This window comes from Monodon monoceros, unplaced genomic scaffold (genome assembly GCF_005190385.1).
Source record: "Monodon monoceros isolate NGI ecotype Baffin Bay Population unplaced genomic scaffold, NGI_Narwhal_1 Super_Scaffold_1, whole genome shotgun sequence".
NCBI classification, from domain to species: domain Eukaryota; kingdom Metazoa; phylum Chordata; class Mammalia; order Artiodactyla; family Monodontidae; genus Monodon; species Monodon monoceros.
This window is the reverse complement of record NW_021703765.1, coordinates 5193904-5338082: the sequence shown is the minus strand read 5'-3', so window position 1 is coordinate 5338082 and position 144179 is coordinate 5193904. Positions and strand designations below refer to the sequence as shown.

At 37.9% G+C, this 144179-nt stretch overlaps 1 protein-coding gene and 1 pseudogene across 2 annotated transcripts; one reads left to right on the top strand and one right to left on the bottom strand.

The window, feature by feature from the left end:
• Positions 1-44123: 44123 nt before the first annotated feature.
• On the top strand, positions 44124-45071 carry LOC114902001 (annotated as a pseudogene).
• Positions 45072-45400: 329 nt separating this feature from the next.
• On the bottom strand, positions 45401-135233 carry NETO1 (neuropilin and tolloid like 1). 2 transcript variants are annotated; one of them, XM_029229015.1, is made up of 11 exons: positions 134531-135233; positions 132441-132494; positions 132067-132201; positions 127100-127348; positions 84397-84438; positions 84151-84278; positions 75255-75483; positions 51029-51142; positions 48400-48958; positions 47366-47440; positions 45401-46494 (listed from the first exon to the last, which is right to left on the bottom strand). In XM_029229015.1, exons 1-10 carry the CDS (start codon positions 134556-134558, stop codon positions 47380-47382), a joined length of 1599 nt encoding a protein of 532 aa, XP_029084848.1. In that variant the 5' UTR covers positions 134559-135233; the 3' UTR covers positions 45401-46494; positions 47366-47379. The 2 variants fall into 2 exon arrangements, with proteins under 2 accessions (XP_029084848.1, XP_029084840.1); XM_029229007.1 differs by having other exon boundaries at positions 45401-46082; positions 134531-134949.
• Positions 135234-144179: the final 8946 nt, after the last annotated feature.

Sequence of the window (144179 nt, the reverse complement as noted above, 5' to 3'; positions counted from 1 at the left end):
AAAAGTGTTCTTGGAGATCTTGGAAAAACACACTAAGTGTTAACAAAGTCTACTCTAAGTATGATACATAGAGAGAGATATGCAGACCCACTCACAGGATCTTAGGGAGAAAGAGATTTAAAGACTCTTTGGGGCTGATGGGTGCATATCTTCCATGTACCTGCACAAGGTTATCGAACCCACTCTTTCTCCTGAGCTTGCTGACCTGTGGGCTGGGAGCTATCTGCCGCCACTCACAGGCCACGTGGCCCCATGAATCCACAACCAAATCACTGAAACCTACGACCGTCGTTGTTTTGTTGTTCTTTTATTCCTTGTTACTTTTCTTTTTGGCATCATGGACACTCTCATATATTTTAAGAGGTATCTATGATTTTTCATCATAATATACATTTTTTCAAAGGCTATGTCTTATTCATTATTAGACATAAAAAGCAAACTTTCATTGGAAATGAATCTCAGTGAGATAGATGAGGTTTTTTTTATTTTCAAATATTTTATCTGTGTATTAATACTATCTCTTGCTAGAATGAGGTATGGCTGAGCACAATTTTATTTCTATTTTATTGTTTTTACAGATTGTTTAAAAACTTGTTTCAGAAAGACAGGAATGGAATGAGCTTTAACAATGTCATTTATTTCTTTGAACCCCTTTCAAGATATATTCCAAATATCATGGAGTGATCTATGGTATAAAATCATTTTTAATTCTCTACCCTATGACAATTTGATTAAATTATGTCAGGAAAAAACTTAGAAGACTTCCAAATGAAAAAAATGATTTTGTGTTCTTTTCATGAAATCATGGAATGTCTAGTGGACCTCAGGGCTTATCTGATCCTTTTGTTTTTCAGTTGATCTATTTTATAATTCTTTCAGTTGTAAATAACTGATAGTACTGCTACTGATTATTTTTCATAGATATTCAAATGCATTTTATTAGGTAGAGATTCAATTAATACCCACTTTTTGGGAAAGATGGTCCCCAACAGTTTATGCCCTGTGGATGCTGAGTAGTTTTGTATCAATTAGCAAATTCATTTCCACATTCCTGATTGTTTATATGTGTGTGTCTACTTTTGGATTGTTCTTTGACATGGTTTTACCATCTTATTGGTCTTGTCACTAATCAATGAATTAAATAATCTTGGGAGTGTGTTTATTTTATATTTGTGTGAGAGTCACAATTTTACTTTCTTAAAAGTTAGCTTCTATTAATTCTGGAGATGCCCAGTGGATTCTCCATCAGAGCTGGGTAGATTGAATCATCAGAGGAGGGGTAACGGGCATTCCTGGAGGCCACCTCACAGGCAGGTGAAGCCTGGCACATCTTGGCCCCAGAGTGATTTCTAAAGAGCAGTAGATCTGAATGTCTGTTTCTGTAGGTTGTTTTTATTTTTTTAATGTAATGTGTTTGGTTTGTTTGATTGTTTCTGGTTTGCATGTGACCAATGGTTTTTTTTCTCTTGGTAGCCACAATGATGGGAGATTTGGTTTTATGCTGGACCATTTGAATATAATCTGTAAATGGACAATAGAAATCTATTCTAAGTAAGATGACAAAGAATCCAGTTTCTTAGTTTTTCTGTCTATTTGTTATTTTGACCTCAAATCATGTAAGAGTTCAGAGCCCACTGGGAAGGAGAATATCTCTGAGATTTGAACTGTACTTTTTATTTTTGCTCTTCTGTGTTTACTTCTCACCTGTGGCCGAAGTTGTAGAACTAAAGCTATACTCTCTTTATGCATCTACGTGGCCATACATGGGGAATTGCGGGGACGTAAGATGTTTTTCTATATACAGTGTTAAAAAATTAAATTTTTAACTCTCATAAAGGAGCTTTGTTTTGATTTACTCAAAGTGACAAATACATGCCCATATAAATTTAATATAAATTTAATTTAACTGATTTCTATTCCATGGAAGAGATGAATCTACTCATTACATAGGATACTGACAAGTTTTGCAACAATTAGCCATTAATTTCAGCATTTCTGATTGTCTATATATGTCTGTTTTTGAATTCTCTTTTGAGCCAGTTTTAACTGTTTACTTTTTAAAATCTTTGACATGCATTCATTTTTCATTGTATGAGAGCTATTATCTTATCTTTAAAAATATTCTTTAGCAGTCCTCCTTCTATATTTTTAAAACATATAACTAGGACTCATTTTAGTGGTAAAATAATTTGCCCCGTAGTCATTAAGGCCACTAATTTTCTCAGGATCTACACCAATATTGTGACATGTTGATATTTAAGGCACAGATGCATTATGTCCAATGCAAGCAATAATTCAGAATTCCTGAAGGCAAACCTTTCTTTTTAAAGTGGATAAAGAGCTACCGAAGGTGGTGTGGAGACAGGAGAACCAGCACGAAGCGGAAACACACACCGATGATAGGGTTGTTGTGAAGAGTAATTGCGTAAATACATGTAGAGCAATTAGAAAAGCACCCACAGAGAGCAGACACTCAACCTCAACAAATGGTCGCTTTTATTATTCACTTGTGCTCTTGGTCAAACAGAGGTCTGCCTTAAAACTGTTCAAAAATTCATCCTGCATTAGATTTATTGAAAAGTGATAGGATACAGCAATTTATGGGAAATTTTATTTGATAGTAGACATTTAGTAAACATTTATTGAATAAATGGTATCTTCCAAGGGGAAAAAATTACCTTTCCTTTGGACAACATTTTCAGAAAATACTTCTCTATTTTAAACTTGAATAATTCAGCCTATATATTCCATAATTTCTATTCCTATTCACATACAAAATAATCACTTATCGATGAGGCCTCGTGTTTCTAAGACTTCTGTCCTTCAGGCTAAACACCTACCATCCTTTCAAATTTTCTTTACACTGCACGGGATTTAGCTTCACCCTGATAATTAGCCTTCTGAATGGCCTCAGCTTATCTATCCACCAGTATGTTCCAGATGCCATGTGACTAGGATGGAGTATATCAACATTTTAGTTACTATTCTCTTTCCAGATTCTGTTCTTCAATTAATTTAGTCTAAGATGTAGCAGGTGATCCTGGAGCCGCAGCACACCGCTGCCACACACAGGGGTCACGTGCCGCTTTGGCAACATGCACCGCTTTGGAGTTACAGTTCCTCCTGGCTTCTCCTCAAACAATTAACATTTTACACCAAAATCTGAATGTTATTGTGTGGCTGTTAAATTTAATGTTTTAAAATTCACCCTATTGTTCAAAGTTGTTGAGTACATTTGCATTCGGTTATGCTACGTATCTTGTCTCGTACTCAGCTTTGAGTTATAGGAGAAATAGATAAACAGACTCTCAATATAATTTTCAAGTTATTAATAAATGAGAGGAAAAAGGCAAGGACAAGTTAGGGGTCTAGAATCATTTTTCCTCCACAGAGACATCCAACTGAAAGTGCATTACTCTGTTATCTGCCTATCTATCATCTATCTATCCTATCTTTCTATCTATTTATTTATAACTATCTGTCCCAAGATAATTTACTGACTTGCAAGCAGGATAATATCTCAGATCTTCATGTTTTTAACATAACATTCGTATCATTTTATCGTCAAGCATTCCAGTGAAATTTTCAGAGAAGGAAATATATTTTATTTAAATTAGTTAGATTCCTTGTTGACTACTTGGTATTCCAAATACCTAAAGCCTCCTTTATCCTTCTGTTTTTAACAATCTTAACCAGTATCATGTTTTTATTGTTTTATTAAGGCTAAAATGGTTTATTAAAATGGCACATACCTAAGGTTTGTATTAATTTAATGAGTTTGGACATATGCATATCCCCATGAAACTATCATCGCCACCAAGGTAATAAACACATCTATTGCCTCCAAAAGCTTCCTTACGCTTTCCTTTGTGGCAAGAACACTTAACATGCGATCTGCTTCCTTGGCAAATGTTTAAGCGCACAATTCAGTGTTTTTAACTATAGGTACAGACACAGTCTTGTACAGCCAAGCTCTGGAACTTATTCGTTTGGTGTATCAATAACAGAAACTTTATACCCATTGAAAAACAACTCCCCAGTTTTCCCTCCCCCGAGTCCCTGACGACCACCCTTCTACTCTGTTTCTATCTGTTTTATTTATTTCATATAAGTAGAATCATGCAGTATTCGTCCTTTGGCAATATGAATGAATTAATGAATACGCATTAATGAATGTTTGAAAATGGCAAATTGACTTATACATCCTCTATGATGGCTTTATTTGGTGTCAAAAATGATGGATTTACGAAACTATACCGCTAATAAATTTGGGCAGATGTAATGAGTGTATGTATACTTGTATACACACAGGTATAATTGGGAAAATCTGAATAACATTGGTTCACTAAGTAAACGTCAATATCCTGATTGTGAAATTCTATATAGTTTTGTAAAATTACATTTGGGAAGTCAGGCAAATTATTCAAGAGATTGTATCATTTCTTCTGATCTCATGTACTCTACAATTATCTTAATAAAAGTTTTAATTAAAAATGAATGAAACTACTTTAGGTGAGGCCAATGAATTTAAAGAAAGAACAAGCTTTGTTACCCTGAGATTGTCATCTTCCTCAGTCTTTACATAATTTCTACTTTAAAAATCCAGAAAATAGGATCTGTTAGCATAGTCCCAGAGATGTCGCTCTAAAAGGCATTTGTTCTGGTTCTAAGGGTTTAAGTTCAGTATATACATGAACAAGGTTTGTCAGCGTGAGTTAATGACAGCAAACAATGGGGGTAACGTCTGAATACTATGGCCCTAATGTTTGTTTCCCTACCCACATTCACAGAGTGAAATCCTAACCCCCAATGTGATAGTATTTGGAGGTAGAATCTTTGGGAGGTAACTATGGTTAGATCAAGTCATGAGGGTGAGGCCGTCATGATGGGATTAATGTCCTTATAAGGAAGGAAGAGATACAAGGTATTTTCTCACCACCATATGAGGATGCAGCAAGAAAGCTCTCCGCCTGAAAACCAGGAAGGGCATCCGCCCTCACCAGGGACTGAATCAGCTGGAATCTTGATCTTCGGCTTCCCAGTCTCCAAAATTGTGATCAAGCCCCCAGTCTATGGTATTCTTGTTACAGTGTCCAAAGCTAACTAAATTGCAGCCAGAACTTGCTAAAATGCGGGGTCCTCAAGATTAACAGTGTCCTCAGCAAATATCCAGGTTAAGCTAAATGAGGAATTATTCCAAATTTCTTTATACTGAGTAGGACTTGCTGTGTCATTGGTGCAGCTGAGCTCCAGTAAGTTTTATGTGACTTTCAATCACTTAGAATTATTCATCCCCAGCTACTCTAGCGAATGCGGGAGCAGGACCAAAACTCACATCTTGTTCTGCTGTGGACCATTCAGTCGTTAGTTGTGTATCCTTGTTGGATTTAGCTAAGTGGTTTCTGCTTTTTTTTTTTTTTTTGCGGTACGCGGGCCTCTCACTGTTGTGGCCTCTTCCGTTGCGGAGCACAGGCTCCGGACGCGCAGGCTCAGCGGCCATGGCTCACGGGCCCAGCCGCACCGCGGCATGTGGGATCTTCCCGGACCGGGGCACGAACCCGTGTCCCCTGCATCGGCAGGCGGAGTCTCAACCACTGCGCCACCAGGGAAGGCCTGCATTCTGCTTTGGAATCAAACTTAGCCTTCTTCTGACAACTGACCATGTGGTGTCCACACATTTTTATAAATGAATCTTTATAACTATGGTAACATGTTGATCTCTAAAGTATATGGTATAAAATCTTAGGGCAATGGAAATTGTGTTATTTCTCTGAAACAGAGAACTCATCTGATAACAAGGTATGTCCTATTCTCTCCAGTAGAGGTCTCTCTTATACTTTCTCAAGAATCTAGAAAATACAACAGGCAATGGTCTTTTAAAGATTTTCCTGTAGATGTTCAGTGATACTTTCCACTCTCTCAGCTTTGAGTGTTTTTGGAAAATCAATATCAAGTCATTTCATCATTAGAGAAATATTTTCCTGCCGCTTATACATAATTTTAAGTAAAACTGGAGAGTGATTCTAACAATTAAAAAGGCTGGAGGAGCTTCCAGTTATTATTGATGCTGACCAAAAGTTTAGGAAAGAGATGCTCTACATGCCTGGATATTTATAATCTCTATACTTCACTGAAGATACAAGAGTAGATCCATCACTATTCTGGAAATGCAGAATACACTGTTTACTCCTGCAGCAAGACTCAGCCTATCAGATCTTAGTTTAACTTCCGGAGGCTGCTTTACTTGGCGGAGGGCATGGGGCAGCAGCTGCAGGATAACAGCTATGATATTCTTTTAATTGAGTAAAATGAGTCTTGTACAGGGTAGGAAGTTGTTCACTTGAAATACTGTTTCCTTTACATTTGTTTCCATTCAATGTTGAACAAGACTATGTGGGGGGCAGGGGAGCGGAGGGGGGGAGTAGGGTTTTGAAATACTCTTCCCCAAAGGAAGGTTATTTCTCATCACTCAAATATGTAAAATTAATAATCCCCCCCCATTTTGCAGGAGAAGCAACAAACTTGATGAAAGTTTAGTAAGAGAACTGAAATTAAACATCTGTGACTAGAAATTCAGAATCAAGTCTGTATGACTCCCAAGTCAAACTCTTTCCGTTATGGAAAGAAACTCTGCTCTCAAACCTAAATGTAGCTCGTTGCCATATCTGAGTTTTTTACAGCTTTCGTATCAGTATTCGTCATGTCTATATGGGCTCAGAGATCAAATAATAAACTATATGACAATCACTTAAATACCTTGAATTTAATAAATTTTTTTTTTACTGCTAACTTTTTGAACTAATCTCAGGAAGTGAATATAAAAATAGGAATTGACAATCTACCTTATCTTAGAGAAAGAGCTTGGATCCCATAAGAGCCCCTCAGCTCTGAAAGATAAAAGGTTTTATGATTTTACTTACCAAATGTCTTTCAAGTCAGGTAAATAGGGTAACATTTCTTTGAACGCCTTCTTCAGTTGTCAATCTGCCCACTGAAATGCCTTTATAAACAGTGATAAAAAGGAGCAACAGGCACCAAAGCGAACCACATGTCTCTAGATAATAGCTATCAAATGATAAGGCACAAAAGCTAAATATTCACTTACTTTGGATGGAGCCAACTTTCCTCTAGTATAAAATAACATTGATGCTAGCTAGCTACTTCAATGTTGAAGATTCCAAATTATATTATACTTTCTTCAGTAAAGGAAGTGAGCTCAAATTTTTGTGGTAAACAAATTGTACATTTCTGCTTTAAAGTATGAAACAACATGCATTAAATCATTATCTCAACGAGAAAAGCGCAACGGAGTGTGACTCGGAGCCACTGTGAAATCTGGGTGGGTCACATGTAGAGACACAATTTTTGTTTGGTGCTGATACTTGAAGTTACTCGAAGCATTTTCAGAGACAAGCGGGAAATGGTCACAATGTAATAATCACGATCATGTCTTGGTCAAAAAAGAATTACCTTCTATGCACACTTTTAAATTTTACATCGGTCGTGTATGAAAGATTAGAGTGAGTATTTGCAGGGGTGATATGAGCTTATTATTCTACATGTAACAGGTCCCCAGCTCATTCCCTCTGTGACTTAATTCCTCTAAACCCTTGCTATCTCTTAGCAGCAACGAAACCCAGGCTCTGAAGGGCCTCATCACCCTTCTCCACTGCTGGCTATGGGAGGGTGGCTCCATGATGTTTTTTTGAATTGTCAATGGATAGGACACTTTATCTTTCTAATAAGTTAATGGGATGCCATACCTTGTAGACATACTTCTTAATGAATCATATAGAGCACTCCTGTTTTGGTAAAGATGGAGGAGAGGTACTTTTCCCTGCTTTTCTTCCTGCTAAGCACTAATAAAACTCTGAACATTACATGTAAAGCAAACATAAGAGGATTCTTAAAGGTGGAAAGAAGAAGGCAACTAAATGAAACTCAAGAAGGGAATTGATGGCATTCCTGGGTTTTATTTTGTCTCGTTCAGCCCAGACTTAGAGTTGAATAATTCTACTAGGAACCCAGAAACATGAATGAGCACAGACAAAAAAAAATCCCTGACAAAAGACTGCTCTCTCTGGCTAAAAGACCTAGAAAGGGGCATCCTGGGAAAACAGAATATTTTAGACAATAATCTCTCTACTCCAGCAAATACCACAGGAAAACACTCAGCTCCATCCCACCACTGCCATCAAAGGGAGGAGGGAGCTTAGATTCCTGATCTTACCAGGCTCCAGGCTCCCCACTGGACAGTGTCATCCTGGTGGGGCAAGGTCGCCTGGAGAACCTGGACTTCCAGCACCACCACCAGTAATGAGATGTCCCCCTTTCTGCCTGTTGGGTTCTATCATCACTGGACAACTGCCTGGCAGTAATTAGGCCAACTCTTCTACCCCATCAATGTCAGCAGAGACCAACTGGGGAGAAGTAACAAGGCACTCCTGCCCCTCCAAGCCACTGAGGGGCAAATAGGGAACCAGAGCAAGGAGCAGCCCTATGCCCCTTCCCGGTGTCAAGAGAGATTGATTAGGGAACCTGGACCTCCAACCCCACCTGGCGGCAAGGAGGTGATGCTCCCTGCTCCTGTCTGAGGAGTGTAAGGGGAGGTCAGCCCAAAGAGAAGATTAAAATAAGCCCCAGCGTGTTTATAATACCCAGCACACCCTGGTCTACTTAAAAGTCATCGATCATGCCAAGAACTAAGAAAAACCCAATTTAAATGAGAAAATTCAACCAACAGACTTCACACACCAAAATGATACAGATGCTAGAATTATCCGATAAGGGATTTAAAGAAGCCACAATAAAAATGCTTCAACATTACAAGCACAAATAAAAAAAAAAAGAAAGAAAGAAAGTTTCAGGAAAGAAAAAGAAGATACAAAGAACCAAATGGAAATTTTAGAACTATGAAATATCATAATTGAAATGAAAAACTCATTGGATGGGGTCAATAATAGAATGGAAAAAGAGAAAGAGAAGAAAATCAGTGACCTTGAAGATAGAATATGTATCACCTAATGTGTAAAAAAGAGAGAAATGGACTGGAAAAGATGCATAGATTAACAGGGGCATATGTGATTATAAGACAAGATCTAAAATATGTGCCATCAGAGTCCTGGGTGGAGCTGAGAAAGAAAGCAAGACTGAAAAAGTAGTTAAAAAATAATGGTTAAGTAGTTCCCAAATTTGGCAAAAGACATGAATTCTTTTCAAGTGCTGGTGGCACGTTTACCAAGATAGACCATACGCTGGCTCAGTAAACAAACCTCCGTAAATTTAAAACAATTGAAGTCATATAGAATGTGTTCCTTGGCCGCAGTGGAATTGAACTAGAAATCAATAACAGAAAGATAGGAAAATTTCCAAGCACTTGGAGACGAAAAAATATACTTCCAAATAATCCTTAGGTCAAAGAGGAAGTCTCAAGGGAAATAAAAGAAACGTTTTGAACTGAATGAAAATACATTGAACTGAATATATTCATAGAATTTAGAGGATAATTCCTAGAGGATTAAACAAAAGCCAGTAAACTAAGATTTATAACAACAAACTAAGGTTGAATTAGCATCTCAGTCACAGAATATCAGTTTCTTAAAATTCTGATGTGATCGCACAATGTTTTAAATAATATTTTTTTAGTAATTAGTCATAATAATTGCCATTAAGTCCTAGTTTTTGTGGTGACATAAATTATTATCTGCATAAAGAAGAATGTAAATGGAAAGTCAGTAAATATCTACTGTATTCAGAGAAGTAATTCAAACTATAAAGTGCTTGTTAGACATTCTTGGTACCTAAGCTATTAAATGTGCTTACTCTCCTGTGATTTCAGAAATGGCTTGCTTTTGTGAGGGGCTTTATTGTTTAGAGAAACAACAGCGATTTAATTCCACAGCCCTGATTTCAGTAAGGACAATTCAGCTGCAAAGAGGAAAGCAAGACAGTTGATACACTTTCTCAACATCTGGCAAACCATTTTAAAGCACTGAGTTAACAGGTTGGGAGGGATTTATAGAAGGTGTCTTTTTTGCATTTTATATCAGAGGGAATTATGAGGTTGTCATTTTTTTTTTTTTTTTGCGGTACGCGGGCCTCTCACTGTTGCGGCCTCTCCCGTTGCGGAGCACAGGCTCCAGACGCGCAGGCTCAGCGGCCATGGCTCACGGGCCCAGCCGCTCCGCGGCATGTGGGATCCTCCCGGACCGGGGCACGAACCCGCATCCCCTGCAGCGGCAGGCGGACTCTCAACCGCTGCGCCACCAGGGAAGCCCGAGGTTGTCATTTTAAAGACAAAGTTCTGGCAAATTGCTGTGATGGTATATGCTCCAAATAACTGCCAATGACCCACTGTAATGTATTAGCTGGTACTTATGATGGGTACTAAAACCCTGCTAATAATTGTTAGTAAAGAAAATAGAAGTAAAATGCCATCTGCTATTTCAGATGGCAGATGAACACCATGAGCTCTACTTAATGCTATTGATGTAAAATGCAAGGGAGATGTTATAAAACTCGCTGACAGGTATAAACGCACTTCAAAATATGTCCAAGATCAATCAACGCAACGCACAGCTTTCACCAGCCAGCTGCTCCATGCAGATAAGACAACTGCAGAGGATCCCTCTGCAGGGGGGTGACAGCTGCTTCTCTTGCCTATATCCACAGTCCACCAGTGAAAGTGCACCTTAATTCAGGTGAGAAAATGGGGTATGCAGAGAACGATTTTGAGTTATGTGACCAATGAAGTCAGAAGTCAGTGCAAACAGATAGGATGATAAGTGTATACTTCATATATCATTCATCCAAAAGGAGGAAATGGGAGAGAGAAGGAAAGGGACAGACGGGGAGAGAAAGGGACTATTATTCAAATTGCCTTAGACAGTTTATTTATTGAAAAGCTGTTTATTGGAAAACTGTAAACAATGTGTTAATGCCTTCAGGCAGATATTTTCAATTTGAAATATAAACTGAATTTTAGAGCTAGAAGGGGCCTTGGATATCATTTCGTTCTGTATTTTACACATGGGGAAATCACAGAATTCAGTGATTGACTCAAAGTCACAGGAAGTCAGTAGCAGAGCTGATAATAGAACATGCTGTTACTAACTCTCCATTTATTTCTGATCAGATTGTTTATCATTCTCCCAAATTGCAAGTGTCAATCAGAGCTTCAATTTTTTTTTCTCAATTTTTACGCACAAGGCTACACTTCCTGAGGCTGACACACAAGCCAGTTCAGGATGTGCTGAGAAGTGGATGCCATAGGCCAGCCTGTGAGAAGGCAGGTGGTGGTTGCCTGACCGTAGACCCAGGAGTCCCCATGTCCACAGAGAAAACACACTATTGTTTTGGAGACAGAAGGTGCACCGGGCCTTTACTTTTCCATCAGCAGGTGTGGCGAGAGACAAAAACTGCATAATGACGTAGGCAGATACTAAAATATAAACATACAAATTCTGGCATCCCTTTTTTTTTTTCCTCTTTTTTGCATGTCCTTAATCTTCTGAAAACTAAGTTTTAGGCTTAGTATGGTCACGAATTAGGCAAGTCATAGTAACAGGTAGATTCTTAGTTTCTTAGTCTTTAAAATGAGTTTGATAGATTTATTTATGTTTATGTATTTGATTTCTAAATTTGCAAAATCGGGATTCATTTACCTTTCTACAACTCTGGACAGGAAATGATACAGTACACAGAAAGTGTCCGACCCGATAGAACCATGGCAGAGAGCAGCAGAAAAAAACACAGCCTCCGTGGGGGGATGAGGGCCATGCGTTATTCATCCTGGTTTTTCAGAGACACATAGTAGGGCTTCATGATTGTACGTCTAATGCCCTCGATCCATATCCAGATTAAAGTTAAAAACTTTAAAGTTGTATGTGATTATTCGACAGTTATTATTTGAGAGTCCATTCTGTGCCAGGCACTGTCCTCTCCCCTGGGAACAGAGTAGTGAGTGAGACAGAAAGCAGCCCTGCTGGGAAGGGGCGTCCTTCCTACTGGGGAGAGACAGACAAATCACAGGAACAAACCAGCCCATTCCAGGCAGGTAAAGAGCTACAAAAAGCAAAGATCTTAGATGGAGACTGGGATGTGAAAAGTTTACTCTGAGGAGAAACTGTGATTGAGATCTGAAGGTTAGGACGGAGACCAGGGGTAAGAAATTTCCAGGCAGCATGTATGTGTCAAACAAAGTTCCATTTATGGAGTTAAAATTATCTCCACAATCCATTATAAATAATTACTATACTAACATATTCGTCTGTAGTGTAGGTATTTTGGGTTGAATTGTGTTCCCCAGCTTTGCGTTGAAGTCCTTCCTAACCCCCTTCCTCGGAGTGTGACCTGACCTGGAGACAGGGGTCTTTAAGAACTAATCCAATTAAAATGAGCTCACTAGGGTGGGCTCTGATGCAGTGTGCCTGGTGTGCTTATAAAAATGTGCGATTTGGTCACAGAGACAGACACACACAGAGGGGAGAATGGACTTGGAAGACAGCCACCTGCAAACCCAAGAGAGGCGTGGAACAGATTCTCCCTCACAGCCCTGGGAAGGAACAACCCAGCCAAACCTTGATCTTGGGCTTCTAGCCTCCAGAACTGTGAGAAAATCAATTTCTGTTGTTAAACCACCCAGTGAGTGGTACTTTGTTACAGCAACACTTAGCAAACTGATATAATAGGTATGACATCTAGGAAAATTGAATGTCCCCCCCCAATATTTTTAAAACCAATAATAGTAAATTACACAAGTGTCAAAATGTTTTGAACTAGAAACTGAAACGATGGAAAATGAACTTGAAAACGATTTTAGAAAAGTATGGCTCCCCATTACCTTACATACACAGTTATTTCATTATTAAAAATTGGCCCATTAGGATTATGGGCTTGAGGAAAGCCAAGTCAGAATACACTACTTTATGAAACTAAAACATTTGTAGGTTCTGTCTACAGACAGACGTGTGTGTACGTTGTATATATGCACACACACCTTAAGCTCTAACCAGCTAAACTTAAAAGAAAGTTAGATTGCTACTTATCATTTAAGTTCTTATAAATGGGGTCATTCAGAGCTGTCTTTAGCTATAAGCTCTCTCCACCTTTGCTTCCACATTCTGCCATCAAATCAAATGGACGTGCTCTGTAGGGTTTAGAGCTCTGTCACCCACTGTAACAATAATTATCTAGCAGGAAAAACAAACTACTGAGTAGAATTATGTGCTCTGATTCACAGGCCGGTATTCTAATACCAGAGCAGCCACTTACTAACTCTGCTGCCTCTTGTGTTTTAAACTTCTCTGGTCCTTTGTTTTCTCAGTGGTAAGATACTATAAGGATTTAACTTTATATTATGTGAAAACGTATTCTAAATAACTAAGCATGAAAACTCAGAGCGGGTGTTATTCTCCTAGCACTTTCCGCTTGGTTCCCACACGCCCAGACTTTTCCAGTTCTGGACAATACAACAAATAATTTGCAGAAACACCCTCATAGGTCCATAGCCCTGCTGCTCTGATGTCCTGTCCGCATTACTTCTCTTGCACAATCTTCCTTTATCCTCTCTTTGTCCACAAATAAAGTCTAAATCCCTTAGCAGGGCTGCCAAGACCCTCTCCTGTCTGGCATATGACAGGTGTGGTGGCCGAAACACCCTTCCCACCTAATCAATTTCCTACACGTTCTTTCACTGATCAGATCCACTTCTCCATTCAGCTGCGAAAACCTCCACTTTTTAGAGTGTCAACCCAAAGGTTTGTTCCCTGAAGCCTTGCTGGGCCTTATTGCAGAAGAAACATTGAATGAACATGGACATAGAAGCATCATGACAACATCACACCCAGGGATCACGTTTATGGAACTACTTTGTAATTAAAATACATTTAACACAGCGATTTTTCACCATTTAAAAAATAGTCTAATATAGTTTTCAATATGGTTTCATTGAATAAAATGAAACTAGTCTCCAGAATAATATCGTTAAGTGTTTTCAGTAACTGTGATTGGAAACTCAAGACTTAACAAAATCTAACTTTCACTGAAGACATAACTCAGAGAACAGTTAGTCATAAGAAAATTCATCCTTCGGTTCTTGCACAAACTATTTCCCTGAATACCTTTAAAATACTGTTTGATGTATATTGAATATTTCAGGAGCACGGCATTGCATAAAGCCGGGTACAGAGGGTTGATTTAACTTTTCGTCAGGAGAGGTTCAGTTTTTGAAGCTGTCATGACATAACTAAATTTCTTAGAAACTACAGTGATCATATTGAATGGATATTTCAGGGCAAAACTACACTTTTCCAAAACTTTGGTACAGCTTTTATCTTTGAAAGAGAAGGTCTTACTTTTGCCTTGTGGGTAGCTCAACTACGTTAACGTAAACCCAAGAATTCTCTTAAATGTTATAGTAGTATTTGTACTTAACAAAATGTTAAATTTAAAAGAATTAGTAAATATATCTGGAATAATGAGAATTATGGCTCTAGCTCTCATGGATTATAAAGAATATATAGATATAGATAGATATATCCCAATGTCTTAAGTGTACAATATCATTCTAGTGAAAATATAAAGGACTGGATAGCACCGGACATCATATATTATTGGTTATCAGCTGGAATTTCATGGAGTCAAGGCACAGTATCCTCATGCCCATTGGAGGCCAGTAATCAATTAATAAATCAATTGACTTGACTGTAGTAATAGTAACACACTGCATTTATAGCATGAGTTACAGTAAATGTAGCAGTGCAGCTTTCTTAAATATTATTCAGCAGAATCTCCCAAATATTCTGTGCAATAGGTAAGAAGGACTCATATAAACAATAGCAGGCTGAGACATGAGTAAACTAGAAAAGTATGTTAAGAATATGCCAGTGGCTAGATGGCCATACTTATATTTGAACTTGAGGGGCCACTATTATTATTATTGTTGTTGTTGTTGTTGTTTTGCGGTAGGCGGGCCTCTCACTGTTGTGGCCTCTCCCGTTGCGGAGCACAGGCTCCGGACACGCAGGCTCAGTGGCCATGGCTCACGGGCCCAGCCGCTCCGCGGCATGTGGGATCTTCCCGGACCGGGGCACGAACCCACGTCCCCTGCCTCGACAGGCGGACTCTCAACCACTGCGCCACCAGAGAAGCCCACCACTAGTATTATTTTGAGAGACCAGTTGACACCGGGGCCATCAAGCCACTGAGAGCAGAACACATACCATAAATGGAAGGAAGTGTGCCCACTGAGTGTGTGTTTCTTGAAAATTAATGAGTCCTGAGAGTCAGCCCCACTGGGTGAGACCATGGAAAGGAGGTCTACAACTTACATTGCACATTTTCCACACAAAATTGTAAGATATATTTTCTTCAACCACAGAAACGTCTGCTATGAAATAAATTTTGTGATTCTGATTTCATATTTACTATAGTAATAGGAATTTTAATACAAAGTAGTAATAGAAATCTAATAAAACAATAAATGATATAATGAGATTGCTTGAGAGTTAAAAGATTCATGGAAAAAAGAATGTATCTAAACACACTATCATTATTTTGAGCTTATTTATTGCCATCAGCTGATGTTGCAAGTTATTAAGACCAAAAAATTCATAAAATATAGATAATGTTTAAAAGAGAAATGGGGTATTAGTGATAGGTAGACATAAAATACAATTTTTATAATTTTATTTGTTAATGTTTATTTCACATTATTATCCTTATTTTTATTCTTCTCTTCCCAAAGGTAGGACAGGTAAATATAAGTTAATAAACACATATTCTAAAATAAAAATATTTGATTACTATAAATGTCACCATCCAGAGATGATCAGTCTTAACATTTTGGTGTATATGTTTCTCCTTTTTTTCTATGCAAATTATACACACACATGCATACACATATGCATATAATGTAAATTATATACCTCCTTAGTAATTTCGTTTGGGTAAGTTTCTAAAAGTAGAATTTTTTTTGTTCAGAGTATGAATTATCGTAACCGTATTGCATGCATATTTTCTCTCCATTAAGACCTTTCCAACTAAGCTGCCTAACATCAGTCTAAAAAGAACCCATTTCTTTACCCCAAACATCAATAATAGATAACAAAATTGAAAGAAAAATAATTTACTTATCTGATACGTGAAAATACTTCAATGTTTTATTTATTTTTTGAATATTAATGAAGTTGATATTGCGTATTGGCCATTGGAATTCTTCTTTGGTGAATTGCCCATTCATAACAAAATAAGAATTCTTAATTTTTCTCCCAAAATTGTGCATCCATCTTCTCCATAGAAATAAATGATACCACTAAGCCCTTGCTGAAGTTAAAGGTTAAAACCTTATTAAGTCATTCTTGATTTCTCTCTTTTCCTCACTCTCTGTATCAAATCTTTCAGCCTGTTCTATCCAGTTAACCTCTAAAATATATCTGGAGGTCATCTGCTCCTAAAGCCATTTATCCCCTGTTTTGTGGAGAGCTGCTATAGCTTCCTATCTGGTTCCTGGGTTTCCCAGAGATTCTCCATATAGTCACGCACTTTGAGAGGTTGGCCTGGAACAATGTCAGCTTGGAAAATGGGCTGCCTGCCATTTTTCAATTCATCCCCCAGGAGGGGAACCTTACTGTATTTCCCCCCAAGGGATAGTACATGCCCAAAGTCTAACAATCCCTTCACTTTCCCACTTCCCAAATCTGCTTCCCAGGGAGCAGCAGAGTGACCTTTCAAAGACATCCATCTGATTATGTCACCATACAGCTTATGTCTTTCAACAGTTGTATAGCAATGAGCAAATTTCTAACCTTTTTTTTTAGTAATTATTTTTATTTTGAGACAATCTCCAACTTGCAGGGAAAAACCTGCAAGTACACTACAAAGGACTTTCTTTCCCACAAGCCATTTCAGAAAAAATTGTCAATGTGTTGCCCACCATCCCAAATATTAGTGTATATTTCCTATAAACAAGCACCTTCTCCTATGCAATCACAATAAGACCAACAAACGTAAAAAATAAAAATGGATACGTTTCTACAGTATCATCCTCGGACCCCATTCAAGTTGTGCCAGTTTTTCTAATAGCATGTTTTATAGCACAGTTACCCAGATCAAAATCATGCCTTAAAATTAGTTATGTCTTTTCTCAATCCTTCCTCGACTTCATGACCTTGACGCTTTTGATTACAAGATTACAAGCCAGTTGTTTTCAAGAATATCCTTTCATTTTGGTTTACCCAAAGTGGTTTTTTGTTTTTCTTTTTTTTTGCGGTACGCGGGCCTCTCACTGCCATGGCCTCTCCCGTTGCGGAGCACAGGCTCCGGACGAGCAGGCTCAGCGGCCATGGCTCACGGGCCCAGCTGCTCCGCTGCATGTGGGATCCTCACAGACCGGGGCACGAACCCGTGTCCCCTGCATCGGCAGGCAGACTCTCAACCACTGTGCCACCAGGGTAGCCCCTTACCTAAAGTTTTTATAGAATGTGGTTCAGGTTACACATCTTTGAAGCAAATATCACAAAAGTGATAGGCTGTTCTTTTCATTGCATCCTATCAAATTTGATTTGTCTCATCTTTGTGGATGTTAACTTTGATTCCTTGATTAAAGTAGCATCTGCCAGGCTTCTCCGGAAAGTTACACATCTGTGTAACCAATACCACACTTGAGGGTGAGGACTTTTCTGTCACCCTATTCTTTCCCTCAGTTGTTGCTACCATGTTATCTAGAAACCAGACATCTTGCCATCCAGTCATCAAAAAATACAGCAAGAAGAGCAATTTCATTTGAGGGAAATGATAGTTTCCTCTTCAATATTATTAGAAGCACTGAATTGGAGCCAGCAGGGCATTGATTGAGTATAAGATCCTGAATCTTAGAGGACAGGGCTGGCTAGAGGGCCATTAGCATATAGGTCATAATAAAAAGAAGAGAATGAATAAAACCACTTGGGAGAAAGCTTATGGGATAAAGAGAGTGATGGGACAGGAACAGAATCCTTAGAAACACTAATACAGATGAGATTGTAGGAGGACAGGAAACTCAAGAGCAAATAAAGAAATTGTAAGTGAAGAGGTACAGAGGGAGATGCAAGAGTGAGAAGGTAAGTAGAAGAAACATCCTTTCAGAGCCTGACCGACAGCAGATGTACCCGTGAAGCATCTAGAGGTGACTTAGCCAGTCTCTGAAAGGAGAAAAATTAGACACATATTCCCGGTTTCCTAGGTAAATAAAAATTTATGTGTTTTGCTTTGATAAAAAGGAAAACTAACACATATTGGATGCCCAACATACATCAGTCATTTTGCTAGATGTCTTAAAAGGATCTTATTTAATAAACTCGTGAGGAAAAATATAAATAGGTATTATTATCCCCCAATCTATAGTTCAAGCAACACTCAGTTGGCAAATGGCTTATTCAGATTGAAATCCAGTCTACCTGAACCTCAAATCTACACGAGACCATGTATGCCAACGGGAGTTTAAAATAAGTTCAGATGTATATGTATGTGATAAAACTCATACTAGATCAGAGACACATATTTCTATTACCCTCTCTTCGGAGGTTTACACAGCAAATTAAAATTTGATTTTTGTGAGTTACAATTGTTTTGTAAGACTTTCTGAAGGACAAGATTTTTCTGTACCTTATTAATGCCAAAAATCGAATGTAGACCACATCCATGATAATTGGAAACAGACACTAAAGAAGGAAGGATGTATAATGCAGAAGTATTACATTTAGTCAGCATATATTCAGTGAATGCCTAAATTGTTCTAAGCCCCCTTTGGGTCCTGAGAATACAGCAACGAGTAAGATGTACAAATTCCCTGATCTCACAAAGCTTCCCTTTATAGAGTGGGATGATCGATAACAGACAACCAAACACCATGATCACTCTGGAAAAATATAGCAGGATAAAGGGCTAAAGGGTGACAGTGTGGGCAGAAGAGGACAGAGTGCTGCTCCTTTACATAGAGAGGTGGTGGAAGTCGTCTCTGTTAGGATGACAACTGAGCAGAAACCTGAAATCTCTGAGCCAACCATGTGGATATAACAGGGAAGAGGTGACCAGGAAAAATAAAAGTGCTTTGCTCTTTGAGCAACAGCCAGAAGCCCATTCAGAGATGGATTGCTAGGAAGCTGGGGAAAGATTGAGTAGGAACTACTACAGTGATGACAACATATACGTAAATGATATTCAAGAGTGAATGGCCTCTTTTGAACCAATCAGCCCATTTCCTTTTGGTAATGTGTTTCACTCTGCTTGATGTCCACTAGCAAGTTCACCTAAGTGCAGATGTTCAAACTCTGTAAAGATCATGTGCTTACAATGGAAGAGAAGAGACTCATTAGCTCATGTCCTCTATCTCTCTGGCAGAGCAGAAGAGAGGTTAAAAGGATCCTTAGTAATTTTCTACGACTTCAATAAGCTAAATCCATATAATTAATCATTCACAACCTCCCACTGCAGTACATCTAAGCATTATAATTTCCATTTTCTAGATGGAGAACTGGAATAATAAAGGAATAGTCAGTAATAAAGTGGAGGACTCCTGAGGAAGTTATTTTCAAGCCTAGTTTAAATTTTAGGCTCACTAACTTCACCATATGTTATTAGACTGGAAAACCCCAAATCATACCTTGGAAGAGATGCGAAACCCACATGGCTTTTTATGCACCAAGGCACTTAACAGCTTTTAAGTCAGTGGAGGAGAGGTGCTACTGAGCCCCTCTCCTGAGATCTTCTGGTCAACCAGATATGCATGGATTTAAGGCAGAAAGGTCAGCCTCACCATGTCAAGAATTCTGCAGTGGCATTTCTACAAAGCATGTCATTTTGAGCACAAAGTCAACAAGGTGTCTCTGTTAGGATTACGTTATCCGACTCAAGAAGAAGTATTTTAAAATGTCATGCTCTTATCATATAAATTTCAGAAACCATTTGAAATATCATAAAGAAGAGTATTAGCCAGAGGCACTAAGATAAAAGTCTTGTATTACAAAAGAAATAAGGAAATAAAACATTGGCAGGATATTGCAGGAGAGCACCCATACTGTTAAGAATATGAGCTTTTCGGGGTTAAACAGATGTGAGTCTAATCCCAGCTGAGTAGTCTTTGGCAAGACTCTCCATCTTTCTAGGTCTCAGAACTCTTATGTTTAAAATGGGCAAAATAGTAATACTTATTTCATTGGGTTGCTGTGGGTGTTAGAGAGGATAACACCTATAACTTGTTGAGCACAATTCCTGGCATATAGTAGGCAGTTAATAAACAGTAGCTATTGGAAAAATATTTAAATGATTATATTATTTTGTACACATAAGGAATAAATTGTATTAGACTCAATTTCAACCCTATTTAAAATTCTAAGACCTATGAAAGTCTCACATCTAATTCTTTAACGAGATCAATAAAATCATTCAACCTATTTTTTATGGTAACATACAATGTCAGTTTTATATACAATAAAAGTATTTTTAGTACAACTTCTTTTGTGAGGAATTCCTGGTTCCAAAAGTGGTCTATTATATCTGCACAATTCTGAATTATTTGCTTCCACCTAACATTTGACCATAAAATATGCTTTTAAGAAATGTCATGAAATAAATGGTTTTCATATTTTAAGCAATTTTTTTCTGTGTGTCGTTTCACCATTTTTCACTGGGATGAGAAAAAGATATTCTGCACAGTGAGAGGACATTGATTTAACCACAGAGAGACGTGTTACACATAAAGGAATTTTAAATTCAAAATGGTTCCTAAGACATATATACCCTTCAAATAAAGGTAATTCTGTATTTCATGCCAAAATAATTGGGTAGTAAAGGAAAAAAATGAACTTACCTAATCAGAGGAATATATAAGAATTTCAGGATGAAATTGGAGTTTTCTTTCTTGCAAAACTTAAAAGGCATGAGAAACACCTATTTTTTCTATTTATGTGACTTTATTATTTCTGGAAATTAAACAGAATAAAGCAAATGCATTTCTCCCTTCTGGATTATAAACATAATCTTGATACTGATTCTAAAATATAAAAGCTCAGCTTTCCAGAGGGATCAAGTGACTGGTACTCACATCCCATGGTTGTATATGCTTTGAAATCTAAGTAGGAAACCTTCCTGGTTTTATTCTGCTCGGGTGTCTGTGGGCTGGTTGGTGCTAATTTGGGTTAATTGTTGTCAGCTCCATTCCAAACTCTATCCCTTACCACCTCTTTTCACTTGTTTTCTCTCACTTTACCTACAAATGATTTCACTTGCCAAAAAAAAAAAAAAAAAAAAGGAGTATTTTAAAATGAGTCACCCTGAAGCCTCACTCTAGCAGGGGTGCTGGTGGCAGCGTATTAGATAAGGAGTTTCCCACATAAGAAAACACTGTGGAGTCTGTTTGGGAGTCCTCCTTGCCTTTTGTTTTATAGTTTAGCAGTAACCATCATATAGGAACGTGCTACTCAAGGGTGTAATTACCACTGCCTAGGGAAACAAGCTCATTTCCTGAATTAATTCTCAATAGAGTACATACTGAGAGTTGAATTTAAGGCAAACCACAATTATCAAAAGTCAGATCTAGTTTGGGTTTGGAAAAAGGATGGACTCGACAAACCTAAAAACTAAGATTTATCATCATTCTCGAAAGAAAATCAACTCTAGCATTTTACGGCATTTCCTTGTTGTCTCGGGCAGCCTACGATTGAAGCCATATAATGACTGGAGTGTTATTTCTGTTTAATAGATTATGAAGTCAGAGAGAGGCAGAGATGTCGAATGGTTACATAACAACCAAGAGCCTACGAGGGTGGTCCGATATCCCACTTGCTGCCTTTTCAAAATCTTCTGAGATTCTATTGATATTTTAGGAGCCATCTATAAAGACTACATCTGCCCTTTGAAGTAGAAATTTAACTACTAAGGTCCACAAAAATTGACATTTTTAGAAATGTAAAACTAGACATAAATCCATACTAATATGTGTACATAAATTGTTCCTTTACTTATAAAAAAGTGAAACAATCCTCAAGTTTCAGTAACAATCCTTATGTTTTGATACCAACATTCTTAGCAAAACAATAAAAACTTTTCTAAAAAATATAAACAAAGAAACACATAATACTTTAAAACACAGTTGAGGTAGAAAGCCAGGTTTTGTGTTGGTAGGATGGCTTCAAAAAAGAAAGTCAAACTACTGATCATGAGATAAAGAGTAGGAATTGCTTTTCAAAGAGACACAAAAGTGAAAGTTGAGGGATGCAGAAAAGATCCAGAGTAGGATAGGGCCCTGGTCATTATTCGGAAAAATTCTCAAGAAAATCTTCATTTTGTGGGATCCAAAAAGACAGAAACTAAAATCTCTGCTATGTGATTTTGAATGCATATTGGAGTTCAACAGTATGAAACACTTCCTGTGATCCTTAATTGACACGTCTTTGTTCAGTACATTCTTTCTTACTCACAAATGCTTTGTGTGAGTTGATCTTGGATGTGCTGATAGAAAAGTGAGAGGCTGATTTCTTCACCTGCGTTTTCACAACAATGGGCAAACTCATTATCACAGGCGAGAAAAAGTGACCAGTAAAATGTAAGACTTATTTTTACTTAATTCACAAGAATATCCCAGGGAGAGCTTAGACGCCCATGGGGTTTGGGGTAAAAATGAGGAGTTAATTTGCCAAAAGGGGAATTTGGTCTTTAGACACAGTGCCAGCCCGGTGAGGGGCATGGACGCAGGAGGCCATCCTGTCTTGGACTCTGTCCATTTTTCTCCCCTGCCACTCTCTTCATAGGGATTTTTGTCCTTATGAAATCAAGATAACTACTTCAATTCATGCACCATGTCTACAATCCAAGTGGGAAGAGGATAAGGTAAAATTTATGGGTCACCTGAGTTCTATTCTTTTGTGTCAAAAAACAATCCATTTGCAGAATCCCCACTCAGAAGACTTTTACTTACATGTCACTGACTAGAACTGGTTCACATGGCCATGCCTGGCTGGGGAGGCGACCACTTAAATGGGCACATCACTGCTCCAAACACTAAGGAACAGGTGCAAGAAAGGGGTAACACTCCAGAGGCTGAGGAACTCTAGATGGTATCGGGATATCAGCCCTCTCTTGAAGAACAATTCTTATAGAGCCAAAAGGTTCAGAGAACTGATGTGACATTCTCGTCGCTGTTTTAACAACCCTCTAAATGCTCCCCCTATTTCTATCATAGAGTTAATTAATGCACATGGTAGTTTCCTGGAATAGACTCACTCGTTTAGGTAAATCCCAAATGGATCTCAGGCAGCCAGTTAGGAATAAAAAGAAGTGGGTTGTGTACAGCTCCTGCATTAATTAGAACCCATCTGGTTTCATGAACGGACTCCAAAATCTCCACAAGCCAAAGGGATGCATTTTATCTGTGGTGACAATAGCAACACCTAAGGCTCTGTGTCATCCAACCTGATAATTACGAGGCCAGCCTGGCTGCAGGATCCATTTCCTGCGGGCCTCCCCAGGTTCCCCAATTCCTCCGTGTCTCAAGAAATCACTGAATTCCCTAACATGACTACAGAGACCTAGTACATGTTTTTCCTTGTTTAAAGAGACAATGTTGGGGCTTCCCTGGTGGCGCAGTGGTTGAGAATCTGCCTGCTAATGCAGGGGACACGGGTTCGAGCCCTGGTCTGGGAGGATCCCACATGCCGCGGAGCAACTGGGCCTGTGAGCCACAACTACTGAGCCTGCGCGTCTGCAGCCTGTGCTCCGCAACAAGAGAGGCCGCGATAGTGAGAGGCCCGCGCACCGCGATGAAGAGTGGCCCCCGCTTGCCACACTAGAGAAAGCCCTCGCACAGAAACGAAGACCCCCAACACAGCCAAAATAAATAAATAAAAATTAATAAACTCCTACCCCCAACATCTTCTTGAAAAAAAAAAAAAACCATCTCCTCTGTGAAGCCCTTCCTGACTCCTGACACTTACTACACCTTGTCTCGTCCTGTTTAAAAAAAAAAAAAAAAAGAGACAATGTTTTCCCTTTTGAGATTTTGTTAGCGTCGAATAAAAGATGGTCTTGGAAAATGGAGTCGGCTTTGCAGACGCCTCGGGATCGATCTTGTTTCTTCCTGACATAGTTTAACTCTTAGAAGGTGTGGGCATCGCGCTGGCAGCACCCACGGGCAGTGAGGACAGCAGGACTGTATTCTCTGAACTGTCGGGAGACCTCGGGGAAGTCACTCGACCTCTCTGGTCCTCAGTTTATCGTCTGTGGAGCCAGCGGTTCACCCTGGATGACTCTGAGGCCTCTCGGCTCGCACCCTCTCCCCTCTCCCCTCCCCCGCTCCCCAAGGCCAGACCTCGACTATCTATTCTTCAGTGTATCTTCTAAAAACCTCACGTGTATGCTGTGTAGATCAGTTGACATAGTTTCCTTTTCTTAAGAAGGCAAAGTATCGCTTGCCCATCACTTTCTATCATTGTCATTCGCAAAGAAGACTGAGAAGGTAGAGAGACGGTCTCAGCAAAGCCTGATAACAATTCCCAGCAAGTGAAAACAGAACCTGGGTAAACAAAGTCTCAACTTTTTCTATTCCTTTGTGCTGAGTCTAGCTTCACGGCCTCACGGTGGGCCACGGGCAGAGGCCTCACGCAGGGCCCTTCTACCCAGAGCTCCAGGCGTGAAATTGCTGCTGACACCCCAGCTCGCCACCCATACACCTGTGCACGGACGCTGCGCCCTCCCCCCCGAACTCCGCCCCCTCCCCAATGACAGGATCCCTGCAAAGCAGCCCCGCCCACCGCCTGTGGGGAGGGCGTGTGCTCTAGAGCTCGAGCTCACCCCTCTCCATTCTCTGATCAGAGCGTAAAGCTTTCCTCTGCTTTTGAAGCAAACTCGCTCTCCTTCTATTGGCTGGAGCAGCACCAGGCAGGAGGACCCTTGTTGGGAACAAACTGGGGAGGGTCGGCAACAAGATTTTGGCAAAGGCTAAAAAGCGAGAGTCATGTAAAAATGTTAGTTTACGTGTAGGCTTGATACTGAGTACAATCTTGATGATAATTAATTATAGTCACTCATCTGCAGTTTTATCTTTTCAGTTTTCCCAATTAGTTCGTGACAATTATTTATAAATGCATATGAATAGTTAAATATTCCTCATAAGGGATGAAAATGCACTATATACAAAAATGCATTATATGCAAAATTTCTATATACAAAATATGTGTAATAGTAGATGTGGAAACCCTGATGGTGGTTCCTAGAGCACAGGAATCTTTCTTGGTGGGGGGGATAGAAATGAAAAGTATAAAAAACAAATGATAAGCAATGATCAATGTAAGTGCACTATACTTAGTAATATAAATTAACAGACTGATCACTGTCTTTCTTTTTTCTGAAAAGAAATACCCTTTATATCTATTACTGTTCCATTTGTTCCATGAACAAGTTGCTAAAAAAAATCAATGTTAATAATTTGAGTTGAAGAAAATAGAAATTAATATGAAAATGTGATTTAAATATGCTAACTTCTATATTAAAATTTTACACTTTGCCCTATTTTGTCCCCTTAGATCTGAATTCTCTAAAACCACATATTTTTATTATTACCTCCAAGACGCTAATCATCTTTATATAAGGAAATTTATAATTAAATTTATAATTACGTAATTTATAATTACGATAATTAATATTGCTTAACAATTTAGTTATTTAGGGAAGCATTTTTCATTTAAATTCACTCTGCTACTCCTCCTGAAGTGTCTGCTTCAGTCCCCAAATTCCAAAAGGGATAAAACCCTCAGGGCATCCACCTGAACCTTGGGGAACGCTGATGACAGAAAAACCAACAGTCCCCACTGCTTCCTCCCTCACAGTAATGCAGTTCAGGTGGGTTAATTGACTTTTTAAAAGTCTACTCATACAAAATGCACACTAATTATTAATAAATGAAGAGTAATGTTTGAAGAAAAATATAGGAAATCATGACTAGGATACTTAGTAAAAAATTTTTTAAGACTGGAGTGAAGAAAGTTTTCTCCCCCATAATATATATTCATTCACTCGTGAATTCTATAAACACTTGTAGGATATACTCTACATCAGAAGTTTTGCTGGGGTCTAGTGATAAAATATAAATAGGACCATCCCTTGTCTCAAATATTCAAATACAATGGCGAGAAATAATCAAGAAAATCCATCATTGCGAGGACAGGCTATTGTAGATTAATTCAAGCCTATAGGAGAAGAATAGAGAGGCAACAGCACCAGACTGAGAAAGTCAGGTGATTTCTGGAATGCAGGAAAGACACTGAATCTCTTTATGGTTGCCAAGAGTCAATCTGGAAGGAAAAGAAGGTAAGAGGACACGGAAGCCCTCAGGTTAAAATAGAAGTTATTATAATGCAGACGGGTTCTCCAAAATGCCAATTTGGCACCAGAAGATACTTAGGCCAGAAAGTTCTTCATCAAAAGGAAGGTGAATTAATCTAGCATGTCCGATTGGAAAACTTAGATGTCTTAATGTCAGTAATGGTGATAGATGGGAAATAATATATGTGGTGACTGAGACAGGAAAGACCAAACTTCAAAGATACTTAAAGAGGAACTTATTTTGTTGAAAGTTGATCAACTGTAGTCTGAACTGATTGAAGCTAAAAGAAACATTAGGAAACCCTTGAAGCTTGCAGAACAAGAGATGGGAGGGTGGTGGTTAGCATTAAGAGCAATGGGCAATTTTAAAGTGGATCCAGAAAACTCTGCCTAGCAAAAGTGACAGACATTTAGGTAATTTCCTGATTCACAGGCCAAGAGCATCGCTGATATTCGATAGGTTCAGATTAACTAGACCTCTGCTTCCTGCTCTTACTGGATAGTTTCTGCCAAGCATCTGATCCTGTCCTTCCCGCGCTCTTGCGGTGGCTTGTGTGAATATACTCGATGACTTTCTTCTCCTCAGCAAGTGACTATAAGCCTCTCAGAGTCAGAGAACCATAGTCTTTTTGTTCATCGCTGTCTCTCTCGAAATCTGGCATGGTGTTCAGCAAAGGTTGAATTGCAAGAGTGAATGGTGAACTTCCCTGGCGGTCCAGTGGATAAGACTCCGCGCTTCCAAGGTAGGGGGCGTGGGATCGATCCCTGGTCAGGGAACGAGGATCCCACATGCCATGCAGCATGGCCAAAAAAAAAAAAAAAAAAAAGAGTGAATGGTGAGTGGTTATATTCATTTACAAGAAGGTAAGCTGAGCAAGTCCACCACTGTGGAAATTAGACAACCTGGCTTCTGCTCACGGGCTGGTCTCACCTCTCAGGCGCAGTATCTGGAACTCTGTTCTCTTTTTCAACCACCAGCAGCAGGCCCTCCTTCTTGGAAAGCCCTTGACAAGCCTGCTTACCTGGAAAACTAATTTTCCTTTGGCTGCCAGTTTAAGAGTCATTTAAGTGGCACAGGCCTCATGGCCAGGAAAACTGCATTTGATCCCTGCCTCTGCTGGAGAACAGGGTTGCCACTGCGAGTTCATAAGAAGGCGATGTATATAAAACAAACAGACCAATATCAGGCATGTAGGAAATATCTTTAAAATTTTCTTACGGAATTAGCTGCTTTCGCGATACTCAATTATATTGTACAAGTATAAATACACTTTATATCTCTACATAGCTTGAATCTATGGTGCTGTAATTATCTATTTACTTGTCTTCCTCATGAGAACATGAATGTCCATATTTAAATTTCTAGGTCACAAGATAGGTGTCTGGCACAGAGTCTGCACTTTATAAATATTAATTTAATGTATGAAGCCATGATTGAAAGATTAAGTAGACATGTAAATGTTTTTTTAAATATAAAACTGAGAAAATTTTTACATAAACACAATCAAATGACTTTACTGCAAAGCTTTATTATATATGTATAACATGTACATATATAATTCCACATACATTATAATACTTCAGATATTTACCATATTTATTTTTTTGTTGCTAGTCAAAAGTCAAACTAATAAACACTTAATTTTTACCAAGAGTCTGAGAAGCAGTACAGCAAAGTGTCGAACTGTCACGAAGCTGTGAAATCTATGGGTACAGCATTACTTCTATGTGTTATAGGTTTAGACTTTAAGCTTAGATTCATTTCAGAAGCAATATGTCAAATTATTTCAGGTTGGAAGACAGTACAAACAGTCACCTTATTCTGCAATGCTTTGGAAGAATGTGGGCAGGAGAGAAGAGATTTTTCTTCAGGAACAAAATTGAAAAGTTGAGTTTCTTGCTGCCAGTGACTGTATTCTCATATGTTTCTGAATACCTTCCTTATGAGGGAGGATCCAGGAAAAGACGGAAGGAATGACAGTGACCTAGCAGATCTCTAGAGTTAGAGGGAAAAAGCAAAACCACTGCTTGGTTTTCATCTAATAGTGTAGCTTGAGAGAATATATTGCCTGCAGGAAGATATGAAAATCAGCTGAAGCCTCAGGACCACGAGGTGGAGAACAAATCCCAGCTTTCAATGTCAAAGGTAGTTGGTGACAAGCAGCTGAGGGATTAAAAAATGTTAAGGGAAGACAGATTTTAGGAAGCCAAAAGTTACTGAACAAAGCAATAAAATTAAAACTAAGTGTTTCTCCCAGCCTAAAGATAATTTAGAGAAAGCAGGAAGGAGGAGGGAGCAAAAAAGATATTTTAGAGAAAGGAGAAGGGGCTGGAAAGAGGGAGAGAGACAGAGGAGGGTAGTATGTGCTACTCTAAGTCTGGAGCTGTCACTGGTACTTTTAAACATGTTATTATATAATTTGCACAAAAACTCTATAAGGTGGGTATTTTTGTTCATATTTCCTTTTTTTCCCCCCATATACTGACATTAAGATTCAGAGAGGGCAAGTAACCAGGAGACCTATAAAGTTCACAGATATTTTGATCGTAAAGCTCGAATTCAATGTGTTGGATGACAAAAACCTTTCTGATTTCTATGATTTTTTTTTTTTTTTTTTTGCGGTACGCGGGCCTGTCACTGCTGTGGCCTCTCCGGTTGCGGAGCACAGGCTCCGGACGCGCAGGATCAGCGGCCATGGCTCACGGGCCCAGCCGCTCCGCGGCATGTGGGATCTTCCCAGACCGGGGCACGAACCCGTGTCCCCTGCATCGGCAGGCGGACTCCCAACCACTGCGCCACCAGGGAAGCCCCTATGATTTTAATTAAACATTTTGAATAACACATTCCGGTCCTTGAATGTCATTGTTAAAATGGGGATAACTTTCTGAAACATTCTTTACAGGATCAATTTTATAGAGAGGAGAGGAGGATTATGTCATTATCTCCAGCTGTTTGCTCCCTCTTTCTTTGTGAGATGATTTTACATCCCTCCCCACTGATTCTGGGTCTGGCCATGTGACAGGCTTGGCTGATGGAATGCAAGTGCACATGGCCTAAGCCAAGACCAAGCAGAAGCATCAGAAATATCCTCCAGCTCTCTTGTTTTTTCCTCTCCCATGAGAATAGTATATCTTCAAAAAGGATTCCTCCTCCAGACTAGCTTCCAGAATGAGAACGATGCGGAACAAAAGTGTAGGAGCCGACCCACCGCCTCTGACGTACCGCAAAAAAAAAAAAAAACAACAAACAAAAAAAAACTAAGCATAACTTCTTATTTAAAATATGTATCTATATCATTTGATGAATAATATCATGAATATATATTCATTCACCAAATATACGTTGTTAGCCTGCTATGTCCCTGGAGCTATGTTAGAGACTGTATGTATACAGAGAGGTAATCAAAACATACCATAAATAGCGCCTGCCTTCTATGTTGTTTTCAATCTATAGGAATGACTGTTTTCTATACTAATTGTTGGCATACTGGAGCAATGTTTATCTCAGTAGGGAGGCGAGTCAAGGGATGTGGGCGTGAACACCACCCGACGGAAACACAAGGAACTGAGCACTGAAGACCAGTAACAGTGTTTTAGCCAAAATCAAGGTTAAACAACAGGGGTAAACAGGAAAAGTGGATCTTATAGAAGTTATAGCGTTAAGTAATCGAGATATAATTCTCCCAAGAACACAATAACAACTTCCTTTTTTTTCTGAGATAATTGTTTTATTCTTTAGCTTTATACATTAACACTTGGCATGACCTTGTTGAACATATGTGAAGACAAACACCACCAGGTAGGTTTTCTCTTGGGCATTCGTGCAGTTCATCACAGTCATTGTGATGACTGCAAAGGATTCAGCATTTCAAGTAAAAGAGGCAGAAACTAGGTGTTTTTGGCGTCATTTTAAGTGATATTCTTAAAAGCAAGCGTGCCGCTGATACGTTCTCCATGACACCGTGTGGGAAACGTTCACTACACATTTACCGTATTATAGACCTAGTTCTTTTTCATGCCATCTTTGGAAATACTGTACTCAATATGTTGTATTTTGAATTCACGAGTCAGTATTCACTTACATGTAACAAAACCTTGTCTATAATCTGTTTTAGTCACAAAGAGGCAGCATGGTATATAAGTATTTGATTAGATTATTAAGAGTCAAATTATATATTTCTGTATACATTGATAGTAACTCCATTCAATAATAACTTTGCAGCAGTATTATGGATAAAGATTCTTTTATTCCTCAGAGACATAGATAGAATGGGAATAAGTAACACCGGCAATAGAGAGAAGGCTGTTAATCTTTATTTAGTGGATACTGAGAGATGGACCTGAATCTCATAATGGTAACTGCATTGAGCATTTAATAGCAGGTTTTGATTTCAAAAAACTTCCTCTGCATTAATCTTTATGACAGCATCAGTGACAGTGCTATCATTTTATATGTTTAGGTTTGTATACTCTGCACACAAGAAGGTGTGTTTTTTTCCATCATATATAGTTCAATATGCTTCTACTTGGTACATAGTAAGACCTTAGCTTTACAACCTATGATTTTAAAAATCCAGGCTTTTTAAATATGTGCTAACCTGAAAGTGTTATTTTCATGTTCTTGTACTACATTATCTATCACAAAAATTATATGTAATTTCTTATAAACTCAGTGGGCTCAAATGTTGTATGTTCTCAATAAATGGTAGCTGTGTTAATAATAAAAAGTGAAATACATTCTCTAGAGTACAAACTTTAAAAATATAGTCATATGTAATATACCAATGTTACTGTCAGCATATTTAAATCCTTAGTCTCATTCCTAGATATTGATAAGAATATTGTTACTATTTCAGTTTTTATGACATCAAAATCATTTTGCATATTTGTGCACAATTCACCTCATGTCAAAGCCAAAGGCACTACTTGATCAGAAAAAGCAATTAGGGAAACTTGTTCATTTTAGATACACAGGCTTCCTTGAACATGTTGAATATTTCTCTGATGCTTTCTATTCTTTTTTCCCTACAGTTAACTGGGTTGCATTAAGCAAGCCTATTGGAATATATATAATTTAAAAAATTTCAAGTGTATTCCACCCAATGAACATTCTTTTTCTTTCAGAAGAGAATCACTGCCCCTCTACTGGCAATACCAGTACACAGTACAAATCTTCCACTTGTATTTAGTCTGGGTTGAGTCAGGAAAGTAGAATTTCTATAGCATTATGAGAATAAGGCATTTACTATAGGAATTGGGGATTCCACAGATGTGAGAGGAGATGAGGAGTACAGATCAGGAAGGCAGCAGCTGAAGGACTGAGGACATGTTCCGTAAGGACTTAGGACTGAAGCACAGGGGTCAGAGAGAAGGCAGAGCTCAGGAGATTTTGGAGCCTCCATGTCTGGTCACCACCGCGGAGAACTGGGAGCTTGCAGACATGGCCCAGAAGCCGCTGCATCTGCCCACCGGGACCTCCTGAGACGAATGACGCCCACTCCATTCCTCCTTCCAAATCCTATGTGAGTTCCTCTCATTGACAAACTCTAACCCTGAGCCAAAGAGGGAAGGAGTACTGTGAAACCTAGCTTCCAGTCCTAGTAGAGAGTGTTGGTGGTGCTTCACTAAAAACAGACAATCCAACTTAATTCCTATAAAGAGAAACCAAATAACTAACTCACTGTTGATGGGACAGTTAGTTTTCATAGAGATGAAGATGCATGCATATTATTTTGTTTTGTTTTGTTATTCTTTTTAACCCTCCCAATGGTTTTAAATCCTTTCCTTGACATTGGTCATATAGTGTCAATGAGCATCAATTCCCCGAGGAAAAGCATGGGGGTTACTTATATCCACCTTATAGTGAGGTTCTGAGAATTGAATTAGATAATGTATATCAAACAGTAGCACATCTCCGGGCCCGATACATGAAGTCATCATTTTGGTAGAAATGAGTTTGTCAGTGAGAAACGTCTGGGAGTCCCTGTATTTCTTGGCTCTGTGAACTGGATAAATCAGTTGACTTCTTTAAGACTCGGTTTGCTTACCTGTAAAATGGAGAATATAATAGTATCTTCCTTCAGAATTACAGTCAGGATACCATTAAAGAAAACAATGTGTGTCCAAGAATCACTTTATAGTTAACCTTATCTTATTTCATAGTAACTTGTCATTTTCAGGAAGAATGCTCACTCTGACATGAGAAAACTAGGTGTCTATTGTTGAGAAATCAGATCCTCCTAACAGATGCACATGTTGTTTTGCCTTTGCTGTGACCAAGCTCCAGCTCCTGCCATAATCTAATCTGAGCACGGCCATCAGGTAAATTGAGAATACTCTATGGAAAGCAATGAATCCAGTCTGGTTCTAAAAGGGTTTTGTTGTCATTGCACTGTTGTTTTTTAAAAAGCACAATTTCTAAAATAACTTCTTAGATAATCTTTAGATACATCCTTTCAGAGCTTGACAAGATTGAGCCATCTATTTGCAAAGAATTGCACCAAGAAATGTAATGGTATCTGAAAAAAAAATACAAGCATATGAATTCAATCATTCTTGGTAAACTTTGAGAAGAATGTAAATCTCGAATCTTTTTTTTTCCAAGTCCATCATGAATAGTTGAAAGATTTCCCTGATTAAAAAAAAAAAACTAATAGAAAAAATGAAATGGTATACTCAAAATGTTTTGTAGCTCCTTTAAGCCTGGCTGTGCCCTGCATGCACTTTTAAAATTCCTGCTTCTTATATATTTTTCTTTTCTTCACACTACACCCTTTTGGTCCAATACTTCCTTCACAAACTCACTCAAATTTGAATCATAATTGCATATGGATACTTTCTCTCAGTGTATGTTGCTTTTTTCAAAATTTTTTAAATTAAGTTTTTCTCAGTGTACATCACCCTAATATACACTCTCTACTTGTTCATCTTGATTCTCTTAGCCTACTAGCATTAGCTTGCCCTACGATTATTCCTCTTATTATGGAAAAGTTTTTCATTCCACCAAAAAGTGTTAATTATGCATCCAGCATATTCCAGGAATGATGCTATCTTCTGGGGTTACAAAAAGTGAAAAAAGTTTCTTCTTTCCCTCAAAAAGCTGGTACACCAGTAGGAAGAGAAAATATAAAAATAAACAATTTAATTATTTGTTTAATTAAATACGTTACGGTAGACTTCTACTTCCAGAGAGAGAGTAAGACCAAATATTTATCTTCCCTCTCTACCCATCCACTGAATAATGAATGGCATAGGAAAAGAAGTTTACACTGAAAGCAAGACTATAAACAGGTAATAATTCCTAGTTAAGGAATATTAGAAAGTGTAAGTTAATGATAGGATTTGTCAGCGATGGGCACTCATGTGAGATTTGCCAAATGGGAGAGACTCCTCCAAAGACATATACAGCCGGAGGCGTGGGTGTGTAATGATATTCCATATGTGCAGGCATGTTTTTCAGAACTCCCCTCCTCAGTCTGCTTCTGTAGACGCCAATGGTTTTGTAGGGTTTTCCAGAGAGTCTTGAGAGTTGCAGAATCTTCTAGACATCAGAGTTCCTTTGGTGCTTCAGGCTGAGACCTTTGGTGAAACTTCTCTGAACTCTGCTCCTTCGGGTTTTTCCACAGCTTATTTAAGACCTTAATTCCTAGCTATGTCTTTCATGGCTTGGATATTTCAAGTGGCTTTGATTCTCCTGACTGCTCCCTGACAGGTCACCACACTCCGTCCTCTGTCACCTGCACTGTCGATGCACTAATGCCTTCTAGCTCTTCTCACGGACCTCAACACTGACGCTTGTATAAACTATTCTTAGCACGGCAACAGAGGAGACCAGGTAGAGCTTAGCCATATTCGGCTCTCTTAAAACCCTTCAGCCCCTTCCCATTTCTGTCCGAATAAACTTTAATTTCTTAAGGTTTGCTTGATCATCCCTATCTGATCTCATGCCCACCTGCTTCTCCCTTTATCTCCTACTGCTGTCACTCTCTCACTCCATTCCTCCCACACCGTCCTCTCAAACATTATCAGGCAAACTTTTTCAGAACTCCAGGAAACATCCTCCCTCAGATATTCACAGCTCACTATTTTGCTTCTTTAAGACTTTGGTCAAACATTACACTACCAGAGACGCTCATGTCTTTTCCTCATAAAATACCAATTCTGTATCTCAACACTCTCTGTCCCCCCAGTATGCCTAATTCTTTGGGCAAGGCACATTCATAACATGACAAATGGTTTTTTATCATTATTGTTTGTTCTTTACTGTATGTTTCCTTTAACTAGATTGCATGACACAAAAGAGTGAATATTTTTATCTGTTTTGTGACTAAAACAGTTTCACGCACCTAGTTGCTTGCAATTCATATTTAGTAAATGAGTTGCTATTGTTTATGTTATGTTTGTTGAATAAATTAACAATCCCCCTGATAACTGCCAAGACGAGCCAAAGGAGCATACAGCTTAGGCACTGAGCTTCTTGGAACTCCAAAAAGTTCCAAGAAGGAACTGCAGGAAACGCCTTGATACAGCAAAAAGGGTCAGACTCTCAAATCAGACATACAAGAATCACGTGTTACACAGGATGAAAATTCACTAATACTTCAAAGGATACAGGTAATTATGAGTTCAAGGTAAAGCGTGCGGAAGTACCGTGATGCAAACCCAAGACTCTCGGTCCTTTATAGCTGCTGTGGGACCACCCAACACAGTTTAAGCATAGGACCTCTCTAAAGGGGCCATGTAGGGCATCGCTTACTGAGAGAGAGATTTCAGTTAGGAAACATTGCCATTTATTACTTAGATAGTCACATGCTGACTCTGTCAGTGTTTAGCAGGTTTTGTACCATAAATCCATAAACTGTAAATACATTTATCACGAGCAGCCTAGACAGTGCAATGCATCATGCTACAATCATTCCACAGATGAAGATTATTCCCCATTACTTTTCTGCAGTGATTCTCATCAGGAATTCCTAAAGCATGTTTCCAAGGAGAATTGGCTGTTATTTCTATCTTTTATTCCTTGTCTCTCCTCTGTCTGTGCTCACTAGGTTAGGAAGAGTGGTTTTAAGTTAGTGGCTAACATTTTATTTCCCATTTCTTAAAATTAAGAAGTGGGTAATCAATGAGAAGCAAAGTGATGCGTGGTTAAGCCTATAGTTTCTGTATCTAGACCTCCAAAGTTTAAATCCAGGCCTTACAATTTATTAGTTACATGAGATTGGGTATTTTATGTAACTTCTTGGGATTGCATTTTCACATCTATAAAATAAAGCGAATAATAACTACTTTATAAGGTTGTTATGAGGATTGACTGGATAAATACCTGTAAAATATTTAGAACAGTGTTTCACACAAGTTGAACACTCAACCATGGTTTCTTATTTTTAGTACTTTAACACAGAGCTACACTTTCGCTGGTCATTGCTCTTTTGAGACAAAGCTCTTTCTCTTTGTACCTTCAGAAATGGCTAAGTTGGCTAGACTCACTAAGAAAACCGGAATATGTACAGGTGGGTGTTCTGGAAAAAATCCAAATTTAAGTAGTATTGAGAATATTTTTTTGTATGAAAGGAGCTTATCATAGCAAGCTCTAGTTTCATCCAATTAAGCCAGAAAAATGGATCTTTCCTTCTGTATAGTCACAAACTGCAGGGACTCAAAATTTAACAGACCCCAGACTGAGTCAAATTACTCAATGCACCTGTCAGCCACATTTATTTGTCTCTCTGTTCCCTTGAGATAAAAGTTTGATGGTGGTTGACTTTACAAAGATTAAAATTCTTATCACTAGGTGATTAGATTTGAAGTCATTCCCTGTGAAAAACTGAAGTTAGAAAATTTTAACTTTTGAAGTTCTGTGGCTGATTAGTTAGAATTTAAGTTATTAACCCTCCTAGAAAATGTTCTGAAACGTCTAATAGACCAGGGTAGGGTCTCCAGGCTCTCCTGAAGGCACTGGCCAACCATTTTAAAAAGGGCTTTACTCCCAGAGAATAAAGAAAAAAATTTAAAGATCCATAGGAATTGATTTTGGTCCACATAAATAAATTAAGAAGAGTTGACTAGAGCTGTTTAGGTCAGGAATATAAATTAGAAAGAGGACCCATGATGCTTTTTCATTTCACTGTCATTTTAATATAGCTGTTATTCTCCCTTTTAAATCCCCATGAGGACTGAGGAATACCCACCCCATGAAAGGGAACACTTGCTCATCATACACATGTGTATCTGTTCTCATACAGAATTGAATGTCTCATGCTGTAGAACTAATATTCCAGAAATAATTTAGCCAAACACTTCATTCTTGTGTGAAATTTAATTAGGCAAAGTTGTCATAAGTTAAGTAAAAGAATCTCAGGTTAGAATTTTAAAAAGGCCTTAGCAAGGAAAAACATTCCAGTTAAAATCAATCATAATCTTTGGGTCAGGAAAACAGAAGACATGGTAGATATATCAACAGAGAGACTGTGATCCTGGGAATCTGTTACACAGGTTTGGAAGACTGGAAAAATGAAGAGGGAATAGGGACGTAGCCGATATTAAGCCATACAGAGCCTGGCTTGCTCTAGGACTGAGGAAACAACGGAAATGAATGGAAGTTTTCAGAATCTAGAGTCCAGAAGGAGTCCTTCCATGGCAGGGCTCAGAGCTCTGAGGAGGACACGCCAAGCTGGTGCAGATGCTTCTGAGGGGGAGCTTGGAGGCTTGGTCTCCGAGAGCTGAAGGAGGCTGGAGGCTGCCGGTGAATCCAAGTTCTGTTTCTTAGAGGATGCTGACAGGAACAGGAGGCAAACGTAAAAGTGTTTCAGGTCCTCATCTGTCTTCGCATCTTCCTCTACTGCCCTCTGTTAGGAGACCTGAACAGGGATCAGCTGGCAGAGGGAATGATTCCTTTGCAGAGTCCCAGCCCTACCAATTCAGAGCAGAGTCGATTTGATGATGAGATGTAACTTCTTACCAACCAGCACAGTCCTTCAAAAAATGATGCCTGTTTACAAGTGACTAAACGATGAGCACAGGCTCAGGAAATATCTATATGTATCGTATAAAAGTCTCAACATAGCTGGGAGAAAAACCTTAGCTATAAAGAAGGAGTACTTGTAGAGAGAGAAGGCGTTTTCTCACAAGTACATTAATATTTTATAAAATACTTCAATATTATCAATTAACAAGAGTTCATTACTCTTTTTTTTAACACAAAAAGTTGGGCAAGTATATTGTATGAAACTATGTTCATAGTATCCACCTTAACAAGAATGATCTACTTGGAAAAGCTGCCACTTAAAGAGTGATTTTTAAAAAAGACAGTTTTATTCATAAAGTTAGCATATGTAAGAATATAAAAATCTAGAGAGACCCATGGTTTGTAAGTATACTGAATTGATATGTATGTCAAGCAATTCTGTTTAAATCTTATTCTAAATTTGTGTGTTCTAAAACTTACCATTCTTGTATTTTGTGTATGTTTATTTTGAAAACACAACCTGCAAATTAAACTTTTTTTAAAAAAGGAGAAAGATAACGTGCCCATAACAATGGTTATTAAACCACACTTCTTTAAGTTTACTTTTGAATCTGGCCTAATTCTGTAGTTTCTAGAAGGAAAGGCTAATGAATATAAGCCACGTGTCAGGTCAGGACAGCGCTTCTCTGCGACAAGTAGAATGTATTTATTTATTTAAATGTAACTTTTGTACTCATTTGCTCACCTAAGCAGAGCCGTATTGACTATGCACTTAACAGTTATTTTGAAGGATCCCCAAATTGCTCGTTCCTGATGCCTACTTTCAAATCCTTAAATTCTAGAAATTAGCAGTTCTCAATTACACATCATTAATAGCATATCTGTGTTGATGTCTTTTCCAGTGTCAACCTCATTTATGCCAGATGGTGGCACACTAAGAGCTAAGAGGCAAAGGCTAACCTCATTCTCTCCCACCTACTAACCCCTACGCTCCTTCCATCTGGTCCTGTCCTAAGAATCCGTCCTAAACTGATGTCACCTTTGAAAGGTGAGGGCTTTTCCCGAGTTGTCTAAACCCAGGGTTGATCACGGAGGTAGAGAAGTCCATTTTTGTCAGCAATGACTGGTTCACAGATGGACAAAAGTCAGGCATAGAGGAGACATTTTGCCCACTCTGGAGTACAAACTAGTAAGACACAAATGTGAAAACTAGAGCCCCTATATTGGTACCACCAATTTCATGTTGTTTGTTTATGGATGGTGTCATCTCTGATTTTCAGAGCAACTTTCATTATTGGGTATAGACTCTCTATTTTAAGGATAAAGGAAGCGAAGCTCAAAGGATTCCAACAACGTCCTTAAGAGCAAGTGAGAAGTATGAAGTGAAACTAAAACTTGAAATTGTCCTGTTGAAAAGCTATTTTCACTGCATTACACCACATTTTTATACCATAATTATGGTTATGAGACTGCAGTTATCCACCTACCTATCTATTTGCTTGCTTATCCCACTATTAGGCTATCATGCGAATGTATACCAAACAATTGTCTGGGATTGAAAAACAGAATTTTCTGTCAAGTGTTAGTATTTCTGTTTGACTAGGGCTTTTGGGATCACTTAGGAGCTCTGGAGTTCAATATTGTTCAATAAGATGATGCAATAAAATAAGCACTGGGGAAGAATGTCATTCAAGTGAAATAAGAATCAGTGGACTCTGGAAGTCATACATTTCACTGTGGACAAGAGGAGGCTGGAAGTTATTTTTCATTACTGCTCTGTATAGGTGATACATTTGTCCCATGTCCATTATAAAATGAAGTTTACACATGACTTAGGAAAAATGATTTATTTATAATGTATCATAGGGTATAAAAAGTATCTTCCAATGCATTGTCATTTGGTCCTCAAAAGCTATAGGGTGGAGAGAAGTTGCTATAATACATATTTTTACAGATGAGAAAACACAGAAGTATGGGGTTTCTATGACTACGTATCAACTTATTTCAGTGAAGCATATACTATATTGAATATTAAAGGGCTGTATTCATACCAGTAGGATTGCTGGCTGATTCTGGGGTTAATCAGCCTGAGTTCAGGCCTGGATGTATCATTTTTTATTGTGCAATCTTAGAAAAGCTGCCAAAACTCTCTTCAGTTTCCTTATAGGTACAATGGAATAACAATAAAGCAACCGTAACAACAAGTATTATTAGTATTCGTAATGATAACAATTGCTAAGATGACTAAAGGAATACTCACGTGAAAAACTCTCAGAATGGTGTCTAGCATACAACCCTCAGTATTTTGGCTAGTTACCCAACCATGATCTTGAAATAATAAAAAAATGGTAGAAAACAAATAGAAAGTAAGACAGGTACTTCTGGGTATCTAACAATCCATCGGTTGTTCTTTCTTAATATCTTGTGTCTGTATTGTTTTGATTTCCTTTATTTATTCCAGTTTCACTCAGTTTAGCAAATACACTGCTGTCAGAGGATTCTACTTAGAGTATAGTTTTTCAGCCCAACTTTGCTAAGAGACATTAAAATTCTTTTTTGACTAAAACGTGAAGTCTTTTGGATGGCATTACCCGCACTCAGAGATCATGATGTAAACGCCAACCTGCTCTTCCAACTATATTGACTATTATTCCTTTTGTCTAATCCTATGATCCAGCCATCTCAAATATTTACATGGCCTTGGGAGACCCCTCTCTGCTCTAACTTCTCTAGGTGGAAATCTCTCCCTGCTCCACCATTGACAATGTTTCTCAATCTTCAGGGCCTGCTTAGAAGAACAACTATTCATCAAGCAACTCTTGATCTCTCTGAGAATATATTTTACCCCCTTATCTGTGCTACTGACTTCTTTATTATAAAACATTCTCGGTATTGTATTCTCTTGACAGTTGAATATATTTCATCTTCCATGCCATATTAGCAGGAAGCAACTAATTAGCTTTTCAAGATGGAAAGCTTAGCAAATAATTTTGAGCTTCATTTTCCTTATTGAGCTCTGCTAAGAACCCTTCCTTCTATAAGGCTCCATAATTATGCTTCCCACTAGCTCGTCACCTTTTATTTTCATCCCCAAAGCACTTAGGAAGAATCCTGGTATATAGATTGTACAGGCTCAAGAAAAACGCTGGCTCTATTGATATTAAACTTAACTCAGGAGAAAGCGAATAAAGAGCACAAATTTTACAATGTGATGTAATAAGGAAAGTTTTATTTTAAATAATTTATATGCTATGTTTTCTGACCACTTTTACATTTTGTGTCTAGATATGTGTCTATTAAGAAGAGGGCAAAAAAAATTTTTTTTTCCAAAGAATGAACCAATGTAAAACGACATGCTTCAGAGTTTGGAGAGGTGATAGAAGTTGGGGATAAACAGGAACATGTTGGCTGCACAATTATGGACGCAAAGAAGTGGTTTAACTTTATGATCATACTAGTGCAGGAATAAGAACCTTCTGGAAACCAGCCCTAGTAAGTTTGAAGTCTGAGGAATTAAAGGCATACTAAGAAGGCATTTACTTCTTTAATAACACATAAGAAAGTACAGAACCAGAGGCCATAATAAAAAAAAAAGCTGAGATGTTACAAGTGCCTGACGTCAGTCACCTAGATTTGTTATTTCTATCACACTGTTGGGTTTATCTGAATAATAAAATTCAGTTAAGAAATCCGTAGTACAATTTAAACAAACTCATTAATAAAATTAATCAGGATAATTCTATATTAGCAAAGGGCTCTGATTTGTTGAACAAGAGTATTTATAAAAACACATCTCTGGCTATTTTAATAATATATTTTATTCTGCTACTTAATTCCACCTTTAAGAGAGAAACGGGAATTATTAATTAAATGGATAAGAAACTGATAATTAATTCAAGTCTGATTTTAAAAATTATTTTATCTATTTGACAATTTTTTGGATGGACCCTCTGGGCCATTAGTATGATCCCAAAAATGAGCCAAAGGAAGAAGAATGCACAGGTAGGCATGATACAGAAACTAACTCGCTTCAGCGAAGTTGGACAAAACTGAGACTCACTTTTCAAATCATATGCATTTCGCATTCAGAATATTTTCATGATTTTATTTATTTAACCTCCCTCCAGAGTTGGAATCTGACAGGATTCATTTTCATCATTGAAATATACAAATTTCAAAAGAAGATAAAATGCTATTATTTATTTTACCACCAAAAGATAAATAATTTGTCATTACTTTAATTAAGGAATAGGAATCAGTATCATATTTTGTTATTTATTAAGATATTCTTAGGTTGAGGAAAATCCATTTGTGGAATTTTAAAAATGCTATCAAATTTGAGGAAAAGCCAAATTCCTAAATGAAAAACATAGAAAAAGTTGATTCAATATTAAGTGAATATTTAAGAAATGTCAAAGACCTAACTTTATTAAATGCTAAGAATAATGGTTTATGGAGTCATTGAAATAATTTTGGTGAAAAAATAATGCAAAATAGAAAAGCCAGCATCTTCACAATGTGGACTGTTCTCCTTTAAAAGCCCAAAGACATTGATCTCCAATTAAGTTTACAGCCACATTTTAATTATCTAATCAAATGGAATTGAATTATGGTAAATCAAATATTACATATGTCTATCTTCCAATATGATGCATAAAAATGGCTTGTGTATATAATCAGGTACACAAAAATCATAATTCCAAATCAACACGCCAACCTTGAATTAGGCAACTAAAGTGCACTTGGACGGAAGTAAAAAGCTTAATTCAGGGTTTCATACGTGTTGCACATAATCATGATATGCCTCCCCGATTTTGAAAGTGAATTCAAACATAGGGAAATGAAACAAAAACAGCTATTTTCAAATTAACTAACACGGTGTGTAATTACGCTATCAGGAAGCATCTTATGAGATTAATAAAGCACTCGTGCAAGTAATATCTGAATTCACTTTATCAAAAAATATAACTATTTATTAAAATAACTTGATTTGAAACATCTTGAAAGTCTTGAAATGTCCCATGCCATATCTACACGTGTCTCTCCACTTGAATATAAACCAAAGGTTGATATGCAGGTGACAGGGTCTGATGTAGCCAGTAAACAGGAATTTTTAATGTGTTGGTAGATTTCAATACTGGCTTTTAAAGACCTTCCTTCAGGAAACCCCCAGGCATCATGGAGCCCCTACACACTCAAGATCCAGCATCTAGAGTTGAGGCAGGGACAACAGGATGCTTCCAGGCCCCTGCCTCAGAGCCATCACTATCTCGTTTTCTGATTATGCAATGCCCAATTATATGTTGAGTTATACATTCTCCGTATTACCACTGAAGAGGCCTATTCTTCATTTCAATATTTTTGTTTTCCTATGGAGCTGTTGTGTATTAAATATGTGTAAGCAATCTATCTTTATCATTATACTTAATGTAGTTGGATTTATTTTTTAAGTCCTTGATTTCTGGTGCAAATAGCCTTTCAGCAGTGAACCAGCAGGTCAGAAGCATTCTGCTTATTTAAGAAGAACTGCAAAGATGAAAGTCCTGTGGACAGTTGAAAGGACAGTGGATAGTAAGTGGTTCACATGTATATCATCCTTTTTGAGATTATTCATTCAAAGTGTACAGGGTCTTATGAAGATTTCTAAATAGAGACAGTAATATAAAACATGGCTAATCACTTTAAAAAGTCTCTGGATGCATCAACTTTGAACTAAAAGGAATGAAAATAGGCATGATAATAAAAGAATTAGTCAAGTCAAACAAAAAAGGTTAAATTCAACATAATGTATATAAAATATATAGCAAAACAACAGAAAATAATCTTTCTTTATAATGTTCGATATATTTTTTCTATTTACCAGTTTATCAAATTCTGTGGATTGACATTTTTTCAATACAGACTATTCAGAATTGCTATGATAATTAATTTTTCTAGCAGAAAATTTTTTCTTTCCCATTTATTTGTTTCTGTAATGCACGTGAAGTTGAATTCCTAACAGGGATGTATGTGAATAACTCATCTATTGGCTTTGTGGAGCTTGCTTGAGTTACCAGGTTGGCATTGTGATAGACCAGATGGCTTTGTGTTTATAGGACAAAATTCTGTAGAATTCAGCCGTTTGGGAAATGCTGGTAAGCCGATTTACAGTAATCTGAGTTTAGAAATTATTTTTTGAGAATACACATTCAATATTTTAAAAGTACCCACTCACTAAATCAAACTTTATAGAGTATGTAATTCAACAGCAATTAATTATAATATTATTTTCCTTTATTTATATTAAACACACCATGATTAGTAAGCTTTCAGGAATCATATATGTGCCTGAGTATATGGACAACTCAGAATTGTGTTATTTGGGTCATAAAAGGGCTTGTGATTTTAAAGCATTTAAAAAAGACTTTCCTATTCTAAAAGGAGAATATATTCCATAAAGTTTTTTTTTTCTGTTATACTCACAGTTATGGTTTATTACAGTCTGTACCACATTAACTGATTGCCTTCGGGAATGGAAGTAGGACAGAGAAGAGCTCCCCCGGCACGCTTAAAGGAATTTAGTTACTGGCTTCGCAAGCCCACATTTTAAAGATAATCTTAGCTTTCTGGATCTGCTACTGTTTGCTTCCAATTGTGGATTTTTAGTTCTGAGGGGGAAAAATTAAAAACTCAATTTGTATGTTAGCTGGTTAATGGTCTCCTAAAGCATCCTTATAAAAAAAAATAGAACATTGATTGATGATAAAATCATCTTGATTCCCTGCCCCCATGCATCTGACATCTTGTGACTGTCTGTTTTACAGGAATGGCAGGTTTTGCAGCAATCATTACATATGGTTTATATAAATTGAAGAGCAGGGGCAATACTAAAGTGTCTATTCACCTGATCCACATGCGCGTGGCAGCCTAAGGCTTTGCTGTGGGAGCAATGACTCTGGGTATGTTCCTACAGGATATCTCAAATCTGTGGTTCCCCATTAATGGATTTCTTTGTAAATAAAACAAGATAGATACTTTTAGCTGACTCTGAAGCAGTTTGCAAATATCACTTATATTCATTTTCACATAAAAAATGAATTAATAAAAATAGTTCAAGTAGTGACATAGTTTTACTGTCTATGGTAAAATCTTACTAAGGTTTTAAAGAAAGAAAGAAAAGATAGTACTGCCCTTCACTGAGTTTATAATTTTGTTGAAGAGTCTAGATATGTAAATAGGATTGGTAATAAGATCCATCATCTGGGAGAGACATGATTCCTGTTTTATTGAGTTTTTGAAGGTGGAAAAGATATTACATGCTTTTATAGGTTTTATAATTAATTGACTTTATCTGGTATTATACAGCAAGAGTAACTCCTTTTAAAGTTGCCAGATAAATATTGATATTTTAACAGTCTGAGCTAGTCATTCTGGCCTTGAGATACTTGGGAAATTGTGTAAAAAGAATTTTAGAAATTTGAATTGTTTAAGAAAGCAAAAGTGAGGGCCTTGGTCCCCTTGTAAGTATTGTACGCTAGCAAGGGTGCTACTTTTAGCTACTTTATGAACTGTTGTTAATTTTCTAATACTGAAAAAAATATTTAAATGCTTAACTAGCATTCTTTTTCTTTAGGTATGGGCTATTCCATGTATCGAGAATTCTGGGCAAAACCTAAACCTTAGAAGAGGAGATGCTGTCTTGGTCTTGGTGGTGCTTGCTTTAGTTAGACATCTCATATTGAGGTTATATGTTTATGTTGAAAATAAATTCTGTGGGTCAGACAATAACATGGTAATTTGAATATTGGCTCCCTTTCTTGCAGGCTTGATTTGCCTGGTGACCAACTTACTGGTGACTAACTAGTTCACTAGCTACGTCATTCAGATTAGCACAAAAACATGGCACTTTTAAATGCGCTTGATAGTGGTCCAATGTCCACTTTCTTAAACTCTTCTGATAAAATTAGTTGTAAAGAGGACAACATGCCAATCCTGAAAATGCTCCCAGTTGCTGCAGTATATCATATGCTTTTGATGTAATGTAGAAATTCTATTTACCCCAGGTAATTTAACTCTTTCTGACTGCCTTGTGGACTGAGTACTCCATAAAGTTTTAGAAATCAAATTTTGAAGAAGTATGTCTTAATACTAAAGGACATCCTGTAGCCTAAAGTGTGGAAAGAGTAGATATAAAGTGTGTACTTATGTAAGTCAGTTTTTATCACTCTAATAGAAGAAAGCATTTCTCTTAACTCAAGTTAGGAAATTATTATACATTTTTATATATCTTTATATAAAAAGTTACAAGTAGCAAGCATATGACACAAGGCAATGGAAGAGTAACAGCAGTATTGGAGAATGCATGCTTTTTACAATGTGTCTAATAAAAAGGATATCTTTCCAATTCAAATATCCAGTGCTGACATGCAGGGTATTTTCTCAAACTGTCAATCAATCATATTGCTAAGTGCTTAATCAAAAATCATTTCTACTGAAGGGTATGAACAGTAAAATACCTGATTTCAAAACTATCTCTGAAACTCGGTATCTTCCTTTGATTTTCTTTTAAAAGGAAAGGAAATGGGGGTATATAGGAAAGACGAAAAATGAGATTTTTCTTATTGCAATCCAGTAATTTTACTCGGTACTTTGGGCTGCATTTAATCTTAATACAACAGACGTTTATAGTCCATAAAACCTCTAGCTGGTGTTTCCATGGTCCATATTCTCACTCTTCACTGTAGCATGTTCAAAATCACTCAGGAACGCACTATTCTCAAGCAGTCTATATAATGAAAACAATGTACATGTAACACAAAGTTCATCCAAAATCGTGTTTTTTCACATATCACACAATGTACAATTATCTAACAAAGACATAAAACAACATAGAAACAAAGTGAAACTGACAGTAAAAATAAAGTTGGGATAGCCTTAATCAGGAATTAATTTCTTCAAGTTTCCAGTAAATCTCAAAATGTATTTAAAAACTAAGGAGCACTTGGTGGCCAGCAACCAAATTACGAAATGAACATATCATTGTGCAGTGGGTATGTCTTGCTGAAGGGATAACAAATGTCTGTAATTCTTAAGTTTGGATAAAGGCAGTGGAATGAATTTAGAAATATGTCCACTTTTCACAATTCACTATAGAATTTTCTTTTCACAGTCCCCATGTTTGTATAAATAGTTCTTGTCTGAAAATAAAACACAGTTAAAACATTTTCTCCCGATGAAATATGCACACAACTACACCAACTTATCAAAGTAGTATAGAGCATGGAAATGCATTCACCTAATTCAAGAATAATTGATAGGTCTGAAGAGTTTTGAAGAGATTAACCGTCAAGCAAATTTAATTGGAGACAAATTAGTCTAATAGAGATATAGACTCTAAGTGCTAAAAATAAAGCCATTATGGTACCCGATGACAAAATAGATGTACACAAAGACAACTGATATTTATGGAACATTTTACATTATCAAGCATTCAAATTTTATATTATAAAATTTGACATAACATGCTGCATTTAATTTTGATGAAATAAGCTGCATATTCATGCAAAAATAAGGGGCACAAACTATATAAGTACCACAGAATACTTAGTGTATGAGTTTTGAGTGGAATGTTGCCAAATTCAATCAATACCATTATTACCAGTCTTATATACTGACTTCAGTTATATTGAGACAGTATTCAATTTTTTTAAATTATGAAAACCTTGGGTTTCTTCTGGTATTTCTTTTAAGACTTCACCAATTTTTGTATCTTTACCTTAAAATAGATAAAATTTAACTTATTAACTTAACATCCTTTTCAATAACATTGTAGTACAATGCTTGATGGTAAGAATATTAACATTTATTTTAAAGATACGTATACTAAGAATCATCCTTCCATCAGCATTGAATCCCATATATTTCTAATTGTGAAATGCTATGAAACACATATCTCAAGAAAGAATGAATAAATAGCACATTCCCTAAAAAACTACAAGACAAGTTCAACAGAACAAAACAAAACAGAGTACAACAAAGTCGGAGAAGGAACCAAGGGCATTTGCTTACCTTGAATTTTCGTTTTAGACCCTAGTTGTGTTGTATTCAGATTCATGTTTGCTTAGAGACCCAATGAGGCAGAACCTGGAATGTTATGGCTATTTCATTCAACAAAGTAATATTTTCACAGAAAATAAATAAGCACACAAATATTTACTTAAAAGCATTCCTAAAAATTCATAAAACTGTGGAAATAAAATTTTTTCCATCAGCGTGCAAAAATATTAAATCAACTAAAAGTAGTTTAGGTTTTGAGAATATATATTGAATTGAGGAATTACGTACATTTACAAAATAAACTAAATGCTAGTAAGCATGCAAAACATAACACAGGAAGATTGGATTTGGGAATTTGAAATAATATTTTTCTCAATTTAAATCTTCTTTCCTTTACTAATTTTAGGCCTAATAATACAGTATAGATAATATTGTCTCCATATTAAAAGAAAACTGTTTCTACTAATCCTCGCTACATTTAAATACCAATGTTTACTTGTTTTAGCGTACCATGCTATCATATGCAATTTGTAATGTAAGTATTATGTGATATGTGGAAAAAAGTGTTTTAACTTTCATACCAAAAATATAATACATTATATTGCAAAATATGTTATTTTTACACTAAAATTATTCAACAAGATGGGTTAACCATCTCGGTAAGGCAATTATTTCCAAATATCATCTCGTATCTTAAAATCTATAAATATTGATTGGAGCAACATTTATGACCACATGGAAGCAAATTAGCCATATAAATTAGAGCCATAATTTTTATAGAAATAAATATTATCTCTGTATAGAAATAAATGAAATCTCTTTGGTCTGTGTGTGCTCACACACATACACGTATGTACACAGACGGGATTTAGGAAAAGTATGGAGAGCACGGAAGAAGGAAAAGAAGAGGCAAAAGTTGAAATACTATGCTTTAAGTCATTAATAAAAAGAGAAACTGAAAAATGAAGACAAAATAGAACACAACATTCTGGAAGCATTTCAGTCTTCAGGTTATAGTTTTCATCAAAAAATCTATAGATACTGACCGCTGGACGGCTTTATCGTGTCGGGACAGCCTGTGGCTCGTGGTCGGCACCTCGTCAAGCTCGTCGATGTCACAGGGATCTGCAGCATCTTGGGAGTAGTTGTGTTTCATGACGAGGATACTTCTTCTGTTCACAGGTGGGATGAGGGGTTTGACGGGCTGTGGGGACATCTCTGTCAAGACAGAAGCATCTCTTGTGCTGAGGTTGCTGCGGCTGCCTTTCGTACTGGACAGTTGTGATCCACAGTGATGGTCATGAATGCATTTGGAAGAGGACCTCCTCAGTTTATGGTAGTTTTCAAAGTCATCGGCCACATCTGCAAAGTCAGCTGTAGCTCCTGTCCCTCTGAGGGTGCATACCTCGTAATGAGGAGGTTCCAACACCTCCTGGAAAACTGTCTGGTCAAAGTCCGATTTCCTTTGGACATATTTTTTACGAGGCTGTTTGATCTGCACAATGACAGAAATGATAATAAGGATGATCACAATGCAGGAAGTCACGCCAATGACAGTCCCACTGGTGTTGGTCAGCTGGTCCAGCAGACTGGCTTTCCTCTTTTCTACACGTTGAGGAGAGTGAAAACAACAAACAAAACAAGAAACAACCCACCACGCGTTAATATGGTAGTCAAACGTACGTGGAGAACTTTAAATGAAACAGGCTGAGCATAAAACTTTCACTGTCTTAAACATAAACAAGTCTTTAAAAAGAAACAAAATGTTTCACTTTTCACAAGAACCCTATCTTCTAGCCTTAGAAACGGCCCTCCCGTTGCACAGCATCTCTACTTTAAATGTAAATATATGTTTTGAAGAAGGTCTTATAAAACCTTTAGGATGTCATTTGCGAATCAATTGGTAATGGTAAAAACATTTCTCTTGGTATAAGAAACCCCACAAACTCCGCTAATGGGAACATGAATACACCTAAATTGTTTTGAACTTACTCCTGATGTGGATAACTGAAGTCTAAGTAACAGTATTCTGATACCAGAAGGTGATTACATTTTAAGACAGACACTTCCGGGATGTTGGCATGAGGGCTTCTGTGGGTCTTTCCCCATCACCGTAAAAGTTAAAAAAGTAACATTTAAGGTTTCTGGAAATTGTCTTAAGGGAGGTACATTTATTCAAGAAAATCTACTGAATTTCTTTATGAACAGGGATGGTCTGTGGCCTTTGAGCTCCTCCACCCAATAGAAGCTATCCCAATAGAAGCTTCTATCCCATTAGAAGCTCTACTCAGGGTGGTTTCAGGCAACACAAGGCTCCTCTCCCTACAGGCCCCCAGTCTGGAGCTACGGTACCTCCCCAGGGAGGGCGAGCCACCTGCATTTCTCAATGCCCCTTCCACCCCCAGATCCATACTGCAGATGCTCGATTCCAGGCAGGAGTGGCTGGAATGTGGGGTCTCCCCTCCTCCTCCCAGGCCCCACTGGTAGGAAAGAAGGTCTACACCAGGCACAGCAGGTTGAGAATACAGGGCCCCGGTCACACTGGCTGCAGCTCACTCACAGCGTCGAGCTCCCTGAAGAGACAAGCAGAAGACCAGATGGCCCCTTTCTCCATCCTCACCGAGTGCCTTCTTCATAAAGCAGGGGTGTTCCTCTCAGAGAAGTGAGCCACTGTCCCTGCCCCACCCTACCATCCAGAGCAGTGGCGCAGAGGTTTTGTCCATGGAAAAAGGTGGGCCACCAAGAACCATGGAAACAGACCCACTTTAGGCAAGTAAAACGAATCCCTAACAGTGCTGTATAAGGTTCTTCACAAAATGCTTAATTTCCCATCCATTCCAAAGTGGTTCCTTGGACACAACATGGATCATTGCCCATCTCCTCAAAATAGGTGATACTGGATCGGCTTCTCTTATTGACCCTGCGAACCATGGGTACTGTGGCAACGTCTCTCTGCTTCTATCCACAGAGGGCATTTTAATAGAAGATATTGGACATCAAGCATGGAGCGTTATTTGCCCGTTTCTTTTCCTTTGCAAACTGGTTAATATTGGATCTGAACAAAAGAGGATATGTGGCACTCTGAACTTAACCAGAACTTGCAACATTCATAACCAAGCCGAGGGATGCTCTCTATGTAAACAAACCTTTGCGTACAGGCTAGAGAAGGAAGCCGGAACATTGGAAGCGATTCTCATTGGAAAGGAAGAAGAGCATTTTGGTAGGAAAATTGAAGTCGAGGTAAATGGCTTTAGGTACCTGAAAGCCCTAATGTTCCTTCGATACACTTTTATCTCTAGAGTATGTGCACTATGTCTGGTAAAGACGGACTGGATAAGTGAGAGGTGCAGCCACAGATGAAGGAGCTTCTGATAGGAAACGCTGCTTTGCACGAAAAGCTCCAATGCCCTGCTGCAGGCTCCAAAAAGGAGATTTGCCAATGAACATCAAGTGCTAAGGACAGTCCACTGTGCATTAGGGAATGTGAAAACTTCTGGTTACAGCGCGAGTAAAAGCAAAGGAAAAGGCTAACAAATCAATTATAAAACCTACAGGAGTTCATAAAGCCAATATACAATATATTTTTAAGGCTGTCTGATACATATAAACATTGGATAAACTTCTTCCCACGCTACAGGTAGAGGGATTTTGCAGATTCCAGGGACGAATGATTACCTTTACAATGATTTTCGTCCCAAGGGTACACACAGTTCTGGAGTCCATTGCAAACCAACGTATTGTTAATACACATGTTACTGTGGCAGAAGAACGTATTGCCTTCGCAGGGAGCTAAAAAGGAGAAGAAAAAGGCAAGAAAAAAGTTTTAACTGATGCTCAGTTGTAAATCACTCACGTTGCAAATCTAAAAACAAAAAGATTAGTGTGATAATATGCCGTCAAATTGAGAAAAATGGTAGAACTGACATTCCATTCTCAGAAGTGTTGCCATAGCGGTAATTATTCCTTGTGTTACTAACAGAGCTAGAGTTCTTCTAGATGTGCTCAGCTTATAAAACTGGCACGGGAGGTTTTCCATCATAAAAATGAAGTACATTATCAGTATGGGTTCTTCTGTTTTTTATTTAACTTGGTGCATTCATTTAGCAAAACTTAAGTGCCGACCACATGCATAACATTATTTTTTACACTGAAATCCTGTATGTATCAATTTGGTTGTCCTGTGCAAAAAAGATTTAGTTTAATGGAAATATTTTGGAAAGTATATGCTTACAAAATACTAATTAAGAAAGTATAATATTATTTAAGCATATGAAAGAAGCAAAGAATATCATGGAGATTCAGAACAAGGGAAAATTTATTCTGAACATAAGAAAAATGTGCATTATTCTTATCAACGTTTAAAATATATACGGTGATGAAATTAGCCTACTTTGCATATATATCACACTTTCTACTAACTTTAGGTACAATGGTCCATGCGCTCCAGATTACAATGCACATTTAGGGCATTGGGAGGTAAAATAAGAATTCCAAGAAGTATACAATTTGGCTATAGAAATAAGAGAATTAGTGACAAGTCTAATATCGCAAAGTCTAATGTTAGCTATGACTTCAATATTACAAAAAAATACACTTCTTTCATTGTCAGAGTAATTGGTCATTTATAATAATGCATCTCTAGAGTAATGCTACACTATGAATTATAGCTTAGATGCCATTATAGCTTGATGTAGACAGTCATTTAAAGTAGTTTTTGTTTTTATCTTTGTAATCATCCCACATATCTCATAAAATGTAATTTTAGCACTGATTTTTTTCGGTTATAGTTTTGTGGCCCTTTTAAGGATAGGTATTCTAGAAAAATATATTAGACACAAAACACATAATTTTCAGAGGCTCATCAATCAGTAAAGTTTTATCAATGAGCAATATTATCTAAACAGTGCAGTCATGTTATAATTAATTTTCACCTTCAAAACCGCATATTGCAGGGTTGTTTTTTTTTTAAGAAAGTTGTCTCCCTTAAATGTATTTTCCATATTAATGAAAATTGTTAAGAAAATGCTTTGCGTAAGGTAATTTAATATATTTTAACATTCCTAGAGGAATCATTAAAAAACAAATGATCAAGGGCTTCCCTGGTGGCGCAGTGGTTAAGAATCTGCGTGCCAATGCAGGGGACACGGGTTCGAGCCCTGGTCTGGGAAGATCCCACATGCCACGGAGCAACTAAGCCCGTGAGCCACAACTACTGAGCCTGCGCGTCTAGAGCTTGTGCTCCGCAACAAGAGAAGCCACAACAATAAGCCCGAGCACCGCGATGAAGAGTAGCTCCCACTCGCCGCAACTAGAGAAAGCCTGCGCACAGAAACGAAGACCCAACACAGCCAAAAATAAATAAATTTATTAAAATAAATAAATGATCAAGTCTTGAAAATCAAAAGTGTGGCAAAGACAAGGGTAACTTGAGCCAAGTATTCCCCTGACTCTCCAAGCCCTTACCCCTACCCACCCCACCCAGTCCCAATTCCCAGGAGAGTTTCTTCTTCCTTCTGCTTGGTTTGCCTTCAAGTCCCTGGATAAAGAATAAAAAAGATGTAATAGTCGTTTTGAAAAACAAAGTATTAAAGAGTAGAAAAGACGCAGATGCAGTAGTCATTTTGAAAAGTATCATGCTGAACATTTTATTGTGCTCCTGCTTTCAACATGGTATAAAGCTTTTATAGTGTAAAATGTAATGATCCAATCTATTACTGCAAAAATCTGCTTTTCAGTAAGGAACTAAATTTGAATTTCTGTAGTCAACCATTTTGCAGAACTGATATGGTCTGTTTAGCAGGTAATGAATGTTGTCAAAATGTGTACACAGAACAAAAAAGTAGTTTTCTGCAAATAGATTAGAGCAGCTGCAAATTGCTTTAGTAGAAAATGTAAAAAAAATCCACTTACTACCTGATAAATTGCAGTGGTTTTGAAAGTACAGTTAATCCATCAAGTAAAGAATACCCCGAAAAGAGCATAAATATTTATTGACCTTCCAGAATGAGCTGGAAAATTTATTACAATTACTATTAAATAGGATGAGTTTGTTTTTATTTTTTTTGTGTGTATGTGTGGTACCCGGGCCTCTCACTGTTGTGGCCTCTCCCGTTGCGGAGCACAGGCTCCGGACGCGCAGGCTCAGCGGCCACGGCTCACGGGCCCAGCCGTTCAGCGGCATGTGGGATCTTCCCGGACCGGGGCACGAACCCACGTCCCCTGCAACAGCAGGCGGACTCTCAACCACTGCGCCACCAGGGAAGCCCTAAATTTTTAAATATATAGATAAAAATGGCATTGCATTCTGCAACAGTGAAGTATGTTAGTACTAACAGTATGTTAGTAAATACACTAGAGATTTGGCTTCCAAATTCTCCAGATGTAATTTTGTTTCTGTTTCTGCTGCTGTTGCAAAAGTCTTACAAAACACCAATCAATGTGCCAGTATCAGTTATCATTAAATATTGGTGGTTTGACTGGGAATGGAACAGATCATCCAGTACTGTCAATGAATCACATTCTTGACACACTACTTTACATCAAATAATTATACAAATGTGCCAGTTAACTGAAACCATTCTCCCTTAAAAAAATCACTATTATTCCAAGTACTACTCCATCTTTTCTTCCTTACTTTTGCTACATTTATAGAACTGCTGTGCAAACAATAAACAAACAAAAACAAACAAGGAAATCTTAGCAGTGGCTAAGAAACCAATGTATCACAACATACCCCTTGAACAAAAATTAATTTTGTCTCATAGACACCAAAAATAAAATCGATTGGATTCTGAATTTTCTTTATATTGCATATCTGAATATTTCTCTCATATAAAGGCAGACACACAATAGTTCAATAAAGATTCTTAGTTCTACCTCCTGCTAAAAGCATAAAATGGCACCTTCCTGCCTCCCAAATCAAGCCATGTCCTCACTGCTCCTTCAAGGGTGTCTGAGTACGTACACTCTGCACATAAGCATTTCCCACTGCTCCCCACACGTTCCTGAGATCTTTGGTTCATTGGCCATGTAGTTCCCTCCCTCTCTCTGTCCTGGAATACCTATTCTCCACTCTGCTATGCAAATCATATCAGAACTGTACGATCTTTACAGTTTTAAAATATCGTTCCAATCTATCAGAAAATTATCTTTTCCTTAAATCCTATTCTACTTACAATTTTTAAGAGTTTAGCGCTTAGTATATGCTTATCATCCTTCCCCATGAGTTCTTTGAGGCTAGGGACATGCTTTTAAAAAAATTACTTGTAATCTCTTATGTGGCTTAATATCTCTAGGCTTAGAGTAAAGAGTCAACAGATATTTTTAATTGATTAATATCACTGAGCAAAAGTTTAGCTCTGGCCAGGCTGCCGACCTGAGTACCCTAGAGAACAGAAGATTCTCACAGGTGTGTTTATTGTGGAGAATTAGCCCTCAAATACAATACAAATTGTGACATTCTCAGAAACTAAATCCCATTCATTTATTTGGCTCTCTTACTATTGCTGGAAAAGCACATATTCTACCAATTTTTAGAGAACTTATTCTACTTAGAAATTCAATATAATTGTCAAAAGCTATTGGCTCTTAAAAACCAGCCCCCTTATTCCCTAAAATTATCTGGAAGAAACTCAAAATTAAGGTTTACCAATAATAAAGGGCAGCCAATAACGTAATCCTCAAAATTCAGAGTAACTCACACAGGCAGTTTCCATGATCAGATGAATCTACTTATTTCTGGGACTAGGTCTTCTGTTGCTTTCAGAATAGCAAACATAGCCTCATATTGATGTTAAAAACTAAGTACACAGAAGAAAGTATTCGCATTGCTTTTTGACTCTGAATTATTTAAAAGCATATTTAGACATAATGACTGCAGCTATTGCAAACTCACTTCTCTGGAAGGGTTTATTGAACATCACCATTTTATCAACCGCATCTAATGCTAAGTGTTTCTTTTTGAGAAAAGCCAGAAATGGAATGTAGTGAAATATGCTAGTCAGCCAAAAGAATGTCATATGTGTAAGCACAGCATTGTTATTGATTTAAATCATTCGGGTAACATAGAAAATGGATATTTTAACACTGCGAAGTGAGTCTTTCCCAACTTTCCCCTCTTCTCTCATACACTAACACATATGCAATTGTGCAAAGCATCCCTTTTGGACCAGGTTAACTGTCCATGAACTTGAAGCTTAGAGAATGCTTCTCCAGGCACTTCATCCTGGGGTAGAGTCCTGACAACACTACAGAGGGTAGGGCTGCGTCTCAGGCTGTAGGGAGTGATAATTCCTAAGGAGAGATCTCGTCTTCCATGAGCACTTACTCAGTTACCACATCTATAAAATAGGGAGACAGATAATGCCTCCCTAAGTGATTTAACTATGCAAAGAATGTAGGACAGTGCCGGCCATATGGACGCAAGCACTGTAGTTGTCATAGTAAGCTGTTCTAAAAGGCAAGTATTGTACAGAGGCTGTGAATTCAAAATGTCTGAGATTGAATCCTGGGTTCACCACTTCTAAGTTGTGTGATCTTGAGCAAATATTCCTTAAATTTTTCCACTTTTCAGTTTACATCTATATAATGGGATAAGTTTAAGGAGATACAGGATATAAAAGTTAAGGGATTTATATTCAATTTCCTAATTTGTAAAGTGACGATGGTTGTTCACAGACCTCTTGTTAAGACTAAATGAGAATGCAAATTTGAAAGAACAGAGCACAACCCTTTATGCAGAAGAGCACGCAATAAATGCTGTTTAAAAAGATGAGTTATACATAGAACTGTTTGTTTTCTCATGTGACAAAACAGCAGATATTCTTTAGATAGTAAAATATTGTAATAAAATTAATATAATTAAATGGATTATGCTAGATCAATAAGATGTTATATTGGGAGTAATATTTAAAATATTTAACAATCATTACTTCGTGGGAACTGACCAATCAGAGTTAAAGGGATGCTGCTGGACATACCACACCAGTGCCTTCCACTCTACCTGTGTGTACCAGTTCTACAACACCCCAGTTTACAGTCACTTGTAAGAAACTGAAAAATAAACTAATGCATAATGAAACATCCTTTTCTCAAAAACGACAGGGGAATGCTTATTTTAATAATTTTCCTACTATATCTACTTCCAAGTCCTTATTCTAGCACACTATGTATTTCACAAAAATTCAATCCCAAGGACTAAGTGGACAACTCCCTTCTATGATTCAAAAAGTGGTTTTAAATTAATTCTGATAGTACCTGAAGTAGCACAATGACAGGTAATACAAACAATTAACTTTACAATTTGCAGAAGGTTCTTACCCTCTGGCTCCCCTAAGAGTCATTATATGAGCTTAGTATATACTTGAATGTGAAAACAAAGTGAACAATACACCAGAGCCCTTCAGCGTCAAGGCCTTTGATTTTGTGTTACTGTATTATTTACATGTAAAAAGAAAAAAATAGTCTATAACCAGTCTCCATTTTCTATATCCAAGTACACAATAAACACACCTTTCTAAGACATGCCCAGGACTTTCCTAAAACTATGACTTCCTGACTGAGATATTTTAACATCTTGGGGGTATATTTCTTTGCTACACTCATACCCAGTGTAAAATATTCTTAAAGTTCAATTCTAAAAAAGAAGCAAAACAGAATCTACGCATGTGAAATATCGATACAATAGCAAATGGAGATTTTAAATGTTTGTACTACTTTATAGGAGGAAGGTTTAGCTATATAAGGTATTAGTGATATTCCATCATTCCCAGAATAACAAGACCATCAAGATAACATGCATTTTCTAACACCAAATTGTAAAGAGAGATATTCAGGTCCCATCCTGGGAAACTAAGGCAAGCAGTGTGTAAAAGAGAATGGATCTTGGTCTTTTGTTTCCAATATAAAGCCAGGAGTGTTCTGAAGTTTTTAGTGATCCTATGAAACTGAGGCTTGGATAAAAGTGACATTTGTCCTACAATCGTATTAACAGAATTTTCAGTACAGAGGAACACAATACACAGATGCAGATTTTGAAATTATCTAAAGGCCCTTTAAGCCCAATTTTAAAATTCCAATTTAAAATACCTTAAGTGAACAGTTATCTAAATATTTCAAAACAAATTCTTTGGAAACACGAAATTTAACTCAACAGTTTGCTCTGGCAAGGAAGATGTGTACTGCAGAGTAGGAAGACTGAGAAATACAGTGTGTTCCTGTGTGTCACCCTTCTGGTGATCCTCAGCACCTTGTTTAGAGTAGTCATACGCCCAAAAGCGTATGCTTAACCATGTTTAATCCAAACATCTCCAATTTTATTTGTATACCACTTAACAGACAACACAAAACCAAGATCAAAAACAAAAGCTTGGCAAGTGTTGCCCCAGTGTTCAAAAATCATTATAGTGGTAGGATTCTTAATTCTTAAGGGGTCAGAGAATAGTATGGAAATTACTGAGGTATAAAGTTGCGTGAAAAATAAGGATACAAATTGTTTCAAATTATAAAGCCTCACATGCAAACAAACATACAAAAAATTTTACTGGAAATACTAAGCTGAAATGTTAGCAATGACTATTTCTAGGATATTTACAAGTTATATTTAATTTTCGTTGGGAAATTTTTTCATATATGCATATACATATGTGTGTATATACACAAACATATACACATATAGGTACTTCTTATGATTGGGAAAAATCTGATAACTTTTCATGAAAAGAAAGCCAAATATTAATCCAAACAAGTCTATCTTATCTTTCAAATTTTAACCAGTAAAAGAATAGATTTCACATAATATTTATACTTTATTATTTTTAAAGATACTTAATGAACTCAATATTTCACTGAATTCATTGTTTTCTTTTGGACGTTTTTTCTACTTTCAAATCCTCGTATGTTCCCATTCGTCCCACTAGGTGGGGAACATTTACCATTCTTCAGTGAAATAGCATTTCAGTCCTTCAAGATGCTTAAATCATGATGGCATCTGAGACAAACAACCTTTATACCTACATATTGCTGATTCTTAAGGAGTAAAAACGTTATCAGGAGACAAACACATGAATTTGGGGCATATTTTAATTAGGTTAAGGAGGACAAGAGGAAGAAGGGCAGCCACACACTCAAAATAAAGGAAATTTTATTTTAAAATATAATAAAGAATCACCAAACATATATTTTATGTTAAAGGTCTAATCATGGATATATCATTTTTCAGTATCATGTCACATGCTTATAAATACTGTTCCAATTCTGTAATTAAAAGCCACGTAATTCATAATCGCTATTTAATGCTACCAGCACTAATGCTCATTCTATTAGAGTCATTTCTTTCCTCACCCACTACCTTGCTTTTCAAGTCCAGAAATGCCACTCAGGGAAAATTAAAACAAAATGGAAATAAAAACTGTCAGATTTCTCTCTGAAACCTTGATATTTCAAATACCTCTGCTTTCTTGTTAATGAAATATCATCTGGTAGATCTGTTCAAAGTCAAGTTACATCATATTTTCATCAAGAAAATTTGGAAATAGAAGAGATGCTCGATCCTATTTTTCTTTAAAAATCATTATACCATTTAAAAACTGCTTGGGGCTTCAGATCAGATGCTCCTGCCGCCCCCCGCCCCCATCTCCCAGCCCCCAACCCATATCTTGTTTCATTCCACAGGTATTCTCCTTGCTTCTTGCTTCTCTCAAATTCTTATCTTTTAACCGCTTTAATTTGAGGTTTGTCAAAAGCTCACGCCTCTATGTGCCGGCCTGTGTGAGAATAGACCACACACACACACACACACACACACACACACACACACACACACCCATGTCTTTGAGCTTTCTACTTCTGCTCTTTTTTATTCTTATTTTCCCAATCATAACTTGTAGTGGAAATGGTCACAAAAATGCATGGAGAAGCATCAGAACGAGGAAAGAGCTGGGAGTACGTTTACATGTCCTTGCTTCATTTCCTGAATTCACCTTGTATCACCCTTGAAGATATTGATTTATTAAAATTTTCTGACAGTCTAGAGGCTCTACAGTCTATCACTTTCTTTGCCTGAGAGACGGGAACAAAGCTTAAAGTTATTATAATTATGTAAATGTGATAGGTACCTGCATTATATATTTAGGTAATTAATTTTTACTAAATAGCAAAATCTGGCACACTGAAAAACTCAGTTACTTTTATTCAATAATCATTTTGATCTTTCAGGTGCAAAGGTGATTTTCCCTGCCCTCTGAGGCCTTATGGCTGACCCCTGCAGTCAGGCTCCTGGTGATACCGAGCAGGACCCTCTGGGGCTCCTGGGCACAAAAGCCTTTCTGTGTCCCCCATTTCTGGATTACAGGAAATAGGCTTCATTCAGCCTCCATGACCTTCCCTGAGTTCCAAGGAGCAGGTTTAAATAGATGTTAATTAGGGAAGCGGAGGACCAGTCAAAAGAAACAATAGAGCAGCCTAGGGGCAGGGTCTGGGTCCCCCCCCTCAAGGGATATACTTAATATTTCTGAGCTGTTTTACAGATACTGAAACCGCCAGCAGGTGGGAGAAATTAAAGGTATGCTGCCCACGAGCATGTAGCCCCCCCCCCCCCCCCCCGACTGAATGGAACCAGAAGGTTGATTATGCTGACTCCCCATTACCTCACCACCAACCAATCGGAAGAAAGTCCACGAGCCGATCACGCCCTCTTTGAACCATGACTATAAAACTTCTCACTACCCGCTCCAGGTCCACACACATTTTGAGGGCATTAGCCCACTGTGGTCCTCTTTGCCTGGCAAAGCAATAAAGTGATTCTTTTCTACTTCACCCAAGACTCTGTCTCTGAGATTTAATTTGGTGTCAGAGTACAGAGGCTGCATTTGGCTTCATTCTCATGGGCTCACACTTACGGCTCTGACTCCTATCTGAGACCCAGATTCGTTCGGTGCATCCAAATCCCTAAGTAACATCCCCACTTGGCCTTCTAATTACCATCTCAAATGGAATATGGCTGGATGGGTTCAGATAACGGTGATCATCCTGTAGTCCTCTTCCCTGCCTCAATTCCCCCCTCACACACCCTCCCGACATTATTAAGGGGCATCTCCTCGCTCCAGGCTAAAGGCTCAGGTCATCATTGAGTCCTCTCTGCCCTGGCACCCACATCAAACTGTCCTGTAGGTCTGTCAGCTCTCTCTCAACTCCAGGCTCTTGGTAACGTCTCCACTGGTACTTCTGAGTGGTCTTTCACCAAATGGTCTCTTACATGGATCCACGGACACAGTGGCCAGAGAAGCCTTGGATATTTAAGTGTAAATCCGATGGAGTTTCATTCATCCCCTTTTAAAACACTCCAAAACCTTCCCAATAAAGTGAAATCAAATCTCAAACTCCTTAGTACCCCTTTGCTTACCCCAAATCTTTGCCCAACTTACTTCTGAGCACAAGGATCGCCCAACACAACCCAGGGCACTCATGCCCACATCTTTCTCCAGCACATTACCCCGTGTTGTGTTTTTCCACAACACTTATTAGGATTTGAGTTCATCTTTTTAAAGTTACTCTCTTGTACATCATTAGCTTCCTTTAATAAGAATGAGAGGCAAAGGCGTTGTTCTGTTCACTAATTTATCACTGCGCTCAGAACATCAGGTGCCGTGTCATAGGTCCTTAATAAATACTCGTCCACGAGACACTGGAACAAAACTTCTTTAAGCAGTAAAATGGATATGCCATATTCTCATTAAATTCTAACAATGCTTCTAATTTCTAAGGAATAGCTAAACTTTTCTTCACGAACTTGATGGAAGAAAATATCTAAACCATCAGAGATCCCAATTATGAGTGAGCCTCTGCGTCAGCTTTCAAAGACTTCAAAAACTGGATTAAAACAATGTAGAGCTTGCTGCTAAATACCATTTCTAACGGTGAGATTCTAATCACAGAAAAAGAAAATGTAAAAAAAAATTTAAATATATTTGGCCATTAGAATTGCCTCCCAAAACAATTGTTTTGTTTTGTTTTTCCCAAAATGAATGGAATAATTTCCCTGCCACCATACTTTAAACATGCAATGGCCCTTGGGCTATGCAATTAGAGGAAATGGCATTTTACTTGAAAAATCCTGACCAGATTTGAGGCCAGAAATAGGTTTGTGCATCTTCTCGTCACCTCTTTCATCAGCTTCATATTTTTTTTTTGAAAGACCAACATCTGCTTCCAAAACTCTATGTTCCAATGTGACTTAGTTATCAGTCGGGATATCCAGTGTTATTGTTAAGCTATAGCTTAATCTTTTTTCTAATACAAGAAATTCTATTCACAACCTAATCCCACTCACATTTATTAGATCCCCCCAATCTCTCTGCTAAAATTGCATATTCCTACTGTTGCAAAAGACACGCTATGATGAAAAGAGAAGCACCTTCAGGAGAAAATTATATTCCATAGATAGAGGCCATTTCATTACTCACAGAGGGCAAGGACCACGTCACGATCTATCCATTCCATTTGATGCCAAGAAATTATTATACATTTTTATACTACGATTATGTCTGCATTGGGTCAGCTACCCCATGATTTCTTCATCGTGTGCAATTAGATGTGACTCTAGTTACAGTAACTAGGATATTATATTTCTTTGGGGTCTGCACTCTATTATTAGGACTTGGACATGGGGTCCAGGGTTTGCTTCCATAGCTGATGCACTCATATATGCAACAGTGGTTAGGGTGGACTCATCGTTTTGTTAAAGGTATTAATGTATATTTGGTTTCATTATGGAACATGCCAACTCCCCAAAGGAGGGCTTGCAGTAAATAAGGATTAAAGCCAAGCATCAACAAAGCACCATAGCCTCAGGCTTGTGATTCTGTTAGGTCAAAGACTAACGATTTGGAATAATAATTTCCTTTCTCCATAGCAAACGTACATTGTTTATTTTCATTGACAGACGTAAACTATGTAGCTGTGAAGCCAGAATCAAAGAGATCAATAGGGCTTCCCTGGTGGCGTAGTGGTTGAGAGTCCGCCTGCCCATGCAGGGCACACGGGTTCGTGCCCCGGTCCGGGAAGATCCCACATGCCTCGGAGAGGCTGGGCCCGTGAGTCATGGCCGCTGAGCCTGCGCGTCCGGAGCCTGTGCTCCGCAACGGGAGAGGCCACAACAGTGAGAGGCCCGCGTACCGCAAAAAAAAAAAAAAAGAGAGATGAATATATATTATCCCCAAGGATCCTACCAAAAATTACAAGGAATTTGCTGCCTTTATTCTTGTCCCAGGATCCCTGGCAGACACTTAACTAAAGACAATGTTGATCTAAAAAGTTCAATGAAAATTCTACAAAATTTTCTAAGTAATTCAACATATAAATATGGTAGCCAAAATTATTTAATATCTTTAGTCTAAAAATTAGTTGAGGAAATTGATTTAAAATTTTAATTATATCACTAAACTATATATCTATATGTATAACTTTTCTTCAGTGATTTGAGTTAAATGAGCAAATAATTTAATATCCAGTAATAAATGTCCATCGAGAATTAACTTCAAATAATAAGATATGTCTGACAGTTGTTGTTGTTTTTTAATGGTACAACAGGACTCAACTAAACACTTAAAAAGAGAGAAGGGTGAGTCTCTGGCAGATTATACAGTTTTATATCATTTTCCTTTGCTCAAAAGCCTCATTATATTTGAAAGTAAGAAACTACTGACTCTAAAAAGTTTCAGTACACTGTTATCCCATTAACAGACAGAATAGTAGAACCATCTATTGACTACTTGCTCCGTTCTAGACACATACATTTAAAACTTACAGCTGTCCTGTAATGATTCCTCATTTTCTGGAGAGTTCACGTTTAATGTCAAGGTGTTACAGGTAGGAAAATGGAAAAATTAGTTGACCAGCACCAAATTCATGCTTTTACACATTTTCTCATCCTATTTCATAATTTTTAAACAACAAAAATTATTTTTTCAAATGACAGATTTGTGATTTTCTTTCTAAAATATTAACATTAATCTTAAAGTCTCCAAACACATGTATACTTGCCAAAAAGTACATATTGATATCTTCATGATACATTCCTTTTTTGTATTTTTCTGTAGTGAAAAGATATTTAATTTTTAAATAATTTCTTTATATAGAAGAATATTTATTCAGTGGTAGGGAATGAAGGGAACACGTGTTTAGATATACAATTACCATTTGGCATTATGAACCGTTGGTCTTCAAGTCAACTAAGTTATGTTTTCATAATCTCAGACAAGAGTTTGTCAGTTTAATAATAATAAAAAAAATCTAACCTATTGTGTTTAGTTGAATAATGGCTCTCAAGTTTGTCCACACCCTAATTCCTAGAACTTGTGAATGTCACTTTTTATGGCAAAGCGATTTTGCAGATGTGATAAAGTTAAGGATTTCAAAATGGGGAGATTAGCCTGGATTATCCAGGAGGGGCCTGTGTAATCAAAGGCGTCCTCACGAGAGGAATTTAGAAGCTCCCAGGGACAGAACATGATTTAACAACGTAGCAAAAAGAGATAAGATGGCTAGCTTTGAAGAAGGCATAGAAGGAATCCAGAGACTGGGACAGGTGAGGGAGTGTATTCTTCCCTAGAGCTCCCCTAGAAGGTGGCCTTGTTGACACCACGGTTTCAGCCCAGGGAAACCTATTTCAAATAATACATTTGTGTGGTTTTAGGCACTAAGTTAGTGGTAAACTGTTACAGCAGCAATAGGAAAACTCGTAGCTGATTTCTCAGGGTAATCAGAGACCTGCCCCACTAGGTTCCACAGATGTAGCTATGGCTGCACAATATCAAAACGGGGAAGGAAAGGTCAGAAGCGGGAAAAGGGAGGAAAGAGATCTCTGAGGTGGAAGAGCAACAGTTTGGAACCAGGACACCCTGACAATTTGTGAGTCACAATTAGCTGGGAACTGTGTTAAGAGCAACATTTTCTAATTATTTACCTAGTTTAAAATATCAGAGCAAACACTTATTCATATCACCTGCGAGAGAAAGGGCTGATGCTACTCTACCTCTACTGTTCTAAGGACGCTGCAGAAATGTGGGCTTGGCCATCAGCATTTGCCATGCAGTAAATCAGCCCTCAGTTAAGTGTGTCTTTAAGGTAAATGGTGGAGAAATTCTACTGTAGGCTGTAGTGACTCTTAAGTCTAAAAGAGTATGTTATGAGACAGAAATGTGGTATCCTCAGCTGTTGCATAATTATCACCCCTCCCACAAAACCTCCAATGATCAATTATTATTTTCTGAAATCATAAATGAACCTTAATTTTCCCAATAAAGAAAATAATGTATAACTTGATATCTTGTAATAACCTACAGTGGAAAATAATCTGATAAAAAAATGTATATATATAACTGAATCACTTTGCTGTACACCTGAAACTAACACAATATTATAAATCAAATATATTTAAATTTAAAAAAAGAAAAAATGTATGTATCTTGTTTTCCTAGATTTAATAAATCCCTTCAGAAAGTCGTATCAAATTATATTTATTGCTTTTAAAATGTTTACTAAAACAACAGCTTTTTGTTGTAGAAAAATCATAAAATACTGATAATAAGCCTCATCCTAAAAATAATCAGTTAATTGCACTGCCTTCTACACATATGTATTACATATATAATAGATACTGTGTATTAAATATTTATCACACATGTTTACAAGAATATATTTGTAATGTACATGTGTTTTGCTTGCCACTTGTTTTTAGAATTTTATTTTTTAATATAGTTTATTGGCAGTATCCATCTAACACATCGTCGTAGCAGTTACAAGAATATAGGCATGTTTCAAGAACCATTTAACCAAGCCATTTAGGAAATTTTCATTTTTTCAATGATTCTAAACATTCTCATCACTAGTATCTATTCTTAGATTCATTTTTTAGATCAACAGGTAAGACCCTATTTTTGTTTTTTACCTGTTTTAGAATCTTGATATATAGTGCTAAATTAAGAAAACTTTTATTTTCCTGCCAGCATACATAAATTTTCATTTCACCACACCATCTCCAAAACTGGGTATTTCATCATTGCTAATTTTTTAAAACAATTTGATACCTGAAAATGATGTCTCATTCTTATTGAAATTTATGTCTTTTTGTTTACTAATATGAATAGGTGTTTGTTTCCTATACCAGTAGGCCATTTACGCTTCTCTATGAATTAACTGTTTACTTTATCTGCCCCATTTTCTATTGCTATATAACATTTTCTTATTGTCTTATATAATCTGTATTCTTTTTTTGTTTATTGTTGCTTATTTATTATTTATTTTTTTGAAGTATAGTTGACTTACAATATTGTATTAGTTATAGGTGTACAACATAGTGATTCAGTGGTTTTATAGATTACACACCATACAATCTGTACTCTTTTTTTTTTTTTTTTGCGGTACGCGGGCCTCTCACTGCTGTGGCCTCTCCCGTTGCGGAGCACAGGCTCCGGACACGCGGGCTCAGCAGCCATGGCTCACGGGCCCAGCCTCTCCGTGGCATGTGGGATCTTCCCGGGCCGGGGCATGAACCTGTGTCCCCTGCATCGGCAGGCGGACTCTCAACCAGTGTGCCACCAGGGAAGCCCACAATCTGTACTCTTTACAGGATAATAATATTTGCCCACTGCCTATCCTTTATGTTGCTAATTGTCCTCCAGCTCAGCTTTTCCCTTTTATTTAAATTTAATTTAAATTAAATGTAAAAATTTAAATAATAATACATCTTGAATTTTGTATATTTGTATATAGTGACATGTTCCCTTACCCATGGTGTGTTTTATGTCTACTTTATTGAGATATGCCCAAACCTGACACATAGTCAGCAATTTCCCCATCATATTTTGTGTATTGTTGGTATTTAAATCTATGCCATCTGGTATTTACACTGCTATAAGACATATATAAGTAAATAATTCCTGTATTAATAAAGTCATCTTAATCTTTTAAAAATACAGCAATTCATAATGATGAGGCTTGGAGATCTATACCCATAAAATGTTAATTTACATTTAAATCTATGTTGTAATTGGTCACCTTGCTCCCTCTAGCACTTACAATTTTCTTTCCTTGCTGAAATCCATACAGAATATAATGCCTTTTGATCTTAGCATTTACCCCAAACTTGTAAATGTGTTTTGCCTAGATTTTTCTAGAGGGAAAATTAAATATTATTGTTGAGAGTTGATTATTATCCACCTTTTTTTTGGTGTATTTTCTCAGTGTTACTGACCTCTGTGCACTTTTACAGTAATAATCAAATTAAAATCTATATATATTTTTTTCCCTCTAGGAGCCATTAAATTTAGTTTATTGAGGTGATATGGTAATTTTACTGGTGCATTACAAAATGGGGAATTTGCACTACCTAGGACAGAATGCAAATTGGCTATACAAGAGGCAGATGGCAGGCCAAACCGTGTTCCAGACAAGAAAGGATAAGATAATAAAACTGAAGAGTGAAATAATAAACGATTATGGTGACAGAAGAGTAAGGATCCTACTAGTATGAACAAATGATGGAGAAAAACAACTATACAGGCAGCTTCCCTGGTGGCGCAGTGGTTGAGAATCTGCCTGCCAATGCAGGGAACATGGGTTCGAGCCCTGGTCTGGGAAGATCCCACATGCCGCGGAGCAACTAGGCCCGTGAGCCACAACTACTGAGTCTGCGCATCTGGAGCCTGTGCTCTGCAACAAGAGAGGCCGCGACAGTGAGAGGCCCGTGCACCGTGATGAAGAGTGGCCTCCGCTCGCCACAACTAGAGAAAGCCCTCGCACAGAAACGAAGACCCAACACACCCAAAAATAAATAAATAAATAAATAAATTTATTTATTTAAATGTATTTAAAAAAAAAACTATACAAGAAGAGAATTTGGCTTCTTAGAATACAGTGTTTTAGTGGGTAATTTACTGAAGTAAATGAGAAAGTGTGTGGCGGGAGGGACAGAGTACCAGATACAAGGGAACGTTTGCTGAAGTGAGTTACACACTTGAATTCAATTTGAATGAGTGCGGTTGCACCTCAAGAGGAGCAACCTTCTTATTCATCTTCATGCCATCAGTGCCTGGGCACTTCCTTGTTTACTGAAGGAACGACAGAATGAATGGAGGAACACAGAGAAGTATAAAAATGAAAACTTATCAATGACTAGGTAAAACAGTAGTCGTTGCTCAACTTTTAGGGTCAAGCTGATGTTGGAGTGATTATTTTTCTTATACTGCCTACAGTTCTATCTTGTCACATGTCTTGAACTACCAAATTTAGGAACAGTAATACATTACTAAATAATATTATATTTATTAACATACTTAATCAATATATTAAGTAACGTATATAGACTGCATTTGGGTTATCCATTCTATTAAAAATCACCCATCATTACAACAAATATGCTTCAGCCTTCTATTGCTGAGTAATAAATTATTACAAACTTTTGGGCTTAAAACAATACCCACTTAATATCTCCAGCTATGCAGGTCAGAAGTCTGGGTTGGGTAAGGTCTCTCTTTATGATCTCACAAGGTTAAATCAAGGAGGCAGCTGTACTGGGTTCTCATCTGGAGCATGGAGGCCTCTTTCAAGCTCATTCAGGCTGTTGGAAGAATTCAGTCTCTTGTGGCTGTAGAACTGAGGTTCCTGCTTTCTTGCTGGCTGCCAAATGGGGGGCATTTTTAGCCCCTAAAGGCCACCATCATTCTCTTGTCACATGGCCCTTTCTGTAACATGGCAGTGTGTTCCTTTAAGGCCAGGAGGAGTACTGGCTGCTGCTTATAATGTCTCTGACTTCTTCCATCCCTGACCTTTAGAATTTCTTTTAAAAGGGCATAAAGATTATTATCAATATTTGTTGAGTATTGTCAGATCAACCAGGATATCTGGTACACTTCTATATATCAATAACAACCTATCCGAAAGAGAAATTAAGAAAACAATCCCATCTATAATTACATCAAAATGAATAAAGTACCTAGGAATGAATTTAACCAAGGAGGTGAAAGACCTGTACTTGGAAAACTAGAAGACATTGGTGAAGGAAATTGAAGATGACACAAATGGAAAGCTACACTGTGTTCAAGGATTGAAAGAATTAATATTGTTAAAATGTCCATCCTACCCAAAGCAATATACACGTTCAATGCAATTCCTGTCAAAATACCCATGGCATTTTTCACAGAACTAGAACAAATGATTCTAAAATTTGTATGGAACCACAAAAGACCCCAAATATTCGAAGCATTCTTGCAAAGAAGAATATACCTGGGGGTATCACATTCCCTGACCTCAGACTATACTACAAACTACAGTAATAGAAACAGTATGGCACAAAAACAGACACATAGATCAATGAAACAGAACAGAGAGCCCAGAAATGAACCCATACTTTCATACTTTCCCAAGACTCCCAAGAGTATTGTTTTATTACAGCATCAACTCAAAGTCCTAAATCTCATCTAAATCTCACCAGCTCAAAGTCTGAAATCTCACCATCTAAGTCACCTAAATATTGTGCAGACAAGGCTCCTGGGGGCAGTCCTTGAAGGAGTCTGGACTTCAGTTCCTGAGGTAAAGTTCCTCTCCATGTAGACCCATGAAACCAAAGAGACAAGCCACCTTCCCCAAACTCCCAACACAATGGTTAGACAGGCATCAGAAAATAGTTACAGAGATTCTGGTTCAAAGGAGAATGAAGAGTAAATAGGAGTCACTGGTCCACAACCAGTCTTGAAAACCAGCAGGGTAAACGCTGGATTTTTCTTGATTATATTTCCAGTTCTAGGACCATGCCTCTGTAGCTGTGGACTTTGCTCTCCAGGCTCTCAGTTCTGCTCCCTGAGTCATCCTTCTTTTCTCATGAAAAGTAACATGTATATCATGTTAAAAGTAACAGTATCAGATTGCTTCAGGCCACTAGAGCTTTAGGGTTCTGATAACTATTTTCATTTGGTTCTCTCCTTTCCTTTCAGTCCAAGCCGACAGTGTTTCTGCTGAAATAATTTTCTCAAGAGCCTTGTGGGTCTTGCTTGAAATTCACTGGGCTTTGTTCTCTTAGACAAATGCCCCACCCATAAATCTATTTGAGAGGATCCTTTCGCTCCCTTGGTTACCACTGTAATGGCTGAGGGTCATTGCCCTTCCGCTCCTGGAGACCCTCTAGCTTGACTTAGAGGATCTATAAGGTCCAAATTTAACCTCTTCTTTGAAGGGCCTTTTAGTTACTAAACACTGAGATCTTCTGATGTTTCTGATGGTTGAGCAAAGGTTATACAGTCATATTCAGCCTTTTCTCTCTGCCATATTTTCAGCGTCATTTCTAACTTTTAACATCTTTGCCATCTGGAGAAGCTGGGGCTTTAAAAACCATCTAGTCCTAATTCCTTTTCGTTTAATAATTCTTTAGATTTATTTCTCCCCTTCCTCATGTTACTACAAGCAGCAAGAGAAACCAGGCTATACTTCCACCACTTTTCTCAGTAATCTACTTAGTTATAGAGCCAATGCTTGTCACTTACAAGTCTGCCTTCTGACATCGCTGCAGGACACAATTTTGCTACACTTTCTGCCACTACAAAACAAGGATCGCCCTTCCTCCAGTTTCTAATAAATACTCCTCACTTCTATCTGAGCCCCACTGGCAGCCCTCCAAGTCCAGGTATATTTTAACCACCTGTCTGAGGCAATTTAGGCTTTCTCTATCATTATTCTCAAAATTCAACCAACCTATGATCACTGCTTGATCCCAAACCTGTCTCCACCTATTAGGTATTTGTTATAGCAGCATCTCACATGCAGTACCAAAATCTGCAATAGTTTTCTATTGCTGTGTAACAATCACCGCAATTTTAATATCTTAAAACGACACCCAATTTTTATCACACAATTTCAGAAGCCCAAGTACTGGATCCTTTGCTAGAATCTTACAAGGTGAAATCAAGGCATCGGTTGGGGCTGTGGTTTTCATCTGATTCTCAGGGTTGTCTTCCTAGCTTATTCGGGTTGTTGGTAGAATTCAGTTCCTTGCAGTTATACAGCTGGGGTCCCCATTTACTTGCTAGTCAATGGCTATGGATGTTCTCAGCTCCTAGAGTTCACCCCTGTAACAGGCAGGCAGTTCACAACATACCTGTTTGCTTTCTTCTTCCAGGCCAGCAGTCTTTCTGACTCATGCTTCACCTTATTTTGGGGAGCTCACCTGATGAGGTCAGGTCCACCCAAGATAATCTCCCTTTTGATGAACTCAAAATCAATTGACTAAGACCTTATTTACATCTGCAAAATAACTTTTGCCATAGAATATAATTTAATTACAAAATGATATTGTAGGATTCTGTGCCTTCCACAGAATCCTTCAATTCAACTCCTCTTTGAAATTAAATATTACTGTATGTATATTTCCTTACTGTAAATAAATCTGTAGTTTAGACTCTGTGGCCTTTTGCCATAAATTGATATGAAATGAAATACAAAGTCTCATTTTAGCAAATTATTGTAAACATTATTCCCACATCTTTAAAATGAACAATTTTCTTTTCATCTCTTTTTAGTTGCATGTCTGTTTTTAACAGAAATATGCTGCCCATTAATCAAGCATTAAGTGATTGAGATTTTATCATGGTGTAAATAAGAGCCGAAGAGCAGCTGAAGGTAGAACTTCAGAAGTCACAATGAGATATCACTATTGTATTCATTCATTCTAGTTACTGCAAATTCACGGTGTGTTCAGGAAAAGGCAGGACCAGAAAATCTGGCTTGTGACTCAACGTGAAGAGGTACATTTCACTAATGTCTCCATTATACATATACAATACTTAAATATACAGTTCTATCATAATTGATTATGCGTTTTCACGTATAAGTATGCTCAACATTGAAATTACACTAACCATAATCAATTCAAAAAATTTTAGATGATTTTTTAGAGCAAGACCAACGTCTTTATAAAATGTGATGCAAATGTGTAAAACTCTATTCTTATAGGCAATCTTAAATTGAGTCACTAAAATAAAATATAGCATACTTTCAAGATCAATGTGAGAATTACTCAAACTATTCCGTTTTTATCTCAAGTTGGATGCATTCTTCTTTATCCTCAGCTGTGTTTCTAACCTGATTCTCCTAATTGCTGATTTTTGACCCAAGAAAGCAAATTAGTCACAGTGGTTAATACGTTTTCCTCTTCATTTCAGAATATATTTAAAGTTTGAATAAGTCATCTTTCGTAGAGAATACTATCCAAAATTAATACCTAAAAATTTGAGGTCTTTTTCGGCTGCACATATATGTGTTCATCTCCACTGTATAGATTATTTAAGAGTGGACTGAGCATTCTGAGTACAAGATGCCATTTGAAGTATTAAAAAGACTATAACCTAATGAAGTAAGACAGTGCCTACTTGGTGATAACACTGGTTGTTTGTTCTCTAGTTGATAGGTTTCAAAGTTGCTCTAGACATTTTTTTAACAGCAGCCAACAGCACTGTGATACCATTAATCAGGGCAGCAATCTCAGGCAGAGCTGAGGAAAGGCTGAGGTGAAGAGTTAGCAAGACAGTAGGGGCAGGAGTATGATATTTATAGGACTTATCTAGGGAAGATGTTATTTCTCGTGACACAGTTGAAGGTAAATACTTCTCAATTCAGTGATCTTATATCCCTCCCATTATATGAGAGGATAGTTTTCATTGTTGCAAATGTTGGCATTTAATCCAGACTTTTAAAATTCTTCTAAGGTGCCTGTGAAACCTCAAAGTGGGATGACTCATAGTAAGAATTTCTACGCCTCTCTCTTATACACTCATCCTTTCCCTTTACTGTAATTTATTCAGATACAAATGTAAAAATAAAATGAGTTGAAAATATATTCCCACTTGCATCCATTAGTCAGGTCTTACATTCTTGCCTCCGTGCTGTTTTCAAATCATTAAGCATGGTGTTGAGGGTATTCAGGGAAAGTCAGTTAACTTCCCTGGGTCTTTTCTTTTTCTGTTTGAATTCATAAAATGTTTGAGATAGAAATAGATGGCTTCTAAGCTCTTATCTAACTCCTAAAAATATCCTATGGTCCTAATATAAGACGTTTTGACAGATATTAGAATAGTGTTGATTACACCCTAAGCACTTTCCAACACTGCACTTGGGGATACCACCTAATAAACATAGGAACCAAGAAAAATACCAAGGTGGTTTCTCATTATTTGAGTAAGAAAAAGCTGGTCATTGATTCACATCTCTAATCTTTATTCCATATGTGTGTGTATGTGGAATAAAGATTAGAATCACTCGTTTCTGAATAAAAGAATTGATTGAAGTCTACTTCCTGTTGTTCTGAAACTTTTCATCTTGTATCGGGAATACCTTGATTTCAAAGCAAAAATACTTGGTCTATACCCATATACTCCATCACATGCTGACTTTGATCGTAGGCATGTAATTCTGCACGGTTTTAGTCAAGGCAGAAAAAACAAAATATCATAACAAAACTGCATAGGCAACATGACACAGAGGATAAATTTGTTTCAATCAAAGCTTCCTGTAAATTTATGAGATAATCATGGAAACTGCGACGTAATACTCGCTCAGATGAGCATGATCATCCATCCACTGTGTAGGAACATTAAGTGGCTTTCTTAGGGAGAATACCCTGTTTCTTCTGGATTAGTCACTGAAAGTTCACCCACTTGAATGACTTCCAGAGATCATTTAATTTCAGAATGAAAACTCTGTCTTTTAGCTCAAAAATATCTCTAATGATATAATTCACCATTTCTTATATAAGCAGAATTTTACCAGTATGATATAATTCACCATTTCTTATATAAGCAGAATTTTAAAGTCTCACAGGTCTTAGTCTTCGAGATGAAAGGGACCTTAGACGTTAGCTAGTCTTCCTTTTCCCCTATCCAACCTAGACATTTCCCCTACACCATTCACGCCCGATGAGAACCCATTTCTCATATAGCCTTCTGTGGAATATCCTCTGTGGGAACCCATTCAATTTTGGAATATTGCAGCTCCTTTGATCTAGACATTTCTTCTTCCTAAATTACACTCAAATAGTTTCCTATAATTAATTTAACAAACATTAATCTTACCTCTCAAGCATTAATCCATATCACCCACCTAAGTCTAAGGTAGTTATCACATTTTGAAAAAAAGAAATCTGTAAGATAAACATTCCTTCTCCTTTGCCCTTTTCCCATGATTCTAGATGCTTCTGCATCCTGGTCAGCCTCTTCTAACTGATGACTCTGCTCCTCAGTAATAACACCCAGAAGAGAACAGGCTACGCAATTTGCATTTTGACCAGTGCAGCTTCCTACAGGAGTATCTTCTTTGAGCTGCTTACTGCATTTTCCTTAATATAAGCTAATACTGCATTAGATATTTTTGTCAATTATTTAAAAAATTATTGGCTTATGTTGAGTTTGAATGCAATAAAACCTTAGGAAGTCCTAGGAGTCAGAGTTTCTTTACTTGATATATGAAACGTAAGAATACATATTTTAATTTATCCGTACTACATTTTATGGCATAGCTTTGATAAAAATTGCATATTTTTGTGATAGTTTTAAAAACTTGATTATATCAACTAACGTATTAACTAGAACTTCCATATGTGTTAAATTAGAAAGTTCTCAATCTGTGATTATCCAAGACAGACAAAAAGATTGAATAAGGTACACTCTGAGCCTCACCAAAGGCACAATCGACCGGATATGGTAAAGCAATCATCGGTGAAAACACCAAATGTGCTATCTTACAGCCTGAATTTCTTCAAATTCCAAACAAAAAACTGATGAGGGTTTTTTGGCCAGATACCTTGCTGAAATAAAGACGCACTCGTTCTAACATTTTGATCAACTCCTGAAATGAAGACATAGATAGCAACGTGCTGTTGAAATCTGCAATAATCTTGGGTGGGAGATTTAACATACTCTGTGATGGTATCAAGATACAGAAAGACTGACATTCAGTACTTCTGGGGCCCTAGAATTCTCCAACTGGGTAATTAAAGAGCAACTTAAAGCCCAAACTATTCATTTATGATACAAAGTAATCGTCTAATACATTTAACATTTATGAATTGAAAAAACAGTGACTGCTCTGCCTATCACTGAGAAGTCCTTGACATTTCAAAAACATTCTGTCTTTTCTGTTTTAAAAAAATGTATAGTTTCAAATGGTAAAGGACTGATTCCTTAAAGCTGAATTTCTTAGGTTTATTTTTCATTTGTATAAATTTATTAAACATGAATTATTCAAAGCTTCTAAAGAACAGTTCAAACATATATCTATTAATATAATTCAGTATTTGTTAGAACATGATTTTCTAAACTTTCTGTGCTTTGCCCGTAACTCTGGGTGTCATCCATTGAGCCGTTTAAACTATTTTCTGGAACTTTTTCTATTTACTCTCTTCCCAAGCAATTCTCCCTCTTTGCCTACTTTAATAGGAGCTCTGTAGTCACAGACCTATTTGAAATCAATGGGATGGCAAGAGAAGCTTACTAAAGAGAACCTACCAAATATTTCTATGCAGGTTTTTAAGACTTAAACTTCACTGGAAGCTGCTGCCTCAGTTCCATAGCTTGGTAACAGCTAAACAAAAGACAAACAAAATGCATCATTTCCCAATTGAATAGTGTGAAGTGTCTTAAGCAAGGCTATGATGCATATGCCGATATAGGTAATCAAAAGGTAATATGTAACTCTCCTGTCCCTGGACCAAACTGAAGGAAAGGGAATCTCAGCGATGTGAACAACTTACTAAGGCTCAGCCTGCTGTGCTCAAACTGCATGAAGAAAACACCATCAACGGTTTATGAGATTTGCATCATCTGACACATTCGAAGGATAAACAGTGAAGTGCAGAGATTCTTACGTTCTTGAAAGGATGTGAAGAGCATCTGAAACCGGCTGTTGCGACTGCCCTCGTCCGCCCACATGCGGATGACCCCGAGACCTGTACGGAGCATGACGTCATTGGCCACGGTGCTGCAGAACTTGGCTTTCAGATCCTCCACGGAGCTGCTTCCATCATACACCGCCACAAAATTCCTTTTGCATTCATTTGAATTCTGCATCTCATAGTCCAAGAATCGTAAGTAGATCTGTAAAACAACAAAGATAGGATAATTTCCCAGAATGAATATAGGAAAGTAGTTCACTAAGCACCAGAACTTCCTTTCTCTTTCTGTCTCACAAAACAGTCTTGATTGCAATCAATCTTATTATTTTTTCCCTGTGGAAAGTAAAGATGTATGACTCAGATCAATCAACTTGTGTTTAAAATTGTTTTCAAATGTTATTGTCCTTTCTTTAGGTAAATGTACCATTTCCCATAGCTGAGTAGTTTTACACAAATGATCCTTATTTCTTCTCAAAACTTATCTGGAATCAGTTATTAGTTTTCATACTTACACACTGTTTTATTTTAACCAGCACAAATGTGTTTTAAATATTCCTGGTACATTTTTGTTACAGATCCGTGGCTTCAATTCACCTCCGAAAATTCAGGGAAATAAATAATTTGTACGAATATCAAACAAAACCAGAAATGGTTTCAAAAGACCGTCTCTGATTTTACTTTGTTTAGATTATTTCACATAACTATGCTGCTTCATTTTTGAGGTTCAGAATATTTTAAAAAGCACAGCTAATCCATGATCATTCTCACCGTAACAGGGTCAAGGCATTTTAAGTCCACGTAAATAAAAATTAAATTAACACTTAATGAGTAAAAAGTACCGTATGTATAACCTACTTTATAGATTACTGTTAAATACGCCCAACAGCTCTATAAAGTGGCCCATTTTATTGTCATGTTCAGGAAATGCAGGCTCAGACGGTATAAATTGCAAATTAGACACAAGTTCCTTCCAACTCTCTAGTCCATAATCCTTCCACAATATTATACTGCTTCAGACATACTGTTTTAAGAGCATCAGATATTATTTGACTCTGCACAAATGTGCATTAAAAATCACAAACAATTAATTCAACCAATGATAAATATTTATGTATAATGGACCACTACTCAGCCATAAAAAAGAACAAAATCCTGCCAGTTGTGACAACATGGATGGACCTTGAAGGTATTATGCCTACATGAAGTAAGTCAGGTGGAGAAAGACAAACGCTATGATTTCACACATATGTGGAATCTATAAAACAAACAAACAAAATCAGACTCTTAGATAGAAAAAACAGATTAGTTGTTACCAGAGGGGAAGTGAGTTGAAGGTGGGCAAAACAGGTGAAAGGGGTCAACTGTATGGGAATGGATGGTAACTGGACCTGTGGTGGTGACCACTCCGTAGAGTACACAGGTGGTAAATTATAATGCTGTACACCTGTAACTTATATAATAATAATATTAAAAAAAGAATGTTCAGCCCTCCCCCTCCCCAACCACAGTGGCATGATTCTCCCTTTGTGCTGAAGTATTTTGAACATATTTTAAGCTTTAGTTACAGGTTATATGTACCTTTTGCTAAACTGTGTGTTCCTGAAAAGCTGGGGTGGTGGTGTATTTATTTGATTCTCAGTGTTACACCATGTGCTATGTATGTTAAGCACTCACTCCATAAAATTTGCATGGATGTACATTTAATGACCTACTGATTGGAAATTCTGTTTTCTTTATTAACTTCATTTTTTCAGCATCTGTCTCACATTTATTGGGCACCTATACACCAGACTTTGTTTTGAGTGCCATAAATCATGATAATTACATAGAATAATTGACATTTTATTATTTGCAGTAGAAAATGACATGCAATAATTTTCAAAACAAGGTATTTATAACTCTAAACTATGACGTAAAAGCATATACGTCATATGTTGCAGACTTATAAGGAATTGAGTGTAAATAAAATGTGAGTCCCATGGCAGGAAATCCTCATGTAACTCTCAGGAGGAAGAACAAAAAGAGAAAAATAGGGGGAAATGGACAAAACTAAGAAATAATGGAAAGCACTGTAGTTTCATTATGCTTTGCATGGTGAGCAGGTTTTCATGTATATGCAATCTATAACATCTCAGTTGGAAGCTATCCCAAAATTCCCAAACACTTTGATACTGACTTTAAATTAACTGCCATTACTGCAATCTTATAAAACATACAGCCTAGGAAAGCCTGCCTGTTCTTCATTCCTCCGTCATTGCTTTGTTTTATTCTATGAAAGTTCAAATATTACTCATGTAGCCCATCTTGGATGCACTCTTCTCAACCAAATGTTACATTCCTGAAAATTATCCAGAAAATTCCAAATTGTCCACCCTAGGAAGGCATATCTGAAAATGTTAAACCTTCCAAGTTTCTACTAACTGGTTTCTTTTTCACATTTTCACAGGGATTTGTAAAAAGGAACTGGGTCTGTAGTTAGATGACCTTTACCAGGAAGCTGGAGCACAGGAGACAAAATAGCTTTTGCTCAAGGAAAATAAGTAAATCAACGTGAAAGCCTTAAGTAGTATTAAAATCCTAAACTTTTGTTTTAAAGAGCTCTTCACTAGCCTCATCCTGAATAAAAGTAAACAAATTGAAAACACTATAAAAATATAAAAAATGTAAATACCTATAAAATCTAGGTATTCTTAGGAAGTAAAAAAGTTGTTAAATGCAACAAAAATCAAATATATATCTATATTCTCAAATACTATACAATGACTCCAACACAGTTTATTACACCTCAAAAGAATATGCAATTACAATTGTAAACGTACATAGTTACTAACAGGAGAAAACACTGAGTAGGGTAACTGAAAACCCCTCCCTCCAATGCTCTTACAGAAAGAAAAATAAAGTAATCATTTGACTAATTCAAGAAAGAAAGATATTTGATCCTGTGACATTTTCAGGTTGAGTGATTCAGTGGCCGAACATGTCTGAACAATTATTTCAGAAACACAACTTAACATACTAACTTAGTATTTGCTTCGTGTACTGGCAATAACTTAAGACATTGAGCTAACACATTATTTCACTCAAATCTCTCAACAGTAATACACACTATTATAATAACTATTTTAAAATGAAAAAACACACCAAGGTTTAGAAAAGCTAAGTAACTTTCTCAGAGTGACACAGGCCCTTTAGTAATAGATTGGTATTGAACTCAGATACGCCTGACACTTTTCTCCTTAGTATCAAACTTTGCAGCCGCATATAATTTTTTTGAAAATTTTCAAAGACTGATATTCCAGAAAGAATGTTATAGTCTTGAATAAAAACAAACTCCAACAAAATCGACAAATAAGTAAGCAAAGCAAAACCATTTCTACTTTTCTAAAGGGGCTAAGAAACATATTGACGATTGAGATATGAATAACATTCACAGAAAATAAATGTGTCTCTCTGAAGTAAATGGCTGTCTTAAATTTTCTTTAAAAATAAGATTATCTTATAGAAGAATACTGCTGTAGTTAGAAAGACAATTTGCATATTCGGCCCATGTTTTCTCATTTGACAATTCTAGAGAGTGTGAACTTCCACGGGAGGTGAATGGTTTGCATTCTTACATGAAGGGCAATGGCTGAAGTCTAAGAACCTTCTGTATCTAAAGACTATTCTTATTAGACAGAATACTATTCATAGAGGAAGTGAACGATTACAGTCACTAGATTTTATATATTCACTTCTGAAGCATTCAATCATTAAAAAAATTTTTTAATAGTTTAAAAAAAAGAAATAAAATATTCCAGTGGGTATTAGCTTTACTGGGTACAGAGCTGTTGCTTCAAAAGCCAAATGCCATTAGCCAGAAAAGTGCTCAAGTTTTCCCACACTAGCTATAGTATATATCATATAAAAACCCTCCCTACATTAGGATTTAGATGATATCTCATCAGCTTAAACCTTGTGCCATAATATCACTAAGGGGAAGAATGCCATATGACAATGTTTTCACTTAAGGTAGAAAACTACAGAAAGCTTGTTAGTCTCTCTGCTGAAGAAAAGAGAAAGTGATAAACAGAATCATATATAACTCCAGTAAAATAGTCAGATTACAATCTCCTCTCCGTGAATCATTTTGATGCATTCTTCTTTCTAATCAATCACAAAGAGTTTGAGCTGACAAAATGATTTATTGAACAGGACGTGGGAGGCTTCAGAACACATAAACAATTTCTAGTAATATCTGTCTTCCAAATCACACTAATGTAGACAGCAGAATCCCTTTCGTATACTTAAAGCAAGTAAATCTAGCTAACGATTTACTAAGTTAATATACTTGCAAACGTGTAATACCAACCATTCAACCGGCTCTCTCCTCTCATGTCACAATGATATGCAAGATACAAACATTGTTTGGCGCAATTATTTAAGATTTGCCAGAAACGTTTTCTCCATGATAAATACAAATTAAATACACCACAGTCTGAAAAACACTAACCACGGTTTCCATATTGCTTTACACTTTGATAAATAAAGCTACATTCTAAAAAGCGTGTAACCCAGGACTTCTGTGGTTGCTTTTTATTTGTGGCTGGACTTGCCAGGCCTTATAATTTTAGGTAGGATATCCCATGAATTTAGAGGGTAGCACTTTATTTGGAGGAAAAAACCAGAACATCATACTATGGAAAAAACACACACCCCACACAACAAGCCCAGATACAGCCATATTAAAATGGCTTTCTGGCATGCACAGACAAGTATCAAAATATTTCAGGTCCATCTGAGTAACCCTCCAAAATCTGATGCTACAAAACTGAGATTTCATTTAAAAACAAAGTTGAACCAAAGCATTGGTAGTTATCTAATCAGTTAAGATTTTCAATCTGTTTACCCAATTTTTATTTTCATTTTGGAGATACTAAGAGCAGACTCAATCTTTAGAATCCCTAAACTTATCATTGTCAACAATTATTGTTGCTACCCTTCGCCTGTTGCATTAATTTTCTCCTTGATCCCATAACAAATTACCACAAATTGAGCAGCTTCAAACAATGCCCATATATTATCTATAGGTTAGAAGTATTGGTGAGCTGGACTGTGTTTTTTTGCTAAGGTCATATGAGGCTGAAAACTCAACTTCACTATAAAAGATCGATTTATTGTATTTGTCAAGTTTTTCTGTTTTTTATCCTAATTTTAATCAAAGTATTTTGAATTAAGTAACATTTAAAAATTAATTTGAAGTTTTAAATGATGGGTAATTAATAAAAGCTAGTTTTATTCTCCCAAGACCTTAATCATTAAATTAATTACCTTCACGTATACACTTTTAAAAGTCTTTTGATTTATTTATTTTCTTGTCTTAACAAATTTGACAGTTTCCCCAAATAGTGTGGTTTTGTGACATCACACTGGACTTCGAGTCAGGACATGGAGAACTGGCTTCAGCCCTTTTACTAACTCATCAAATATCTAAGCAGTTACTTATCATAGATTCATCAAGTTTTGGTCTTAAAAGGAGTTTAATATTATCTATGCCAAAAAATTACTTGACCTTTTTAATTATTATACAAAATCCCTGCCAAATTTTACTTGGATTCCTCCCATGGAATCTCATTTGATCTTTGGGCATCTCCATTATTAAAATAAAAAACAAAAACCTTCTTTATATTGAATATTTCTCTAGATTCAAGCATACAAATAAATTGCAGTACTTAGATTAAACCTTATCCTCTTATTTCTGTCTCCTAACAGTTCTTCATATGCTTGAAGATTGTCACCATGTCCATTTTTCTAGATACGTATACATCAGTTTATTTTTTCCACGAGTTTTAACTGAATGACAGATTTTTCTTGGTATTGGGTATCTAGAGAGAAATAAGTCTCAGCCTTCATGAAATTAACATTGTTACCACGATGGGCTCATCCAACATTCTTCTCTAATGATTCTTTACTGGACCAGATCCAGAACTAGACACCATAATACTCTCCTACTACCCTTGCTCTAGAGTCTGTATGAAAACCAAAGCGTTGCTTACAGAGGCATATTTCGACATCCCATCGTTAACCAACTTCACTATCCTGACTCAACGTATTCATCTGTTAAAGGACACATCAGTAACGTATTTCCAACTTTCTTTCTGGCTCTGGTATTCCAGTTTCTAAGAAATCTGGGTTAATCGCATTCTAATTAAAGGCGATCGTCTGTATTACAATTCTCAAACAAAGGAAATATCAGATATTGTATTTTCTGTTTGTGAAGAGGCTGAGAAGCAACATACACTTGATGTAAATTTTAACAGAACCCCAGTAAGCTATTTTGCACTTTCATTGTGTAATATGTTTCCGTCACTAGTTATCATTCAAATATTCACATGAGCCATTTCAGGTTTAACTTGTGCTTTGATAGTCTGTTCTCCGAGGCTGCTAGGAACTCCATATAAATAGAAAGCCCACATAGGCCGTCATCTCCAGTTCTTGCTTTTCTCGACAGTTATTCAAAGCCACTTCCTATCCCCTAACCTTTAATCTAACAGAGAAAGTCTGTCACAATAGAGCCAGCTCTGCAGGCGGCTTCCCCTTTGGGTCACAGAATGCCAAATTCTGTAACAGGCAGGTACACTGGGTATTGTTGTTCTGCAATTGTACAGAAGACAGTCTATTTACCAGCTGGAAGGAAATGGTTGTGTGTTTGCAATCCCATAGAAACTGTCTCTTTGACACTGAGGTGACAAAGGTGCTAGTTATGACCATGAGGTGGGACTCAAATATTCCCTGTTGAAAAAAAAATCTAAAAAATCTTTCACTCATAGAGTTTAAGGAAAATAAATAGCACATGTGAACCCACAGATTATGTAAGGGAGCATAATCCACTGCAATCTAGCTCTCACATTATCTCTGTAGTGGGTTGGGTTTTACGTCACCAGTAGCCTTGGATTTTTTTTTTTTTGAAGGAGGAATCACTGTGTCTTTCTTCATAATGCAATTAACTTTTTAAGACTTGTTCAGATGCAAAGAGACCTGCAGTGGCAAAGCTGGAACTTGGACCATGATCTGAATCTCCATAACCAGAAGCTTGGGGAAAGTGTTCCACACTTCCAAATTATATGCGAACCCCAAAGACATATTCATGGGTAATCAAGTGAAGAAGGACAAAAATACTTCCTGAAATACCAACTCCCTCAGAGATGAGTTTTATTTTTCCCTCATCCTAAATATCCAGCCACCAAATTCTTTTGTATCTAGCTTGAGGTGTTAACACCTCTGTCTTTTCTAGACAGGGAAAATCTGTTCTTCAAAAATGCAGATCTGATCACATCACTTTCCTGTTTCACACTCTTCCATGTATCACTAATGCACTCAGGATAAATCTGGGCTCTTTAGGGGAATGGACAGAGCCCTTCGGCTTAACCACTCACCTCCATAGTTCTGCTTTCATTTGGTCACATGCAGTTCCTTTAATTCCTGAAAAAGCATGCCCTCTTATGATCCTATGACCTTCCAGATGCTATTCACTCTACATGGAGAGTCTTTCCCACCTTGTCTATCTGACAGCACCATTTCTCATCAAGATTCAGAGGACGCCCTGCAATGCAATTTGATTCCACCCTTGATTTTCCTCACCAGCTATATGTGGTCCTTTCCCTCACTCTACTACACCTTATAAATACCATAATGATCTTGTCATATTCCATGGATTATTTTGATACATAGTTGTCTAAGGATTAAACTGGAAACAGGAGGACAGCATAATTTTTCATTTCCTCAGCACAGTGCTTGAGAGTTTATAGCATCACTAAGTCAATTAATTAAATAACAAACTGTTTCAACCTCAATAAATGGGCAACTCCAAATCTAATAAATCAGTAAAGCTTGGTTGTAACTATATTCTATAAATGAAGGATGACAATAAAGGGAGAATAAGCAAATAATAGACACTCTAAACCTGTGACAGCTACTGGCACAAAATTACTCATCCCAATATTTCTTAAGATACATCCATAATAGAATGAATGGGGTTGTTCTAAACAAGTGTTTCCAAAACAGTGATCTGAGTCTGAATCTGGCCCACAATATATTTAGTTTAATACGTCTAATGTTTCCCACTTTTAAAATTTATCGTCAACATTTAAAAATCAAGGTAATCAGGGACTTCCCTGGCAGTCCAGTGGTTAAGACTCCACGCTTCCACTGCAGGGGATGCGCGTTTGATCACTGGTCGGGGATCTAAGATCCCACACGTTGTGCAGCATGGCCAAAAAATAAAATTAAAAAAAAATCAAGGTAATCAACATAAAATCTAGATTTTGGGCATATTATGAAGAAAATGGAGGACTTGGTGATGCTGGACCAACATTTTCTCATGATGATCATCAAGGAGTTTAACAGGCAGTTAAGGACCTGCTGTCTCTTTTTCATGGTCCTGATCACCACTGTCTGTCCCTCAGCCCTATTGCAGGTTTATTTTATATTCCAGAGACACATGACTTTGTGAGCCCTGGACAATTTCTTCCATAGATACGATTTTAGGTTAAAAAGCAAGTAAACTACAGATACTGACAATAAGGACATAAGTTGTGCTCAGAACCATAGCTTATATATGACATTTCAATGCACTTTTCAGAGAGGTAGATTTACCCCAGAGTCTCTTATCCAGGTTATCCAATGAGCTCTCCAACATCCTCTCCGTATTATTTATGACCTTGAAAGTTACATTAAACAGAGGAAGGCGATTTGCAATTCAAAACTAAAAGAAAATGACAGCTTATGATTGCGTTCTGAAATGAACGAAGCATGTCCAGTTGGTTCAAAGCAGTGCACGCTGGAGACACTTTGCAGGCCAACTGTCAAACCTGAATTTCACCTTGAGACTGACCTTGGATCGTGGAGGTGCTCGGATGTACCACTTGCAATCAACGGCCTCGCTAGCAGAAGCTTTGCCTTCCTTCATAATTTGTATAGACTCCACAATGCCTTCAGGGCCGCCCATCTCAAACTCACACACTAAATAACAAAATGCCAAACAAACATACAGAAATGGAGCTTGAGTAATAAACCAAAAGTATACATCATAGCAGAAAACAAAGGCCTCTGAACGGTATTGAATATCTCTTTTACCAACCTGGTAATGGTTTCAAAACTCCAAGGTCCTTAAAGTCAGGATCTTAAAAATTGAGAAGAAGACAATTAGTCTTATTCTGCATTTATGACTTAAAATGAGGTTGAGTAAGATACCATTAAATTATTCAGGAATGTGCCTTATAAAATATACTAGGGGAAATTAAATGATTAAATAAAAAGTGCATGATAATGTTAAGACTGAAATGTTAATTTACATAATGTAATATTATTACTACAGGATTTTTATCAAGAAGCCATTTTAAAAAACCTCCCCATGTCATTACTTCATCTAATAACCAAGTAAAAATCTTACTCATTTTCTTTATAATCAGACAACAGATGTTTTTGTAAAATGTATCCATAGATAGTTCAAGGTTTGGGTAAACTTCCGTCTCTTCTAGATACAATTATTTTGTCTGATCACAGCCAGCGTAACATAAAGGTGAGCCTACTGGAGGGCTTCTGAGAACGTTTTCCTTGATAATAAATAGACATCAGGCATACAGTTTTCCCAGCTCAAGTTGTGGTCATGTTTGTGTTGGCGCCTTTGGGATCATGTGTGGTGGGCAACTTGTGATGTTGACAGATGCTAAGGTAAGAAACTGCTGACTCTTATGATGAGCAGAATAGAACCATGGAGAACCGTGAGTCCTTAAGAATATCACTGGGGCACTGTACTCACCTCGCCTGGAGTTGCACTTCTCTGGGCTTCTTGCTCTTTTGAAACAATACACATCCCTATAATCTCAGTTACTTTGAATTGATTTTCTCTTATTTATGGGTGAGAGCATCAGAGGCTATGATTTATCTTGGAGACACATGGTATTCAATATAAAAGATGACTGTGAATTTTAATTACTTTTTGCTGCTAGGGTATTAGTGATAAATCAAAAATCTTACAAAGTTAGAAATGTTTCATAAGACACCACTCAATAATGGTCTAGGGCTGAAATATGAAAGGGTAGCGCTCTTTCTGGATAGAATTAGTCCTGGATATTAAGACCATGTGTGCGTGTATGTCCGTGTGTACCTAAGTGTGCTTCCTAGTGCATCTGTGCGTGTGAACGCACCAAATCCGTAACCACCGGCTGATTTTACTAGGGTACTCATCGTCACTACAGGTTTTTTTGTTTTTTCTACTAAGAAAATATTTAATTTTTTGTGTGTTTGTTTTTAAACAGCAATGTGCACTGATCTGTTGAATCTGAAAGTCCTGGATTGGCCCCCCTACAGTTTAGTTATATCACCTATTCAGACTCACTTTATTGCAGGACACTATTAGAATACCAGTGTATTGTATAACTGTTTTGAAAACAGTTCTTTTGCTTTTCTGGAAAAGAAAGACAGAAAGAAATACCCGTATGCCATATCCATGAAAGAAACAGAAATGAGGACAACATAGTCTACTTGGGTCAGGCCTCCTCCTGGCAGAGATCTTTTTCCTTCATCTAAATCAATGGATATTTGGTTATTCTTTCGAGAAATGTATATGTAATACCTACTATGTACAAGAAAAGAACAGTTTTGTATAGAATTACTCAGATTGGCTGTCACGGTTAAGCACTTTTATTGGTATTGAAGAGACCCACCCACCAAGCTTGCCTACCCCAGTTATCTGGATTCTTTATTATATCCTTTTTACTACTTTTCATAATGGTCAGTATTGCTACTCACTATCTCCTTTTTGATGAGAATGCTTCAGCCTTGCATGGCTGTTGCTATGATTCTTGTGAGAACGTAGTTAGCATTCCCTTCTCTAGCTTGAAGGCGAAGTTTTGTCATTTTTATAACTCATGCTAGACAACGTTGAGAGAAATTCCAGTTCTGAGAATTGAAAATGTATTTTTGTCATTGTATTAACGGTGAGAGCACTGATTGTTTAAAAAACAATCTTTAGGAAAAAATCATTTCTGCAATTCCATTTGAATTAGGCACCAGTAATATCACAATCACGGTAACACATGGCCCCTACGAGCTGCAAAATAAACGACAGAAAATAATCGACACAATTTTTAAAAACAGCCTACACTGAATTTAAGAATATTGAGATTGACTTATTGCTTCAGGGTGTCCAGGGCAATGACATAAATTATTATGCAGAAGCACAATGACCTTGGACTTAATAGTCATCTACTACTCTACAGCTCCCCAAATCTATTCTCCACTAAGCAACCTGAATAAACTTTTAGAAATACAAATCAAATCATGAAATGCACCTTAAGGGGCTTTCCATTGCCCTTAAGTTAAAGCCACAACTCTCTGTAATGGACTATAAAGTCCTGTGTGTTCTTGCCCCAGACCACCTGGGCCAACATACCCTAGACGCTAATCTCTGCTCTTTCCTCTCCAAACACATGGACCCCTTCTATTTCTACAACATTCTAGGCTATCCTCACCCTCAGCAATTTGACCTTGCTCTTTTCTCCGTCTTCAGTATCTCTCCCCAGGGCTCCGCACCTGTGAATCTTTCTCATCCTTCAGTTCTTGGCTCAAATCTCTCTGAGGAAAGGTCTTCTGGATGACCCTCTCCAAGGGTCATTGACTCCCATTTTCTTTGACTCCCACTTTCTTTTCTCCCTTCATGGTTTCTTTTATCACAATTATTTTGCCAGTTGTTAGCTTTTTATTGACCACCTACTCCCACTAGACTATAAGGAAGTACGCTCTACAAGGGCCTTTACGTCTATTCTTCCTCCCTTTATCCAGAACCAAGGACACTGCTTGGACATAGTACGTGCACAATAAATGTTATTGAATGTTATTGAAATTACATTACACCGACTTGATTTTCTTATATTGTTGACAGATGTACAATGCTTTATACCTAAACTTTTCCAATTCAGAGGCTCTCACAGGAAATCTATCAAATTAGGTGCTATATTCAAGACTGACTTCCTATTTACTAAACCTGCATCACAGCTGACTATGTTTCCAGCCTCCCTTGCAACTGGGGATACCATGTCTAATGAAATGTGGACAAAGCGTTGAAGTTTACTTGAAGGCTGGGCTCATAAAACCTTCTTGAAAAAATTATCCACTCCCACTTTCTCCCCTGGTCAACCTCAGAAGGCAGACATTGACGACATAGAACCCCGTCAGCTCCAATTCCTAAATGAATGTGTGGAGTACAGCCTTTTCCTGATTAGGCTAAATGAGCAAGCAGTAGTAAACTTTAATAATGTGAAATTACTGAGGTTTTCGATTGTTTGTTGTTGTTATTACAGCTATTATTCCCCAACCCAGCGTTGTTCAAGGCTGAAGTTATGGTCAAGGGCCCCTAGGGCCCATGAGACCCTTTCATGGGACCCAAAGGCTAAAGTGTTTCATAATCCTACTAAAATGACATGTTATCTTTAATTTTCCCTGCTATAATCCCTGTAACCCCATTTTTGTCCAATACATTCTAATTTTGAAATCTTGAATTTTGTCTTGAGCCTACATGGAAGCACAGCTAGAATTAGTAGAAATTAGAATTTCTCTGTCCTATTTTATAAATACACACACATAGATAAAAGTGTAAGTATTATGAAATTTAACAGTATTTCCCCTGAAATAAAATATATTTATCATATAGGTTTCTTACTGTGAAGGATGGACACTTGTCAGAGATGGAGGAGACTAAGCTTCACTTTCTCCATCACCATTACACTGTCTATATCCAAAGTTGGAGAAAAGAATGAAACTGATATTTCAAAGCGGTCTCTTACTTATGGAAAGGAGAAATCTACTCTGAATCAAATGAAAAAGCTTCACATAAGAAATGAAAAGAAGACAAAAGCTATCTTTCCTTCAGCCTCATTGATGTCAATAATTTGCCCTATTGTGATTTAGGAAGAAAAATACTTTCTGGTAGTTTTATTGTGACAGTTTGATCGCAACATTATTTTGAGACAAATAATTGTTTGGGAAGTATTGAATATTTTAAATGTAGATGTTAATATGCTCTTTAAAAGCTAAAACTCTCTCAGTATTGTGTGTCCTCTCCAGCCACTGTGACAATTTACCTTGTAAGATGCTTTGGTGGCTTTTGCACATCTAGTTGGAAAGCTATAACAGCTAATTTTCGGATTTTAAAGAGCTCATCACATTTATGGTTGAAAAATTCAGTTCTTTTTCTTTAATGATCGACCTCAAAATTATGCCACAACTGAACAAATGCAATAATACCATTCAAAAATGTCCTGTTGCATAACAGTCAGTTAAATGTTAACATCTCTGAAGCCTGGGAAAGAACAGATTTCATTACACTTTTGTTTCTTATTTAGAGTTTAGTTCATTTTCTTTGGAGTAGATCCTTCACTTCCATGAGTCAGAGAACTCTGTTATTCCAATTTCTTTTTCAGCATCATTAGATGTTAAACTGTGCAGCTGGGTTGAGAAAGCAAGTCTTCTAATTTTCCTAATAAAGGTCTACAATGAGTCTTTAAATATTAAAAAAATATTTTTTCATTTTATGGTGAAATAACACATGTTAATATAATAGTTGTAAAAGTATATGAGATAATGTTATATAATTATATGGTTATTACATATAACTTTTTATGTGGGAAAATTTTGAATAAACAAAAAATAATATTGCAAAACAAAACAAAATCAAAAGCTAAAAGTCATTTGTTACACTTTTCAAATTAAAAATGACAGTCACTGAAACATGTTACAAAGTAGGTTATTGTATTGTATTGGCTGGAGAAGCACACATAAGACCTGAGAAACTAATAAAGCAATGCCTTTAGTCAGCTGCCATTGCTGGATGTCTACTGGTTGAAAAGTAGTTAAAAAAAACAAACAAACAAACCCAGGACGCCGTTGCTTTCCAACCATATAGTAACTTGCTGATAGAAAGTTTCAGCTTTAAACAAGGAAACAGAGCTGATATCTTTCTACAGAACCTCACTTTTGTCTAACAGATAGACAGATGTACAGACATGGCTAAGCTTGCTTATTTTCCTTGAATTCGTTCAGCGTCAGCATGGACCAATCATCACAGATCTTCTTTCATGCGAATGCTTGGCAACAAATGCAAGAAGTACTGAAATATCCAAATGTTGGATGACTTTTAAATCTTATGACATACTGAAACATCTGTGTTGACAGTTGCATTGATAGTGCAAAGGCAGTGGTGAATAAAACTGCTGACGCTTTATCCCGAATCAAGACAATGGCACCAAACCTCAGCTGTTAGTAGTCATTGTATAATTCATCTCCATGCATTCTCGGGGGGTAAAAAAACCAATTTTACTTTAAAGTCTCCTTGATGAGGCACTCAAAATTGCTAATTTTTAAAAATGTAACATTTTGAATACATATCTTTTCTGCAGGAAGAACGCAGTGAATCTGCTGACTTTTCTGCAGGAAGACCATAGTGAATCTTTTGACTTTAAGGAAAACAAATTGAAAATATTTGCTGCCAAAGATAAAATTCCACCTCCGATCAAACAAAAATGTATCCATCACTGTGTATCTGACAGTTCCTCATACTTAAATAATTTTTCAATGTGATTGTTGTTTATGTGAACAAGTGTGCTTTTTGACATTGAATAATGAAATATGTCCGCATTTGGAAGAGCGGCATATACCCGTGATCCAATAACTGTCATCTAGTGATGTTTGGTGTTAAATAACTATGCATGGGTAAAAGAGGCATTTGAAGAGAAAAATACATTAATTGATGTTAATGTTAACAGAATACAAAAACTCCATTGATATAGTTTCACATTCCCCATTGCAACTAACCTTTAAGAAACTATCACTTTTTGAGGTTTGCGCTAGTACCCTTCTGAAAAGGCTATGAAAACACTCTTCCCTTTTCCATCTGCATTTCTCTGTGAGGCTGAATTTTCTTCATATACTTCAACCATAAGAACACACTGCAAAGATGTAATGCAGAGGCACATGTGAGAATCTAGCTGTCCCCTAATAAACTAGACATTAGATTTACAAAAATGTGAAACAATGTAATTCCCCTAATTATTATTTTAATATTTATTAATAGATATGTTCACTTTAATCAGTTTTTAAAAATATGCTTTATGTTAACACATAATTGGTTTTCAGGGTAATTTTTCTATGAATTAATAAACAGCTATTTAAAATTTTATCAGTTTAAATGTCTAATATGATAAATATTGAATGATATAGCTAAATAAGCTGAAGCATTTTGAGGTCTTCAGTATTCTTTTAAAAGAAGATAGGGCTGGGCTTCCCTGGTGGCGCAGTGGTTGAGAGTCCGCCTGCCGATGCAGGGGACACGGGTTCGTGCCCCGGTCCGGGAAGATCCCACATCCCGCGGAGCGGCTGGGCCCGTGAGCCATGGCTGCTGAGCCTGCGCGTCCGGAGCCTGTGCTCCGCAACGGGAGAGGCCACAACAGTGAGAGGCCCGCGTACCGCAAAAAAAAAGAAAAAAGAAGAAGATAGGTCTTTTGAGACCAAAATATTTCAGAACTTCTGCCTGAATGAACGCCATCTTTGAATTATGGGTAAATGCCTTCTCCCAACAAAAATCTAACTTACAATTTATTAACTCAGGACTGTGCAATTCATTTATTTTATATTCCAAGGAAATTTCCACAATGCTAGCCACATTGTAGTTGGACTTTTAGTAAATTATTGTTTATCTGATTAGATTATGACTAAATCAAGATCAGAGGCATCTTCATTTTACAAATGAACAAAACGGGGGTTCAACAACTTTAGAAAAATAAACTTGTTCTGATCCTAAGCCTAAAACTTTGAACAAATTACTAAGTAGTTCTGAAACATATTTTTCTTAGCTAAAATCAAGATGCTGGTTTAGGCTTTTTTTTTTTTTTTGCGGTACGCGGGCCTCTCACTGTTGTGGCCTTTCCCGTTGCGGCCTCTCCCGTTGCGGAGCACAGGCTCCGGACGCGCAGGCTCAGCGGCCATGGCTCACGGGCCCAGCCGCTCCGCGGCATGTGGGATCTTCGCGGACCGGGGCACGAACCCGTGTCTCCTGCATCGGCAGGCGGACTCTCAACCACTGCGCCACCAGGGAAGCCCCCTGGTTTAGGCTTTTATAGCACAAGTGTGCCGTTATACCACAGAGCACAGTAGCGTTGCTAGAACAGTTATGGGAAAATGTAATTGCCTGACGTGGCCATGTAACTATACCTGCAAAACCCTCTGATTATAGAAATCAACTTTGATACTTTAATATGTTTGCAATGCACAGCTCAACCACCTGACGGGCTAGTCTTAGAGAAAGATAATCAATATTTTCATCAAATTTCCACCATCTCACACATCCTGAATTATGTCATGCGCTCCTAACGTCTCCACTTCTCATCTCTGCTTACTTTTGAAAGCCTGTAATGTCTGTACGCGTATCTTTATTAAATCAGCTTTTGCATCAAAACTAACTGTCCACTTCAATGGGTACTTTCCTGTCCTATTTTACCTGCCTTCAGTCCATCACTGTCGACACCTTGCTTCCTAGTCAAGACTGAAAAGCACTGTTTGTGGTTTTGGAAATCGGTTAACTGAATTTAAGATGCTGTTTGAAAAATCGATTGCAAAAAACAAAAACAAAGACTTGACAGCGCAGTACTAAGATAGCTTGCATCATCATAGTATGTTACTAATCCAATTTATTTCACTCTTCTCTAGAAGAAACATCTTTCTAGTACAAAATTCATAGCACAATTATTTTAAGCCTCTTTTAAAGGGTTACTGTTATCTATGACAATTACAGCTTCATACTGAGTTTGCCTCCCTAAGGGTCTTAATGTTGGCATAGAGTTTACATACCATGACTTCTTTTTTCTAGTTTAACATAAAATTTATTCATATATGAGTTTTAGAAATCAAAACTTATGAGAATTTTAGGAGGGAAGCTTGCAAGCCCCATAAAATATTATTGACATTTGCATGGCCTGTAGAGATGTATTGCTTCCTTATTTTATTTACTTAGCTGAAATATATTATGTTTCCTCAAGATACTTGTATTCATAATTCTAAATATATTGAGAAAATATATTCTTTCTTATGAAATGAATGCACAGATGCTGGTGCTGGACTTTGCCTGTGTTCATATTAAATAGGCTTTTACAATGTTTGTTCTTGATAGTCACAAGGCGATAATATTATTCTATGCAGAAAATATGTATCTACTATACAGAATAGAGAAAAACCTTGAGGGAAGGAGGGAAGAAGAAGTCATCAGAAGACCAAAAGAATAATAAAGACAATTTTTAAAAAACTAGATCATCCAAAACTGGTGTTTGTATATTTGAATTAGCTATCAGAGAATATATTAAATTTTCTGTTCAAAGGAAACCAGGGAAGTTCTTGATTGATTATTAGAAAACCGCTCCCCTGCCACCAAATTCTCTCAGAATGCCCTTATTCATTCATCCAGTAAGTGATACTGAGCGGGATCTCCTGGGCACAAAAGCCTTTCTGTGTCCCCCATTTCTGGATTACAGGAAATGGGCTTCATTCAGCCTCCCTGACCTTCCCTGAGTTCCAAGGAGCAGGTCCAAACAGTTGCTAATTAAGGAAGGGAGGGGATACAGAGACCAGGGAGGAACTGTCAAAGAAAAAATAGTGCAGCCTTGGGGCAGGGTCCTGGTTCCCCCTAAAAAGGGATACACAGACCAATATCTTTGAGCTGTTTTGCAGATACAGAAACCCCTGCCAGGTGGGAGGAGTTAATGGCATGCTGCCCACAAGCCTGTAGACCCCAGACAGTTGGAAGCACAAGGCTGATGATGCTGACTCCCCATTACCACACCACCAACCAATCAGAACAGTGTCCACGAGCTGACCACGCCCTCTTTGAACCATTCCTCTAAAGCGTCTCACTACTCCCTCCAGGTCGGGACACGCAGTTTGGAGGGCGTGAGCCTGCAGTGGCCTCCTTTGCCTTTCAAAGCAATAACGCTATTCTTTTCTATTTCACCCAAAACTCTGTCTCCAAGATTTAATTCGGTGTCATGGTACAGAAGCCAGACTCAGCTTCATAAGGACTTCCTAAATCACGTGAAACCACAAATAAATGAGTCCATCTTCTGAACCACCTTCTTCACTAGAACTGATTTAATGGACATTTCTTGCCGGCACAACTGTGGTGCCAGCACTGTTAGTGACTAAAACACCTCCAATGTCCTCCTCTCTCTATCCATTACTTCCCATTTACTCCCTTCTCAATTACCTATTCACGTTTTTTGACATGCACAGCAAGTATTGTCTGGTAATCAGGAGGAAGGGTGGAACATTGACCATAGAAGAGCTTAGGGTAAATATTTTGGCAGGTAGTATGAAACTGGATCTGAGGTTTTATGCCTAGAAGAGTCAGAACAGGAAATTACTTCATGAGAGCAATTTGAGAGTCTGGGAATAACTAATTGTTTTGGAACCTGAGCCAGCACGTGTAGCACATGGCTGCAGAGGAACAGAATCCTCCTGGCTCTGATATGCCAAGAATTGAAAGCAGGGGTGGCACCACAAGTTGTGTGTGTGCGTGGTGAGGAATGGCATTATCCTACAACAGTATCTTTCATCCCACTTAAGTCACTGTATGCTAAATAATTACATCACTGAAAATGAAAAAATTAAAATATTTTATTAAAATATTACATTCTCTCAATTTTATTTAAAAATATAAATGCAAATATCCTGAAAAAGCCTTATAAGTTACAGCTAAGTAAATATACTACGGACACATAAAGTGGTACAAGCCAAGCAAATTTAGTTTCAAGGCAAGATTTTTTTGTGCTTCCAGTCAATTTGATGAGCCTCAGCCCCTTCTAAATAGAACTGGAAGAGCCTCTAACTGGAAACTTTGGGAGTGTCCTCTGTTGGTGCCCCTGGCAAGGACACTAGAGTGTTTATACTAGGCACTAGCAGTGCCCATGGGCAGGTAGAGCCATAATGGGACTAGAATAAAAGACTAAATGCAAAAAGCCAAAAGCTGGCGTTGGCAATCGATTGGTGTGGGAGCACGCAGGAGGCTCCTCCTGATAAATCCCGGAGAAGCCCATGGAAAGACTTGAACAGGCTGAATTTCTGCCAGTCTGGACAAGGCGCTGAAGTTACCTTGTTGTGTCTTTAAATGTAAGTGTGTTCTTATTTTTAAGTCACAATCCTCATCTCCTTTCACCAAGGTCAGTATCTTTGAGTTCTAGCTATCCTTCTGCTCTTCAAATCCCCAAACCTGGCCACACACTTTTATATAAAAGCCATGGGCAATGCATGGTGATGTGGAAAGATTGAGATTAGAAGGGCACAAAATGATATGCCAGTCAAATAATAAAAAAATGGAAAACTATAATGATATTCTATTAAACAAAATGGACTTAAAAGAAAACCCAAAATATAAAATCAAAAGGTAGGGTAAATATTAATTTCATCAAGAAGAATTCACCAGAAAGTTTGATGATGTTGAATTTGTATTATGTAACAACAATAAGGCTTCTTTCTAAGAGATTAGGATAAAAATATCAACTGGGCTTGGTACAAAGCAGAGGACTCACAAATATCAACTAGATAATGGATAGAATACAGATTTCCTAAAGTATAAAGTGATGTGTAAATATAAGTTATCTTGTCCATGTACAGTTCAGAATTTTAGCTCCTGGGTGAAAGATGGATGAGAAATACCTGAAATATTATTTGTATATACCTAAAATATTATTGTGGTTCTAAAATGTGGTTCCATTATTTACAAATTAAATACCATTGCTGTAGCTTCATTGTATATTCTTCACACTGCAATTATTTCTATTAGAAAGTATTTAACTCTGGGAAGTTCATCTCAAATGCCTGAGATCAGCTGGAGAATTTCTGCAGAAAAGTCATAGCATAATTCTTACTGAATTTTTATAAACATCCAAATAATGCTGGATACCTGGTAAATTTCTGGATATCCATTTTTCCCTTAATATATAACAACATAGACTAGGTATAAAAAGCCCTTGCATGTCAATTTAGCTCAAAAATTATATCCAAATTTTAGATAACAGTAAAATTGAGCTGATCTAAATATATATGAAGCCATGTAAGAAAGCAGTGTGTCTAATATCGCAAGTGGCAGTTTCAGAGGTCTACTCCTAGGTGTATGCAACTATCTGGAAACTGAAAAGATCATCACTTTTTTGCATTCTCCACTAGCAAGTAACATGGTCCATTTTAAGTCTAGGGGAATTAAACAGTTACAAAAAATTCATAATCTTTCCATCTCCATTTCTCACATCTCTTTTCATCCCCCTGGTACACATGTCCCCAATATCACAGTGATTCTGCAGGTTTCAATGAGTGTCTGAAACCAGTGTTTTTAATGAGTTTTTCACTTGAGAATACAGGTGATCAGAGTTGGGTACTTAGTTTTGAACCACTTGTTAAGAAAGTTAGACTAGCGCTCCCTAAACCTCTCCATCTCTGAGAAAGGGTTATTTCTCAAAAGTGTAACCTCCATCTTGGGGAGAATTATAGATGCTAGAGCCCCAGGCAGAGCTGGACTCTCAGGGTCCATTCGGCCCCCAAATCTATCATTTCCTAAAGATTGTGAGAACCAAGTTCATTTTCAGCCTATATCAAGCACAATTTAAAGTGTTCATTGAAATATGTCTTAGAATTTTTAATAATGCTATACTGATATTTCTTTCCACTGGTATTTAAAAAACGTTTGTGTAATTGTGAAAATAGTGTTGCATTATAAAAACTGAAATAGTTTGTTTGCCTTTAGACTACAGTTTAAGATCCAGCTCTTTATTGAGACAGTTGCTAAATCTGCATTCCCTTTGCTCATTTTTCTTTCAAGTATAAGGGCACCTAAAGTTATTTCATTAGGAGGTGTGAAAATAATCCATGGTTTTCCCAAAGTAACGGCCTATAGCAATATAAATCAATATCATAAATTTTAGGTTGGAAAGAGAGAATTAGGTCTCTCCTGTTTAGTCAGAGAGTACGATTGATGAGATCCCATTAGCTTTATTCCCTTAGACTTTTCATTTTATCAATCATTAGCCTTCTCATGATTCTCTGAGCTGAAAACTTCAAAAACAAAATTAACTTGACTCTTTCACACTGTCCTTTCATCAGCAAGATACCAAGAGCTTTCAATTATTTTTGTAAAATCTCTCACTACCAACCTCCTTTTCTAGCCTGCTATGATCTCAGTCCCAACCCTTATCACCTTAGCCCTAAGGCTTAGGGCATCAGAATCTCAGCCAGCCTCTGCCTTGGTCCCTCCTTTATCCAGTGCTTTGCATATAATTTTTGAGCTGAACTGATGTAAAATGCAGAAGTAAGTCCACCCATATGTGGTCAAATGATTTTTGACAAGAGTGCCAAGACATCTGAAGGCGAAAGGACCACCTTTTCAACAAACAGTGCTGGGAAAACTGTATATCCACATGCAAAATAATACAGTCTGACCCTTAACCTAACAACATATACAAAAATCAACTCAAAATGGATCAAAGACCTAATGTAAGACCTGAAATTAGCAGTGTATAGTACTCTTCAGGACAAACTGCCCACAATGAGTTAATCTGAAGAAAATCACTCCTGCTATAATTAATTCCCATTATTTGTTATAAACTTTATGGCCCAGGAGAACTTGAATTTAGAGGTGAGGAGAATAAAATGAGAGTGGGCTAAGGATCCACTTAACACGTGGCCCTCACCAGGAGGTCCTACACCATGGGGTATGAAGTAAATGTAGGTTTACCACTCTGAGAAGCCCCACTTCTCCCACAGAGCCCTAGAATTCCCATTCTACAATACCAGGAACCACCAGGAATACCACCAATCGAGACTTATCAAGACTTCCTCCTCTGGGGGACCCATGCATAGCTAAGCCACTGTTGGCCACTTGGTTACCACAGCACAGGGACAAATGAAAGGCACTAGGAAAAATTCAAAGAAAGTACAAAAAAGAAAAACAAATGAGCACGGGAAGATTTCTTTATGAAGATATACCAAAAAAAGGTTCGGGAAAAGTTTGAGAAAAATGATGAAAATGAAGGGATATCTTGCCAAAGTCTGTGGCAAAAGGAACAGCATACAGGTAATAAATATATTCTTCTTTAACAATTATCAGGATATAAGAACTAGAGCATGTCCCTGGAAAATAAGAGGCAGGAATATAGCTGGAGAATTTACCAATGTTCAATAACAAGAAATTCAGGAAGTGTGTAGATAAAACCATGAAAATATATTGTAAAGAAATTATTAACAAGATTGAAAATACCTGCAGGGACTAGTTATCAAAAAGAGCCCAACAGTTTTGAAAAACAACCAAATCGATTTAGAAAAGAAAATCACAATAACTGAAATTAAAAACCCCATAAACAGACTTACTATGAACTACCCAATGGAGAAACGCACGGAGAAACCCACACGGCCAGTGAGGAGTGAGCCTTGTTAAGAGCTGTGTGCATGAGCTAGTGCATCCTCATCCAGCTGAGCCTTGAGATAACTGCGGTTATCTTGCACACAGACCTGTCGATTTTTTTTTTTGTCTTAAATAATATTAGTCTTCGGTTGCCATACAGTGGAAAATGTGTAGAAGCTTCTCGTGTAGTTCTTCCTCAAAATAAGAATATATAGTTTTGCTTTCAGAACAAAATATTCCCTTTGCCATTTTAAGACTATTCTTTAGAAAAGAAGACTTTAAGTAGCCTAGTATTCTCAGATTTTAGAATTAAACACGAGGCATTAAAATAAATAAGTAAATACCCTCCCCCCCCACACACACACACGCATGAGGCATTTTTTTATCCTAGAGGATCCACTGCTTATTGAGATATGACTGACTTGATAAAAATATATATTACAGTGTTACTATCTATATTACAATATTTCTTTGGGAAAATTTTATACCATAAAATATTATGCTAATTAGAACTTTATGAAAAGAGTTTCTCATGTATCTATTAGTCAAATAAAACCAACAAGTAATACATTCTCTTGAAACTCCCATCATAGTCATTGCAATTTTATTATGTGTATAAATTTCCAATATTAACAGCACAGGAAAATTAAAATAAGCTAAAAATATAAAAATGGAAGGGCAGTTATATATGTATACATAGTCTATTCCTAAAACATACACACATACACCTCTGTAATGAGTTCTGTTTTTCCACTGATTTGGATGGAATTTCTTTTGCATAAATTCCACAGAGTTCTCTTTTCTTTTTTTATCTGCCATTGACTTGTAAAGCCATGCAAATCTAAATCATGGCTCCCTTTACTCCCTTCTTCCTTCTCACCTTCTTTCTCCCTTAATTTTTGTCTCTCGACTTTCTTTTCAAATTATGTTGAGAATTGTTCTGGAGTGCTTGGATGTAAGGTCACAGCAATCATGTGGTAATCATGTCCAATGCAACAAGGATAAGAGATGTATGCCATATAAAATTGTGATATGGGAAGATTGTGACACATTTCATTCCAATGATGTATACGCATTTCTAACAAACCTTAGTTTATTTATATATTTGATACTGTTTGCTTTACAGAAAATGATGAGCTTCTAAAACATTGATACAAACTGGAAATAAGCCATCAGCTTTCCTGGGTCTCCAGCTGTAGAACTTTGGATTTCTAAGCCTCCATAATCATATGAGCCAATTCCTTATAATAAATCTCATATATATGCCTGTATCTTTGATTCCATTTTTCTGAAGAACCCTGACCAATACAGATGACACACAGGTCCCCATAATCTGCCCTGCATCTCTCTCCTGCCTGTCTCTTGCCTAGGAAACAGCCCTAAGTCTAGCTCTGACACATTACATATTGTCTATTCCTTAGCACCTATATTTTGTCTCCTGGAGCCGAGCTTTCTTTGCACTTTCTTTCTATTTATATAAATAAATAAAAGTATAGGAATCATCTCAGAAGAATCATGCCGTGGTTAGTGAGCCCTCACAATATGCCAGGCCCTGTGCATTGATGATCTCATTAATCTTCAAAGTAATACTTATCTCACAGAGAGGTTATCATCCCAATTTTTAAAGTTGAAGAAAGTAAGACTTCAGGTGACTGAGAAAATTGGTGAAGGTTATGCCTCAAAAAAGTGGCAAAACTGGAATTTGAATGCAGGTAATCTCACCCTAGAGTCCACACTCTTCCCTGCTATGGGGTTAAAGTGCCCTTCTAAGATTTAATATAATGGAACTGCAAGGAGAAAGGTGTAGGGCTGGAATGGGACATGCGGCTCATGGCTCACCTAGGTTACATGCTGGCTTCCTGTGAGTTTTCTAAATTGTCCCAATGTCCTATAAATTGAAGAGCAGAGAATCTGATTAATTTACTCTCCTGCTGGGGTCTGATGAGTGAGGGACGTTCCCTAGACACCTGGCTGACCACAGATACCTAATACCAGATCCAGCAGGGGAAGATTCTATGAGGAGAGCAGCAGAGGTCTCGTACCATCTCTGACTTCTCACAGCTAGAGGGGAATGCGTGTGTAGCTCACAGATACAGAGGGGATGTCAGAAGTTCTGTGGGAGCTTGACTGGGGCTCAAGTCTCACGAGGCCGGAGCGGGCGGGGAGAGATGGGCCCCAGAGGGAGAGCTGATCATGAGGCAGGCAGGGGGACCGGGTAAGAGAGTCAGCCCACGTGGGCTCGTGATGCCAGGTAGCTGCAGACTGACGAGTGAGCCACGTAGGAGAGTAAGCAGTGGCACAACCCAAGCCACAGATCAGACTGCAAGGATGGCAGCTACAGTGCCCTGACACCAGCAACAAAACACCAACAGTGTCAGGAACACTGCCCCTCTTGTGTGTCCTTGCAGGACTTGGGAAGTGGAGTAGAGAGCAAGAGCCAGTTGCAGAGGAGGCATCAAAAGAATTGAAGTGAATTTTGACTATGACTTTAAAAAAAAGAGAAAATTTATTGGATAAGATTAAGTTGTTTACTGCCAAGCAAAACTATGATCTCAGAGTCAAGAACATAATTTTAGTTATGAAATAGAGTGACACTTTTCTATCCCCGAGTTTTGTGCATCTTTTAAGTGTAAAATAGATAATAATTGTGCTACTATTATCAAAACAACATGGGTTGTCATAGGAATAAAAGCTGAAGACTTAACTCTTGGCAGACACTGTTCTCTAAGCTTTTTAAAAAAGAAATTATTAAAAGTGCATATACAATCAAACTTCTGGAAAAACAAAAGCAGCAGTAGCAATAAATTCTTCAACCGCCCTCCTTCCTGCTCCCCCTCAAAAAAAGATATTCAAAGAAATCTTATTTTCCACAATAAGATTTATTGGAATACATTCACGCCCACTCTTTTATGCATTGTCTGGGACTGCTTTCCCCCCACAATGGCAGAGCTGAGTAAATGCCACAGAAGCTGTGTAGACCCCAAATATTTACTTTCTAGCCCTTTACTAAAGGGCATCTTGGCAATGGAAGGACTCTGATGGAAAAGAAACACTGTGGGTGTTTGTGTGGAGGAATGACTTTGACTATATTTTTAAGAGATCACGTTGGCTGCCATGTGGAAAATATTCTGTTGGGAATAAGGCTTGACTTTATTATACAATCTTATGTCTGTATTACAGCATTTTATTCTATGGCAATAATGTATGCTCATCCAAAACTCCTAATGGAGTAGATACGTATTTTAAGAGTAGGTAGAGTTTTTTTTGGTTTGTTTTAATCTCAGTAAACATAGTTCTCAAAATTCCTAACATTTAGTGGGTACTCATGAAATAACTGTTAAAGAAGTAATGCACTCAAATCACATGCTGGGTCTTGTCTGAAGGTAACTTTATTTCTAATTATATTTCCATGGTGTTCTACTCTTAGTATGCTTCTCTTCTCATAAAATTTTTGTGAGCCTCAATCTTAGAATTATGATCTCAAATTGAACTTACCATTATCTGGCTCTGTACACTTGGTACAGATGAATTAGTGTCCCCTTTGAACAATGGGACATGTTGTCATGAGGACAACATTGCATGAGAATAGTTCCCAAATATTCATTTCATTTCTTGAGACTAGAAAAGTGACTTAAAGTGCCATAAGAGAGATTTGGATTAAATACAAAATTACATCTTGCTTTTAGAATAATAGAACAAGAAAAGTTGTCACATATTCTTGTGAAAGTTCCAATAAATTAAGAAATCTCCAGCCATGAACTCTTAAGCTAATCATGGTAGATGTGGAAAGAGGTCAGAAACCAGTGGCTTTCTTTTCATTAATGCCTCTCTATCTATCTTCTTATATTCCTTAATTTTCTATCTTCCTGTATGTGTGTATGTATATTTTAATCAATTTCAGGTGTGTTTCTTATAAGTATTATATAGCTGACATTTTCCTTAATCTAATCCACTTCTCAGTTTTTTTTTTAATTGGTGAATTTACTCTGTTTATATTTATATTGATTAGTAACATATGTGGCTTTATCTTTGCCACCAAATTTTGTGTTTTCTTAAACCTCCTTTTTCTTCACATTTCCTTTTTCCAATCTTCCTGCCTTCCATTTGCTTTCTGTATTCCCTTCTAATTCTTTGCTGGCTTGGAAACCATAGACAGTATTTCTAAACACCTAGTGGCTGTTCTCAAATTTTCAAGTTACCTGCTTAATGGTAAACTTCCAACATTCGTAAAGGCTCAGAAGTGGGTTTGCAGAATTTTATATTTAGTCTATTTTTTCTTGATGTTCAATATATTCATAGTAAAATAACTGTTTGAAAATGACTCTGAGGACTTCTGTTTCTTGTCATATTAATTGAGTAGAAGTTCTGAGAAGCACCACACTCATACACCCACACTCTTCCCCAAAGATAGTCCCATGACAATCACGCTCCTGGAGGTCTCACTGGTCCACTAGCCACAGGATGATTCTCAGGCTCAAACAATCCTACAGTCCTGAGCTGAGCCCTTGCTGCACTGATGGAGCCTGGGCTGAAGTGACCTGCAGTAGCTGACAGACAAACACCTGGAATCCAGGGCAAGTAGACAGGCCCATAGGAGAAGGGAATTTGGGGAGTAGAAGCTCAAACATAAATTGGTCTGAATGTTTGAGCATGCTGTAAAGGAGGGTTTTGCTGATGCGTGATTCCTATATAGACACTCCTAGGGGAGGTCTGAACTTTGGAAACCAACACTTTCGAGGGTGCTGAAGTGGTACTGGTCAGGTGTTACCATTTGCTACTGGCAGAAAAAAATCAGAAGCAGAACAAGCCATATTAAGAGGAAAGTTTCCGTAAATTGGTCCACACGTGGCAATAGTTTAAAAGAGAATACAGAAAGCTCACAAAAGGAGAAGGGTCATCATTCTACATGACAGCCAGCAGAAACAACATGCAATAGATCTTAGAGTCTGGAATCATCAGATACAGAATATACTTTCTGTAGATACATATGTGATGATTTGAAAAGAGACAGTTGCAAAAAGAAGTATACAATAAGAAATTATTTAAAAAGAAAACAAAGAGATTGAAAATGGAATTTCCATATATAAATTTGTTAAAGAACACAACTGAAAATTGTCAATATCTTAAAACATAATAGCTAAACATTTTTCAGAGCTGAGGAAAATATGAAGCCGCTGATCTAGAAGGTATAATATCTTCCAGGAAAATAAATTAATAAAAGGAAATCCACGTAGACACGTGGCAGTAGAATCAGTAAATGGAAGATGAAGATAAAACCTTGAAGGAGCAGAAAGAAAGGCCATGTCAATTAAAGGCAATGACAGAGTGATGGCAGACTTTTCAATAGCAGAAACACAAGCCAAGGGACCGTCAAATAATATCTAGTAAGAGCTGGCAGAAAATACCTGTCAACGTAGAATTGTCAGTCAGCCAAAGGATCCTTCAAGGATGAAGGGGAAATAAAGACATTTAGACAGCAAGTAAACATGGGAAGATTGTTACCTCCAAGAGACTGGTTCTAAAGGAAATTCTGAGGTTGTAATTCCCAAAGAAAAATGATCCGAGAACAGGAAAGGTCAGAAAACAAAGGAAATGGTAACGAGGAACACTCCACAATTTCTGATCACAATACAACTTAAATTAGAAGTTAATAACAAAAATAAATTAACTTCATTTAGAAATTGAAAACCACAATCATTGCAAAAAAAAGAATGGACCAAGGAAGAAATTTTAAAAGGCTTAGATCTGAATGGCAGTGAAAGAGATTAGATAAGACCTATATAGGAGGAAAGTTACACAATGCACCATGGTCATGAAATACAAGACTCAACATATTAAAAATGCTGGCTTTCCTCGAGCTGATCTACAGACCAACCAAAATCCCAACAGTGATCTTTTTTGGTGGAACGTGACAAGCTGATTCTCAGTTTCTCTGATGGAAGAATAAAGATGCAGAAATATCCAAGACACTCCGACTAGTTATTAAATCTTATTATAATACAATTTATTATTATTATTATTCTTGTATTCTCACAGTCCTAGCACTTTCCTGACACACCTGACATTATTCAAACCTGTGAAATTTAAATGCGTATTTTAACATCCAGCTTCTACTTTAGCTGTTAAAGTAAATTTATGTTTGTTTTACTCTAACATATGTTTACTTTTAGGAATTCAAGCAAATGATTTCCTCCTTTGCCAAAAGGAGGACTGAAAAATAAATGGAATAATAAGGGCAGAAAAACCCTAGGGAACAAAACAATGTTTGGCCAGCTTCTCTGAAACTGAGGGAGCACACGTACTGTTATTTAGTCAGGAGCATAAGATAGCCCTGGCTCTTGGTGTACCATTCTGTCACATTTATGTAGCTCTAAAGACAACATGCCCCCGTGTAGGGATGAGCACTTCCTTACAGTTTGAGGCTAAAATGCATTACCCCAGGATTGAGCCAGGCAGGTTAAGATACATCTGAATATATTTGGAGTGTATCCACAGACGGGAAAGTTAACCTCAGCCCAAGAAGAGAGAGACTCCTGGTTGTACAAATAAAGAAGAAGGGGCGATTTGGAAGAGTTCATAGTGTACGTCTCTGAGATGGTCTCAGTCCAGTCCCCAGAGCTACATATGTGGCTGAAATCAAAGAGGAAGTACTAAAATATCTATTGCTTTATCATCCTATCGTATGGAGTATATAAGTCATCCACAGATTTGGGGAAGCAGCAGCATGGGTGAGGAAGCAGCCTCCACATGAGAGAGGAACAGCAGGGCTGTATTGGCTCGGACTTGAGAGAGTGGGAACGGTGCTGCTGAAATTGGCAAAAGCTGTGGCATCTGCGTCCACATGTTCAGCACCATGGACAGTATCCAAACACCGGAAACTGAGGCTGGCATCTAGGTGTGAACTTCAGCAAAGTCGGTAACACCACATATGTCTTCAGAAAACCATTGTCATATCACTTATATTGGGCACTGAAAGGGAATGGGATATCTAAACAAGGATCCCAAGGAAGAAGTAGAAAAAGGACCTAAAAAACAAAGGCCATAGGGGCTATTGCTTGGCTTGAGATTCCCCAATGAGCAGATATAATAAAGAAGACTGCCAGAATTCTGGGGGAGCAGACTTCGTTTGCGGGGTAGGATGGGCAGAGAGGAGGTGGATTTCACCAGGTAGAAGAAAGGCATAAGAAAAACCTGTCTTAAAGCTAATTCCTAGTGATGCCAAGTTTTGCATAAAGAAGAAACAAAAGATGAACTTTAACCGCCCCCTTCCTTACCGCTGCATTGTGCCTCAGATTCAAACACCTACTCTTTCTTCATCCTCCCATCACATTATTCCTTTCACAGACTAGGTTCCTGAAGATTATTCTACACTTATAAAGTCTGGTTGCCCAGATTTATTCACCACTTAATCCTCTGCAGTCTGAATTCTACCTTAACCACTCAGGAAAATTGTATTTGATAGAAATATCAATTACTTCCTCTAAATGCAAAAAATTGGATTGATAATTGTATTCCATCTTATACATCACAAACCAGCTTACTTGAAAAGGTCTCTTTCCCTTGGTTTCTGGTAGCCCCACTCCACCACTTGAAGCTCTGACACTAGTTAGCCACCCATCAGAGTACTTATTTTAGGTGTCTCAAACAGCAACATGTCTGTTTTCTTGCCAACACGCCTACTCAAATGTTTTCTTTATCTTTCTTGATATATTTTTTGCCAAGCAATATGATCTACACCCATGATTTCCACTACCACCCCCATGTCAATGACTAACACAATTGACTCCACTGATCAGACCTCTCCTATAACTTAAAATTCCATTCAACAAGTGGAGCTATGACAATGAATTAAAAATGGTTTATTTCTGCATAGAATTACAGTCTGGTGCATCAGTTAATTTAAAAAAACACTGGGTTACTTCACTTCTGTATTTCAAAGATACCTCAAACCAAAGATGTTCCCATGTAACTCACTGTCTTTTCTCCTAACATATAATCAGAGAACATACGCTATAAATTTTAACATCTCCATAACTCTTGAAGCTATATCTTCCTGTCCATCTCTGGTGCTGCCACTAGAACTCATGTTAATTCACCTGGACATCTTTTACAGCTTCCCGATTCATAAACAAGTCCGCCTTCTCCCAATTTACTTTCTATCTATCTTGTGATCCAACAATATTTCTGTGTTTCAACTATGATCATCTCCATATATAAAATCTTTTGGTGGTTTCTACTGTTTCAAGACTGAACTCAAATACGCTAGCATAGCAAATACTGACTTTCATCTTGGATAACTTTTCCAAACACATCATTCATTATACTTTTGTGCACAGCCTTTTTGTCAACCAAGCCAAATCGTTTGCAGTTTTTCTTTTTCTTTTTGCTTGTTTGTTTGTTTTGATGGAAAAGCAATAGCAATATTTCTGTCTTTGGGCATTGTGGCCCAAGAGTCTGGAAGGCCTGTTCTACCTTCCTCCTAGGGCTTCCTCTTCTAAGTGCTTCGAGATAGGATTTGGATTTACCCCTTGAGAAGGTTTCTCTGTTACCTAGCCTCGTCTGAGTTCAGGCAGCTCTCTTCCTTAAACCATATGTTATCTTTATTATGACATATATCACATTGTACCTTCTATCTCCTAAGGTAGGATATAAGCACTATGAGTTTCATTTATTTGTTACCTCCAGTGCCTAGCACATGAATAAATAACTGATAGAAGAACTAGTTGATGTCTTTATGATTCCTGCTAGCTCTACCATGTGCTTACTCTTAAATTTTGGTGCAACATAAAATGTTTTATAATTCCTAGAAAATAAAATACAAATGTAGTCCCTGAACTTTACTTACAAAAGTATTTCATAACATCCTACACATTTCAGTAGGACTCAAAATATTTTTAGGAAAACCATTATTGCTTGCAATAGTTAATGTCTCAGGTTTGAAATTAGAGTCGTTTGCATCACTCTCATAAAGATCAAATTTCTTTCAGGGAAATATAAACACTTCGGATTTTATTTACTTACATTTATTCTTTAGGAAGAGCCACTTCTAAATTATATTGCATACGAATTAAGAAAGCACCAAGTCATCTTCTTTAGGCTTTGATTAACCCATATACTGCAAGGCTTATAATTCTGTCTCTTGAGCTCATAGGTAACATCTGACAGTTGATGTTTATAATCTCTGTCACACAACATCTTCTGGTTTATTAGCATGATCCAAGGGACTGATATGTGACTAGACTAGCCTAATACACTCCACTGGCTGCCCTCACGTTTATATAGGCTGCTAGTACTAAACAGACTGAATATCATTTATTGTAATTTAGCTTTCTGTTTAAAATTGTATAGCTTTGGTGTTTATATGTATATTTCACTTATATAGGAGTGTAATAAAAAGCTGTTTTTAATAATGGTATATTTTTACTAGCAAGTGATACTATTTTATTCAACTTTTTAATGTGTGGTTTATTATGCCGATAACTTGAAACAAATACAATGAGCAAAAGTTAGAAATACTTTTGGACAGTTTGAACATTGTTCATTTGAAACGTGTTGTTAATTTAAAGATTTTAAAAGTATTTATTGTACTTTCTTTTCGCTGGTCATCAATCTATAATCATTATGTATACATTGATTTCAAAAGAACTACGGTAGGCCCTGAATAAGATACAGAATCAGATCAAGGGAAGTAAAACCTACCTAGGAATATTTAAATATCAACACGAAACTTACGGAATAACACACAACAATAAAAAGTAACTACCCCAGATTACCGCCAAATCTGGGGATATAGTCTAGGAAGGGTATGCTATAGGAATTGAAAGAAAAGTCAACAAGGTAGGAAGATTCAAGGGAGAAACATTTTATGAAAGAAGAACATTATCTCTCAACAGGGTAAAATGCAGGAAGAGCTGTACTTTAATAATTAATGATGAGTAATCTAAAAAGAACATGGCAAAGGGTGATAAAGAGCTTTTCAGAGAAAACAAAAAGTTACTATCTTATCATTTCCCTTCCCTAGTTTTTTCTCTTTGATGGCCCTGACAACCAGCAAGTAGATTTTGATATGTAAAATTAAAAGAGGGAAAAATAAGACAAAACAATCATTTAATTAAAGAATTCATTCAGTCAAAACAGGGAATTTGCAGGTTGCATTTAGCATATGACTAAAAGTGTCCACTGGAAAATTTTTTTTCCTGCCCTGGAGACAGATCTAACCATGTTTCTTGCTCAAATGTTCACCAAAGATTCAAGTGTTTATGTGTAATCTAGAGAAAAATAATAAATGCAATAAATGCTTACTATGCAATCTATTCAATATAGTGTACCCAAAACTCGGCATGCCTTATAATTTAGATAGTCTCAGTAACCCGATAAGTTCGGTGTTGTTGTTCCCACTTTACAGGTGAGAGATCTGAAGGGCACCAAAGGCCAAATGGCTACAGAGTGATGCAGCGGGATTTTAACCAACCTCTCCAAAGTGAGTTACTTCCCTTTGAACCACAGGTTATATTTTGCTGTAGCAAAATCCTTAGAATGGCAGTTAAAAGGATCTGTAACTTTATGGCAGATCTCTAGTATTTAATGCAAACCATTCCCACAGAAATACAGTCTATACTAGACAATATAACACAGAAAAAAACATTTGGGCCCCAGCTCCAATTCCACTTTTAAGTTATATGACATTTTGAAAAGTTAATCAACTATTCTAAACAATATTAATTTCTTTATGAGAAACACAGAAGTAATGAAAATAATTTAGTTGTCAATTTCATAACATTTTTATTCAGATCATAATGAGGTTGGAGCTAGAGAAAATTCATGTTTTGTAATTCATTAATTTATTTCTGTATTTATTTTGGGCCTTGAAATCATCTCCAAATCTCTCATTGCTTGGAGAAATAAAATACTATCTTGAGTTTTTATTGGCACATTGTTTGGGCAAAAATAAGTTAAATATATGATAATTCCCCGGCACTGGTGATTTTTTTAAATCCTAGGGCACAATTTCTGGGCTGAAGAACTCACAGTATGCTAGTCAGGGAGGATGGAGTGACTACTAAGATCGTAATAGAAAGACCATGAACGCCAGAGTAGGGATACGCACAAGAGGTACCTCACAGAGGAGGGTGGTCTTCATCTGACATTTGCTGACTGGAGGAGCCATCTAGATGAACAGCGTTTTCGGTGGCACAGTGGTGCATTGGGTGCTCTGAGTGTGGTTCAAGATGCTTTAGATCAGAGTTCTGAGCACTGGAGCATCTAGACATCAGACTAGAGAAGCAAGATCACAAAATACCCTGTGTGTCCTGCTAAAGAGTTTAGATTTCATTCTGGAGGCAAAGAGCCACCACCAAAGGAGATTAATTAGGCCAGTATCATGAGCAGCTGTGAATTTTAGAAAGCCTGCTCTAGTAGATGTTTGGGTATTATGGGAGGGACAATTCTGAAGTAGGAACACAAGTTAAAACTCTGTTGTAGCAACTCAGATAAGAAATTAGGAGGGCCTGAAGTCAGTGCTGAGGTAGGAAGGTACGGCAAAGATTCAAGAAATATTTAGAAAGCATTTCTGAAGCATGTGGAGGTTAAAGAAGAGGGAAGAATGGTGAATAACTGCACAGCTTGCTGTTTGGAGGACAAGGGACTGGGGACACCATTACCCCAAACATGAAATACGAAAGGAAAACATAATTTTCTGGGAAGGAAATATTGATATTCTTGAATTTGAAGAGGACACTGGGACATGCAAGTAAAAATAGGAGTGGGTTGAGAAATAAATGGGTGAGAAAAAGGAAATACTCGAAGCATATTCTTCCATATGTTGATACTATGGTTAATGTTTGGAACACAAGTATGACTCACAGTTACTTCCTTAGGAATCTCACAGTTCAGTGAGAGAAAAATTACGTAAATAGTTAATTACAACGCAATGCGAAAGAGCAATAAGAGAGGGATATACATAGAGTCATCCCCAGGTATCCACGGAGGATTGGTTCCAGGACTTGTTGTAACTAATTAATCATTTAAAATATGTTATTTAAAATCTATAACCAGATATTTAATATCTTTAAGACGAAGACGTGTACTTGTCTGGATCATCAGTGGATCTCAGTGCCCAGCACGGTGGAAACTGACTCAGAGCAAGTACACAATACATACTTGATTACTAAGTGCCGTACATAAATGAATGAGCTGAGAAAGACATTCTAGGCAGGAGAAACGTGCAAAAGCACAGAAGAGTGTAACTGCAAATAGTTTTTTGTGAATGGAGGACTTGAGTCACAAAGAATGGTGGAGGAAACCTGGACAGACGTCAGATTGTTAAGGCCCATGAATGTCATGATAAGAAATGGTGTGCTAAGATGCTGAATGGTTTTAATCAGGAGATGGCTACAATCAGAATTCTCTCATATAACTCTGGCAAGAGTGGGTTAGAGAGACGGGGGAAATGTGTCTGAATAAAAGGACACAGGATATTACACTTGGCCAGATGAGGCATACTGAGGGCCAGAACAAACATAATTTGAGTGGGAATGGAGAAGATGAAAAGCATAGGAGAACTTTTAGGATATAGATTCATAAGCACTTGGTGAGTGATGAGAACTTAGGGAGTAGGAAAAAGAAAACTGAACATGGTTCATATAATTTGGATTTGAATTTCCGGGTGAACCACGGTACTCTTGAATAACAACAAATAGAACAAAGGAAAAGACATAAGCTTGGGAGAATTTTCAGTGTGTGGTGTTCATTTGGAGTGCGGAATTAATAAGTTCAAGTTTGAACATCATAAATATAAGAGCTAGTGTACATCTGGGGGATCCCTGGTAAGTAGCGCTCTATGGAATTGGATTTCCAGAGAAAGTGCAGTAAGGTAAATGAAGGAATATCCATGGCTTGAGTTTAAGATTAAACAATCTTTGCATTAGTCAGCAAAGTAAAAATTGTCAAAATATTGTTCTTCCTTACTGTGAAGATATCTATGGCTGCATTTAGTTTTCTTAGGAAGTACTGCATTGGACTTGCAACCTCCAGAACTGCGAGAAATAAAGGTCTGTTGTTTATAAGCCACTCAGTCTATGATATTTTGTTACAGCAGCCCAAACTGACTAAAACGTGCTCCAAAGTTCAAATTGCTCATCTATAAAACAGGGGAACATGGAAAACAACATAAATTTGTTTTGAAAAATCAAGTGATCATTGTTTCTAAAACCACTTTTAACGAGATAGTGAATGATTCTACAATTTTCGCATGCTAGAGCTCCAACAGTACTGGATGACAGCAAGTTCTACACACCCCTTTTATGAATGAGCAAATGGAAACCTAAAGGGGTGAAGGACTTGCCCAAGGTCACATGGCCCCGTTCTGAATCCAGGGTCATGTAACACGGTGCTGTGTTTAAGTGCCTTGAAGGTGAAATAACTTTCTCTCAGTTTGGTAGAACACCCCAAATGCCTTTAAAATGCCTAGTTCTTCTAATTCTTGTCACAAAAAAGTATAGACTCTCCCTAAGATATAGAGACAGTGTACATAGAGAGATCCTATCCACATTGAAAGAACAGAAAAGAGGGAAAAGGCTAATTTTTGTCTGAGGCTCTAATAGTCAAGCAAGAAAAGTTATTATTAAGTTGCTCCTGTTTTTAATTCAGCCCTTTATATTACCACAGTTACATTTGTCTGTCAGTCTCCTGCCCCCGGAGGACAGGAACAGTCTCTGTGTCTGTGTTTCCAGTGCCTACACATAGCGGTGCTCGGTGAACATGCGGTTAATGAACACATGGAGTCCAGGGGTAAGGATTCTGCAATGCGCTCACAGTCAGAAGCTGTTTCTATCTCTCCATACTCTGTCCCATTGCCTAGAAGTATAATCTCCATGTTTCATTCCTTCGAGACCAGCATATTTTTTCAGTCCTTGTAAATCACCATTTAAAATGCAGATTGCTCTGGCTGGGGTGAATAAAATTCCTCATCATATAATATTCGTCATCAGTAGAGATTGGTTTATAGGGCCATTCTCCAGCCAGGGCACTAACTCAGAATAAATATCTGTGTGAAAGAGACAGCAAATAAGATTCTAAGGTGAACACTGAAAACAGATGAGGGGGAGGAGGCACGGTAAGAAGAAGTAGGAAAGTACAAAAAGGGAAGATATGAATGGACTGCACACGATTCCCCGTCTCCAGTTTAGCCTACACCAATGCGACTTTCATCCCCACAGGAAGCTAGAATAACTCTGAAGTATGAAGCTTTGGTTTAGTAACATCCAATTGCTACATGTAGCAGTTATTGGCCCTACATCTAGAAGCCATCATACATCTTATCGGAGTGCTAATTAAACGAAAACAAACATCCCAACAAACAAATGTTGCATGCCAAACATTTCATATTTCAAGGATTATTCTTTCAGTGATACAAGCAATAGGCACATAATTATTGAAGATGATGTATAAAGATCTCAGAAAGTCTGTTAGTGGCCTAGAGAACATGTCCACAAATATACATTATAAGACTCCATAAAAAAATTGAGTTTTCTCCAGCAGCATATTCAGGGGTAAAGGAAAAAAAAAAAGAGGTTTTTTTTGGAAATCATGCTCTGGGATTTAACAAATAATCTAGGTATAAGATTATGGCTAATGTAAATTTAAGGGAAGGTAAAATTTCTAGTGAGATCAGTGTTTGTTCTAGGGATTCAAGGTAGAATGATTGACAGTAGAAATGACCACAGCAGGAGACTAATGAAAAGCTTGGTAGTCACTAAGTAGAGCAGATGAATGGTGACTAGCATAATAGTTGAATATAAAGCCATCAGCTACCTTTTGTAGAGTGCCCACTAACCCCTACAGTCCCGGGCACCGTACTAAGTATCTTCCAAAGGAGGGAGCCCCTTCCTCACCACTACCAGCAGCATAAATTTGGGGAAGAGTTCTTGGCAGGCTTCTCTTTTGGTGACAGCTCTTCTTCTAGCTGGTGCTTGGTCATCAAGGAGCTGGAGAAGAGGGATTTGGGAGCCCAAGGTTGAAGCCAGGCTTATGGAAAGACTGAGAAGCATTTGAGGTTAGGGGAGGAAGAGAATATTTGGAGGGAAAGCAAATATTTAAAATAAATACTTAAAAAATGTGCTTTTTTGATATTTGAAATAATTACCTAACCCAGCTCCACAAGAAACCTTCAATAAAATCTGCAGTATGGATCCATGACTTTGTTATTATATTTGTGGTTCTAGTATGGTGGGACAAAATGTTTTCTAACCGTCCACAAACAGGCCCAAGGTGGGAGAAGATGGTGCAAAGGATCCTACCAAACAGGTTACACACATTATGATCTTACTCAATCCTTGCAAAACTGGATCAAACAGTGAATGTAAAAATCACTTGGCAGATGGCAAATGAGATCAGAAAGGCTGATTGTTATGTTTTAGTTAATAGCTGGACAGTATCCTAAGTGCAGCTTGACTAAGGCTCACCTTACTTCCCAAATCTGTGTCTTTTTGGCCACTATGTTGCCAGAGTTCCCAGATGCAAAGTCTTAGCTTCAGCCTGGCTGACTCCAAAGCTGTGTTCTTTATACTGTGTCGCATGGCACTCTCACCTGTCACCACCAACTAAAACAAGGGGTTGTATCATGTTGACATTCATGGTCAAGAAAGTGTGGTGGAAATATATTAAGTTATTTCTGAAATTTAGTGAACAGGTAAGCTAATTGATACTATTTTTTAACTAAAACAAAATGCATTCTGAAAAGGTTTGTAAGAGGGTGGGAAGATATGCTCATTGTACTTGCAACTTTTCTTTAAGTTTGAAATTGTTTAAAAATTAGTTTTTAAAAAAAGGACACAGAAATATAAAGTAGTACACCTATGGGGGGAAATATTCAAAATGAAGTCGTCCATTATTATTTCAGCATCTGAAATTGTTATTCACCTTTTTAAAACTAGTTGACAACATATATTGAATGGACTAATTATTTTCTATGGCAAGTGCATACTATAATGTACTTCACAAATATAAATATCAGTTGTATGGGTTTAAAGTTGATTCATAAGATATAAATGATGTCATATTATTTTTATTATTGGTTACTAATATTGATGATATATATGATGGTGAAGCCAATGATAAAAGTAATATATTGTAATTATGGTTTTAAAAATCCAAGGAAAATGTTTTTTTTTTTTTTTTGCTTAATTATTACAGGGACAAATGTTGCTGTTGTCTGAAAGATGGTAAAATATACCGAAAGGATAAATTCTAGGATCACTGAAAACACCTCAATGCCCCACAGTAAAATCACAAAGGGTGAAAAATGGTCAATGTTTTTGAGAAGTTTAGCCCTGAAGCAAATAGACATTTGTTGACAGCGGGGCATAATACCTAAATATATACATTTCTTGTGTTCAAACCTCAGCTTTGCTAGAGAGATGACCTTGAACACAATATTTAAACATTTTAAACATTTCTTTTCAAAAATTCAAAACAAGAACGGCAATGATACAATACCTCATAGGTGGGCTACAAAAATCAAATGAGATAACGTTTAGAACAACCCCTGGCATATAATAAGAGCTCAACAATTCATTAGTTTTATTACGATGAATATCTTATAATCAGATTGTAGAAAGCAAGAATCACTGCCTAATCATACTATTATTTCATTTAAATTAATTTTGAATGACTGCATTTATCACGCATTTTTCTGCTGGACAATTTCATTAAGAAAATTGGGAGATGTTTTATCTAATAAACAATCCAAATACTTTTGATAAGTAATTATTTTTTATAAATATGTAGGATATATTTAATTTTTATTTTCCAAAATTATTTCCCCTTTCATATCCCTGCCATCTTAACTGTAGCCAAGAGTGAATACCATTGCTGTTTTACAATATCATAGCTTGCAATTGCAATTAGCATAAATCCAATAGAATCAAGCAACAGATAAAGTAGTAAATACGGTCTGAATGACAAGGAAATAATGAATAGAGAAAAGTAACTCTTTTCTTTTCTCCCTCCCACCCCTGGCCTATTCATTAAATTAAACAAAATGTATTTCTTCAAATCTTGCGGGACACTTGAAATCATCCTGATAATTGAGATATTATGTATTCAAAAGTAAGTATAAATAAATGACATCATTTCTAAAAGGGAGTATGGCAAAGTCCTACAGAAAGAAAATGAAAATATTATTAAATGATCTGTCATTTAATATGCAGTACAGCTCACATCTACCCTTGCACCTTTCAAAATATCCCAGGGAAGCTCATCCTTTGTAACCAGTCTCAGGGAAGTAGGTCTCTCCATAATTCAGGAAAAGGTCCCTAATCATTGGAAGACTCCAAGCATGAGACAGAAGAAATATTCTTCCCTTATTTCAAAAAACAAAATGCATTGCTAAAGTTCACCTATACTCAAAGAAAAACTGAAGCCAATTGATTACTGGCTAAAATTGTCCAAAAAGAAGAAGCTAAGACCAAATAAAATGTAAAATTCCAAAATATATAATTTTGTATTCTAACTTACTTAGACAAGAGTATTAGCTCAAACTCATATAATGTTCTATTTTAATTTTTGGGTGTCATAATTAGTTGGGGTTTTGTGCTTAGTCCTCTAATTAGCTCACTTCTTAACCTTCCCGGGCTGCTCTTCTGTGCGTCAGCTCTAAATTGCTAACAGCCTTTGCAATGTGCCCACAAAGATACCACACTGGTATTTCTCTTTTGACATCTTTAAAAACAAACATAGCATTTTCCATCCTTTTATTCTCCAACAGAAGTTATGACATAATCACCAAATCATTAAGGATGGAAACTTCAGTCATTTCTACTTTTCTTTCTCAACATGCACATCTAATAGGTCACTAAATCTCACTGATTCCAAATTTTTTCTTTCACTACATTGATGCACATGCTACTCTCATCTTGATTCTTACAGTTTCTTACCTGCATTGTTTTGTTTATCTTTGTTTCCTGTGCTTCTATTCTCTCGACTCAATCCTTCCTCCACATTCTGATAAATCACAGGCCTGCAATAAAGGTCTCAAAAATTGCAATTCAATTTAAAATATTAGTATATTTCCCACTTCACCTAAAATTATGTATGTATCATCACCATGGCTTACAAAACCATTCATTATCTGAATCAGTCTCACCTCAACTCCTCTCCTTTCAAAGCCACACATCTACTTTCCAAATGGTCTTGACTACCTGCTATACCTCTTACCAACTTCTCCATACCTGGTATCTCACTCGTTCTACCTTCTTTGGTTACTTAACTCCAGTCATTCATTCATTAACTCATTTAGATATTCATTCATATAAATTTCAGTAAATACCAGCTAATGCTAGACACTGAAGAGGCTCTAGAAATTTTAAAGGTATAAACCAAAGCTCCTTCCCCTTGAGAAGTCTGGTATGACGTGTTATAATGCATGTCACAGGGCATGACGGAGCTATGGCTGGGTGAGCACAGGAGGACACATGATCCATCCAGAGGATGCGGTGAGGGGTGTGCAGGCAAATGCCACTGAGATCTCGCGCCACATCTGGTGATGCCTCCACTTATCCTTTAGGTGCCAGCACTCTGTGTACTTGCCATGGCACTCACTATATTGGGTGTAAGTATTCATGTCCTCAAATACACGATAAGTTCCTCAAGAGTAGATTCTGCATCTCAATCATTTTCATATCTCAGCATTTAGTGTACAGTCTGGACCAATTATGGGTCAATAATCTTTTACTTGTTGTTGAATGAATCTACGAAATAATGAATCAGAGGCCTAGATGTGATCTCAGGGAATATCATGTCACATGGGAAGTAATGTTAACATTTTGACTTTATCATTAGGTAGCAAAATCCATAATGATAATGTGTCAAATGCTGGTCTCATAAGGAAACTGAAACTCTAAGACATTAAGGAAACTGCTGTTGCCACAAGTCACATAATGAGAAGGTTTCCAAGCCAAAACTTAGACAATCTAGCACTATGGCCCATATTTGGCCATGTTTAATATATGTATATATATATGTGTATACATATATATATGTACACATACATATAATATGGAACTATTAGAAAACCATGAAACTGAGAAAAATAGGTTTATGCAGAAATGAAAAACTGAAGACCCATACAGGTAGACTATAACAAAGATTTAGCACAGTGCCAATATTCTCTGAAAGGAAATGATCATTCTCCCATACATTTCAAAGGAAATACCAAAATTAAACTCTTTTCAGTTAAATATGTATTGTAAATTATGGCCTCAAATTATTAATTTTCTCCCTGATGAGGAAAGATAGGTTATCATTGAAAATAACTTGAAAACATGAGGAACTTTTCTAGAACATGGGTACCTCACAGGCATAAAAGAACACTCCATCCATAGACAATGAGAAAACATACCAAATCACATTCTTAGAACCAATTTGCCTTAAGTTAACAAAAAGTTGGGCTTTATTGTGGATTACTTTATGATCTAAAACGGAGCATGTAAGTATTGTTAGAAGAAAAACCGATATCCAATTCAAGCTAGACGTGAAAAGTGTAGCCCAAAGACCATAAATACCAACACTGACATTTTGAACAGGAAACGGAACACCCTATTTATTCATGTAATCACTACATTTCTCCTATATCAAGGGCTCAAAAATAGTTAAGACGGAAATGATATCTGAATTTTTTTCTAGAAAGTGTGAGAGCAGACCAAAAAAATGGGGCTGGCAGAGTCAGGAGGCATAATGTAGAACCTGGGGACTCAGCAGCCTGTGAATAGAAGGTGGTAAGCAGTAGGTAGAAGCTAGTGGGAGACACATTGCCTATGAGTTGTCAAGGAAAGAGGGATGTAGCCACTGCTCAGGGTGCCGAGAGGAGCTGAGAAGGGATGGGTGGCCACAGAAACACAAGAAGAGCCAAGAGGATAACGAGTGAAATGGACAGAATGGAAATGATACAAATGGTACAACAGTTGTCAACAAAAAATAAGCATGGTTTGTATTATTTTTAAATGATAATCTTCTTTTCATATAAAATTGAGATGTAAATATTATTTGAAAATGCTTATTAAAGGAAAGTAATTTACACATGAAAAATAGCTAAGAATAATTTTTTCACCAGTTAAACAATTATCTACGACAGCAGATCTCTGCAAGCCTGGTTCATTTTCATGCCCAGGGAAACCCTCTATTTCAGACTTTACCTACCATTCCCACACAACCCCATCTCTGCTTTCCTAGTTCATCAGCACAGCCACTGACCATTCTACAAATTCTACTTTGTTTGCCTGCCAAATCCGCTAAAGGAAATACACTTTCCTTTCAGACTGCACCAGCAAGCATAACAGAGTCTGGGAATGTTTTAAGGTAGTACTGATCTCTGTATCTCATTTCTCTTTGAATCACTTAGAGAAATTCCTTGGGGCTTTGAAGTGCAAATTTCAGAAGAAAAGTTCCAAGGGAATAGAACCGTCTTCTGATTTGGGTTATGATCAATAGACAACAGAATATAAGTGACATATGTATGACTAATAGGTCCTTCCGTTTAAAAGAGTCAAGTTTAGTTCTTTTGTGGCACTTGCCTTGCTGATTGTGGATAGTCCTACTATATTATAATCACTCTGTAATTCTTGTGGTAGTCTGGTTGAAGTGAGGTGTCTGAAATTAGTTGGAAAGGGAAAATGCCATAAGGATGTACTGAAGCAGAATTTCAAGCAAGTCAGCATAGCTGTGGAACGGTGGGAAGCTAGCCAAGTGAGCAAGCAGGAACAGACAGCATAGCTCTTTTGAAGCAAAGGCATCAGGCAGATATGCCATGAAGAGGCAGAGGTTTGAAGAGTGCCAGGTTCTACAAATAGCTATTATTGCCACAAACAAAAATACCAGCATCCCATGCACATCTTTGGAAAGAATCGCAAGTTGCTATTTTGTTGGGGGTTCTGCCATATTTATGCATAAAGATGGCATTTACATAAAATCAAAAGATATATATATATATAGAGAGAGAGAGAGAGAGAGAGAGAGATACATACATACATATAGAAATAGAGTATCAATTTATGTATAGGAAAGTCCAGCTGAGAGCATTGGATATTTTATATCTGGAACAAAACTACTTTAAAATTTTGAATTGATAGACTCAAATTGTTATACTCTCTGTCTCAATGGTGAATTCTTACATCATTTGTTTACTTTTTACATCACTTCTCATATCTTAACACATTTTAAACATGACTTACTTGCTATACTAATTTCCTTTTGCTCCTATAACAAATCATCACAAGTTTATCCAAACAACACAAATATATTATCTTACAGTTCTGGATGTCAAATCTGAAATGGGTCTCACTGAGTTAAAATCAAGGTGTCCCGTTAAGTGTTGTTCCTTTTCTGGAGGCCCCGAGACAGCATCCGCTCCTCACCTTTCCAGCTTCTACAGGCTCTGCCCACATCCCTTGGCTCATGGGCCCTTCAATCTTCAAAGCCAACAATGGCCACATGAGTACTGGTCGCATTGCATCACTCCAACACTGACTTTTTGGCCTCCCTCTTCCACACAGAAGGACTTTCGTGAGTACCTTGGGTCCTCCCAGGTAATCCAAAATTGTTGTCTTAAAGTAAGTTGATTAGCATCCTTAATCCAACGTACTATCTTCAATTCCCATTGTCGTGTAGCCAAATATATTCACAGATTCCAGGGATTAGATCATAGACACTTTTTTTTGAAGGAGGAAGGGCATTAGTCTGTCTACTACACGTGATTTTTCTCTTCTTATAGAAATTGAACTCATTGTAGGGAGGATAATGTCTTGTACATACTGTATTTTTACAGTATTAGCATAGTAAGTCAATAAATATTTGTTGAATACATGTAAGTGGCATATACAGCCTAGTGAAAATTAAGTTATTCTGTGAATTCACTTTAAGAATAGTTACATGAGCTATACTTAAATAGCTATAATGGCATACAAGTTATAAAATATAAAAAAAATTTTTGGTCAAGAAACTAACACTGCGGGGTGTTTTCCTGATAATAGTTTGATTTATTTTGCACAGAAATAAAATAATAAGCCTTAAACTATCAGCAAATTATTGTGAAAAAATGTTAAAAAAGGAAAACCTAGATTATAATATTTTCTTAGGCAAAATACGTAGGATGTTATCATTTGAAAAACATGCTTCTTGAATATGCAATAATAAGTTAAATGTTAAGAGTTTTCTAGGAGAAGATTTTACCAAAAAGCCTGATAACTGTGGACACCTAGAAAAAACATGAGAATGCAAAATGGAGATAGAACACATGCATTATTTCTTCATTTTGTTTCTTGAATGTCTCTCTGGCTCAAATGATACCATTTCTCTTTAGGACAATTTTAGTGAAGGGTGGACGCTGGTCCTTGGATGTTGGCACAACTGTGTGATTGGGTCCAGAGGTGATGTTCTGATTGATCACTGCGTGATTAGGGCTAGTCCGTAAGACCCCCTTGTGGCAATTAGTAAATGGTACCCATTTCTGGATATGGGTCTGTTCCTGGGCATCTGAATATGAAAGGAATCAGCCCTTCTCTCTCCCTCAACCTAGTGTCCTGTATGACAGCTGTACGCAGCCGCCCTGGGGAGAGGGATGGTGTTAGTGACTGGAAGCGAGTGGCCACAGAAGAAGTCAAAGAGACACGTGTGTTCCAGGCCAGTAACAGCAGATATCTGAGAACAGGAAATGAATCATACACTTCCAGCTCAGGAGGACTGAAAAGGCAGATTTTTATAATAGAGGTAGAGGGAGGGAAGACAAATCATTGTCTTTTTCATCACTGTGAATTAATAGGCATTTCAGGCAACAGGGGAAAGGCGAATTTTAAAATTCATACACCAGCAATGGTGAAATATGGGTGATACAGTATTATCCCTTAATTAAATTTCTTAATATAACTAAACTGAAAGTACTTGCAATATGTGATGTGATGAAAGTCATGATCTCTACCCTTTGTAGAAGGTGTAGCAGCACAGTGGTTATATAACTGATAAACAAGCAGTAACTCAACTTCTACACAGAGCTCATGAACCTGGGCAACACATTTTCTCTAGATCATTGGCTCCTTTATCTTTAAAATAAAAAGGCTGAATGAGATGAACTTCAAGGTCTCTTTCAGATCAAAAGAAAATACACACCTACAATAGAAATATACCTGAGATTCCACGTGGTCCAGTCTCAAATGTACCATATTCAAAAACATGCAGTCCAACAATTAACCACTAAATAAATATAAACACACCTAAACACTTTGCTCCACCTTTCCAGGAAACAACAAGATAAGGAAGGCATTCTTTCCATACAGGAAACTTCTTTAAAAATCTTCCTTCTCCTTTGCCACTGCTTTCAATATTCTCTGTACAGATGGGAGCTAATCCTGGAAATTTTCTCTCCCACTCTCAACTTCTCTCCTGAACACCCACCTAGACCAAACAGCATTCTCTCCCTCCCTCCCTCCCTCTCTCTCTCTCTCTCTCTCTCTGTTCCTCAGCCCTCCCCTTAAGCCCTCTTTTCTACACATCAGATCAACCGAGTCACAGGCTGAGCAGTAGAGAGTAAGGATAGATGGATGAAATTGCTCTCACACGAATATCTTTGGTAACTATTACACGTTGATAATTTTGTCCCTACCGGGACTCTCAAGTTTTTAATTTCATGTCTTGAAAAATAAGCCTCAATGAGAAATGTGAATTTGTTTCATCCATTTTCCATTTGACAGCCGTTAGAATATTTTGGGTCTACAGTGTAAATACAATAGAAAGACAATACGATACTACCTGACCTAAATGTATTCAACCTTTTATTTCTATGTTAAAAATAAAGTAATCAGACAAAGTCCTTAATTTAACATTAACCTCTTTGACTTCTTTCATCTTTTAGTGCAAAATTCAAATTAAAGTTTAGTTGTTGAAAAACTGATATCAATAGACAGGTGAAATATTTCTTTTCTTTCTCACCGAAGCATATATCTGAAGTCTGATTTTCTAGACAAGAAAATTTAGGAATTTTCAACATGGTTAATACTCACACATGCACTCACATTTCAGACAGAAAGAAAAGCACTGCATTAGATAATTAAAGTAACATCGAGCCCATGACGATATTTTACCTACATAATATATTTCGTTTAATATGCATGGAAATCTTTTTAAAACACTCCATTTAAATCACTGTACTGCAGTGTATCCTTTTCATTGCCTTTGAAGTCAATCAGCGTGGAGTTTCTCAGGAGGCTAGGAGTTGGGCAGAACGTCCCTAAAACACCTCGGGCTGCTCAGATGAAAGGTGCTAAGTACAAAGATCCTAATAATTTCAACAGAGTTAACAACTCCACTCACTCCCAAGCCAATACCTAACTCGACCTCACCTATTCGGTACTTTGAGGCATAATCCTTAAATTAAATTTCTCCAGTAGGGTGTGTGTAACCTTGTTTCATAAAACTAGTTCAGAAAAAATAACATCAAAAGAGGAAGATTCCAAAAACATCACATTCTAGGTCTGCAAAGGGGAGAAAATCTCTCCATTAGGAAGGAAAGCACAAGACTAACAAGAGATATTTGTTCCTACAGAGATTGAAAGGGTTACTTTCCCCCAGAGTAGAACATCCTGGATGTTCTTCTTTCTTCATATCTAATAAAGTCCTTGATAATATGCCTCTGGACTGGGGATACAGCGAATACAGTTACATGTTTTCTCCTTAGTTCATATTTTCAACCAACAAAGAAAATTGAGGCATGGGGGCAGCTGGATACGGGGAAGAGTTAATCTCTACTGAAAAGGCATTCTCAGTGTAAGTAAAAAAAAAAAAAAAAAGTAGATTGTGGAGAAATGGTATTCCCTCTTCTAAACTTCCATTCAAATTTAAAAATTCATTTAAAAATACATTTTAAATTCTAATAGCAATTCATTTAAAAATTACCAACTATGGTATGTTCTCTTTTTTTGATTTATCTTAAATACTTTTATTTACATTAGTAGTAACAAAAACAATGTTGTATCCTTTTCAAAAATTTAAGCATTACTGATAATGCTGATAGAAGTTCACTGTATCTCTCTCTCGGTCCCTTCAGTTCCTTCTCATCCACCCACATCATCTAAGGTAATCATCGTTATGAGTTTGGTGAATGTTATTTCAGTATTATTAAGGTAATTTCATTATAAAGTATTTTCTCATGATTCATTTTTATATAACACATTTGGTTTAAATGTTTTTAAGAAAAACATTATTAAGATGAGAAAATAGTATCAGTTTATTGCAATGAACACTTCTATATGTTTTCTTGTTCAATTATCTGTGAGTTATCAAATTTTGCATCATGTAACTTTTCACATTTTCAGTGATTGACATTTCTCTTCACGGAAGTAGGAGAGTGTATGTAGAGGAGACCTCACAACACAACTGTGCTTGCACAGGAAGAAGAGAGGTTTTCCCAACTGGCATCACCTGGAGGCTCCCACCAGGGCTCTTGGGTTCCTTGGCCCTTTTTCAAACCTCACACTGTCCTTCATTTCTGCAGGCCCTGGGGGTTTGACAGGCTGACTTCTCTCTGACTGTTACTCAGTCTCACGATCCTTCTTGTGCATGCTAGACTATACTCCTAGGTGATTCATCATTGCACTGTGGACCCAGGTAATGGCACAGTATCTACAGACAACCGCATCCATAACATAAAAACTGCGGAGTCATCAAAATGTGCCCGAAGATGGAAAACCCCTTTAAGTGTGTATCTGTGGCATCTTCTCTGGCTCTGCCTTCCTGCCCTCCAAGTCCACACATGATCTCCAGCTGGCTAGTTCTCAGCGACCACCAGTTCAGAAGTAGCTCCTAGGAACGCAGGAGGGAGGGATTAAAAGGCTATGTTTTAAAGTTGACTCAGAAAGGAAGTCAAAGATATTCAGATATTAAGAGATAGAAACAAGTTTTGAGATAAGAGTTGACACAAATTAGTGTCCCAGTCAGGCATGGCCGAAGCTGAAGACTGGACAGGGGTACTGACCCATGGCAATTTGGGACCTAGAGCATCATTGGGAAAAATGGTCCATGTTATCAAGATGAATCATCACGTACCTTCGCTGGATGCTAGTAAACATGCTTCAATATTTGGATTTCACACTCACTGTACAATGTTCTGATTCTAATCTGGATGCCCATGTATGGTCGCTTACAAGAAACAATGAGCTGTGTGATTCTAAGAATTCTTACTAAAAACGTATATATGGGCTTCCCTGGTGGCGCAGTGGTTGAGAGCCCGCCTGCCGATGCAGGGGACACGGGTTCGTGCCCCGGTCCGGGAAGATCCCACATGCCGCAGAGAGGCTGGGCCCGTGAACCATGGCCGCTGAGCCTGCACGTCCGGGAACCTGTGCTCCGCAACGGGAGAGGCCACAACAGTGAAAGGCCCGCGTACCGCAAAAAAAAAAAAAAAAGTATGTATGTTTATATGCGTGTACATATATGTACATGTGTGTATGTGTGTATATTTGTGTACATTCACATGTATGTATATGTGTATGTTTAGCTTGGTTAATGTGATTCGTTCCTAAGCGTGGGTACACTCTCACTGTGCTGACATCAAGTTTCTGGGACTGTAAATTAAGATCCAGATTCCAGATCATGGTAAATTCTCAAAAATAATAAAGACCACCTAGCCTTCCTACTGCTATTTCTGCTCTATCATATTTTATGACTGCTATCAGAAATAACTATAACCCTCATGTGGAGACTTAGGCCCACTTAAACCTAATAAGGAAAAGTGACATCGTGTGGTATTAGTTTTTCATATCCATCCCAAAAAATCAGGGAAAGAGAAGTTGTAATTTAAAAAGTCTGGGACACTTGCTCTCCCAATAAACTACGCCAAGCCTCCTTTACTTTTAAAGAAAACGTGATCAAATTAATACAATAATAGCTATCAACAGTTGAGATCCCATAGGAAGTGAAGAAATCCATAAATATGCATTGGTCGATAATCAAACAATCTTCAAACAATCTTGTGAGTAATCAATATTATCCCTACTTTACAAATAAAAATATTGAAGCATAGAACATGAAGGATCACGTCCAGAGTTTACAGCAAGCAAGAAATAAGAAATCTAGAATTGGAAGCCCAACCTGCTTCCAAAACCAGTGTTCCTCACAGCTGTGCTGGAGTCCAGTTCTCGGGGTGACTGGGTGGGAAGATCTCTCCTCCAATGTGCATCCCACCCTGGGGCCCTCGAGATTTCAGCAATGCTTTATCACGTAAATGATTAAGTTGACTTGAGGAGCTCTCTCAGTTCCCACAGGTCACCGCTTGAAGCATACCACCAAGTAAAAATGAAGCCCAAATTAAACTAAAGCCCGCCTGACTCCTTATTCCCTAAATGCTGTCTAAATGATCACTAATCCCTACCCCCTTCCGTCTACATTAACTAAGTGGCTTCCTCAATATTGCCTCTTTATGGAATGAGCTGTAGATTACTGCGTCACTCAGGCAATGTCCTTGGGCCATAGCGTGTCAACTTGTGCAGTCATGGAAGTTTTACACAACTCCTTTTTATGGTCCTACTTTCCCCTCAGATGCCAAGTGTAGGTTTCCCGGCACACTTCACTCAAGCTTATCTGAGTGACAGCAGAAGCCTCAGTCTATCCTTAACTCATTCTTAATTACATGGAATCATCTCCTCATATTCCCCTCTGATTCAGATGTTCCTGGTTATAAAATCTTCTCCTTCTACAGATGAAGCAAGGTGGATCTAAAGAAACAAGGAGCAAAGAACAATGCTCGGGAACAAAGAAGCTTTGGAAAACCTAGGATATCAGATTGAACGCCACCATTTATGTATCTCAAGTAGAGCTAGAAACGTGGATAGAATTGCTTAAGTTGATATAGTATGTTAGTTGACCCTACATTTCTAATGAAACTACAGTTTTAGATCCTCACGTTGTTCCCATGATCACCAGTCCCAAGGTGAAAATATAACTTACAAAAGCCTAGATCATACCATGTGCCATTATTTTTAGATCCTAGTTATACTCAAAATTAGCAGTTAAGAAAATATATATATATATTTCCATTGAAAACTCTAGCACTAATAAAGTAATCTCAGTGTTTACACCTTTCTGGAACACATCGAATCGGTTTGATTGCCACATGTGAAATACCCATGACTTTTGTGACCAATCCAATATTATTAGCAAAGCATAATGAAAACCACAATCTCTTAGAGATATTATAAAAATATTCCTAATGTTTAAGGCTAAGGCATATGGTAGGGTTAATATCTTACTTATTTTAATTATTATATTATTAAACCATAATATCACAATAAAAGTCATCATTAATCTTATATTAATTATTTCAAAAATGTTAGTGCTTGAACTGAGCATCATAGCCCTGCTCTGATGTTACCTCTGTAACATGGAATGGAAACTTGAACAAATTTTACATATATTCCAATTTAATTTACTGTCTTTTATAACCTGAGTAAAACAATATGTACAAACTTAAAAAAATGTAATTATAAATAAATAATGTCCTTTATATAAGTTGAGTCATTTTTCCATCAAAAAAAAGTGACTTCATCAAATCTCAAATTGCTTCAGCCTGATGTTCTTGCAGTTTAAAAATGTAACCAATTTTTATTATATTAAATGATAACTCATCATAAAGTGAGCCAGTCAACATCACAGACCCTTTTGAATATCAACAGGTTAAAAGGAAAACTGACATAGAATAGATAATTATATAATAACAGCTAATGGGTACCAGACCTTGCAAATGGGTATTTGGCTGCTATGGGGCTCACTTTTCCTTTTACCACAACTCTTAGGAATTTGCATTTCTAAAAAGAGATTAGACTGACTGCTTTATACGAAGACCCATTTGCTTTAAAAATTATAATTTTCAAAAAAAAAATTATAATTTTCAGAACAGATGAATTTTTTATTTGAGTTCTCCAAAGATCATTTTGATGGATACATTTTACAATATTGCAATTGCCTTTTCAAGTTTATTAGGATTCAATGCATAATTAGTTTCTCTATTACAGACGGCCTCTCAAATTACACGTTTCAGCATAACGGAAGTCCAGCTAATTAACTGTGTTGCTGATGACCATGTAAGACCCCTGAGTCACTATGCTGTACCTCTAGTGTAGGCTAAATTTTAAAGAAAAATTATTTTCCTTTCAGAATTAATGAAATGAAAAGAGAAAGTATTGTAGGTTTGGTTTTAAATAGAACTGGGAAACTCTTTGGAAATTATTAAGTTGTCTTACAAAAGTTCTTATAGTATGAAGATAGAAAATCAAGGAAGGAAAAGATATAGGGAAAAAAACAAGCCCCCACTTACCAGGTGTGAAATTGTATCGAGCTGAAAATCCCATAGATTCCAGCTCTCCATCAGCAAAAAATTTAATCCATAGAAATCTTCCACTGGATTTTATTACAGGTGGATTTTGTTGTCCACAAAAACGTCCAATTATTGGAGAAAATCCAAAAGGTCCATCTCGAACTTCAATATGATCAAATTTGCACTCCCAAGAAGGTTCAATAGAGTACTTTTCATCAAAATAAAGTTCAATGCACTGTCTTGGGGCAGCTGGAAAAAAAAAAAAAGAAAGATTATGTCTAGAAGGTCCTTTTTGTTTTGTTTTTTTGCGGTACGCGAGCCTCTCACTGTCGTGGCCTCTCCCGTTGCGGAGCACAGGCTCCGGACGCGCAGGCTCCTGACGCGCAGGCTCTGAACGCGCAGGCTCAGAGGCCATGGCTCACGGGCCCAGCCCCTCTGCGGCATGTGGGATTTTCCCGGACCGGGGCACGAACCCGTGTCCACTGCATCGGCAGGCGGACTCTCAACCACTGCACCACTAGGGAAGCCCTAGAAGGTTCTTTTTAAATCCGTAGTTTGGTTTCTCTGATTCTACTTCAGATTTTATCTGTATAACTCCTATCAAATTTTGACTGTGATATGCATAGAAACGCTAAGCAACTTTGTTATTCTTAGCATCCTTAGAGATAATACTTCCATAATAATGTCTAAGAGATGCTTCTTAAAACTGATGATGTTGCACAAAATATTATCTGATATAAAATGACCACTTCAATATCTAACACAGAATGAACAAATCACAGTAGTTTTGTGAAAACCTGCTGACTCAGGTTTAAAAAGTAGAGAGGCATCTCTCTGTCACTTTTCCCACATCTTCAGGAGAATCCAGTTTTAAGGTCAGAAACTTGAGAACTGTTCAGCATGGAGTTAAACCATTCAAATAGTCCCAATTAGATGTGTTGATTAGATTGAAGTGTGTGTAGAGGGATATTAAGAGTAATTTTCCTAGAACGCAAATATTATCATGTCATTCTCAGGTTTCAACTTATTCAGCAACTCTCTATCAGCTATAGGAAAATGATCAATTCACTTGACATACAGGTTTCTTAGAAGTATCCAACAACTCACCCTGCCAGGGTCTTTTCACCTCGCATACAGCCCAAGTTCAGGCCACTCCAGGCATATCATGTTTTCTAAGACAGCATGCTCTTTTAGGCTTTCGTGTGTTTTCCCACTTTCTTGAGTACATATATACCTCCAATCCAACTCCTGTTTATGTGGGAAAATCTTGCTTAAAAAAAAAAATCTCCTCTCTACATCTACTTACTAAAGACAAAACCCGTATCTATTCACCTTCTTTTTTCAGCATTCATGCACAATACTTGTCACTGAGAATTTCTCCAAAAAAAAATCTTTGTTGGGTGAATTATAAATGAATTTATCTTCATAAATGTGTTTACAGCTCTTTAAATAACCATGGAAGAGCCTGATAGGGTGAGCAGCTCCATAAACCTCCACATGGATGCATTTGCTAGTGCCCTTCCATTCTTCCCTTGTCATGGTCAAAACTGTTCAAGATTCTGGCATTCCAGGCTGATACTCAGCCAGAGTACCCCCAGAATAGCCATTACAGTTGTTGAAATATCCACACGTTTATCCTAGTTAGTAAACTGCTGTCTTGAGTCCTTCGGTTGCTTTCTAGCCACTTGATCCTCTTTAAAGACCAATCACCTCCAGAAACTTGAAAGTTAAGTCCTGCCATGGCAGGGCCTGCTTCCCACGTGGTCAGCAATCATTCGGAATGACTACTGTCCCCCCACACCAGTTCTTAAATATATATTGAATATCACCCTTGAATGGCTTTGAAACTAAAGCCTTGCATGCATGGGTATCAAAATGTATATAGAGTTGAGATACATGATTACTTGAAAATTAGAGACTTACAAAAAAAATACGATCCTGATATTCTCTGGCTTTTCCTTCACAGTCCGTGTTGACTTTCTCCTTACTCTGCCCTCCCTTACATGTCATTTTCCAGAAATCTATTCTATGTCTTCTTTCCTCTCTTTCTAGACCAGGGCTCTGGACGCCACTAGCATCCCAATGGAAAGAGATTATAATATAATAATGTCTGCAGCTCCACCTAAGCCCAATTAAATCAGAATTCCTGGAGGCAGACCCAAGCATCTGGATTTTCCAAAAGAGTTAAAGTGCTCCAAATACACTTTGGGTAATTTTATTCATACTCGCAGCCTCAACAGCAAGCACTATATTTATCACCTATAAATATATATTTTTATCCCAGAGCTATCCACTGAACTGAAGACCACACATCCAATCTCTTCATGAGACACCTCCATAAACACCAAATGGAACACATTATTTTTCCTTTAACCCCCCTTTCTCCACCTCTATTCCTTATCTGACATGGCAATTCCATGTAACACATCACCAAGCCAAAACTTTAGAATAGTCCTGAGATTGCCTATTCTCTCATCCCTACATCCGGTCACGCTAGACTCGGCTTCCCAAATACCTCTCATTTGTTCCCTTGACTCCACCATCAATGTCACTTCTGTAGTTCAGGCTTCTCCTATGGTTTACTCCACCTTTCACAATAGTTTCAGCTTATGTTCTCTTCCTCTAGTTTCTTCATCGAAATCTCACCTTATTCTTTTTCTCGAGTTACTTCAATGGCACTCGCTTGTCTATAACATAAAGTCCAAACTTGCCTGGGTGGAAGATGGATGCCAAGTTCTCCTTTATCTGAGGCCACCTGCCATTCAGACTCCTTACTTGCTGCTCTCCTCAACCTCTGCAGACACCCTATGATACGACACGTGTGTAACCAACCTCACCGTGGCTCTGAACCTCTGCACGTGCTATTCTACACAGAGGACAATTATCTCCTGAATGTTCTTTAGGACTGAGTGTAAGCATCTCTTCCTCCTTATAGACTTCTTGTCTTTCTCTCTATTCCAAAACTGCTCATCTCGGGGCCACTTGAGATTGTTTACTGAAAAAAGCATAGTCCCCAGGCCATGTCGTAAGTTCCATTAGGCAAGTACCATGTCTACTTTGTTCAATACTCTCTAAACAAGAGCGGTTCAGCAAATATTTGTTAAATGAATGTATGAATGGAAAAAAGACAAGTATGAAGTATTTCAAGATGGGTATAGAAGTATGATTAACAGTGACAGGAGGTTCTATTTATTTCCCAACTTTAAGTTTTGTCCTTGACATGACTACGAATGAATGCAAATATGTGCATGATATTAGAATCAAATGTTAGCAATGCATTTAAATTATCAATAAGAATAAACATGAAAGCACAATTAACATGCAAAGATTTTCTTCTGAATTACAAGAGAATTAGCTGATGTTATTCTTTTTAATAATTTGTAGTTTTGAAATACTGTTGCTTCAAAACACAGATTATGTTATATGAAGTTAAGCAAGACATTTAACCCTTCTGTGCCTCAGTTTCCTTATATGTACAGTAGGGACAACAAAAATACCAAATTTCTATGATTAAGTATCTATGTATATGTATATATATATGTATACGTACACAAGTCGTCCCTAGGTCCCTGCAGGCAGCAGGGGAGAGGGGAGGCGGATGGTTCCAGGACCCTCCTTGGACACCAAAATCCAAGGATGTTCAAGTCTCAAGTCCCTTACTTGGCCCTCTGTATTTGTATCTGTAGGTTTTCACATCCTCAAAGTCAATCAGCCGAGGATCTTAAACTAGTACTACACGATACAATTATACAGTATATGTATTACTACGTATAACAGATATGTAATATTAACTTGATTGAAAGAGCAGCTAATTTTAACCCAGAATTTCCACATTTCAGTCTCCTTTTCTATCTATCATAAGAGGAAGAAAAACCGCCGGAGCTCAGTTTCTCAACTTTATGCTTTTATTATCAGAGCTTATTTCTCTCTTCTTCTTGTAATATGGTGTATCTTTGCTAAAAGTTCAACTTGAAGCATGACAAGAAGAGAGGAAAGATCTTGGTCCAGAAATTACAAAAAAAATCATTTCTAAATGAAATTCTTGAAATCAGTTAACCAGAACATCTTTTAATTTGAAAGATCTATCAAATTAACATGTTCCTTGCTTATAAGTAAACAGTGAGCATAAATACTGTCTTTGTTAAGGTAACTCTGTGTGTGTGTGTGTGTGTGTGTGTGTGTGTGTGTGTGTGTGTGCTGGGGGAACACAGGGGTTGGGGAGGTTGAAAGTTTTGGGCTATTAAGTACTAACACATAATATTGAAAACTTCTACCACTAGATGAAATGTTCATGTATCGGTATCATCCTTAATAGAGACGTGTCTACAAGGGTAATGGAAATGGAAAATGTTCAAAGAGAACTGAATCCCTTTTTCAGCACTTTTTATCCTTCAAGCTGGGGAAAAAATGATGAAAAGAAGCATCATCATTTGGAATCCTGACTTTGGCATGAAAGTACGAAAATATCACTTGTGAGCACAAACTAAGGCAACTGCTATTCAGATTGACATTTGGAAAATATGATCATAGATGTACTTCCGACGAGAATATGTTTTTCGTGCTTCATATTATTTAAGAGAAAAATAACAAATGTATGGGTTATTCTACTAATTATTAAGCCAAAAAAATACTAGTTGCCAAAAATGTTACACATTAGGTACTATTATGCCAACCATGCATCCATTCCATTAATGCGGAATTCCAAATCAATTACATGAACTGCGAAATGAACTGCTGTTGATTTCTTTTTATTTCCCAGAATGCACCTGTTTATAAACCATTACTAATAATTTCAATAATTAGCTGGACCCCAGATTTTACAGCTATTTGATTCACTCAGAGATATTTATGTGTATGGTCTCCAAAACCAATTTTTGTAATGTCTATATGCATATTGTCCATCCAAAGCTTAGAGGTGGCCAGATTTGGCTGACTGTTTTCTCCAGCTCTGGCAGTGGCTTCCTCACCTTCTATGATGTAGATGCACTCCCGGTCAGGGGGGTACTTGCTGGGATAGTTCGGAGAGGTGAAGACACCTCCGTCTGCGTGTTTTGTCCAACTTCCACACTGCACAGACTTCGTTTCTGAGGTGCTTTGCTTTTCTGGAAAAAAAAAATTGTTTTTTAAAGCCACTATCCAATTTTTTATAAAACTAAAAATAGAGAGGACATTCTTACAATATCCATTAGTAAATTAACTTCTAAATGGTGTCGTAGTCAAAACCAATCAATTATACACACTATAAAATGCTCAGATAGTCTGGAATATTAAGAATGTGGGGAAAATAGGAAAATGCAAGTGACTGGAGGTCTTCCACTTGCATTTTTCTAAAGAAACACACCTGTTCCTTGCTTGGTTGCCCCAGACAAATGGAGGATGATTAAACTTGCTACAACTGAAACAAAAAAAGAAAAATTAGAAAGCTTAATGTACACCGAAATGATCAAATTCTATAACAACATAACAATTTAAAGATAAAATGATATCAAAGAAGATTACTTTATCACTTTTAACTGTTCCAAGCAGACTCAGAACTTGCAAAAACTGATAAAATGTACAAATTTGTACAGATAAATTGTACAAATCAGGACAACTTAGGAATCTCCTCAGGAAGTAATGCCAGTTAGGAATGGCTGAGACCCAAACTCCTAAGGCAAATGCAGACTTCAAGACTAAAGAGTTAATATTGTCACCTACTAATGTCCCATTACAGCAGGATTTCAGGAGTATGTCTGAGCTGCTCTGTGTGAATGACCTTGCTAGTATCTCTAAAGCAAGAAAGAGGGACAGCAGGTAAAAGGGTGAAAAGGAAAAGTTGTATTTTCATCAACCATGTTATTGTGTTTTAGAAAATAAATACTTAGGCAAAATCCTATGGCAGGTCGGGGGAGGGGAACAGAAGAAAAACAGACTAATGTGGATTGATGGTGTTAAGCAGCATAATTAAAAATATTTCTTATAAAATGATGAACTACCAAGTAACCCCAGTCCTCAGCATTTTCTAAGCTCTGAAATTAATCTCTTCTAGCCTTAACTTTGATTTAATATTTAGTATTATCCAGAAATATTTTATAATTTTGAGAAAGGTTATTTCTATAGGCATTTTATTGAGTCAGTTTTTCCAGTATCAGAAAGAGCCTCTGATCTGTAACTTAACAGTAAATCTACGAAGACCACTGAAACTTGCCCTTCTGTTTTACTTCCATATCCTTGAGTTACTTAATATTTTTGCAAAGCCTAAAACTGAGAAAAGCATGAAAGTCATCTAGTCTTCATAATTTCTGATTTTTCATTCTCTATTTCTGTTTTTATTATTGACTTTGTTGCTCGATTACCTAAAAGCCCTAAGTTCCATTAGGTGTATAATCATACGTCCACTTAAAAACGCATTTGGAAAAGGGAAGGTATAATTCACAATGCTTTCCTTAACTAAAGCTCACTACAGGATCTTACAAATTTATGCTTAAAGATTATTCCAGGAAAAGTCTGTGGGCCTTGCTATTAGTATTTGAGAAATGATGTCAAGTATTGTACTTTGTACTCTAGCCTGGCTCTCTGCTTTTAAATGAAAATATCAGTCGTTGCTATTGTCTGTGCTCAGGTAGGAAAACAAAAGTCTTACTTTAACGTGCCGTGTTTCTACACCTACACACACGCACGCGCACACACCCGGGTGTACAGCCATCAGTATCAAGCTAGAGTTTGGGTGTTTTCACTCAGCTTTTCCTGTTCTGCGGGCATCACGTTGTGGAGCGTGTGCTGTGATTAACACAGCGGCAAAGCCGGTCCTTTGCGTGGCATAGCCACCCTAATCCTTGCTTTATAAAACTGTGAGATTTCCACCATATATTTTCTTACACTGCCGTTTACTCGATGACTTCTGACACTATTTTCCTCCAATCCCCCCCCCCGCCCCAATTGCACGCGCACCACACACTCGTGAAGCAACACTAGAGGGCTATCTACTCTCCGGAAGAGTTGAGCTTGGCCCTCGCCCTCCCCTCGGGGGCTGCGTTCAGGTGAACCACAAACTACCCACGGGGGTGGGCAGGCGGGCCGGCCGAGCTCAGAAGCCCCCGAAAGGAACTATCAGGCCAGCTCTCTCCCTCTTTCCACAGGCCACCTCGCTCTTGCGCACGTGCCCACCCCCGAACTATTCGCCATGCTCTGCCCCGGGATGTTCCTGCCCACGGAAAGGCTGTTTTCCGCGGCAGATTCTGCGATCCAGTGACCACCGCCTTGCGCAGCCCGCACGCCGGTTCTATGATGCTGCGATACAGAAAGTTTACATCTGCCCCAGACTCGCGGGGCCTGCGCGGTCCGGCGGGAGCGCGGCGGTGGCCAGGCTTTCCCTGCGCGTTCGGCCACGAGGGAGGGCAGGCGGGGAGGACGGCACCCGGAGAGCCCCGGCGCGGCGGGAAAGGTACTCACTGTGAAACAAACTGCGTCCATAGATCATGTCTGTTCGTTACACCCGAGGCTCCGATCTCCACTAATTCCATTTAGAGACAGGGAGACTTCCAGCGGTCGGGGAGAGGTCGGAGTCGAGAGGTGTTTTGGATATGCAAACCAAGAGCAAATGAAGGGGGGTTGGGGTGGGGGGAAGTGAGAGAGGAAAGAAGGAGATCGGAGCCCACACGGCAGCAAGATCCGGACCCGTGCGTCCTCCGCCCCGGGCTCGCGCTCGCCCTCTCAGCGCCGCGAGGCCAGCAGCATCCTCGCCGTGACGCGCGCCTCACACCCGGGCGCCGGGCGCCACCATCAGCGCCGCCGGCGGCAGCACCCTCCTCCTTTGCATCACCGCCGCCGCCGCAGCCGTCAGGAGGGCGCGCGGGCAGTCGGCGCGCGGGCGAGCCCTGGGGTGTCCCGAGCCGGGGCCGGGCGGCGGGCGCGGCGAGAGGAGCGGGGCCCAGTCCGGACCGACGGCAGCCACGGAGCGGACGGCTGCGGCTGGGGCTCGCTCAGTCCCCAGTTTCATACACCACGAGCAGCAGGTCGGAGCAGCCTCCGAGGGAGGATGTCCAGCAGCCCTCCTCTCTCCAGCCCTTGGGGATCTTCCGCTGAGGCATTGAAGACCGGAGGAAGGGGTCGGTCATCGGCTCGCCGGGCTGCGCGCCACCTCTGCGATCTCGCGGAAAGAGGAGCGGGGGGTGGGCGTCTGGGAGGAGGGCCGGAGGGTGGTGGAGGGGAACCGAGGTGGCAAAGGGGGGCGGGGACGGGAGGGCGGTGGGGGTGGGGGGAGCGGGAAAATGACAGTTACCAGGTGGGCGCCTGAGTCATCGCCTGGGGCTGCGCGGCCCTCCGGGAAGCCCGGGGCCGGCGTGAAATCGGGCAGCTCGGCGCGGCCGGCGCCCCCGGGGCTGGTGCGCAGCGGAATGGGGCGGCGACGGCGGCAGCAGCAAGGACAGCACACCAGCTCCGATCCCGGCGGGGGGGAGGGGAGGGGGACGGGGGGAGGACCAGGCTGGGATCCGTCACTCGGCCAGCCTGGGCCGAGGGGGCCAGAAGCGCGCCGGCAAATCCCGAGCTGCATCCTCGTGCGGGATAAAAGGCGTGCAAGGGGGAGGGGCCGCCATGTGAAAATCCCTTTCGGGGTTCAAATTTTCACTTTTTAACGATTAGAATTTCCGGTAGATCTGTCCCCCACCCCTCATATTCCATCTGTCTAGAAGAAACGGGTTCTGTCTCCCTTCGGGGGTGAAGGCTTTGCCATTTACTCCGGTCTCGGGCTGGGAGACGAGGCAGGGGCGCGCCGGAGGCAAAGGCAGCATTAAAAGTTTCGCGTTTTATCACCCGGCCTGATGCGGAGGTCGCCCGCAACAAACTGCTCCTGCAAAGACACGGGCTTCTAGCAATTTTCCTTCACCCTCCCCAAAATATTTAAAACCCCCAAGGCAAACACAGATCGCCTCCTACCCCACCCCTTCATGGACAGACGCGCGCGCGCGCAGCGCGTTCAACTCGGAGAGAAAGAGGAAATTAATAAAAAAGAAAGAAAGAAAAAAAGAAAGGAAAGAAGAAAGAAAAAAGAGTTGCTAGGTAAACAGCTCCGAAAAAACCCGTTTGTAAAATGCAAATAAATGAATATGAAGCACAGTAAACCCGGGGCGGCCCGAGGAGGGCTGGAGCGCGCGGAGCGGGGAGTCCCTCCTGGGCGCTGCAGCGCCACCTCCTACCCTCCCGGCTGCGTCCGGCCGTCCCGCCGCTACAGACTCCGCCCGCGCCCACCGGCCGCTAGCCGCACCTCCGGGTCAAGCAGAGGCCGGCGACCCCCGGCCCCCGCCTCGGCGGCGCGGGACCCCGGGGGCGCTCAGCCGCAGCCCCCGCGCCTGCCACTCCGCAGACCGGACTGGGACTCCTGTTGGGGATGATGGCGGTGAGGAGGTGGGCGTAGGGAGAATTAAAGGAGGTAGAAAGCGGAGAGGCGCTTTGCTGCGAAGACTAGGGTCACCTCAAAAGGCAGGAGCGAGAGGCAAGGGCCGGGAGAGTGGCCCGGAGACCGGTGTCTGCCGGGCGGCTGCCGCCGCCGGGCTCCCGGCCTGACCTCCACCTTCTGGCACCTGCTGCTGCGGCTCGGGGCAGCCCGCGTGGGCGCGTGCGCGCGTGCGGGTGCGGGTGAACGCTCGCTGCTGTCTTGCCCTCATTTTCCCAGCAGAGCCGCTGGGAGAGGGTAGAGGTCTACAGACCAATAATTTGCAATGAGGTCACCCCCAAGGCCGGGGGGATCCCCGAGCCCTGGAAGCAACCTCGAAGACTCCTTCCGTCAAGCTTTTGGCCCTTTGATTCCCGGAAGCTGCAGGCCTTCGACGGTGGGGTAAAGTGATCAAATAGAGAAGGGCGCGCGCGTGCTTGCGTGCGGGCGTGCGTGTGTGCGTGTGTGTGTGTGTTTCCGTCCATTTAATGGAAAGTGGGTAGATGGGGCAGGATGGAATGGAGAGCTAGAGCGAGAGAAGGAGAACGCCAGACCGCCGGACCTAGAGAAAAGGGGAGGGGAGAGAGAGAGAGAAGGAGACGCAGAGACAGAGAGAGAACACAGAGAGGGAGAGAGACTGCGCGCCCGCGGAACGCCAACTCCATCTGAACTTGGTGCCTGCAAGGGGAGCTACAGGCTCGAGAAAGGAGCAAGGGGTGAGCTGACGGATGGAGAGCCCGGAGGAGCGTCTCAGAAAATCCGGGTGTACCTGCCCACGTATGTACTTGTAAAAGGATCAAAGGGGAAAATAGCAGAAGGTCCCGAGGGAGTTGTGTGACCCACGTGCGATTCTTGTGCCAGCGTGGGGTGTGTGTGTGTGTGTTAGGGCGGGGGGATGAGTGGATGGGAGTGGAGTTGAGAAAGAGTGGCTAGTGCACGGTTAGAGCGGTTAGTAGATGGTGAATAGATGACAAAGGAAACAGGTCACCGATGGGGGAGGGAGGGTCATTGAAAACTGGTCAGTGATGCAAGTTGGCAGTAGAATGTTGACATGTTTAAGAATGGATAGTAATTATTTTTTGCATCCAAAAATCTTGTTTATAAAAATAAGTTTTTGGAAAAAAATATCCTTCAATGAAACAGTGGCGACGTTAAAATTTTTCTTAAGGGAAACCACTGTATTTCTCAATAGCAATTTGAAGGTAGAAGAAGGGAAAGTTGGTCTTTGCTAAATCCGTCCACTCAAGTATGTCTAACATGTTTTCCCTTCTCTTTGCTTTCCCAGGACACAGGTCGTTGTAATGTAGCCAAGGAAGTGGCCACTGAAATATTCCTAGACCAATGGGTGGTCCTTGCATCTGAAGGGGGATCCAGGAAATTCAGGAAGGAAATCCCAGGGGAAAAAAAAGAGGGGCGCCCAAACCTTTTGTCCATGTCTTTATTCCTCCCATATCCCATTGGCCAGCATGTCTGTATTTGAGATCAAATTCTCATAAATAGGGGCCTGCCTCCTGGGCTGTGCCTGGGGCTGAAGGGTTGCACTTCTGCTCAAACCTCAGTGCTGATGGAATGAGAGTGCACATCCCGGACCTGGTCCGTGACAGAGGCTCTCAGGTCCTCTATTCATTTCTTCACTCACCAAGAGACAGAGTCAGGCAGATGCTAAGGTTTTTACTCTGCTCCCCTAATCCTTCCAGGTTATGGCTGCAACTTTTTCCTTGAAAAGTCCATTCATTTTCCTACACACACACATGCACAAGGACTTTTAACTATACACCACATCCTGCTTGCTTGGCAAACTCTCTTCTCACTTTTGAGTTCTGAACTACCGCTTGCTGAGTAATGCTGCCTCCCTGACGGAGACCCACGAGTTTTTACTTTCTGAGAAAAGCCGACATATGGGAAAAGTTCAGCTTCTCCAAGGGAAGGTTTTGCTCACATATGGCCAAATTTCAAGATGTGATTTTGTTGAAAGAGAGAGCTTATAAACTGCTAGCTTTTATAAGTTCAATGTGCTGTCCTAGAAGAGGGTGCTTTGTCACAGTTCTCCAAAGTTAGCATTGCGGTAGAGACTACTTATAGGATATAAGGCAGAATTAATGCCTCTTGAACTCAATTTACACTGTCACTGGTTTCCTTTGAGCCTGCACCCTATAACAATGAGTGATAAGGAGGATTTCCAAAACCCTGTAAAGAATCGGTGTAGGACACTTGCTCTTCTGATTCAAAAGTAAGTAGTATTTAGCTACGTACATGTAGTTCTCTATAGAAAATAATAAAGCTCCAGGCCCACTAGGGATCTTTCATTAATTCATCCACAGTATTGACATCTTCAAGGGATTTTTTTTAACAGCTAAAATAAGTGACATTACCAAAAAAAAAAAAAAAGACCAAAATCAATAGTGTTTCTGATACATTCTGTATTATATGAGTTTCTTGAAATTTTCCTACCATATTTTAATTGACATAGTTCTGAGCTGTAAAGTTCTGTTTCTTCCATTTTTTTAACTCACTATACAAGTCATAATATTCGTTTATCAAAGACACCTGATAAATAATTGCCGCCAAATGATGGATTTTTTTTGGAAAATTATCTGCAATATTCTAGTAGGAAACTGGGTTTAAGCAGTACTGATGAAGCCATTTCCTTTCAGTCTGTAAATGTATCCTGACAGTAGAAAATCTTCATAAAATAGAAGACAGATAGGACCTTTGAAATCTCACATTTAAACTAGACAGGATATGTTATGAAAATGGCTAGGGAATATAACATATGATTCTCTTCCTAGTACGAATATATTGTATTATATCACAAGAATATTATCCTCTTGTGGGCAAGAACTTTCATAGCACATTACTTAACCAATTTTCACCTATACTTGCAGATATGTAGCTGTTGTCTATGTTGTTACATATTTACTGTTAATTGTCCTCCAAGAAAAATGTATTATTATGTCTGGAAAAATATGAGGGGAATAAAAATAACTCCATTATCTACCAATCTATGCCAACATTTTTTTAAAAACCTTTATTTTTCTTCTGGTTCATTTTTAGTTGACAGTAGCTTATAAAAATAAGATTGAGATTTTTTAGTAACCACTGGCCTAATTAAATCACTAGTAATCTGTAAATCAGCATAAACTAAAAGAACATTTCTAAAGATATGTATTGAGATTGAAAAGTGCATTTTTCTGTAAAGGAGCAACCTTCGTACTATATCCACTCACTGTTATTTTGGGGAGAAGATGAGCTTCCATCAAGCGTTTAAAAAGGGATTTAATCATATTTAGAAAATACATTAAGCTGTAGGATAAATATACATATTCCATGTCAAAACATCCATTAAAGAAAACAAAACTACTTAAAATTGCTAAATTAGATGTGTGAATGATACTTATGGGTTAGGTATAATTTTTTTATCCTTAAGTATATAAATTAATAGCATCACCTACATTTACTTGCTTTGGCTAGTTTAGGACATATCGTATTATTATTATAACAATTTATTGGATATTATATGGATGATTTAGAAAATAATAAAAGAGAAGATTTACTTGTTGAACACAGCAATGTAAATCAACTATACTCCAATAAAATTTTTTTTAAAAAAAGGCAAAAAATGGGTTCCCTGGTGGTGCAGTGGTTAAGAATCCACCTGCCAATGCAGGGGACACAGGTTCAAGCCCTGGTCCAGGAAGATCCCACATGCCTCGGAGCAACTAAGCCCGTGTGCCACAGCTACTGAGCCTGTGCTCTAGAGCCCGCAGGCCACAACTACAGAAGCCTGCGTGCCTAGAGCCCATGCTCCGCAACAAGAGAAGCCACTGCAATGAGAAGCCCACTCGCCGCAACTAGAGAAAGCCCGCTCGCAGCAATGGAGACCCAACAGAGCCAAAAATAAAATAAATAAATTTATTTTTTAAGAAAGGCAAAAAAAAAAAAAAAAAAGGACTTACTCTAACCCTGAGTGTTAAAGTAGGACAGGACTTATATGTGACTCATGAAATAATTCTGAGGAGAGAAACAAGCTTTGGCAATGGAAATAAATTAACTTTAAAAGTATATTTTATATACTTATAATAACAAAGTCATTTATCTATTCTTTTTTTATTTTTAGGTCCTTGCCCCAAATTTCCCAGTATCCAGTAAGTCTTCTCTTAACTCACCTCATATACATAGGTATAACAAGATAATTACACGTAGATCAGAATGTTGCCAAAAAGTATATGTAATAAACCCCATTTATCTATTCTCATAACTTTCCAAACTATTCTCGACACTGTAGCCAGAACACCCACAACATCTCTTGTTTACAGTACTTTAGTGATTTTGAAATTTTCTTAGAATAAACATGAAGCTCATTCAGCGTGCTCTATAAGGAGCTGAATGGTGTGAACTTTTCCTACTTTTCTTGCCTCATTTGGTCCTCTACTCTCCTTTGTTTTTCTTATTTAAGTTTTACTACCTTCTTTCAATTTCTGGAACACACTGACACTCTCCACCACCACCTGCCCCGTCACAGGGCCTTTGCCTATGTTGTTTTCTCCTACCGAAAAGCTCCTTGACCACCCTCCAACTCTTTGCCTAGTTAACTCTTCATCTTCCTGTTAACTTGTTACTTTGTCAGGCATAACTTCCCTACACTTGAGCCTCCCAAACTTGGTTAAATCTCCCCCCCAAATGTCTGTCCTGTTTATAATTCTTACTTAGTTGTAGATTACATTCATATGTGTGATTACTTGATTAAGGTGAAAGGGAACTCTGCTTTTTCTTGGTATGGTATCCGTATCCTTAGTTCTTTTTTTTTTTTTTTAAGCAACAAAGATTTACTGCTTAATACAAAGAATTATATTCAATATCTTGTAATAACCTATAATAGACTATAATCTGAAAAAAATATATTACTGAATCACTTTGCTGTACACCTGAAACTAACACAATATTGTAAGTCAACTATATTTCAAAAAAAATGTACCTACCAGATACAAAGCATCGATCTGGTACAACAGGGTCAAGGAGAAGTAGAGATGGTATCTAGATTGATCCTACACTCTTAAGAAGAATTTTTTCTCATGTTTTGTGTCTCTTCGGTCCAGTAATAATTTTTTTTTAACACCTTTATTGGAGTACAATTGCTTTACAATGGTGTGTTAGTTTCTGCTTTATAACAAAGTGAATCAGTTATACATATACATATGTTCCCATATCTCTTCCCTCTTGTGTCTCCCTCCCTCCCATCCTCCCTATCCCACCCCTCTAGGTGGTCACAAAGCACCGAGCTGATCTCCCTGTGCTATGCGGCTGCTTCCCACTAGCTATCTATTTTACACTTGGTAGTGTATATACGTCCATGCCACGCTCTCACTTCGTCCCAGCTTACCCTTCCCCCTCCCCATATCCTCAAGTCCATTCTCTAGTAGGTCTGTGTCTTTATTCCCGTCTTACCCCTAGGTTATTCATGACCATTTTTTTTTCTTAGATTCCATATATATGTGTTAGCATACGGTATTTGTTTTTCTCTTTCTGAATGACTTCACTCTGTATGACAGACTCTAGGTCCATCCACCTCACTACAAATAACTCAATTTCGTTTCTTTTTATGGCTGAGTAATATTGCATTGTATATATGTGCCAGATCTTCTTTATCCATTCATCTGTTGATGGACACTTAGGTTGCTTCCATGTCCTGGCTATTGTAAATAGAGGTGCAATGAAAACTTTGGTACAAGACTCTTTTAGAATTATGGTTTTCTCAGGGTATATGCCCAGTAGTGGGATTGCTGGGTTGTATGGTAATTCTATGTTTAGTTTTTTAAGGAACCTCCATAATGTTCTCCATAGTGGCTGTATCAATTTGCATTCCCACCAACAGTGCAAGGGTGTTCTGTTTTCTCCACACCCTCTCCAGCATTTATTGTTTGTAGATTTTTTGATGATGGCATTCTGACTGGTGTGAGATGATATCTCATTGTAGTTTTGATTTTGCATTTCTCTAATGATTAATGACGTTGAGCATTCTTTCATGTGTTTGTTGGCAGTCTGTATATCTTCTTTGGAGAAATGTCTATTTAGGTCTTCTGACCATTTTTGGATTGGGTTGTTTGTTTTTTTGTTGTTGAGCTGCATGAGCCGCTTGTAAATTTTGGAGATTAATCCTTTGTCAGTTGCTTCATTTGCAAATATTTTCTCCCATTCTGAGGGTTGTCTTTTCATCTTGTTTATGGTTTCCTTTGCTGTGCAAAAGCTTTCAAGTTTCATTAGGTCCCATTTGTTTATTTTTGTTTTTATTTCCATTCCTCTAGGAGGTGGGTCAAAAAGGATCTTGCTGTGGTTTATGTCAAAGAGTGTTTTTCCTATGTTTTCCTCTAAGAGTTTGATAGTGTCTGGCCTTATATTTAGGTCTTTAATCCATTTTGAGTTTATTTTTGTGTACAGTGTTAGGGAGTGTTCTACTTTCATACTTTTACATGTACCTGTCCAGTTTTCACAGCACCACTTATTGAAGAGGCTGTCTTTTCTCCACTGTATATTCTTGCCTCCTTTATCGAAGATAAGGTGTCCATATGTGCGTGGGTTTACCTCTGGGCTTTCTATCCTGATCCATTGATCTATATTTCTGTTTTTGTGCCAGTACCATACTGTCTTGATTACTGTAGCTTTGTAGTATAATCTGATGTCAGGGAGCCTGATTCCTCCAGCTCCGTTTTTCATTCTCAAGATTGCTTTGGCTATTCGGGGTCTTTTGTGTTTCCATACAAATTTTGACATTTTTTGTTCTAGTTCTGTGAAAAATGCCAGTGGTAGTTTGATAGGGATTGCATTGAATCTGTATATTGCTTTGGGTAGTAGAAGCATTTTCACAATGTTGATTCTTCCAATCCAAAAACATGGTATATCTCTCCATCTATTTGTATCATCTTTAATTTCTTTCATCAGTGTCTTATAATTTTCTGCATACAGGTCTTTTGTCTCCTTAGGTAGGTTTATTCCTAGATATTTCATTCTTTTTGTTGCAATGGTAAATGGGAGTGTTTTCTTAATTTCACTTTCAGATTTTCGTCATTAGTGTGTAGGAATGCAAGAGATTTCTGTGCATTACTTTTGTATCCTGCTACTTTACCAAATTCATTGATTAGCTCTAGTAGTTTTCTGGTAGCATCTTTAGGATTATCTATGTATAGTCTCACGTCATCTGCCAACAGTGACAGCTTTACTTTTTCTTTTCCGATTTGGATTCCTTTTATTTCTTTTTCTTCTCTGATTGCTGTGGCTAAAACTTCCAAAACTATGTTGAACAGTAGTGGTGAGAGTGGGCAACCTTGTCTTGTTCCTGATCTTAGTGGAAATGCTTTCAGTTTTTCACCATTGAGGACGATGTTGGCTGTGGGTTCGTCATATATGGCCTTTATTATGTTGAGGAAAGCTCCCTCTATGCCTACTTTCTGCAGGGTTTTTATCATAAATGGGTGTTGAATTTTGGTGAAAGCTTTCTCTGCATGTATTGAGATGATCATATGGTTTTTCTCCTTCAATTTGTTAATATGGTGTACCACGTTGATTGATTTGCGTATATTGAAGAATCCTTGCATTCGTATGATAAATCCCACTTGATCATGGTGTATGATCCTCTTAATGTGCTGTTGGATTCTGTTTGCTAGTATTTTGTTG

What these genes read in the sequence shown, in the direction of transcription:
- NETO1 (XM_029229015.1), bottom strand. Translation starts at nt 134,558, where the DNA reads ATGATCTATGGACGCAGTTTGTTTCACA. An exon ending in GAGCACCTCCACGATCCAAG is followed by an intron (nt 75,484 to 84,150) that starts GTCAGTCTCAAG and finishes GTTGTTTTACAG; the next exon opens with ATCTACTTACGATTCTTGGA. An exon ending in CACGATAAAGCCGTCCAGCG is followed by an intron (nt 47,441 to 48,399) that starts GTCAGTATCTAT and finishes ATAACATTCCAG; the next exon opens with GTTCTGCCTCATTGGGTCTC.